The sequence below is a fragment of the Haemaphysalis longicornis genome, unplaced genomic scaffold (genome assembly GCF_048455015.1).
Source record: "Haemaphysalis longicornis isolate Haplotype H1 unplaced genomic scaffold, Haemaphysalis longicornis Haplotype H1 scaffold_9, whole genome shotgun sequence".
Lineage (NCBI taxonomy): Eukaryota > Metazoa > Arthropoda > Arachnida > Ixodida > Ixodidae > Haemaphysalis > Haemaphysalis longicornis.
Window position 1 is genome coordinate 100,935,272 of NW_027526460.1, and position 144,179 is coordinate 101,079,450.

The 144,179-nt window shown below is 46.3% G+C and overlaps 1 protein-coding gene across 1 annotated transcript; it reads right to left on the reverse strand.

Annotated features, from left to right (window-relative positions):
* Positions 1 to 47,559: 47,559 nt before the first annotated feature.
* LOC144153335 (uncharacterized) lies at positions 47,560 to 113,486 on the reverse strand. Its single transcript, XM_077684986.1, has 7 exons — positions 113,235 to 113,486; positions 96,035 to 96,191; positions 92,578 to 92,795; positions 89,985 to 90,140; positions 50,594 to 50,750; positions 48,592 to 48,809; positions 47,560 to 47,571 (listed from the first exon to the last, which is right to left on the reverse strand). Exons 1-7 carry the CDS (start codon positions 113,484 to 113,486, stop codon positions 47,560 to 47,562), a joined length of 1,170 nt encoding a protein of 389 aa, XP_077541112.1.
* Between the last annotated feature and the right edge of the window lie 30,693 nt (positions 113,487 to 144,179).

The window sequence follows — 144,179 nt, forward strand, 5'->3', positions numbered from 1 at the left end:
CAATTTTGCCCGCTCCAGTTCGAAATAGTTTTGCTTTCGAAGAAATTACAACGGAGGAAATTATACAAATAACAAAACAGATGCCAGGAAATAAAGCAGTCGGCCCTGATGAAATTACAGTGCATGTACTAAAAGAAAATATTGATATATTATGCCATCCTTTAAAAAGAATTTTTAACCAATCCTTTATAACAGGAACTTACCCGGAAGCACTTAAAACTGGGAGGGTAACACCAATATTTAAAGCAGATGACCCGAATAACGTCACAAATTACCGTCCCATAACAATATTGTCATGCATAAACATCCTGTTTGAAAAATTAATAGCTAAGAGAATGATAAGTTATATTCAAAAATATACTACTTTGAACCAAAATCAACACGGGTTTCGCAAAAAGTATTCTACAGCAACGGCCGTGCACTCAGTCACAGAAGTAATTTACAATGCCCTTAACAACAATAAATTCGCTTTAGGCATATTTTTAGATATAAAAAAAGCATTTGACTCTGTAAATCATGAAATTCTCCTCACTAAGTTAGAACGCTATGGGTTTCGAGGGCCAGCCATAAAATTTTTCAGAAGCTACTTAACTAATCGCCAACAATTTGTGCAGATAGCTCTAAACAAATCGTCAGTGAAATAAGTAACCAATGGAGTACCACAGGGCTCTGTTTTAGGACCAATACTCTTTTCCCTCTTCATTAATGATTACCCTAATTCCCTGTTTAAAGCGCAAGCCGTCTTATATGCAGACGACACCGCTCTCATAATTACACATCCGTCACTTACTGAAATTCAGTCACTCGGAAATAACGAACTACAGAATACACTTAATTGGTTCAATGCGAACAAGCTCTTGTTAAATATTACAAAAACGAAATTTATTTTGTTCTCCTCGAACCGTAAAAAAGGGCCGAAAGTGTGTTCCTTAAAAATTGGACGGATAAAAATCGATCAGGTTTACCAGTACAAATATTTGGGAATAACTCTAGACTCTTCACTTCATTGGGCACCACATATAGAGGAATTAAGTCGGAAATTAGCTTACGGATGTTACGCGCTAATTAATGGAAGAAAACATTTTAATAAAGAAAACTTACGTATAATCTATTTTAGTGTTTTTCATTGTCACTTAACCTATTGAATAGAGTCATGGGGATTCACCTATGCATCATATCTAGCACACATAAACATTCTTCAAAAAAGAGCCTTAAGAATCATGGCATCAGCTTCAAGGACTTCGCCCTCCGCACCAATTTTTGACGAACTTAGCATAATGCCTTTTAATCTAGTTCGTGACTATAAAACGGCCCTTCTTCTTAACAGAGTTCTGACTCTGAATACACCTTACCCGTCATCAGTTTTTTTATTGCCTCTGCGGGATACGCGACATGCGTGCCATAATAACCTCAATTTGTCAAAAGTGTATAATGTATATGGTCGTCGTCTAATATCTTTTATTGGGTCCAAAGTATGGAACCAGTTACCTTTGGATATTAAGTGTGTGCCAAATTTTGCACTATCATTAAAGAAATATCTTTTGTCCGAGTGTTATACTTCTGCTAACCCATAGAGTATTATTTGTCTGTAATTCTAAGCTATCCTGTCTTTATTATTGTTTGTTATCTGAGCTATCCTGAAGGGATTATGTACCAACACCATTTTGTAATGGGTCCGCACTAGCCTTGTCGGCTAAGGACCCAGATGCGTCATTCAAAGTTTTGTTATGTATCTTTTCTTGGAATAAAAAAAAGCATATTCTAACAATGATCTGCGTTTGATTTTATCATTGTGTAAATTTTTAATATTACGATAATAACGTAAAACATGCTCATTGAGTTGCTGTCTAAGTGACTCGACTTCCTTGGTGTGGTAGGCCATGTTGGCAGAAATGTGAATGATGTCCGATGAAAGACACGTGCGTGGTGGTGAGAGAAAAAAAATTGTAGCTACGTGCATCACCTGACGCACCACCTTATATAGACTTGGAAAACGGGGCGCCAGGCTTGCGCGAAGACCCCCGCAGTGAGCACGCGCATACAGATGGACTGAGAACCCGGTGCAAAGGACATCGTGACGGGGACTATTGAGACGTATGAAATCACACCACCACGGGGGGGGGTGATCAGATGCCCAGCGCAGTTGGCGTGATATGATCGGAAAGGGGGGGGGGGGGGGGGGAAGCACGGTGTCGACAGGGTGGATGTGGCTAGTAGCAGAGTAGGTACACCCGCCCAATTTTTTACCAAGGCTCTCGTTCCGACACCTTGTTTAGGTAAATGCGTAAATAAAGCGTCATTGTTTTATTTTCTTTTGTTGTCGGCGTCTTCTTTATTATGTATTTTAGAGTATGTATGTGCAATCTGGGTTCCCGGCCGTGTAGATGATAAAACACTAGAGCAGTTCCACTCAATGTGAAAGCGGTCGGAAGTGCAGAGCAGTGATTAATCCGCCAGAGGGGCCGTGGTAATTTTATGTGTTCATTGTGACCACCCCTTAAACTCTACCCGTACTTGTCTCGACTCCTCTCTTGATGAATTGAACATAGGCTTTGTCCAATGCAATTCGAATTTTCTGCTGATGATGACGATGCTGATGATGATGATTGGTAGTGGCATGTCCTTTGTAGGGGGGTGATGACGTGTGATGTTTACAAAAAACTAATATACCTATATTTCATTCTCTTCGTTAAACACTAGCGCCGCTCTTGGGGCAGGCGCAAAAGATTTATTAGGCAAAAATACTTACTTTTTTCTGTTACAGCTGATAGCTGTCCTAGGCAATATTCCCCTCTCGGATTTTCGTACACCAGGATTCTAATCTTCTTTTTGTTCCCTCGACAACCCTAAAGTGAACTCTTTCTGTTCTTCACCTAAATCCTAGGGCTTCTGGACGCAGCATATTTCCCTCATGTTGACTTGGATGGGTACACTCGCATTCTAACACTATGTGCCGCAGAATATCTGTTTCTTTTCCGCAGATTGCGCATATTCCACAGTTTGTGTACACTTTCCTACAAGGCTCGTCGTTCGCAAGCAACCTGCTCTAGCCTCAAAAAGCAAAGCTTGGAATTATCGTAGAAAGTTTCCTTTCCAATGCGTTATTTCTCAGACCTGTACATCTCTAACGACGTGTTAGCTGCAGTTTTTTTCTCTGAATTTATACATTTCTATCTGCTTTGCTCTATTTAGGTTACCTTCGCTGTCTTTGATTCTAAGCTATTCTCTCTGTATTGCATCTTTAGCCTTCTAGTCTTTTTTGGCCACTGCATGTCCACCAGTGTCATGTATAGTTACCTAAATACTTCAGCTGTCCGCCAACTTTGATCCATTGCTCTCAACCTCCCCTCAAAACATATTTTACTCTGAGCTTCTCGAGCTTCAAACGAGGCCCAGCCTATATCTCCCTGCCCTCCATTGTTAGTTGTTTTGCCATGCGCTCCTAAGGCCAAACGGCCTACTGTTCTCTGGGTCACTTTCAGGCTTGCTAGAGCGCCTGATTTTAGGTAGAGTACTGCATCCGCAAATGGGAGACCCGGAACCTTTACTCCTTCCCACATTCCTCTCACTACTTCATATTTGTTGTATCCCCACAGAGCTCTACGCTTAATTATAGCTGCGTGTCGCTTTCCTTTACTCTTACTGTGCTCCTCGTGAGTTCTTAAGTAGTTATCCTCTTCGTTTATCGACACACCGAAATATTTATATTCCTTGACTCTGGGTAATTCGCCATGGTGGATTGACACTGCGTCAGTGCTAGTGTCTTTGAAAACCAGTATTTTAATTTTTTTGTCCTAAACTTTAACCCAGGGTATGCGGCTTCCTGACCACTAAGGTTTATGATCCGTTGCAGATCGGTCTGGTTATCAGCTAAAAGAACAATGTCGTCTACGCGTAACATTCCTGGAATACGCTGTTGTACCACTTCACCTTTCAACATATGCGTTAGGTTAGGTTGCCTTGCAGCATAGGCGCTAGCTCGCCTTCGAAGTGATAGCACGCCCCCTGCCTAAGACAGCACGAGCAAGAGTTCTGTTCTCTTTCTCTTTGCTTCCATCTCTCACACGCCGTAGCCTTACTGCGCAGTTTTGAACGCGTAGTTTTTACTTCAAAGCAGTATACCTCTACCACCCAAGGACTTTTTCGCGTCCGCGTTAGCGGAAAACTCCCAGGGTAAATAAAAGAACTTGCTGGCACCGCCAAGAATCGAACCTGGACCGGAACAGACCGACGGAGTGAGAGGAGGAGAAATAAAGTTTTATTGAGGCCCAATCTGACTCCGTGTGTGGAGGCAGATCAGTGGGGAGACTCCTTAATCCAGGAGTCCCTGGCTCTGGCTGGCAGTCCGGGCCCGTCTCACCAGGTTAAGCTGGGAGCCGGGTTCAGAGCTAGACAGCTGCACCGCCCACTGTGAAGGGCAGGGGTGGGGATTGGGAGGGAAGTCGGGTGTGTGGGAGCATTCCCATACGATGAGATAAAGTGTACCCCTTTCGGGGCAAAACTTGCACTGTGGTGAGTGAGAGGTGGGGAAAATCAAATGCCAGAGTGTATTGTGAGGGAAGGTCCGGGTTTAAAGTTGACGGAGCGAGAGCCTTTCGTTTTATGGACTAAGCTACGCCCACTCTTTTTTCGTTATTGCCTGACTTTGACCATACGAACACTCACAACAAAACACTGCATTGATAAAACTGCGAGCCGAAACCTGGTTAGCCGAAAGCCGGCGAAAATTGTTTCATGCTTGTTAATGTTTCCTTCCATCGCAGCCAACCCTACTGAAGGCTCAGGCTGAGCCCTCCATACTGCAATAGTCAACCGAATGTAATCCGAAAAATACTCTTTAGGGCGTTTGGTATCAACATCACGATGGCGTATGGGCACACGCGACTTCCAAATGCCATCCAAGGCCAGAACCATGAGGAGTTCGTATGGTACACCATCATCACTTTCGATGGGTAAGAACCGGATTCCGTGTGCGTCTAGAGGCTAATCTTTCTTTAATGTGCGGTGAAGCACATCCCAGAAAAAGTACCCATCCCAACACTCTAAAAACACATGTTCGATCGACTTGGGTTTCTTGCAGGGGTAACACTGATCTCCCCAAGGAAGGCAGAAACCCTTCTCTTTCTGCCACGTCTTTACTGGGACTAAGCTATGCCCAGTGGAGGAGACGGGAAAACCGGCGCTGTGCTCAACGAGCACAGAAGCGGGTCTACCACCAGAGCCAATTCAAAGCCCTCGTGTGAATTGATTGCTTGCAGGGCTTAACACGCCGGCGCAGCACAGGCGATGAATCGCGCCGTAGTGGAGGGCTCCGGATTAATTGAGCCGCCTGGGGATCTTAACGTGCGCCGAAAGCTCGTACCCACGGGCGCTTTTGCTTTTCGCCTCCATCAGGAAAGCGGCCGCGGTGGCCGGGAATCGAGCCCGCGACATCGTGCTCAGCAGCGCAACGCCTTAGCCACTGAGCAACCACGGCGGGTCCCCCATGGGAAGTTCCAACCGCATAATGCGTGATAACGACGGCCACATGTTTAGGATTAATGGCGAACGGAACACCGTCTGGGGAGGGGGAGAACGGTGTGGGTGCGCTTTGGCAGCGACGCATGAAACAAAAGTGAGGGGGAGGTAGCGAGAGAGATGACGCCATAGCAGTGCGTGCCGCTCCCCTCCTCATCCTTCGCCAGATCCCCCTCTCTGTTTTCTTTCTGATGTCGCTGCTGTGTCCGGGACTGCCGCCCCCGTGAAAGCCAGGTAACGGGTGCCAGTCTGGTTTTCCTCTTTGTAGAAGCACGTGTGTGACTTCACATTACGTCGCATGGGTACTAGTTGTGGCTGTCATTTCATTATCATCATCATCACCAGCCTATCTACGCCCACTGCAGGGCAAATGCCTCTCCCATTATTCTCCAATTATCTCGGTCCTATGCCAACTGTGACCAATTTATCCCCGCAAACTTCCTCATCTCATCTGCCGACGTAACTTCCTTCTGCCCCCGTCTGCCACGCTTACCTTGTCTAGGAATCCCCTCAGTTACCCTTAATGACCAACGGTTACCTTTACTTCGCATTACATTCCCTGCCCGCACCCATTTCTTCTTCTTAATTTCTACTAATATGTCCTTAACACGCGTTTGTTCCCTGACCCACTCCACTCTCTTCGTGTCTATTAATGTTAGACCAATCATCTTCCGTTCCAGTGGTCTTTGCGTCGTCCTCAATTTAAATTGAACCCATTTTGTGAGCCTCCAAGTTTCTGGTCCGTAGGAAAGTACCGGTAAGATGCAGCTGTCAGGGACTTTCTTCTTCAGGGACAATGGTAGGCAGCCATTCATTATCTGAGAATGCCGGCCGAAGGCACTCCACCCCATTCTTATCCTTCTAATTACCCTTCCTCATGCTTGGGATCCGGGTGCCATTTTATACTTCGTAATCCAACCCCATTTGCAGCGTGTATTGGAGCCGCATTTTTGTCTTGCGGGGCCACATTTTTCGCTTATATTGTAAAACCAACCAAACGAGCATTCCGAAATAAATACGCGCGGGAGCTGCTGGTTAATTATTCAGATTTTGCCTCAATATACATTCAGTTTTCTTTGCGCTAAATAACGAGGAGATGTATGACAACTGCCGTCGGTGCAGGAGTTTCCAACGGTTATGACTATAAAAAGGGCTTGTTCAAGTATGCCGTTAACTCTTGGCGAGAAGGCTGAATCGACGAACAAGCGCGTATCTCTTCGAAGCCTCTCTTTCGGTACGTTACGACGCTACGCCGCCTGAGTTCGGTGACTAGATATGACAGTGAAAAAGCTTCGACGACAAGCCGGGACTCTAATGTGCTCTGTATTTAAAAATTGCGCCCACCTCCCCGCGAGGGGAACCCTGTGTAGATGCGACGCATCGTGGGGTTCACTTGGTGTTTCCGTTGGATTGATTCTGAAATCGCGTGAAACGTGTCGGGAACGCGTATGATTATTATGTTTTATGATTATTATTATGTTTTATTGGCCAATCTTGGTCAATCTCTCTAAGTGGTATGCTTGGGGCTTCGCTGTCGCAACTACCTTTACTCCATCATTGTTGCTGTAAGTGGGAGCTTCTTTTCTTTTATTGCAAGTGTCAATCATTGCCCCATCATGCGTTGTATCAGTAGCTTCTTGACGTAGTTTGAATGAGTCAAGGATATAAGGCGCGTTCGTAGCATTTGATTCTGTCTCGGTTTTGTGGCACAGCCCATCAGACGTGCGGAATTAAGGGTCGCAATATTTTTACAAATATCCATAAAGCAAGGTGTGTCCTCGAGTGCAGCGACGCCCTGCACACGGGAGTGGCAGTCCTGCAGATTGACTTGGAAAAAGCGTTTGATTGTGTGTCACACGAGATATTGTTTTGTATTTTGGACCATATGAACGTTGGGTTTGTAATTAAAGAGGGAGTCACCCTCGCGTACCGCAATTGCACTACGCGGCTGATCGTGAACAAAAAGTTGGGAGCCCCAATTGAAGTGCAGCGTTCGGTGCGCCACGGCTGCCCCCTAAGCGTTCTATTGTTTTGCATATACACCGAAGCCCTGTGTATGAGTATAATCAGAAATAGTGCCATCGAAGGTTTCCGACTGCATGAGTCAGAAGTTAAACTTTTGGCTTACGCAGACGAAATGGCCGTTTTTTGTATGAACGAAGAAAGCGTTCAGTTGGTAGTTGACACTGTCAAAAAGTTTGGCGTGGTGACGGGTAGTTTTGTGAACTGGGCAAAGTGCCTAGGATTTTGGCATGGGGAATGGTCATCAACACCGCCAACCTTCGCTAATATTAGTTGGATCACAACTCCAGTGAAGTACTTGGTCGTTGAACTGGAATATTACAGGGATAGTGAACCATACTGGCGTATCCAGACACAGCCGTCGAGGGAGAAGGCCGAGAAATGGAAGGGGGCAAGGTTGTCAATTTTTGCAAGGGCCACGGCATGTAACTTATTCTTTGTAACGAAGATTTGGTATATCATGCAGGTACTGCATTGTTCGCGAATCAACGTCCAAAGGCTTCACCGGGTATTTGCGGTGTTCGTTTGGGGCTCAACATGGGAGAGGTGCAGCAGAACAAACCTGTTTCGGAGAGTCCGAGATGGTGGCTTGGGGCTGGCGCGCCTGTATGTGCGACAGCTGGTAAACCGGTTTTTGTTTTGGCGAGATGTTCGTGACCCGTTCTTGCAGAGTGTCATGCAAGTACGGCTGGCGCGTGCTATGCCGGAATATGTAGTATCAACATGGTGCTTGCCAGGTGGCGTGTATCGGTATTTTAAGACAATATTAATGACGGCCCGTTTTCTATTCGAACGTTTTTCTGGCGAGTACCTGTCCTCTGTGACACGCAAAAAACTGTATAAGGACATTGCGATGTTGTTTTCCCTGTCCCAATGTATAGATCCAGGCCAAAATGTCTAAAGCGCGTCAAGAGAATGGAGGTTCACCCTGGTGTGAAAACCTTTTTCTTCAAATTACACACAGGCACCTTGTCTGTTCGAACCTGGATGCAAAATAGAAGCATATCTGTGCCATGGGGAACTCAGTGTTCAGTGTGTAAACAACCAGAAACGATAGAGCACGTTTTTTTTGCATTGTTGGGCTGCGGTATTTTTGCGGGATATCCTCCAGAGGACCCTTCATAAAGATTTCCCGCTGAGCCCCCATGGCATACGCTATCTAGCGGTGGAAAACGGGGAGGGGGCGCCCTTGGACCTCGTTATCTTGGTGGCCTTGCATAGCATATGGCGCTCGCGCATGGCCTGGCTCTACGGTGATGTGGACGCCCGCCCTACGCGGCAATGTTTTCGTGAGTCCATATCTCAGTACGTAGAAGGTCAGAAGCGCAAGGCATGCACTCCTGAGTGGCTGTCAAGGATAGAACCCTTGACTACGCTTAGGGAATTTTAGAGCGACATCAGCCTTCATAGGTCAACAGTGGCTTGTCGCTCGAGTTACTCATGTGAATAAGTTTGTTTTGTGTTTCTGTGTTGTCTCGAAAACCGGCATTAAAGAAAAAAAATCGGTTTTGTGACACAGTGGGAAGAGCACCACGTACCTTGCGTTCCGCCCACAGGGTCGTGGGATCGAAACCGGGCGCCGCTAACTATTATTTTTTTATTGTGTAGGGGGAGGGGTGTGGACGAGAGAGGGGCATCGGAGAGGAGAGGGGGTGAGTGGCGGAGAGCGCAGCTCGCGCGGCGAGGAGAATGGGGGAGGGGCGGACGACAACAACGGCGACGCTGCATGGACAAGGACAGTGAATGAGATGCAGTCGCATCTAAAAATTAAAGCTGTTCCACTCTGTGTGGAAGCTGTCCGAAGTGCAGAGCAGTGATTCGCCATAATGGGCTGTAGAGCCGTTATCTGCGCACTGCTACCACCCAATGTATTTCAAATTTCCCGCCTTCTAAGTGCTTGCACGCCCCCTGCCTGAAACTGCGCCAGCGGGAGTCCTGTTCTTTTTTTGCTTGCATTTCCTCCCGCGCGTGCCGGCGTTGCATTGCCACATATTTTAGCTTACTATCACAAAAACCTACCCAAAGAACATTCCTAACTAAATGAAGGCGGTCGCTGCAGGTTAATTGCGTATATTTTTCCTCAAATGTACCTACAGTGTACTTTGCGCTATACAACGGGGAGATGTATGGCAAGAGGAAGCGGTTCACGAGGTTCGAACGCTTATGACTGTATAAACCACTTGGCTTTCGAAGGCTCTGGGTTACGCTGCGACGACAGCCGCTACGGCGGAACGCCGTGTGGCTCTACTTGGGTCCAGCGAGCGAGCTACGGCGACAAGGCGAGCCCCTGAAGTGCTCTGCAGTTAAAAAATGAAAGCCGTTCCACTCAACGTGAAAGCTGTTGGAAGTGCAGTTCAGTGACTCGCCATAATGGGCTGTGGTGCCATTTTCCGCTCACTGCTACCAGCCGTCACGCTCCTTTCCTCCCTGTCTCACTCCTCTCTTATTTAATAGATTGGACATTTTTCCAAAGCAATTCCGATTTCCCGCCCTCGCAGTGCTCGAGCTCCCTTTGCCTGGAAAAGCGCGAGCGGGAATTCTGTTTTTTTCGTGCTTGCTTTTTGTATGTGCACAAACCCTATTGCGATCACCATGAACTGGCCCATGAATTGCAGGTTCCAAGAACTGGCCCAGTTATTGAGTCTACTGAGAACGACCAGCGTTAATTTGTTTATTTTCTCTTACCCTCCCTCCCCATTCCTTTCCCCCATCGTGAGCAGTGGTCATCCTTTTCTATTAAAGGTTATCTCTCTCTCTTTTTTATCCCGCACGTACTGGAGCCTTACTAAGCGGTTTGGGACGCGCAGTTTTTGGCGGCCGCTTTTTTTCGCTTAGTATCGTAAAAGCCGACCCAACGGGCGTCCCTAAATAAATGAACGCCAGGGCGGCCGGTAATTTACACAGATTTTGCCCCAAATTTACCTGCAGCTTTCTTTGTGCTAAACAACGGGAAGATGTATGACATGTGCCAGCGGTTCAGGAGTTTCGAGTAGTTATGACTATATAAACCGCTTGTTTTTCGAAGCCTCTGTTTGGGTCCGTTACGCCGCTACGCAGGTGGGTCTCTTCTTGGGTTCGTAACGTCACTACGGGGCTTGAATGCGGCGCTGGCTAGACTTGGTGGCAGCGAACGAGCTACGACGACAAGTTAGGACCCTAACGGGCTCTGCTTTTAAAAGAACAACTCGTATTGTAACGGGAGAGTTAGAAGCGAAGGTTATGTAAGAAAGCACCACATCCCCAACTTTGCTGTCAGACGTGACGTAGAGTGGCAATCCTTTGAGGAGTGTTTCTAAAGCGTTTTTTTAGACCATTTATCTGTGGGTTCTACGGCGTAGTCAGCTTTTACGCGTGGAGCATGAGCGAAGAACAGCATGTGCTTTGGATGTAAAAGACCTGTCATGGTCTTTTGGCATTGGCCGCGTAGCACCATTCTACAATCGGATGTTTTTGAAGAGAAAGTACGCAACACGAGTGGCACAGTTCGTTGGTAGTGCATGTGTGATAGCATAGCATTGTGGTCTGCATAGTCGGCATCAACAAAAGTCCCTTTGTTTCTGGGAGTCACTAAGGTAGAGGCGAACAATGGTTCTGAAGGGACATCCAAGGGCTGAAGGTCCCCTCTGGACAATGTTTTCATCTTTTTGCGCAGGTTGCAAAGGCTGACATACTAACTCAACAGTGTAGCTGCTATACGTCGAACCTGTCCCCCTGTCTGCTGTGGGTCGTGAGCCACGCAAAAATGGGAACAGGTTCGCAGACCCACCGGTGGCCTCTATTAGTGGGTCTGGGGACTAACTGCCTATCCGGTGGTTCTCAGATTCACCAACAGAAGGCGCAGTGTTCTCGCAGGTGCGGGGGGGGGGGGGAGGGGGGGGGTAGGTACGAGCTTCCAGGTTTTGCTGCTGATTTTTTTGCGCAAACCATTGAATTTGCGCAGATACGGCGCTGCCATGCTCGGGTTAGCCTCATATTTAAGTTTGAGCCAACCGAAGAGAACTACAGCTCCGCCGTTTCAGCCGATTTCACACTAGGTAGAGGTGGGTTTACATTTTTCTAACTTGCACATGTCGCGTCCTAATAAATAGTGCCGGGAGCGGCCATAAGCGTCGGAACAATCCTAACAGCCAGCAAAGAGAGTGCGATTATCTACCGGAAGGCGTGAAGACGCAAGTGCTGAGGCTGCGAAGAAAATTTTCTTTGGAGCTTAGGAACAACAAGGAGAACGTAAGACCACTAAGAGCGCAAGTTACGACGTTAAAGGACTCCTTTGGGCAGTTGGAAGGCTTCTAGCGATGGCCATAATGGTAACATTGAAGCGGTTGATGATTGTGCGGAATTAATACTCACAGCGTTGCTCCTCGCCTCTTCGCAGGAAATGTGAAATTGCGAAATGTTTGGCATCCTCGCTAGTGTCGGTTTTGTTACGGGTACCGACGGAAGAATGAGACAGCCAGTTTGTTTAAATTTCCCGACTGGCGGGGGCATATTTGTAAGCTTTCAACTACTGGCGTAGTCTTGCACTCGTAGGGGAAAAGCGACCAACCTATAAAGTGGGGTCGCTCAAAGACGGCAGCCAGTGCCTTATGGTGGTCGTCAATAAGGTTCACTGACAGCCGCATAAGTGCTTTCGAAATCTTTTTGCAGCCCCCACCGGCCTAAGCACTAGCGTTTCATAATGGGAAAACTACGTTTTTCGGGGACAAGTGTCAGTTAGCGTGCTCAATTACCCTCGAGGAAGAGGGAAATACACCAAAGACATTGATTAAAAGGGACCGCTTTTAATAAAAGCCCTTGATTGTTGTATTTCTTCCGGTTCAAGTTTAACCTAACCAGACAGTGTTCTGTCGAAGACAGACGCATTCAAGTCAATAACTCTCTCATGGCCATGCTGGTATAAGGCGAGTAGAGCGCCTTATCCTCTGCCACTGGCGTCGCTGAGGGTCCGCGTCGGAGCAGGGGAGTCGTAGTTTCCACGTATTGGGGAGCTGGTTTTCGCCATTCGCAATGCAAACGGAAGCTTCATATCAGGATAAAAATATTCGTACCTAGATGAGGTTCAACGCTGAAATTCCTCAAATTTTTGCTGTGACATAGTCATGGACATCCAATTAATAAAAGCACATAAAATAAGTAATATTGCGCATGATGTCTAAACGGACAATGCGTTCACTTGCTTTTCCCCCAGGCGCGGCAGGATACCGGTATTTTCAATGCGAAGAAGGACACGTGGTTGCTAATATTGAAGCAACCTTTTCTCAAGCGCTTCGTGTAGTTTTGATCCCTTTGGCACCCGGATTGCCTCGTTAAGGGCGGAGATCCGGCGCTGTTCATTACACCTTCACTCTGTCAAGCAATGTGCAGCTTTTCTTCAGTGGCTATGGCCTTTTTAAGAGATTCCTGTAAGGGTGAACACTTGCAGGAATTCCTTGAGAACACTGGCTCCACTGTCGCGCTGTAGAGGAACCACAAAGGTAAGAACACGCAACGGTGGTTGTAAGAATCTGCGCAAGTGGCACTTCAGCCTCTTCTTTTTATGCGACGGAACTGCACAGGCCTTGAGAGTGATGTTTACTTCCGTGTAAACAGTACTGTCAACATTCCATTTTTATGCAAGACCAAATATAGTACCAAGGACTGGGTATTGTCGTCCAGTAATAACCCGCAGGAAGTTTTTCCGGATTTTCGTCCTACTGGGACACCATCACTTACTTCAACATCGAAGGTAAGAAGGTAGCCGGCCATGTTAGTCTGCTGGGTTCGGTTCCTTCCTGCCATTATGGTGACAGGCATGAAAAAAAGGGGTGACGTAGGATACCCAGCATCGTCACGCTCTATGCTTCTTCCTATGGATGGCAGCGTCACGTCTGTTCGCTGAAACAGAAGAAACAAGTCGTCTTTTGTAGAGTTGTCAAGTTCTTATCAAATACAAGATAAAGTTTGAAAGTAACCAGGTTGTTGAAAGTAGTATACCTTTTTCAGCATATAACTCTCCAAAAACGCTGGCTATTGCTTGCAGTCTTTCATTACTATACATTTGGTCGTAACCTTAAGTCTCGTACAAAGGGTAATCCTAATAAATCAGGGGATGTGCTTACTTCGACAACATGTATGATTTTGGCATAAATACCCGGATACCTAAGGAGGGTTCCGAAGCACCTTCAGCATTCAATATACAGGGTGTCCGAGCTATCATGCACCAAGATTTTAAAAACGAGTAATGGTGGTACTCGAAAAAAATCTAGTGCGTATTTCTTGTAGGGTGGAGTAGGCCAGTAATTTTTTCGTTAATATTATTTATTCAATAATCGCAATTCATTATATAACTCGAGAAGTACTGTCCAATCATTAAGGTGTCAATGAGGTACTTGTATGCACTCACGAGAGGCGTCTATCTGCGGTATTTTCAGAGACGAACTAATTGCGTGCTCATTTATTCTGGCAAATAATGAAACCCCGCGAAATATGAAAAATACCACGTGACGAAGCTAACACCCGCGTCATAAACCAGTGCCTTCAAATAAGCTGATTGAAAGCAACTGCTTTGCCTGTCACACGACCGAAGAGACAGCGCATCACCTTAATAACGGATTGGAAGGAGCAGCAATACCTACTATCGCAGGGCGCATGTGGCAGATAAGGCACAAAATCGGTGACGATTTCTTCTTTCTTTCCTTTCTTTATATCATTCGTCGTAACTTAGATTCAGCCTGATCGGGGGCACTGCTTTATGACGCGGATGGGAGCGCGGTCATGTGGAATTTTTCATATTTCGCGGGGTTTCTTGAGCAGTCAGAATAAATGATTACGCAATTAGTACGTCGCTGAAGATACCGCACTTAGATGTCTCTTGTGGGTACCTAAAAGTGCCTCATTGACACCTTAATGATTGGGACAGTGCTTCTCGAGTTGGATAATTAGTTACAATTATATAGTTAATAATTATCATTACAAAAAATTACTGGCTGTTACTCTAGTGTACCGGAAACATTATGCATAACATTTTCTTCGAGCAACGCCATTCTTCTTTTTTTAAATTCTTGGTACATGATAGGTGGGACACACTGCAGATCACGTGTACACCGGCCATACTGAGTTCGAGTTATCGAATCACGCTACGTGTTTGCATATGCGATCAGTAATATAACAATTTCATCGCGTACTGAAAGGGCGCATGTTAGGCGCTCTTCCATTCACCTCTCCACAGTGGTTCCGCAACGTACCGATGGGTCTCGGATGTGATACCTCTCATCATGCATACGTCAGCGAAGAACTCTCTGTTAAAACTCTTGGCTGAACGGGGAGGGAAGCCTTAAAACTTTGGCCCCATGGTACTTGACTGTCTGAAGCCCCCCAAACTACGCCTTATTACTGACGGTATGACACCAACGTAGTTTGTGACAGCAAAAAAAAAAAAAAAACCTTCCAGAACTTACACGACGCCTTCTCGCAACTTAAGCTTTATTATCAAAATTGCATGGAAAAGTATTTGGTTACACGCCATTGGCGGTGAGCGCGACCACGGGCGGCGCTGCGAAGCACGCCTCCGTGACGTCGGCTAGGGATTCTCGCATTTGTCGTCACTTCATTCGGGCTCACTTTCTCTGCTGTTTCTTTGACGTTTGACGTTTGACGGTTGACGTTTGATGCTTCTCCGTGCGAGATATTGTGTGTGTAACTTTTTTATGATAATATTAGGCTTAAAATCGCATACACCAGCCCAAGGCGTGAGGTTTAGTTTACTTCAGGATACCGCTACGGAAGAAACATTGCCAGTGTCACCCCATTCCTAGTGAAGTCGGTCCTGTGTGGAGCGCGAACAGTCGGTGCTAGGCGTCAGCTTCTGTATTAAGCAATCCTTCGAACAAAGGGAACAGCCCGCTCCTAGTATCCGGCAACAGCAAAAATATCAGACCAGAACAAATTCCAGTGCTTCGGGGCTGTCGGCTTTGGCAGAAGGCATTACGACTCCCAGTAATCATTTGTACGGTAAAACAGTTTTTTCAACCTTGCCGAATGCTCGAAAGTATTGTATCACATCACTTTGCATTGTCACTGCATGAAAATATGCCGACATGAACTATGGGCTGCAAGAGCTGCAGGTTATGTTCCAAATGACCCACTTGTGTATAGGCGCGTGCTAGTTTTATATCAGGCTTCTAACCAGCTATGGAGGCTTACTGAGCAGAACGAGTCACGTGTTCGGTAACACTATGTTTGTCAAGACCTGGGGAAATATTTCAGTATATTGCCCACAGCCATATGTTTTTAATATTCAGATATACGTTATTGAAAACTGCACTCAAGAGGAAGAGGACAAGCAGGAGATAACTTTATTTATAGTAAGGTCGAGCTGATTAGTATACCCGGTCCTCATTCCAGGGCAAAAGAGTAAGAGCACTTTCTTCATTTCATAGAACGCCATCCCAAGTAGAGCAGAATTTGTTCTTTACGCCTGGAAGGGTTGGAAAACAATAAAGAGCTACTTGGAAATATTCATCGTTTTCGATTCTTGTATTATATGCACGTATACTATTTATTGCGTTCGTTAGCGAGTATATAAAGCTTTTAACACCGTAATTATGTTATAATTGTTCGGGTTGAGAGTCAGTTCATTACGATAACGATGGTTACGGTAGAAATTCGGAGGCCAAAAGCCGCCGTCGAGTACACTGAACAACGTTGTCAGGCGCGCGATCGCGGTGGCATAGCACAAACCTTCTCAATGTATTTGAATGGCTGCGGGTATGCACCTTCTTGCACGCAGCCATAGTGAAAGTCAGTTTGTGAAGAAGGGAATGTATGCCATACAGCCTGATGAAATTATCCACACGATCGCGGGCTTTGCGCGAAAAAGACACCACACACAGGACGGACGGGACGAGCGGGACGTCCCGTCCATCCTCTGTGTGGTGTCTCTTTCGCGCAAAGCCCGTGTTCATTCACCAAGATGCACCAACTCGCCAAACAACAACTTCTTTTATCCACACAATCTTTGTGAGCCTCCCAAACATCCCCGAACCTACTAATAAGATGTTTGTGGTGGTGCAGAAAAATAATGCGTTGGGCACAGAGAAAAAAAAACATTCATCTGATACAAGTCAACTACAACGAAAGAAATAGAAGACAGCCGCTTTATTTCCTGCTGCTCTGTGCGCGTGTAGGAGCCCGCTGCTTGGTACGTAGCATTATACTGTTGAGTCTTCCTAAGAGCATCTCAAAAATACTGGAGGGAAGCCTACACATTTAGAATACTTATCGAGGAGCTCTGAGCACTGAACCTCACCAATAAGCTAGAAAGGGCGAGTTACACACGATCTTCTGACCGATCCTCTGAAGAAAGGTGTTCTCTCCTCCTCTGTTGCAAACTTGTGGGGGATACAGCTTCAAAATATTCGGATGTGTCAGAAGCTGGCAAAAATAACTGAATTAATATAAAAACCCTTTTTTAATGCACCTACGCATCAAACAGGGTGATTTGTACCTCAGGCACTGCTGCTCGTCACAATCGGAGTGTACAGACGACAGCGCGTAGCGAGTCCCTAAGTCGACGTCAGTGCCAGGGGGCGCCACTCAAACATCTCGCCGCCAATACGGAATGTCTCACTACTGTATTTCTTCGGTAAGCTATAATGGCAAAGTGCTTAGAACGAACATACAGGCATTTCTACCTGTTAAAAGCATCGAGCTACATGGGCTGTTAGCGAAGCCCATGTAGCTCGATGCGAAGCCAATTTTTTCATCTACACATCGAATGGGAGACGCATAGGTCCGCAGCCGGAGTTCTCCGTCTACCAACATGCGCTAAGGAGACATAACGTAACGTAACGGAAGACATAACGGAACGTAAGAAGACATAAGAAGACATAACCTTACTGTGAACATCACCCTAGCGTGGCATGGTCGGTAAGGCGTCATCAGCCCAGTAGACCAGTAGACGAGGCTTGAGTTCTACGACGTCTCGGAAATCATGTTTAAGACGAAAATCATTTTTAAGCGTTGCGTAAAATGGAAAGAGCACTGTAAAAAGAGGATAGACGCTTGCCGCACGCACGGTACAACCTGACTTGAGAAGCAAAAATACCGACGCGGTTATGGCTCTGCTGATGGCGAGCGAGCGAACCTAGCTTTCAAGAGTTCTGTCCAAGCTGGCTGGTCACAGCCGCAAATTTGAACAGAATATTCAACAGCAAATAAACAGAAGGTCCAACTAAGCATTCGCCTTCATATTCTCAGAAACGTTTAGGCATACTCAGGAGTTTCTTTTTAATTTGTATTGGCAGTGAAGGGCCTTCGTACAAAGTTTGAAGCCGGGCTAGTAGGCTAGTAGTGCTTTTTCTTCAAAGGGGTCACAGAAAGGTCCACCCTAAAAATGGCCGCATATCTACTTGCTTCGCTGTATATTCGTCCTATGACGATCGTCCTGTGCGGTTATCAGTGGGACACTTTTTCCTCTCCCGCTTCTGACCACTCACTCTCCTCTCCTCCTTTTTCGGGCACCCCTGATGAATGAATGTTGGTTTGTTCTGTTGAGCAAAATTATAGCGTGCTCAGTATTATTCTGCCAATTTGCTGCCAACTTGTATTTGTGTTAATGCTAAAACAGCTGAAGTAAAGGCGGTTTTATTTATTCTTTGATGTTTCCGCCTATCGTTGCACCAATTTATAACCTTGTTTTTTTTTCTTTTTGTTACCTTAAAAACAAGTTAAACGAGTGTTTTTGAAATCACTGAAGGATTTTATCATAGATTATGTGCTCGTCTTTTTCTGCATTGAAGCAGTGGTCAAAAAAGAATATTTAAAAGCGTAGAAAACAGAATGATGCGATTTAAAGTGTCGTTCCTCACTTGTAAACACAAGTGAGAGAAGTAAACAATAAAAAATACAGTGGAACCCCGATAATGTGACTTTCAAGGGACGACGAGAAAGCGTCGTATGACCGGGGTGTCTTACAACCGGGTTGCGGCTAAATGCCGGCCGAGTAGACGGTCTCACGCGACAGGAAGGCTAACAACTTATGTAAACTACCTTGTTTAGCACGTTCTCGCGTTATTTGCGAACATTTAGCTGAAATCGCAAGTTTAAAAAGCAACGCCTATGTTATGCTTCCCTCCCCTTTATGGCGTCTACCTAGCCCGCCATCCAAGCGCCGCGCGCTACGCGATATAAGGCCGACGTGGTCGAGCAAATTGAGAGAGCAAAAGGCGAGTCTGAAATTTCAAGGCCAAGCGAAACGAACGACAGTACAAGGCGGAGATGAACAAAAAATAGCATTGCCGTACATGGCGGAGACATAGTTCGAACGGTCCTGTGCCATCGCTATTGTGGCATAGTGCTCAATGCATAGCTGTTTTCGTTTCCCGCAAGACCCAGCAAGCGTAATAGATAATTCAACCTTCGCGAGTAAACCATGTGGCGGCAAAAATTATAGCGCGGTCTTGCTACAGTGACTTGCTGCCACGGCGAGCGAGGGACCCTAAATGGCGGTGCCAACAGGTACGTGCCTCACCCCATCGCATCCTCTATTTTGCTCCGCCCTTGCGGAGGACGCGCGTGAATTGAGGCCCTCCAGCAAAGAAAAGAGCGGTGTGACAACGTGGCTTTTGATAAGCAGAGAGCAGACGTAACGGGAGAAAGAGCGTCGTGAGAGGAATTAACTTTGATCGAGCGGGGAGGAAAGCGGGTGTCCGGTCATCACCCTGGGGCTGCGTCTTACGTGTTTCCGCGTTCGTCGGCGGCTCTATGGAAGCTTCAAATTTACGCTTCACTTATCACCTGAACTTCGACTTCTCGCGTTTGGCGCGTTGGCTTACTGCTGCCAGGTGGGGCCGTCGCAAGTTAACTCCAGCTCACGAGTAGCTGCCTGCTTGCTTGCGTCTGTTCAGCTAGTGGTCTTGCATGCCTGCGGAATTTTTCACATCAAGCAGCGTCAAACAATAGTTCGAAATAAAAAGGTCGGGTCGAGGCGGCAAAGCAGTGTAAAATATGGGAAAAGCGCCGGTTTATCCACGCCAGGGTTCGTCGTATGAAGCGGAACGCGTGTACCGGAGCGTCATACAATCGTGGTTTTTAATGCATTCTTTTTATGGGGAGTTTGCCGGGACTCCGGTGATCCGTCGTAAGAAGCGGGTCGTCGTAAATCCGAGGACGTATCAGCGGGTTCCACTGTACATACACACAATATTTGTATGCTTTCAATCGTTAAGGTATAAATCACTTCGCTTGTTTGCCTAGCAGAAATAAAGCTTCCGTAAAGTATGTTGTAGATGTCTAATCCTAGTGGTCAACTACTTGGAACGTTGAAACCACTTCGAACGTTGGAACTTGGAACGTTAATACAAGTTCATAAATTAAAAAAAGATATATATAAATCTGCTTGCTTACGTTCTGGTACAGATCACCCAAGACTCCAGTGCTAAACGTTCCATTTGGGTTCCGAATTCCAGTTGTGACCGTCGATGGCAAGCGATAACTGTAGCTTTATAAGTAAAACACATAAGAGAACATGTTAGTCTCATATACGACGACACCATCATAAACCCAATAGGAATGCACGAGCCAAAATTATTTTACTAAAGCTCTCTAAATTTAAGATTTTACCGAAGAATACCTACAAGAAATTCAAACTAGGTCATAAACCGATGCTCATGCGGAACACGCCTCGTTTTACCACGAGCTGCTTCCACCGTAACTGATTGGTCAAAAAACACATTGGTAAAAAAAAAAGCATTGCACGCAGAACTGATAAGACTTGATGCCGAGGAATGATATCAGCGAGCAGGGCAATTATGACCGAAATATTAGTGCATACTTAAGTTACTCCCACTACAAACACCTATGTGGCCCTTAGATTTTATGCTTTCGTAAGAATACTGTGTTCAATTTCTTTACTCACGTGCAGTTGGTGACGTCTTTTACCATATTGAACATAATGTCGGTGAGTCCCGTGACTTGAAGGCTTTTATTTGAACTTTTCATGATGGAGTAGATTGGTATCTAGAAGTGCAACGAGAAAAACACACTACAAGCCCCCAGAACTCGGCTTGGAGGAGATTCCGTGAGAATATCGGCCGTTGCATTGAAAATGGAGGCTTTAAAATAGCTTATCTCGATTTGTACGAATTAACAAAGGAATTGGTATTTATATTCAAATCTTGAAAACTAGGATTCACCATCGCAAGAACAACATTCCCAAGCAGGGCTATTTCTTGTTTGTAGAACACTGCGTTATTCTGCGCCCTTGATTGACAGGTATCATGCGTTAAGGGAATTGCATAGGCTAGGTTGCAAAGTGAAGCACCTAGCGCTTACGCTGTGAAAGCAAGCACGTCACGATTGTGACATCGCGTTCATTGTTTGAAGTTCAGTGATCTGGGTATCTGCTAAGGTTTGCAATACATACTTGACCAAGGTAATACAGTACACAAGCTTTTTAGGGGCGAAGCTCCTTAAGGCGGGGGTCTGTCCATCCTCGACGTATGTATGTAGCCACCTCTAGTTTAGTTCTGGGATTGTTTACTAGATGGCGTGACTACCTCTAGTTTAGTTCTTGGATTGTTTACTAGATGGCGGGGAGCGTTGTAATAAAATCCGTTCGCCGTTGGCGCGCGCTCGGAGTCGCCCGATGGATAAGGCTGCAGATGTGCAAGCCCGCGAGGCAGAAGCGCTCCGTGAAGCTGCGCGACGCCGCCGCCAAGATCCTGCCGTACGAGGGCGGGAGGTCGAAGCGTGTCGTCTGGCTGCGCGACGACGCCGCCAAGATCCCAGCGTTCGAGAACGAGAGGCCCAAGCGTCACGGCAACGGCGCGAGGACCCTGCCGTACGCGAAGCGGCACGGCTGCGGCGCGAAGAGGATCTCCAAAACGTCAGAGAACGGGAAGCGGCGAGAAAGCGCGCGTATCGGCAGGCAGACCCCGATGCAGTGACAGCTCGTGAGGCGTCTGCAAAACGCATCAGCGAGCTCAGCCCCAAGGGGCCGACGCGCGGTTTAAGCGAGACTTTCTAGACGTTACGTTCGGACACCGATGTAGTGGGCGAACTTTCACTGAGGAGTCACGGTTTTACCGATGATTTCCCCTCAGGAGCTTCGCCCACTCATCATCATTCACCCCGTGGATATGCTGTGAATTTTTTACAGCTAAACCCAATCCATTATTCAAGGTATTTATCCAACAGCTTCGTGAATACTTGCCTGGTGAAGATTTTCTCTCTTTGAAATTGAAAACCCGAAATTTTGCTGAGGTCTGCTTCAAAGCACACACATACCACTGCGCTTTCACTTTTGACATCGGTGAGGAGTCCCATTTTCAGGGTAATAGTTTGGAACTTCCACAATATTCCCCAGTATAGATTCTTGTTATTTCTTTGAATATTTGGCATTTGGTATTTTCTTAGCAAACTGATGCTCGTAAACGAACGAATTCCGCATGCTTCTCTCCGTGTAAAGATCCTTGGCCCTTTCGAATTGTTCTTCCAAGAAATAAGCGGAAGAAAAATATGCCTGCTCTTTATATTCATCCGGACCTAGTATAAGCTTGTGTTGTAATAGAGTAACCCTAGTAAAAAACGCCGCGCTTCACAACGCTCGAGCTGAGGCATAGCTAACCCATGCTGTCATTAACACCGCAGTCTTACCCACCCCAAAAAAAACGGCCCGTTCATTATTGATACAATAATCACACCTCAGAAATATTTTTTTTCAGCCCAGACCGGTACTGGGCAGTTACAGTGCTATCGTCGTTTGTAAAGCAATGGAAACAGCAGAATGTCTGAATATGAGCAGTGCGGGTGGGAAGGCACCCGTGAGCAGTTGGCAAGCTCCGGATATTCTAGATAATTATTTACCGGGCTGGCAATCACAAGCTCCTCTTGCGCTATCTTGCGCGTAAGCAACTTTCTGTATCTTTGATTTTCTTCATTGATTTTGTGTCGAGATAAATCACCAAAATCCTTTAGGACGGTGTGCTTTCCCTGTGTGTCGCTTGCTTAACATTGGCGATAACGTTTTATCTGCTGTTTTACAGACGAGGGTATTTCTTGGGCTACCCAAACGTGTCTCTGTCGGCCTGTCTGCCTCTGAGTTACTCATGTCTGCTACGACTCGTCACCCGACCTCAGCTAAAGACAGTCGACTCAGCAAATTCAAGCAATATTTTCATTATTCGCAAACTTTTCCGCAAAGCTGCTTCAACAATTCCATGATACCGACCCCGATCAATTCCTTTCGACCACGTGGAGGCAGTCATCATTTTTACTGTGTTTTTTTTCTGAAACGTAAAGCTTAGAGAGAGAAAACTTTAATGACATTTGAAGAGTAAAAGAGAAAAAGTGAATTTCAGGGGTTTTATATCCACCCCTTATACGTGTTTTCAAAAAAATAGCAGTCGAACATTCACCGCAATGAAAGTCTTAACCCTACATTACCCTACTGATAAAATTGGCTTGTTAATATTAAAAGATCGGGGTCCGGAGCTACGTAAATTGGTAAAGTCCAGACGAGAGAACGCCCAGCATATGCGGTTCATGATTACGTACAAGGATGGTGTGCCTACATTCCCATATCAGCAGGTTCTGATGTTTATGTACAGATGAAGATGAAGTGTGGGAATGGTGCCCCGGACTTCTCCCACAGAGTGTTCTTTGCAACCACCATTGTCAGTGTGGTACAAAATGCTCACTATATATGAAGAAATTCTCCCTATATCAACACTTTGGCTCTTGTGACTCGACCACCCTGACATTTGGGCCAGTCCTCCGTGCTCTCAGCTGCCTAAACTTTTTACCAAAGTACTTCCTGAGAAAACAAGTACTCCTCATCATTCGCGCAACCACACGAAGTGGACGGCCCTAACCACGAAAGCAGGAACATGACGTTTTCCCAAAAAGCTCAATTTAAAGCCCCAGCAAAAGCACTTGGGTCGGGAAGAGTTAGTTGCTGCGCGAAACGACTATACCTCCAATGTATTTCTCATCGGGGGAGCGTCAGGGCATTCCTAAGTAAACGATTATCAGTGGAAAACTGCAGGGGAGTTCCGAGGTAGAGGCTGTGGAATGGCGTTTTCTTTTCCAAGTTATTTCCATTAATCAACCGGATACGCATCCAAGATTTAGGGCACCCATAGGCGCACCTGCTCAGTTGTACGTTCTTGTACTCCCTAGCACTCCAGGCCTGCAACGTCTGCCACTTCGTAACCGCATGAGGCCAGAGCCGGGAGACCTTACCAGAAGTACTGAAGAGAAGAAGAGTTTTGACAACGCGTATCCCACCCCCTGTCCTCAGAGAGATGCATACTTTTATTGAACAGATGTGTCAAACGCTTTCTCACCGCCTTAAAATAGTGATTGTACTCTCCCACTGCTGTGGAAGATCACGAGTGTTTCTCTTTTTGCAATATAGCCCGGCAACAAGTGGTTCAATAACTGAAAATTCTCCGCGGACAGGGGTGCCTGCATGCTCCGTCGTGTCTCGAGTTTATGGGTTTGCCAATCTTTGAAATACTCCTAATCGGCGAAAGAACAACCCTAGATTCGTTGCAATAAAAACCTCTCTATTTTTGTCACCATTTTTTTGCGTGTGATGATTGTGCCTGAAACACCAATACCCATAACGGGAGGCTTGACACGAAGCGCCGAGTTTGAGAGAGAAGTAGCAGTCAAGCGGAAAGTTTATGCAGAAACTGTGACCAGTGCGCCAATTTAACCGCTTGGTAATTATGTTTCACCATGCTAGCGGCCGTGATTCTGAATGGTTTCAATGGCCACAAACCAGCTCTAGAGCACCGCTTCTCGCACGAGAGAACACGGACAGACTACTCTCACTGGCGGAAGGCTTATTTTTCGCCAGCTCTCCGCGAACCAGTATTTCTGGTTATCCTCGCACCCAGTGTGAGCAACACAATTACCCGGCCTAACCGTATTGGTTTGGCTATGTTACAGTATAAACTGCGGTGTACATAAATAGTGGCAGACGATAAGGAATTGCGCATGCGGACATTTTCCTAAATGTGGAGTGGTGAGCGCAGGCACGGTTCAGTGCCAACCTCCAGGTTTTATTCTCTCAAGCCAAGCTTTGCTGCAAAACGGTCCCACTGCAAGTTAAGCCTAAATATGTTACGACCGAACCAGTAGCCCATTCGCGCAAATATTTTAAGACAAGCTCTTGCTAGTCGTGTGCGTTGCCGAAGTAAGTAATTAAGGTGGAATGAGGTTGAACGTAATCCGTCGGTTATGATTAAAAGTAATTTTATTACCATGCAATATTTTTATAGCGTCCATCATATCCCACATTTTCGTCAAGAACAAAGCAGGGAATCATACAACCTGACAGGTGTGCACTATTATTTAGGGGTTTCACGCAGATAGTATTCCCATTTGAATAAGGACGCATATATCGCAGGTTCCTTGAAAAAATGAATGAAGTCAGTTATGTGATTGCTGCCATGCACTTTATTCCAAAAAATCCAGACGACCGAATTGAGGCTGCTTTTTTCTTCACTGTGAGCACAACATTGTGGCCAATAGAACTGTAGTAGTTAAGGCTGACAGCATACAGCCATTGCAAAGCCCCTGGGCTGTCCACTTGTGCTCGCAAAGATGAACGCCGGCACTATAGGTTCTTCAGTTATAGGCACAGTGGAACAAAATTATGTAGCTATCCGCGAAACGAAGTCCCTTCAATCACTCGTCGATGCAGCCGACCATCGGTGGCAATGGAAGTAATTTCCTTTACTGAACCTCAAAACCAGGTATACTTGAGAAAAAGAAGCCATGAAACATTTTCTCTATAACATCGCACCCAGTGTTAGAGTCCAACGGGATGCTCTTGGAGCTCTGCGTGGGACAAGCATTGTTGATGAGCATCTGCGACTGTTCGAGCCGGCATAAATTCGCACACTCGCCTCGTCTACTTTGGCAATGTCGTGTTACCAGCCTGTCACTTCTGCGGGAACCTTGCAAGATTAGAGGTGGTACTCGGGACTATCCCAACATTGGCTCTAACACTTAAGACCAAAATATGCCACCCTGCACAAAAATAACTTATGTTTTTTAGGCAGCCTCATGAATGCCGAAGGTGTCTTTTCCTATACTTTATAAAGTGGGGGCAATATCAAGCTTTCCGATGGCAAAAAAAGAAGGGAAAATGAAAATTTCTTGAATTCTCTACATTCTACCGCCGCTCTCCTGAATACCTTGCACGTATTACACCACCACTCACGCGTTTCACGAGACAAAATTTGTTTTTGCTTCGAAGAAGCTTAACAGCAAGCATTTGCGAGGTCACTCAGGCCCTGAATTCCCGACTGTGCTCATTGAGTTGACCACGATGACAAAACAAAAATGCATACGCTCGTAAGGTGCACAGGTTTGGGAGTCTTGCTCTTGCAGAATGAAAACAACTGCAGAAAAGTTATCGCTTGTGCTTGCCGTGACCTCTCAAAGGTACACAACCTTATTCATCCGCCATAGAACAGTGCCACACATTTATCAGGCCCTATTTTCGAATTGTGCTCGTACGTATATGGTCTCCCACTAAATGTATCTGCAGACCATCAGCTACCCCATTTTTCAGACCGGCTGCTGACAAAGAAGCTTGTCCCTACACGAATATGTCATGAACATCATCTGTAGATGCGGTAGAAAGCATTTGAACGCCGACAGGCGATTGTGTTCACCCGTAGACCCACCGAGAAGGGACGGGTGACCCAAACTTGCGTGATATGTTTTATCACCTCAATTAACGCAATACCATCTCTGTAAGGGCTTTCAAGCGCAGCTTTGCTGCATTCTGCCTCAAAAACTCTGTTTGATGAAGAAGTTGGACCACACCATCAGACCAAAGTTCTTGTAATCTTCGCGAACCTTTGTGTCAAAATCTTTGAAGTGCCTCATCACCACTCATGTTAACCTACCTTATCACGGGGATAGTCTAAAAGATAAAAATAAAATACTAATGGCCTCAAAACTTTATTACGCTACGCGTAGTCCGGAGCTGCAGTGACTGCCAGATGCGGAAAACACCGCCGCCGAGAACAGCTGACTTCTGTGTCCATAGCTGCACCATTGTCATTCCGACACCCCGAAATCAGCGTCCTTGGCTATTTCTCTGCGTCAGTAACTTTCATTAAGGTGATAATTGCAGCCACAGATTCTCTGACGCAATACACAAAGACCTCCCCTCTTGTGTGTGGGAGTACAGGAGATACTACAAACGTATTCACCAACAAGTTATGCTACGAAATGACGCCCTTGAAGTCGTTAAACAGGGCCATAAAACATCTTTCCTGCAGAGGTCACTCATGCACCACGGAATGGTCACTGAAGTACCACGGCGTACAGAGAATAATTTAAATTTGGTACGGCTCATTAGATATATTGCGTCATTCATGGCCATGTGATAATCTGTGTCTACCAGTTGCATTTAGTTAGCTGACTGAGCACTGAAATTAACGTTGATGGGGCTAGGACGCGGGCATCACGACCTTTATCATAAAATACCTGTACAATAGTACGGCATCATTTCCCGTTAAAACCGCGGGATGCCTCTATCATATTCCTGCAGATGTGCAATCTAGGGACTGGCGAAGGAATGAGCGAAAGTTAAGAAGTTTCGAGACAAATATGTTGGTCTACCTTGCTTGACTTCAAAAGTGGTGTAGTCTGTTGAAGAAATGCGACGTTGCACCTAACCATCATAAATCACACCAGAACGCGTGAAATAAATCATTTATGAATTAAGAGGGCGCGGCCCGTTACTACACTCTAAAAGTTTTCGCGCTTAGCAAGCGTGACTCTCGGCGATTTTTCGCACGCTTGTTCCAAGCGTGATGTGCTTTCACGCTAAAATATCACGCTTGATAAGCGTTATTGGCTGGATCCGTAACGCTTGCTAAGCGTGAGTGAACGATATTTCTTGCAGGCTTGTTTTAGGCGTGGTGCACTTTCACGCTAAGCACTCACGCTCGCTATCCGTGACTGGAAAACTTCTTAACGCTTAGAAAAGATGAAAAAGAGTATTTTTACTTACTTCGTGCGACATTCTCCTCCTCTCCAAAATGCCCTTCTGGACATCAGATGTCACTTAAAAAGATCGCTGAAGGAGATTAACATTTTTTGTGCCGTATTTATGTGCTTGGCGGCAGTTTGGAGAATTTATGCTACCTGGCTTGCGTGGTTGCTTACTTATTTCTTGTCTAGTTTGCCGAACAAGATTGTACGAAAGTGGCCAAGTCCGCCTGGCGGGACAGATCAAAGGTTTTACTCAAACTCCGGGGCACACGCCAGTGCGCTGCTTCAAGAGAGAATAAATGCAGGGTTTGGGTGTGGCCGGAGCGGCAGTTTTTGTAATGCACGGGACACAAAAACGGTCAGTTTTACCATTATCGGCGCGTGTTCAATATAGTCAGGGAATTGAAATTGATCCACAGCCAACCCCTATGGCGCTCCTCAGGGCCAGGTGCAACTTCTGTGCATACATCTTTTCAAGTACAAGTAACTACTCGCCGCACAATGCTATGAATTTATAATTTGTTTGCATGCTTGTTGGCTTATTTATTTTCTATTCTGCTACTTTTTTACTGCAACGACTGATTTTCATACATTAGGCGTGAAACGGCTTTTCAGTCACAAGTGAGGTTCTTTATGCTGTACCACTTGATATTTTTAGCCGTGTTGATATTATTTAGAACGCAATGCCTGAATGCCATGTAACAGGGACACAGTCCTTGTCAAGTCTCAAGGGCTGTTCGTCTGTGTGCCCTTTTGATGCTTTTTCGATGCTGAAAACATAAATTATTTGATTTGATCTTAAAGAAAAGTCAACTTCCGCCTGGTTTCTCTGGGTCGCAAATACTGCTCGCTTCCAATTTAAGCATACCTAAATAGGTATGGCTGAAAAAAAAAAGACAAGGCAATTTACTACTCGTGTTCTGAAACTATCATTTCTGATGAAATTACTTCAAAACTGAAAAGAACAAGCTTTGGGCGCGTGTAGTATGACTTTGCTATCAACGAGGGAGATTTCTTAATACTCGTATGAATATTTACACTTCAAATATTCCTCATGCCCGTTTCACATGTTCAATTGGTGTTCTTTGTAACAGAGCTGTACGTTATAAAACTGCTTCGAGAAAAACCTGCGGTGCATTGCATTATAGCCCGGTAGAAACAATGAACGTTCTCCAGAACGAGTGCTTGCACTTCGGAAGCACACACGTTAAGGAAAAGTTACAAAGTAAGTCGTACACCCGCTTACTTACCGGAAGGACCCCGACGCGCAAGTGGCAGGCCATGTCCTTTGATTTCGTTGAACTTGCGAACGCTGAGCAGAGAACGGTAGTGAGCTGAACGGGACCCAGAGCTCTTATACAAGGCAGTTCGAATTTTCCTTTGCGCAACGCATGATATAATAGGTTCTGCCCAGTGAAGAATACGTAGGATTGAAAGCATTAATAATTGCCGAAATATCGCCCTTCATGCGATTTATGATCATGGAGATGCTTTTTGCTTGTTTTAGAAAAAGAAATAAAGATACGACTTATGTTTGCCATAAACACATCCAATGGAAATGTGTGCGTATGTTCTGCAAACCACCCATTTCTATACCGTGCGTGTTAGCCAAAAAAACAACCCTTTTTGAGCCGTTCATCCACTGAATGTCTTTGCTGGCTAATGCGCACTTGCTTTTTTCTGTAAGCGCACACATGTGACCTTGCGGAAGGGGCACCTTGACATTGTCACTCATTATTCAGAATGCCCGAAGGCCGACTCCAACCGAGGTAAATGTTGCTTCTCTGAAAGACATTATAGATTGCTAGAAAAAACAGCGGCAGGCACTGCATGTTTTTCTACTCAGCAATGCGAGATAACGTCTTGCAGCGGAAATGCGGGATCGTAAAAACTTCGTGATTAATATTCGCTCAGAAACAGTATGACAGAATTCACGGTTGCATAAAAGTAAGCTCTGAAAAATGCTCTTCGAGAGAAGTATACGGTAGTTTCAAGTTCAGCGGCTCGTGAAATGACGCGACTTTGTAGTAGAGCTCCAGTGGCGGAAGCCAAAAATTGACGGGAGGAAATGCTTCATAGACAGGAGATTGATAATGTACAAATCGCTGCACACATAGCAACACTACCGATACTTAGTTTTTCTGGTGTGGTAAAATTGTAAAAGTAAAATAAATATATAGAAAAATCGTTTCAACCTATACAGACAGAGGACTCTTTCACAACCTTCCTATAACGAAGAGGGGCCAATATTTAAATCAATCAGACGTATGTTTTGGGTTTTTTCATGGTTTCCCTTCCGGTAACACAGTCATGCTTGACAATAACTCCAACTTGTATAGTACTCTTAAAATGATAGTTGTTGAGAGTCACCGGGCCGCTGTTGAGTTTCATCTTCATTACGTTATTTTATGGTAGTGTCTGTTATCCCGGCAACCGGGAGAATTACTGTCAGACATTTTTCACGTCAGTCGCCCCTTCTTGGCTCAGCATGCTACGAGGAGATCCTATGGAACAAATATGAAAAACAGCCGCGTTTCAGCTGCTCCTGTAGCCTTGTGGTAGAGTACTTGGGTTTAAACGAGAAGGCTCAGGTTCGAGTCGAATATTGCGACGTTTCTTTTTTTTAGCGTTCAGAATTTTTCCGTCATCGTGATTTTGTTAACACTTTTTTACTCTGGTTTTTACTCCATTGCCGTGAACGATGCATTGGGTTTGTTTATCTATGTTTTGTTTTTCCGGACCGGCGTCGCCGGGCAGGGCTATGTTACCTGTGTTATTCGTCGGACAGAGTGAAACGCGTGTTTCATTCTTCATGCCACACGCGTTGTCTCCTTTGATAGTGAGAGTGTTTCGAACTAACGTCACCAGGCTAGAATAATCTTCTTTGGTCGACAGTGTTCTGGGTGCAATCCGATGGTTCGAGAACCACTGTGGTGCCTAGAGAGAAATGCCTGCAGAGCACAGGCTGCGGTATTCAATTCACCGACACTCGCGTGCACACTTCACTTTGTTGACTGCTGCTTCGCCGCCTTTGTATTTTTGAGTTATTTGGGGAGATCAAGTTCGCTGCAATAAATTTCTTTTTTCCTTCAAGGCAGCTTTGTCGTCCTTATGGCTACGTGACAATCTCAAGAGATCGACGCACAGGACTTCTAGAATGGGTTGAAATACGTTTAATATAGGTTGGGTTCTATGTCATTGGGATGGGTTAGATTAGGTTTGTGCAGTTGGGGTGGATTTGCGTAGGTTATGATGCGTTCGGGCAGGTTACGCTATGTTCCGTGAGGTTATGTTATGTTAGGTTACATTGAGACGTAATATTATTCAGCAAATTTTAGGCCAGCCAGCTTCTATTGAAACTGCCGGGAGTATTTCACGGAGTTGATTCTCCCGGCTGCCGTGATATTAGACGCTGCCTTATTTTATTCGTCCAGAGAGCAAGTAAAAAGCGAGAGCAGATAATTTACCTTATCTTCATTTGCGCTTTGTGGGCTTTCCTGAGCATCCAACTCAAAGACAAATTGTTTTGTTTCTCAGGATGGTGATGCCGTCAGAAGTTGTTTGCTTTGTTACATCCAGGAAATATTAGAGTTCTTCACACTCATTCACAAGTCAGCATCATTAATAGGATTTTTTGCAGCACATTTAAAAGTAGGAATGAGATACATGCATTGTGGAGCCGAATCTAAATGGGTCTGTGTGCTGTTCAACGGACCACGCATTTATCCGACGCTTGCTAGTTCGGATTTTCTGCGCATTCTAAAACGACTTAGTAACGGGCGACTCCCCTTTGCAGATACCCGTTACTGTGCCACGCCTCATGTGCAAAGCTTTCCATCGCACGACTGCAGCATACTCCATCAACACTCTGCTCTTCGCGCATGTCCAACTAGCTCGAATCCTTGTAGGGCGAAAGCCTTAGATCTTTGGGCTTCAAGAACGCGCGTTGTGATATAGAAAAAAATTGTCGCGGCTTGCACTAGTGGGTCAAGGCTGGAGAAACAGCAAAGCTGGTGGCCCCTCTCTCTCCGTGGGAGATCAGGCTGTTGAACGTAACATTTATTTCCGAATTTGCCGCTGAAAGTGCTTCATTACTGGCAAGCCAGGATCAGCAGGCTTTCACATCTCTCCAAAACTGGACCGCATTAGCACACGCTACAACAAGCGGCCAAATCCAAAGCTAACGCCCGTGCTACGAACACAAAAGAAATGCTGTGCGCTAGGAATGCGATGATATCTCAATCGAATAGACCCTGCTTTCATAGCGCGAGGGATTCACGTTCGATTACTACCACGGCAAGTGTTTCTTTTCTTTCCAATTGGCTGCACATGTTATTGTTCTCCGTCACTGCTAATCCAGTACCCCTTGGGCCTTTGGGGTTGTCCAGTGGTTATCTTTGCAGTTTCACGGTGTAAATAAAGGTTCCAGGTTCGGTTCCCGAGACCTTCACGCCATGAAATCCCTAATCGGATACTTTTTGTTGGCGCTTCGAGGTTTGTTGGTGCGACTGAAAGGAAATTGCTCGGCCTAAACCGCTCGGTTGTTTAACATCGGAAGGCGATAAAATGGCAGTGTGGGCCAGATATCAAGGGTCAGAAAAGAGAAATACCAGTGCCAGAGTAGGGCATACCGCTGCCGCATGTGGCATGCGAGCCGTGTAGAAGCTTCAGGACACCAACAAAGGAGCGCAGGAGGCTCCTGGCAATAGCGAGCGAAGGAAATCTACTTAAAAATATAAGCATCTTCAGAGTCAACAAGCAGACCCCATTAAAAGCACATATATGTAATATCCAGTCAACATATTTGTATTTAGTGAACGGTATTCCTAATTAGCAGCACTTTTACAAGTCACAGACAATCCTGTGCACAATATTTATATTTTAAGGAACCGACACGACCCAAAATAATATTTTGTGTTAACAAATCTCCTCCCTTTATAACTTTCGCGCATCGAGAAAACCGGTAGTATTTTTATAATTATAGAAAATTACAGGTTTTGGCTTCGGATATAGGGTATACGGTAGCTCGTAACAATGTCCAAAACTCCGTCTGGTTTATCACATCCAGCGTGTAATATTCATTAGGTTATTTCCACAAATCTGAAACTATACGAAACAGGTGCGAGTATAGGTAAACTGGCTCCTTTATTTAGGTGTGTTATTCTACCGGGGTCCTAGCACCCGGCCGCGGTTTCCAATAACGACACAGAGTCCCCGAAAGGCCACACGTTGAATGGTAGTCTCGCGATGTCCGAACCCAAACAGTTCCGCCGCCGTCCCATGCTCAATCCCGTGATGTCAAGCATGTCGTTGTTATTGGTGTTGCTATTTCACTGATGGCAATTACCCTCTTGGGGGATTGGCCAACAAACAGGGTAGCTTTTTGGGGCTCAGACGCCCACCTCATGGCACTATAAAGTCAGCCTGTACAATAAAAGCGGGGAAACGGCTACAGAATTATGTAATAGAATTGGAAATATAGATTGATGTAATCGCTGTGAGAATAGGGGATAGACCATGTTTTAAACGAGGACAAGCATCTAGTGTCTGAAGTGGACGTGTGAACGGTCGCAACCACCCATCTAAGACAGAACACCAGTGATATGGCCCTGAATGAAAGAAGACTGGCATCGACAAAGCAAGTTCAAGGTGTTTAATTGGTGCGGCTAGATAAAAGTGTTGACTGCCCGGAGTATTAGGAAACTGATTGGATTTTGTTTTTCTTTCGGGCAGCGCTGTTACCACTAGTCGTTGCGTGCTGATATGTGGTTTTATAATAAATTCTCTTCTCACACATCTCGTATAATAAATTCTCTTTACCCCCCCCATCTCGTATTGACAGAAAAACCGCGGCAATAAAAGAAAAAGTGATCGATTGTTTCACTTTGCCCACAAGCACCACAATGTCCGTAGAAGGTGCGACCAGTTCAATGCAAAAAATTGGGCCCATCTCCCCGCGAGGGGGACTCGAGTAAATGCGTCGCATAGGGGGTGGGTGTATTACGTTAACGTTTAGTGTTTGGGGTGTTGGTGGTAGTGAATGCGTTGTATCAGCAGCTTCTTGACGTAGTTTGAATGAGTCAAGGATATAAGGCGCGTTCGTAGCCTCCCATTCTGTGTCGGCTTTGTGGGGCAGTGGGTAGAGCACAATGTACATTGCGTTCCGCCCGCAGGGTCGAGGGATCGAAACCAGGCGCCGGATAGTATTTTTTTATATAGTGTAGGGGGGAGGGGTGCGGACTGCGACTACGGACGTCAACGCGGATGACATCGTGAGTTACTGAAATGCTCTGCATTTATTATAAGTTAAGCAGTGGTATTCTACATCTTAGCTGGTTAAGGTTACCTGCAGGCTGGCGCAACTCGCAAAATCACGCATCCAAAGTTTGAGCTAGTTGGGCCCAGTCGTCCAAGCATGTGATAGCAGCTTCTTAAGTTATCCCTAGCCGCCGTTGGTATCTGCGGAAGCTTGGTCGTGCCAGGAGAAATCGAGTAGGGCCGTCTAAAGATGACCCGGCCAAAGATTTAGCCGTTTCATTGAGGCATTGGCCCCTGTGACCTGGAACTGAAATGAGGCGGACATCGCGTAAGTGGGCAGGCACGAGAGCATCGAAAGTACGAATGAGTGAAGAATGTTTTCAGATGTTAGCGCGGTACAAACCGATACGGAGTCTGAAATAACAGGAATATTTGCATATTGTGAAAATAACGTATTTGAGTCCAAAACTAATGCGAAATACTCAGCTTCGAACATAGGAGTAGAGTAAGGTTGTGCGCTGAAAATTACCACCCCCGCCCTCTCTGTACGTTGCTATGCATTCGTTGCCACTACCACACGAAAGCGCAAGTTTCCCAGATCATTGCCTAGCAAACCGGATACTATACTTGTGGATAGCATTTCCGCCTTATTGGGACAACTATGTCGACCGACATAGGATCAGGTAGGACTTCGCAGAGTATCAGAAGGATTGCCGGAAGTCTGATGTGCTCTCATTGATAATACCCAAGTATTTCAAAGGTTTTAACTAAGTAACGATCTCCTCCCGATAACTCAAAGTAAGGTTAACGGGAGTGGAACCTCCAAACACCGGGACAGCGAATTTCACTACATTGATGGATAAATTCAAGTCTGCAATCCACCTCTCAGTGAAACCCAAATATAAATGTAATTCTTCATATTTTCACGGGCTCTTCTACCTTGACAAAGGAAACGACTTCAATGAAGGAGCGAAGATTATTCAGGTGTTCAGTTATGGCCACCTTCTCCTCCAGGGATACGCGCCACTGCACTGATCGGAAACCAAGCTGGTACATAGCCCTGGAAAAAGAAGACAACGACGTCGGGAGCCTTCCGGAGAATTATGCTGGGTGGACAGAACATCCCTTTGCGCCCAACAATAAGAATACTAGGCATGGTCATTCAGAAAGACAATATAAAGCAAGAAATACTCTCAGCAAGCTTGGAAAGACGGCTCAACAGCTGGCCAGAGTAGTAAGAAGAATTACAAGAGCCAGGAAGGGAATAAGAGAGGGGGACACGCTCCGGGTTGTTCAAGCCCTCATAATGAGCCACATTGCACATACCCTCCCCTTTCACCGGATGGATCAGAAACAAGAGGAAAGGGCCGACGCAATAATAAGAAGAGCTCACATGACCGCTCTAGACCTACCAATTTACACATCTAACAAAAACTTCCTGAAGCTCGGCGTACACAACACCTTCAGAGAAATCAAGAACACGCTATTAGATGCCCAGAAAGAACGCTTCCTGTAAACCAGAACGGGCAGAGAAATTCTCAGAAGATCTGGAGAGGAGGTTCATGCAGCCTTTATTAATAGGATGGTCGATTTAACACCCGCTCAAAGACGCTGTATCAAGACCTCTCCAATTCCCAAGAAAATGGACCCCACTCACAATAAGGGCAGAAGATTGGCAAAAACACACTACTTTCGAAAAACATCTCAGGAAAATCCAAACGCAATCTACACCGATGCAGCCGTAAAAAAGCAAGGCAATGCATCAGCCGTAGCTACCAACCAACATTAGAAGATTCTGGATTTCATCATTACCAAACAACTAAATATTCAAGAAGCAGAAACTGCTGTAGTCATACCAGCAATCAGACGGGCTGAATTCAACAATAAGGACTCAATATTTATCACTGAACTTCATCTGCGGCATCGTCCCATGCAATGCTGAAAGACGTCTTACAAAAATTTTAAAACAGAACCACACACTTGTCTCTAGCCCCATCAGGGTCTAGAGGGTAACGAAACGGCCGATTCTCTTGCGAGGAGTACCAAACACCACAGAGACAATCGTACGCCCTCCCTGCTTACTGTCAAGGCACAGACAAATTAACATCCTATAGGCTTTACCGGAGATCAAGGCCTACGCCACACCCCAGCCTAACTGCTGAAGAAGCGAGAAATCTCAGAAAAATACAGACGAACACGTGCTTACATAAGTCCAGACTATCACTTATGCTCCCTGCAAACTATAATGAGGACTGCAAGCAATGTCACCAGAAGGCCGATTTATTCCAAACAGCTTAGAATTGCCGAATTACTTGGGGCAACAATAGCCACCAAACCTCATTAGAGACCTGGGAGGAAGCCCTGTCCAGCTCAGCAGGTTGCGCTGCTTAGTAGGGCCAGGGATGACCAAATAGCTTCTGGGGTCCTGGAACGTGGATACCACCCTTGATCTCTCCCCCTTTTCCCTCCCCCTTTTCACAAAATAAAGTTTACTAGTACTACTACTACTACTACTACTAATAGTACTACTACTACTACTACTACTACTACTACTACTACTACTCCGGACGCGCGCGCCGTTCCTTGGATAATGGAGCTACCTTAGCTACCGGCTTGTATTTGCCTGTTAATACATTTTATTATGAACAGTGCCTCCACTGCCACGTCACTTCTTGTGGTGAAGGTACGGGGTACAGAACTTGCACCTATAACAAGATGTGACGTAGAAGTGAAGGTCCACAATATAGATGAGGAATATTCCGTGCAACAGAATTGAAGGATATATAATCAGCCCACACATATGAGCAGATTTCCTGATTGATTAGATTTGAAGTCAATATATTAAAAAAAGTGGGAGACGGAACAGATCCCCGGGGAACACTCCTTGTCTGCTTTGGAGTCGATGAATAAAAACCGTTTCGGATAAAAAAATGACGAGAGATCAAAAATTGCTTTATCCAGGATTGCCTTTGGCAATGAAAATGAGGTTGTCATATCCTTCACGTTCCAATATGCTTAGGCAATGTCCTGAGTGACCAGGGGACAAACCTGTTTATTTCTGCGAGAAAAGGGAATTCTACTCTCCACGTCAACATGAGCCGACCAAATAGAGCACCCAGGACGAAAGCCGATTTCATGTGGACCAAGAATGTTTTCTTTGGAGAGGAATCGGAATAAATGGCAATGTTGCTGCTGAGCATGAGGACGCTGCCTCAATTCCCGGCTGCGGAGGCCGCTTTTCTGGTGAAGGAGAAAAGCAAAAAATCTCCCACCTCCCCTCGCGGGAACCCCTGTCTAGATGCGACGCATAGGGGGTTCACGTCTCAGCGTTGGATAGCGGAGGAACGGCGCTGGAACGATGGAGCGGAGCGGCACAGGCACCGCGTTTTATAGCGCGCATAACGGTGAGGGGACGCACCGGCGCCAGTGCGTCTGCCGCGGCTATGACGCAACACAATCCAACACAATCCACTATAATCCAATCCAATCCAAATCCAATCCAATCCAATCCAAGCCAAGCCAAGCCAAGCCAAGCCAAGCCAAGCCAAGTCAAGCCAAGTCTAGCCAAGCCAAGCCAATCCAATACCCCTCGCGAGAGAGTGTTCGCTATCGGAGAGGAGAGGGGGTGAGCGGCGGAGAACGCAGCTCACGCGGCGAGGAGAATGGGGGAGGGGCGGACGCCGACAACAACGCCGACGCCGGATGCAGGGACAAGGCGAGTGAATGAGATGCAGTCGCATCTAAAAACGTCAGTGTGTACGAGATTTCGGCGCACGTTGAGGATCCCGAGGAAATGAAAATTAATCCGTAGCCGTTTACTACGGTGCTCATCATTGCCTTGCCTGTGTTGTGTCGGTGCGTTAAACCTTACAATCAATCAATCAGTATACGGCCATGTAAAATTCTTACACTAATTTGACAAAGTTGCTACTCAATGAAATTGCACGAAGCGTTTAGCAGAGTTCCAATTTTTTCACAATTTTGCAATCTGCCGAATCCCATGATTTCTCTAAGAAAGCATTCACGTTGTTTAACAGATGTTCGGGTGATTCCTGAAAATGAACATTTATGCAGGAGGTAGAGATACCATTGGACCCAGATGAGCTGCCGGGAGGTGCATAATCACGTAAACTATCTCCTCCTTCCAGATTGCGGAAAGGTGCGATCGGTTTAATTCATGGATCATGGTGAAAGAGTTGCAGCAAAATCTTTTTTTTTGTAATTCCAGAGAGACCTGTCAGAGGAAATCTAAAATTTCCTCCGACTTCCCTGCGACCGAAGCAACTGTACTTTGATCATTAGTACTTTTACCTTTGCGCAGTAATGAAAACAACGCACGTCGTTTTTTGTGTGTGTAAAAGCGCGGAAAAACAAATTTTACGGTACTTCTCCTTCACCACAAAAGGTGTGCGGCAGAAAATGGCCCAGTAATATTTTAAACTGACCCAGCCATCGGTGGTTTGATTGTGTATAATTTTCTTACATGCTGCCTTCCACCTACGATAATCTCTAGGGCAGTCCTTATTCCACCAACGGCTGATGCCATCTTCCTAGGTTCAATGAAACAATATATTGTGAAAATTTTAGTGACCTTCTTAGTGTTTTGCCCTCCAGAGTCCCAGGTTCTGCCCAATAATAGGGTAGAGAGGAGCGAAACGAAGGTGCTGCATAACCGGGTGGTTAGTTAAAGTGCGCAATATCCGATTTAGTCCGTTCGGGAAGACAGCTATATCGAAAACAATGGACACCTTTTCGCTCCTCGTGTGGCAGTCTAAATTGCTCCACGAAGATTGTAATCCACGCTTTGCAAAGGTTAGATGTAAAATTGAATGTGTTTGACCTTTAAAAAATCTCGCACTTACCTAGTTGAAGCTGACCCAGGGTTTTTCAGTTGTGTAATCCAATAAGCGGCAGCCTTTCATGTCTGTTTTGCAAGCCCAACAAACGTGATTAGATTTAACGTCTCCTGGAACCATGATGATTTGGTGACAGGACGAAATGGTGAGATTAAGAGAATGGGTGGTAAGCAGCCCGTCGAGAAATAGGCATTAACTAACAAGAAACGTAGACTTTTAGGAAGAAATATATGACCATGAGTGCTCTATCTGACAAGAGGTACTGGAAGGACAGTTTGGCTTTGTAGAAAAAGCTCGGGGATATAAGAATCAGTAATCCACCACCTGCTGTTGCCCTATCTAGAAAAAACAATAAAATTTTGGCAGAAAAAAGCGCTTACCATGAGAAAGCCAGGATTCTTCTAGACGAATAGCATCTGGGCAATGAGTGTTGGTGAGACATTTAGGATCCGTATGAGTCACAATTACTGAACGCCGATTCCACTGAAGAATACGTAAGGACATAACGTTAGTTGATGGCAGCCACAGATGCCTCCAAAATGCTCTCTTTAAGGTTAAATTCGGATTGGCCGTTTTTTGCTTTTTGGAACTCACGTCTGAAGGGGAAACGAGGTGATTGTGAACTGAAAGATGATCTCTATTTTTCAGGGTATATTGCCGTCATTGCGAGACCTTCGACGTTCATATCAAACTCATTATCTCGGTAAAAATTGTAGGAGGGCTTAGCTTGAGGAGCCACAGGGACAGGAGTCGAAACCTGAATGGTTCATGTCATAGCAGAGTTAAGCCTTCGGTCCTGTTTGGAAGCAGACTTCTGGAGTGCGGTCTCCGACTAATTACTGGATTCTGATACGATAGTTTGGGCCCTCGAAGCCTGGGGCACATGATCAGTGGAAGTTGTGGGTGTAGACTGCGAATACCGTGACCGCTCGAAGGCATACAATGGTAAAGACAGAGCCTGCGCCAGTTGATTTGGATGCGCCAACAACAGATTTCATACTTGCTCATCCCGACAACATCATTAGGCCGGAAAGCTTAACGAAGACGTCTTTCAAAGCAATAGCTATGGCTTTTGGTACAGAAGCTTCATTTGATTGCGTTTGACGGGCGGCAGCCCTTGCGTACCCATAAGTATCTCACAATCGCCATTGCTTACTTGCGAAAGCATCGACGCTTTTCAAGCACTTCCAGAACACTAATTTCAGATGCACTAGCCGGGCGATTTAAGTGGTCAGCTGGATACGCAGCTCCGCAAAGGCAGCAAGAGACTTCATCAGCAGTGCCCAGACAAACTTCTCGCCCCACAGTTGCCACAACGAGTAGAGCATTTGCACGACCCTGTAGTGTGCCCAAAACGACAGCCGTTGCGGCATTGGCGAGGACGGGGCGGGGGGATAAAGATTCGACCCTGTATATCAATGGACTCACCTTGATTTCTGACGGGCACGAAGTACCAGCAAATGCCGCTATTAAGTTGGTATAGTAGTGCTATCAACTGCACGGGAGGCGTGATACGCTCAGAGTATTCCAGAATCCAGCTAGGAATTGCTCTAGCAGTTCACTTCGAGATATGTCCATGTCAACATCGCGGAAAACTCCTGTGGTGCATCAAGGTGGGACGGCCCAAAGGGGCTCACCAGGAACGACCCGAAATTCCTGCATTCAAATATTCCTCGTGTCCCGCGCCACAACTTCGTCGTCACCCGTCACATGGTGGTGTGCATGGCAGCCACATGGGTTTGACCCCAGTCTATGAGACGCCTAGCGCTGAAAAACCAAGTTCGCGCTGGGGAGGCCGCCGAGCCCAGAGATAGTCTGTCGACAGGAAAAGCGAGTCGCTGCTGCTTAGTTAGAAGCGTTTGCGATACGGCTGCCCTGGATGACTTCGATAGTTACAGGACGGATGCCTAGTGCTGACTGCACCCTGCCTGCATACAGGCGAGTGGCGATCGCGATGAACTCGTTACGTATGTTAGACAGGACAGAAATTGTTTTACAGCCGCATGCCACTAGCTAAACTGCACAACAGATAATTTCTTGGTGCTTTTTGGGTAACTCGATTGTGTTCTTACCACATATAAACATGATGCAAACGGTGCATTGGTCCGTGGATATAACTAGTGCGGCCTTTCAGCTACCGGTAAGGCGCCCTTCATAGAGAATACCGCCCTCGTTGTCTCATAAAACTTTCCTTAAATAGTCATTCGGTTGGTTCCCAAATGCACAGTTCACATAGCGCCTGGCACTTAAAATATACAGTAGGGGTAACTAAGTTCTCAGAGTTTCAGTTGAGAAGTGTATTAATTGACATAGTCGGTGTACAGGTCCTCGGCCAATTGTCGGGACCCCATTTACAAAAAGCTTATGATAAGCGCAACAGCGCTGTGGCTCGCCCGTGGTCGTTACCATGTGGTTCAGCAAGGATATGGTCGAGTCCGAGACGGCTTTCTTCAACAGAGGTAAGTAGAATGATGTCGGATATGCCGCTGTTTTTGTTGCTGATCTGCTTTTTCCTTGCTCCGGGGCCATAAAGAGTACACCTCCAAAATGAGTGACTGCCAGTTTACTTATTCTGTCCGAGGTATTCTGACCACAAAGCTCCTGTAGCGATATCGGGCACAAGCATGTGAGCCCCAACGTCCGGATGATTTGTCATGCCACAGCAAAATAACAGCACAGTTCGGAAATGCGTCTCTAAGGATCAAAAAGAGCGTATTTTTTGCAAAAGCTCTGCTATGCTACATCTTTCAAGTTGAATCATGGCGTTGGAAGGGACCTTGACAGCCAGTGCAATAGCCGTTCCTTTTTTTCTTAAACCTTCACATCCTTGGGGCCTAGCTGCTTGGTACCACGCGAGTAGGCAATGGTGAAACCACTCCTTTACCGGCGCTTGATCGCTCCGCACCGGCTGGGTGGTTTCTGCATCCGCTTCAATGCAAGCAAACCACGTGGCTAGGAGACGGTTTAAGGGGTGTGTCGCCGGCTGTCGCTCCTCCAGAATAGCCATCGATGGTACGCCGCCTGGGCGGTCTGTGCTTATACTTCAACGCAAGCGACAGGATGAATTCATGAGTGAAACTTCAGCGTTAAGTAGTTCGGCTGGAGAACGCTGGGTTTCCCCTCTCCGTCCTCCAGGAAATCTGTCAGCGTCTTGTGAAACAGTTGAAAGGGTTCGCGCATCACATAACAGATACCGACCAGAGTAAAAAAGTGGCAGTCATTCCCTATGTACATGCGCTGTCGCATCGCCTCAAGAAGACAGCTGACAGATTCGGCGTCAAGGTGGTGTTCTCGACCAGGAACAAGCTAGGCAGACTATGCGGCATCGTGAGCAACAGGCTCGATTCCCGAGGCAATTCCCCCCCCACGAGGTTGTTTGATAAAACACAGGCTCCAATTTGTTCACTGCATGACTAATGTTGTGTACTGCATTCCCATGTCCTGTGGCCGGGTGTACGTCGGCCAGAACGGCCGCTGTCTTAATGTACGCCTGAGGGAGCATCATTCCTCTTTGAAAGGAAAGCCCTACACACACACCTGGCGCTACACTGTTCTAAGTGCGGTTGTCAGCCACGCTTCACAGACACGGAAGTTGTTTTTAAGCACAGCGACCGTGCCACCAGGGAAATTGCAGAAGCCTTCCATATCCGGATTAAGGGTTCCGATTGTATAAGTCACCCGTCGCTGAGTATTTTAGATAAAGAAGTGCAACTTCTCAAGGAGAGGGGGTAGAGGATGAGGGAAAGGAGAAGAGAAACGAGAAGGGAATGAGGCGGTTGTTCTCTTGTACAGCCGTACGCATGTGCGAATGGCACACGTGCTGGGTTGTTCGGTCTGGGGTGGTATAAATGTGTTTTCGTTTTCAATAAAACTTTCAGTTGATAGTAAGCGCCTGTGCCGTTCCCTTTCTCGTCCCTGTAAAATTTTTGCGCTGAAGTTTCACTCATGGAAATTGTTCACCAACTAGCTCGTCTCTCCATTTTGCTTCAGGATGAATTCAATCATTCAACAGACATAGCTAGGCGACAGGCTGCGAAACTTCTAGCGAAGAAAAACTTTCTAAAATTCTGTGTGCGTAGCCCTTGCCTTCGCTCGTGATAACTAGGTTTGCAGATTTTAAATGTGAGCCATTTTTGTCCTTATCATACAAGCCTCCCTTTGTTTGCGCAGTCATTGTCTCAGCTAAAACCGGCGCCCATCTTTTTTGCTCGCACGGCACCCCTTCGTTCAGCGTTACCTTGCAGCCGCAAAGTATTCCTGCTTCGAAACTCCATATTCGCCGCTCTTTTTTTTCGCTTACGTTGGCTGCATACACCCGACGTGTTTTATTGTTTATTGCGCATCTTATGCTCTCGCGCTGAAATAAAAACGCGCATTGTTATGCGATGAACATTTGTCGGAAGAGAATAGTCTGGAATAAACGCTCTTCAGCCTCTGTTGCCATTGCAGAGAAGACGGCCGATAAAATATAGTAGTAACACATTTATTAAACATAAATATACAGTTTGCTTATAACGTACTAAGGTGCGTAAAGTTGTGTCATTCTACTTACAAAGTTCTTCTTGAATTCAATACGTTTTCATACTTTAATTTCCGAGACTTGTACAATAATCATCCCGATGGGTTACAGAGTCCATCATGCTACGCACAATTTGTTTTATTACCTCCGAGCATATCCTCGGTGACCGAAAATCAAACATCGCACTGTTTTGGCACCGTTGCATCTAAGTTACCAAACAGCAAATATGATCTAATTCTTTTTGCACTGTGAACCCAGATATAACCATGTACAGCGTCCCAAATGTTTAATAATATAGCGGGAGCGACGACCTACCGGCATGTCAGCACCTTATCACGGTGTCCAGCAGCGAAATAGGCGAGAGTACGCGCACGCGCATAGGGCCATCTGCTGTACGAGTGTCGTCTGCTACGCTGTTTCCTTGAGAGTGGTACACCCCCTGCCACTGCATCTGGATGACTTTGTGCCCCACGCTGCTTAGCTACCTGTGGCGATAGCGAAACGGCCTTGCAAGATAAGAAAAACAGGGGGTGTCTTGCCCTGAGAAGAAAAGCGTAGCAGACGACGCTCCCACAACAGATAGTTCCATGCGCGTGCGCGTACCCTCGCCTATTTTGCCGGTGAACACCGTGATACGGCGCTGACATGCCGGTTGGCGGTCGCTCCCGCTATATTATTAAAAATTTGGGAGGCAGTACAACCAACTTGAAAAGACGTTTTCGGTTGTTCTATCACCTTCAACTGCTTCTAAACGGGGAAGTGAACCGATGAGTGAGCAGCTCTAAAACAAAGACCACAACACTGAATGCACAAAAAGCAGCGTAGAGGTAAAAGATAGAAGCCGTGTCTCTCAACTTGAGGTCTTGTTCCTCTTCAATGACGACGCAGCGGTCAAGCGAAGGTACGGTCGACACTTGCACATGCTCCGCAATGCCGTTCTCCCGCATTATTGTTGCACTGTCAACAGATACAGCGCATTTAACACCATTCAGGAATTACTCTCTTATAGTCGTAAAAGGTATCGTAGCTTTCGATCGCTACAAAAGTATCACGCGCAGTGAAACCAAGAAAATGAGATCAGAAAGCTAGACACTGTGACAGGATGACCATCACACTTATCACAGCGCATTTGTGCATTCCCCGCGATTTGTTCAACGGAGAGATCACCAAAAAGCCTTCCTTTCTAATGCAAGTGTTCTGCCGCTTTTTTACCATGTTTGCTCCTGCTATTAAAATTGTTTTTGCTTCGCTCGCAGGTGGGAATAGCAGCTAAAATAATCTAACCTCATTTATGAAGAGCCACATTTAAAGTAAGAAATTGCGAACAAGTAAGAAAATGCGGAAAGCCTTACAGTATGATGGTAAGTAAGAATGAATACTCACATTTTTTCTATGCCGTATCGAACATTCCGGTTCAAATACCGGTTCATGTATGACACAAACATCCAGTTGCTTAGGTCCTGCGTGCCGAAGTAATACTCCCCGACTTGTGTTCTCTTGCAGAATTTGGATCCCTGACACAAAAAGAAGAGAATTTAAGCTTAACTTGGCGATTTGCCCTTCGTCAGTTTGGACTTCGGAACCAAACCCTACACAAGAAAAAAAAATTTCAATCATAGACCCCCGTTGGAGGATCTCTTTGCGTTGCTCTCGGTAAAAACGCGCGCATGGCTCACTCCGTCGGAGTTTTACTGAGAGGTCCTGCGAACTCATCTTTGTGTGTACTACTCCAAAAATATTTTAGCCCTTACCTCTACTTACCAACTACGCATCAAGCGGAGACCGAAACACAAGTGTATTCTGAGTTTACCGTGTTCTGAGACAAAGGACACCTCCTCTCGTGGTAGGCAATTGTTTAGGTACTCCGGTTTAGCTACTTTTGTCGTATCCGTTCGCGAATTGAAAGCCTTGGCGCTCGTGTCCCGTAAAAGCAAATGCAGGCCTTGTTTTGTTGTTGAATCTGGGCCACATCCGTGCATACGGTATGGACCCCTCGGACAGTGTCAGCATTCCGACCGTTCAATGCCGTATTCATATGTGTTAGACTTTTTGTTGTCTACCTTTGAAATGGAATAATTTCCCTAAATCCTCCACCCCATTTTATTTTAGTATTTAGTGAACCTTCTGAGAAGCAGTGCGTTTGAATGATTACTATCAAATTTTACAACAGCTGAATCGACTATATGGGCAAATCCGCAAAATGTTTTGACAAATTTATATTCGCTGTGGTAGGCACGCCACCATGTAGACTGTCCGAGCTCAGGCTTCGGGTGGCAACATTTTATCAAATTTCGTCCCGTTGCAGTGCAGTGGCACCAGCAATGGTTGCTATGGAAGTGCAAGCGATGACGAATAGTATGGAAGCAGTGATATAACAAATATACTGATTCACGCGGAGCCCTTTTACTGTACATTTTCAAAAATTACAAAGAGCGCTTATTTGACCCGTTTCTTAAAAACTGAGTAACTCAATGTTCAAGTCTGGACACCTCTTAAACCCTATGTAACAGGTGAAAACATGCCTTACAAAGGTAGGAGATAATACGCTCGCCGACCATGTACCCCGGAAGTCGGCTAGTCGGATCATTGTGAATGTACCACAATGCCTACCTGTGCATGCTATGATAAAGAAGGTGAGACAGGTGAGATGATAGAGGCATTATAAAAACCTTTGGAAGAGTACCATGTATTCAGTTAGCGCAGACGGCAGCAGTTGGAAATCCAAGGCAGAATCCTTTGTTTGGTCTGAATATAAATGGCTAGTCATATCATCATTAACAATATAACCTATGGCACGATGCGCTATTGTCCAGTTAGGATCTATGGTGCCATGCAAAATTTGAATCTTTTTCCATACCAACACGAATTTATATTTACCATGGTGTCGGGTTAAGTTCACAAGGAGTATTGTTCCTGTGTGTATTCGCTGGAAGTGGGCGCGTACTGGAGGGCAATCCCTTTTCTACAACGCACCCGGAGTATTGTTCAGAGACAAAACGCCACGGAGGGCTTTTAATTGATACAGTGGCTGAATCGGCGATATTAAAAGTTCAAGTGCCAGTTTTATTTTGTTTGTAATAAGTAATGCAAAGTTAACGAGGTAATCGTTAATCAACGCATTCAGAAGCTGCACAGTTAGAAACCAACTTTTAAACCGTATATTAAACAAGATGTGGCAAGCTAAATCTAATGTTATCTTTTCACCCTACCGCCACGCTTCTCGTGATATTTAATTAGCCATCATAACAAGGAAATCGAACGTTTGGCTGACCGGCTTGCATTTTTGGGAAGTGCAGCGAAGAGCTTCAGAATTTTCATGAGCGATCCAAAAAGAATTTCAGTGAATTGATTCTTTAACATCCGATTTCAGAGCATGGAAAGTATTGGTTTCAAAAAGGCAATATTAAACTCCTCTAGAAAACCACCCACTAGGCTACAATTGTACCAGATCATATACCTCTTTAAGATTACATTTGACAACCCAAATTGTCGAGGTTTAAAGCGCCCAAGCTACACGTGTCTTGTGAGTTGCTTCGTAGTGTAGTGTTCCGGCATAATTTTGTCACCTGGGGACAATTTAACTTCCACCGAAATCTCAACACGCTGGAGTTCTCGCTTTCGGCCTCCATTTAAGGAACAGCTACCCGCAACTTGAATCAAACCGCGTCCTTTGGTATCAGCACCTCAAAGGCTTAGCCACTGACCCCTCACGGCGAGGGGCTGTAAAAAACTTCACTCTCGACATCTGTATACTCCGGGAATACACAAATGGTTCGCAATGAGAACTATTTCGCCGTATTCAGATTTACTGCGTAGTGGTAGGTCTCCTGAAGACGTTTTCGTTTCTCTCTACAGTTTGTCTTCTTTTATGGCGAACAAAATAAGCGATTTTATCGAATTAAACTACATCCTTACCTCATTTTGTGAAACCATCTTTGCATGTAACACGACCGCTCTTTCTTGGGCAATTTCAATGAGCATTTCATCCGAATAGCGGAACAGACCGTAGATATCAGTTTTGTCACGGCGAATCATTCTCCATACAGCGCTTTCGGCGGCACCCTTGCTGGCCTGCGCCAAATATAAAAGAGAAACAGAAAATATATAAGCTTTGAGAAGTACGGCACATCATGTAATGCAAATGCAATACAGCCAGTATGAGAATACCAAACCGGTGCAGTTGGGCGATCACGAAAATTTGGCGTAACAACCCTGTAGAAATTGAGTTATTTTACGCCTGTCTTGTTCAAATTTCCTATTAGGTAGATTAAGGATGTCTACTCGGCTTCGCCACTACTTTACAGGGTCAATGTCATGAACACGATGCTTCTTTGAGAAAAATGCGCCACTCTAAAGGACTGCTCATATTTTTCACTGGGAGCATCAACCCTGTCTCTAAAATAACATGCAAGACAAAACCATTCGGGCCAATGGGAACAAGAACCGCAGTGCTTCGGTGTTCCTTAATAAGTATGTGTGCATGTCCTTGTAGTCAATACTCAGAGCCACTCAGTCTCCCCGTAAACATTTTGGACATAGAGTGGCTAACCATCTGCATGCCGTCTCTTTTTTACTGGTGCTTAACGGTATATCAGTGCGCGGACTACGTCAGGTCACCGTGACTTGTTGGCGCGATCGTTACCTAAGCAGGGTCACTATAAAATAAATCTAACAAATGTCAGTGAGGCTTAGGGAATGCCGATAAATCAGGAAATTCAATATCTCAAGCTGACTGGAGAGCACAAATATGTCACTTGTGACTTTTTGAGACATCTGCGACAAAATGTACTTGACAGTTACATTGAATGATAGATATATTCAATGCCGGTGACCCCCATAAACTACCGATAAGGCAGACTATTAATACTTGGAGCTGGCAAGAGATCACAACTGTCACCCACAACATTGTAGGCAATAATAAAAACGCCAAGGATATGCAAATAAGGTAATTATAGGGTTGTCCCCAAATAAAACATGCCGTTTCCAACCGTCTTATTGCGAGTAAAGAGGTCGAAATTCCGCAATTCTGAGCTTGGTACTTAGTACTAAAGTTGGAAATATTTCACATCATTTCCTGGGTCATCCCTAACACGACTTCAAGCAAAAGCTTTAGTGATGATGCAATAAAGACAAACAGATTATTCGCTTCTTTTAATGTTGTTGTTGCCCTTTCTGCAATATTCGGTACCCTTGTACTTCCGTTGCAGCGCCATTTTCAGCTCCACCACCACCACCTCTTTCCTCATCTTCGGGAGTGACTAATTGGCTGGTGACGCATGCAAGTTACAAAATAGTTGTTTTCTAGCCTTGCACATATCGAGCGCACAAAGCAGTATAAACTATGTGCGCTGTTTTGAAGCTTCTCACCAAAGTAATCTGTCTAACAGTACACAGTAACATTGACTCTTCTATTACCTCCAGGTAGCGCGTGATTTCAGTTTCTTTGAGAAGGTAAACCTTCAGGTACGGTCTCGCAGCAACGTCAGACAGTGTGTTGATCTTCTCAAGCTCGGTCTTCACCATGAGACAGGCCCTCATCTGACCCGCAAAGGCGTTCATCAGCACAACAATGGCGATCCACCACGTGGAGCTCAGGATCCGAAGAACGGCTCCACGAGGCGGTCGGGTAGAAGCTGCAGCAGTGATCAAGTAAGACAGAAATTCATCTTAACTCTAGCACCCGGTATCTAGCAATAACGCAGGAGTGTCTAAGCAGCAACATGCATCCACGCGCGCATGCACAAATACAAATATATCTAGGGGAACCCTGTAGGGGAACCCTAAGTAGTATGCGAAGCAGCCATGGGGTCGACTCAAGTTCCCATTAGTTTTCAGTTCCATCGCGGCGTTGCGGGAGGAGAATGACGGGAGCGGAGCGCGCGCTCGCGTCATTTATACCGCGGAGCTACAGTAGCACCCCCAGCGCAGTATGTAGCGGCTATCGTCGCCTCTCCCGCAATAGTTCCCCGCAATAGACCCGGGAATTTTCATGCCCTGAACCCAGCAACCTAGCCACTATCACCCCCCCCCCTCCCCCAATGGCCCGGGAGGGTACAGGGTAAGAAGCGGCGGAGAACACTAACCATTGGTACTTATTAGGAAGAATGGCGTCTATCCAATTTCAAATTGAATCATCGCATTTTGTGCACACAGAACTTCTTTTGGGTTCGCAGCGCGGCCGTTGCCTTTGGACTTGGCCGTGGGTTCTAGCGCGTGCTAAGTGTCCTCTTTGGGAGAGATTTGAAAGACTGCGGGTGAAACGATCCGGGCCTGCCAGTCATGAAGAACAGTCTACCGCAAGTTCGAAAATAGAAGTGAGGTGCAACAGCCGGCTCTCCGACAAAGGTAGACAGGCCGCCAGCTCTGCTGCTTCTCAAGCCCTGCACTACTTGTGCAAGCTGCTGCAATTTTTTTTCTTTTAAATAAATGTGCGTTCAATCGCTTGATTTCCAGTATCCAGTCGCCGTCTTGGGTGACTCATTAGTTGCATATGCAAGCTCATGTGAGCAACCTAAATCCTCCAAGAAAAATCAAAATTTTAACTTAAATTATTTGATTTCTCAGTAAATAAAGCATCTTTTGCATTGGGACAAGCGCTGGGGGCACTACAAAACACGTGATCTTTCGAATAACACAAACTTGTGGTGTTTTTGGCTCCTATAAGCGTTTGTCCTAAATGTGAACTTTAGGTTCGTTAGTTACCGCAAAGTTTCTTGGTAACCTAGCAGGAAGAAAAGTAGGGTGAACTAGGACCAAAAAGCCGCAATAAAATGCCAAATCGTTAGAATCAGAATCAAAGAAAGATATGCCGCATATAAAAAACAACTACATATTATCATCAAAACATTATATCATGTAGATGTACCCAGATATTTCATGCATTCACACACCGAAGCATAGTCACCGAATCGACAGATTGGTTTGTGGTTGTCATTGCCTTTTTATATTCTATCCTATCATGTCACCGCAGTAACTGTTTTGATGTACAAACGTTCCAGTAAACAGTGCCCTCTAGGCTGTCTGTTGCAAACTTCGGGCAGTGCAATCAATATTTTCGAACATTTTTTATACCTTGCCGGCATTCAGCTGGAAAATGTTGTAGCCTGGGATGTATTACTCAACGTTTACATCTGCGCTTCCTTTTGATACTTCAGAGCTCCTCCGCTAATAGGTTTTTGACATAAACAGATCAGGCTTTCGTTATATATTTTATCACTAGTGAGTCCTTGCGACACTTCATTCGAATTACTCGGTGTCTACTACGTATTCAATAGGCACCGCGTAAAAAATCAAAATGTATCGAACGGGCAATCAAAGGCAAAAAAAAACAACCAAAAGTTACACGTATACTTTTTTTTATTTTTGCTATAAACATCAATCTCTTTGGGCCTCATAAAAAGCGGATTTGGTAACGTACCTTCACAAAGCATATTTTCGAACAGCATCCAGAAGTAGGCGCTCCAAGCTTTGGTTACTCTGGTAGGCGTTTCTCCTTGAATTTTGGCGCCAATAACGTCCACGCAGGCAAACACTACACTGAGCAAAGCCATTGACAGCAGCAGCAGTGCCCACACCTAGGAAGCAAAGAAATACGTCGTAAACAGAATTTGCTGCTATCAGATGTAAATGGCATGCCCTTTAACGCATTTGTTAGTGCGAAATGAATAATTAATATGTAAGCTTAAAAAACGGTCTTGCGCCGTTGCGCCGGTCTTGCGAGATTGCGCCGCACGTTAAAGATCCCCAGGTGGTAAAAATTAATCCAAAGCCCTCCACTACGGCGTGCCTCATCGCCTGCGCTGCATCGGTGCGTTGAATCCTACAATCAATCAATATGTAAGCTTACGTCAAACACTTACGATTCAACATTCAGCATGTCTGGCCAAACATAACTAAGGTGATAACTCAAAAATACCACCGCGATAAGTTTGTCTGCGATGTGAAGATACGCGACTCTCTGAGGAAGTGCGGCAGACCGAAACAATGTCCTTTTAATTTCAATATGAATCTGTTTACTTCATTTTGTGCTGGACAAAAAAATAAATTTAATGTATAATATAGCATGAAATGTAATGCGTTAGCAAAAATATGTCATGTGTGTAACAGCAAGAAATAAGGCCGAAAAAGTAGTTTTGAAAAGGAAGCGACGTCTCACATCAACATTTAGCTGCTCTTGAGCAGTCTTAGAACATTTACCTTCAAGCTTGAAACCTTCGGCATTTTCGAACACTTACCTTTAGGAAGAGACGTGTTCCTTCCGAACGTCGGATATTTTGGTTTTGCCTTGGTCAGTGAGTGAAATTTTAAACTTCAAAAAACGACCCCATACCGGACGAAGCTTCATTGAACACTTGACTACCTCACTCTACTGAGCATCGCCAGCTGAACGTTTAGAGCGCAGTCAAAAATGTAAAATACACGCAAAGTCCCCGACGGATGCACTTTAGAATAATCACGTTTCGTGCGGTCTTAAACTGAATTTTTGCAGTGTTTAATTGCGGCGCTTTATTGGTGCGTACTGCATTACTGGTAGAAATAATGCACTCTGCCTTTAAAAACCGCCGAAACGCCACGAGCGGTTTCAAGGACTATTGATCCTAAGGTATAATCCAGCATGACGTCCGACTGCGCCAACTGGACCTATTCACTGCAGCATTGTGTCGCATTGGTATCTGAAGTGAGTTTTATGGGCCTCATTTCCACTAATGCTCCAGACTTTTGCAGGTAACTGACAGTAATATCCCCAATGGTGACAACAATGATCAGCGTTTGATTTTATCATTGGGTAAATTTTTAATATTACGATAATAACGTAAAACATGCTCATTGAGTTGCTGTCTAAGTGACTCGACTTCCCTGGGCGTGGTAGGCCATGTTGGCAGAAATGTGAATGATGTCCGATGGAAGACACGTGCGTGGTGGCGAGAGAAAAAAGAAATTGTAGCTACGTCCATCACCTGACGCACCGCCTTATAGTCTTGGAAAACGGGGCACGAGCCTAGCCCGAAGAACCACGCAGCGACCACGCACCTACAGGTGGACTGAGAACCCGGTGCAAAGGACATCGTGACGGCGCCTTTCGTGACGTCTGAGAATCACACCGCCACGTGCGGGCGATCAGATGCCAGAGCAGTTCGCGTGACATGGTCGTGGGAGGGGGGGGGCACGGTGTCAACAGGGCGGCCGTGGCTAATAGCAGTGTATGTACGTGAACAAGGCTCCCGTTCGGACACCTTGTTCACGTACATACGTATATAAAACGTCATTGTTTTATTTTCTCTTGTTGTCGGCATCTTGTATTTCAGAGCATGTACGTGCAATCTTGGTTCCCGCCGTGTAGTTGATAAAACATAAGAGCAGTTCCGCTCAATGTGAAAGCGGTCGGAAGTGCAGAGTAGTGATTATTCCGCCAGAGGGGCAGTGGTAATTTCATGCATTCATTGCGACCACTGATGATGACGATGCTGATGATGATGATTGGTAGTGGTATCTCCTTGTGGGGGGCTGATGACGTGTGATATTTACAAAAAACTGATATATCTATGTTTTATGTTCTTCGTTTAGCACTAGCGCTGCTGTTGGGGCAGGCACAAAATACTTACTTTTTTCTGTTACAGGTAGTAGCTGTCCTAGGAAATATTCCCCTCTCGATTTTTCGTCCACCAGGATTATAATCTTCTTTTCGTCTGCTCGACAGTCCTAAAGTTTACACTTTCTTTTCTACACCTAAATCCTAGGGCTTCTGGACGCAGCAGATTTCCCTCATGAATACTTCGATGGGTACACTCGCATTCTAACATTATGTGCCGCAGAATTTCTGTTTCTTTTTCACAGACCACGCATATTCCACAATTTTGTGTACACTTCCCCACAAAGCTCGTAGTTCGCAAGCAACCTGCTCTAGTCTCTAAAAGCAAACCTTGGAATTATCGTAGAAATTTTCCTTTCTAAGGCGTTATTTCTCAGACCTGTACATCTCTAACGACGTGTTAGCTGCAGTTTTATTCTCTCAATTTATTCATTTCTATCTGCCTTGCCTCTATTTTTGTTACCTTCTCTGTCTTTGATTCTCCGCTATTCTCTCTGTATTGCGTCTTTACCCTTCTAGTCTGTTTTGGCCACTGCGTGTTAACGAGTTTCATGTATAGGTACATAAAAACTTTAGCTGTCCACAGACTTTGATCCATTGCTCTCAACCTCCCGTAAAAACATATTTTACTCTGAGCTTCTCGAGCTTCAAACGAGGCCCAGCCTATATCTCCCTGCCCCCCATTGTTAGTTGTTTTTCCATGCCCTCCTAAGGCCGAGCAGCCTACCGTTCTCTGGGTCACTTCCAGGCCTGCTAGAACGCCTGATTTTAAGCAGAGTACTGCATTCGCAAATGGGCGACCCGGAACCTTTACTCCTTTCCACATTCCCCTCACTACTTCATATTTGTTGTACCCCGACAGCGCTCTATGCTTCATTATAGCTGCGTGTCGCTTTCCTTTAATCTTATTTGCTCGTCGTGAGTTCTTCAGTAGTCATCCTCTTCGTTTATCCACACACCCATACATTTATATTCCTTGACTCTGGGTAATTCGCCATGGTAGATTGACAACTGCCTCAGTGCTAGTGTCTTTGAAAACCAGTATTCCAATTTTTTGTCCTAAACTTTAATCCGGTGTATGTGGCTTCCTGACCCCTAACGTTTATGATCCGTTTCAGATCGGTCTGGTTATCAGCTAAAAGAACAACGTCGTCTGCGCGTAACATTCCTGGAATACGCTGTTGTACTACTTCGCCTTTCAACATCTGCGTTAGGTTAGGTTGCCTTGCAACAAAAGCACCAGCACGCCTTCGAAGTGCTTGCACGCCCTCTGCCTAAAACAGCACGGGCGGAAGTTCTGCTATCTTTGTGTTTGCTTCCATCTCTCACACGCCTTAGCCCTACTGCGCAGTTTTGAACGCGTAGTGTTTACTTCAAAGCAGTATACCTCTGCCACCCAAGGAAATTTTCGCGTCTGCGTTAGCGGAAAACTACCAGACTAAATAAAAGAACTTGCTGGCACCACAAAGAATTGAACCTGAACCCGAATACACTGACCGAGCGAAAGCCTGTCGTTTTACTGACTAAGCTACGCCCACTCTTTTTTTTTTCTTTTTTGCCTGACTTTGACCTTACAAAAACTCACAACAAAACACTGCATTGATAAAGCTGCGACCCTAAACCTGGGTAGCAGAAAGCCGGCTTAAATTGTTTCATGCTTGTTAATGCTTCCTTCCATCGCAGGCAACCATTCTGAAGGCTCAGGCTGAGCACTCCATACTGCAATAGTCAACCGAATGGAACCAGAAAAATACTCTTTAGGGCGTTTGGTATCAACATCACTATGACGTATGGGCATACGCGACTTCCAAATGCCATTCAAGGCCGGAAGCACGACGAGGTGGTACAGTACACCATCATCCCTTTCGATGGGTAAGAACCGGATTCCGTGTGCATCTAGAGGGAAATCTTTCTTTAATGTGCGCTGAAGCACATCCCAGAAAAATGACCCATGCCAACACTCTAAAAACACATTTACGATCGACTTGGGTTTCTTGCACGGGTAACACTTATCGCCCCATGGAAGGCACAAACCCTTCTCTTTCTGCCACGTTTTTACTGAGACTAAGCTACGCCCACACGAGGAGACCGGGAAACCGCCGCTGTGTTCAACGAGCACAGCAGCGGGTATACCACCTGCGCGACTTCAAAGCCCTCGTGTGCATTGATTGATTGCAGGGTTCAACGCGCCGACGCAACGCAGGCGATGAGGCGCGCCGTAGTGGAAGGCACCAGAATAATTTGGGCCGCCTGGGGATATTTACGTGCGCCGAAATCTCGTAACCACGGGTGTTTTTACTTTTCGCCTCCATCAGAAAAGCGGCAGCCGTGGCCGGGAACCGAACCCGCGACCTCGTGCTCGGCAGCGACACGCCTTAGCCACGGAGCAACCACGGCGGGTCCCTCATATGAAGTTCAAACCGCATAATGTATGATAACGGCGGCGACATGGTCAGGATTAACGGCGAACGGAACACCGTCTAGGGAGGGGGAGAACGGTGTCGGCGCGCTTTGGCAGCGACGCATGGCACAAACGTGAGGGGGAGGTAGCGAGAGAGATGACGCCGTAGCAGTGCGTGCCGCTCCCCTCCTCACCCTTCGCCAGATGCCCCTCTCTGTTTTCTTTCTGCTGTCGCTGCTGGGTCCGGGACGCTGCCCCCGTGAAAGCCAGCTAATGGCTGCCAGAGTCTGGTTTTCCTCTTTGTAAACCACGAGGATGAATTCACATTACGTCGCATGGGTAATAGTAGTGGGTGTCATTTCATCATCATCATTATCATAACCAGCCTCTCTATGCCCACTGCAGGGCAAAGGCCTCCCCATTAATCTCCAGTTATCCCGGTCCTGTGCTAACTGCGACCAATTTATCCCCGCAAACTTCTTGATCTCACCTGCCCATCTAACTTTCTGCCGCCCTCTCCCACACTTGCCTTCTCTAGGGATCGACTCTGCTACGGTTGTCTTGCCTTCGCATTACATGCCCTGCCCACGTCCATTTCTTCTTAATTTCTACTACTTTGTCCTTAACACGCGTTTGTCCCCTGACCCAGTCCGCTCTCATCTTGTCCCTTAACGTTACACCTATCATCTTCCATTCCAATGCTCGCTGAGTCGTCTTCAATTTAAGTTGAACCCATTTTGTGAGCCCCCAAGTTTCTGCTCCGTAGGAAAGTACCGGTATGATGCAGCTGTCATGCACTTTCTTCTTCAGAGGCAATGGTAGGCTGCCATTCATTATCTGAGAATGCCGGTCGAATGCACTCCACCCATTCTTACCCTTCTAATTATCTCTGCCTTATGGTTGGGATCGGGGTGCCATTTACTACTTCGCAATCCAACCACATTCACAGCGTGCATTGGAGCCACATTTTTTGTTTTCCGGGGCCACATTTTTCGCTTATATTGTAAAAACAACCAACAGAACATTCCGAAATAAGTACGCGCGGGAGCTGCTGGTTGATTACTCAGATTTGGCCTCAAATATACCTTCAGTTTTTTTTTTGCGCTAAATAATGAGGAGATGTATGACAACTGCCATCGCTGCAGGAGTTTCCAACGGTTATGACTATAAAAAGGGCTTGTTCAAGTAGGCCGTTAACTCTTGTCCAGAAGGCTGAACCGAAGAACAAGCACGTATTTCTTTGAAGCCTCTCTTTGGGTCCGTTACGAAGCTACGCCGCCTGAGTTCAGTGACTAGATAGCGTGACAGTGAAAAAGCTTCGACTACAAGCCGGGCCTCTTATGTGCTCTGCACTTAAAAAATTAAAGCCGTTCCACTCAGTGTGGAAGCTGTCGGAAGTGCAGAGCAGTGATTCGTCATAACGGGATGTAGGGCCGTTATCCGCGCACTGCTACCATCCAATGTAATTCAAATTTCCCGCCTTCGATGTGCTCGCGCGCACGCTGCCTGAAACTGCGCCAGCGGGAGTTCTGTTCTTTTTGCGCTTTATTTTCTTTCCGCATGTGCCGGCGTTGGATTGCCACATATTTTATCTTACTATCACAAACACCAACCCAAAGAGAGTTCCTAACTAAATGAACGCAGGCGCTGCCTGTAAATTGCGTATATTTTGCCTCAAATGTACCTACAGTTTTCTTTGATCTATACAACGGGGAGATGTATGACAAGCGCCAGCACTTCACGAGTTTCTAACGCTTATGACTGTATAAACCGCTTGGCTTTCGAAGCCTCTGGGTTACGCCGCGACGACAGCCGCTACGGCAGAACGCCGTGTGGCTCTACTTGGGTCCAGCGAGAGAGCTACGGCGACAAAACGAGCCCCTAAAGTGCTCTACACTTAAAAAAAATTAAAGCCGTTCCACTCAACGTGAAAGCTGTCGTAAGTGCAGAGCAGTGATTCGCCATAAAGGGCTGTGGCGCCATTATCTGCTCACTGCTACCAGCCGTCACGCTGTTTGCCTCCCTGTTTCACTCCTCGCTTAATTAACTGATTAGAGATTTGTCCAAAGCAATTCCAATTTCCCGCCTTCGCAGTGCTCGAGCTCCCATTGCCTGGAAGAGCGCGAGCGGGAATTCTGTTCTTTTCGCGCTTGCTTTTATCTGGCACGTGCTGGATCCTTTCTGTGCAGTTTGGAACGCGCCGTTCTTGCGGCTGCTTTTTTTCGCTTACTATCGTAAAAGCCAACCCAACGGGCGTCCCCAAATAAAGAGACGCTGGGCAGGCCGGTAATTTACACAGAATTTGCTGCCAGCGCTTCAGAATTGCCAGCGCTTCAGGAGTTTTGAGTAGTTATGACAATATAAACCGCTTGTTTTTCGAAGCGTCTGTTAGGGTCCGTTGCGCCGCTACGCAGGTGGGGCTCTGCTTGGGTTCGTGACGTCACTACGGGGCTTGAATGCGACGCTGGCTAGACTTGGTGACAGCGAACGAGCTACGACGACATGGTAGGACCCTAAAGGGCTCTGCTTTTAAAAGAATAACTCGTAATGTAACGGTAGAGTTAGAAGCGAAGTTTACGTAAGAAAGCACCACAACCTCACCTTTGCGGTCAGAGGTGACGTAGAGTGGCAGTCCTTTGGGGAGTGTTTCTAAAGCGTTTTTTAGACCATTTACCAGTGGGTTCTACGGCGTAGTCAGCTTTTATGCGTGGAGCATGAGCGAAGAACAGCATGTGCTTTTAATGAAAAAGACCGGTCATAGTCATTTGGCATTAGCTGCGTAGCACCATTCTGCAAGCGGATATTTTTGAAGAGAAAGTACGCAACATGAGTGGCACAGTTCGTTGGTAGGAAATGTGTGATAGCATAGCATAGTGGTCCGCATAGTCGGTATGAACAAAATTCCATTTTTTTATGGGAGTCACTAAGGTAGAGGCGAACAATGGTTCTGAAGTGACATCCAATGGATGATGGGAGGAAGGACAATGCTTTCCCATTTCTGGCGCAGGTTGCAATGGCTAACATACTAATTCAACAGTGTAGCTGCTATACGTCGAACCTTTCCCCCTGTCTGCTGTAGGTCGTGAGCCACGCAGGAATGGGAGCAGGTTCACAGACCCACCTGCAGCCTCTAGTAGTGAGTCTGGTGGGAACTAACTACCCATCTGGTGGTCCTCAGACTCACCAACAGAAGGCGCAGTGGTCTCGCAGGGGGGGGGGGGGGGTGGAGGGGGGGGGGAGGAACGAGCTCCCAGGTTTAGCTGCTGATTTCTTTGCCCAACCACGCCACTGCCGTGCTCGGGTAAGCCCCGTTTAAGTTTGAGTCGACAGAAGAGAACTACAGCTCCGCCGTTGCTGCCGAATTCACACTAGGTGGAACTGGGTTTATTTACTCTTTTCTTACTTGTACATGCCGGGTCCTAATAAATAGTGCCTGGAGCCAACGTTTATAGATACTTTTAAAGACGATAGTCTTGCTTGGGCTCCTTAAACCCAGAAATTTTGGTCTGTCTGTATGTCTGTATGTCTGTCCGTCTGTCTGTCTGTGACTCGATTCAGCCACCCGGCCAAAGCAAAACAATGCCTGCCCATTAGTCTTATATAGTCACAGCTAAATCTACCCGTCTATGTCCGGTGTAAGGTTCATACTTGTCAACATTGTTGAAGAAGAACAAGACATTACGCAAATATGAGACAGCAAATCAATACAGAAGTGATATTTGCAGTGTTCCTTTATAAAAAAATCAAACATGCTTGCTTTTGCGAAAAGTAATACTTCATCAACTGCAGAAAAAGAATTCACTTCGCCGTCGCCTACTGTCGCCCGCGCCACTATAGCTTCTTGCGCCATTCTAAGAAATCAACCGGCAACAGTTACGCAAGGTTCCACTAGATAGGTTCCACGTTCTGCTTGCAACGCACGTGGAGTAGGGAAACGCGGTTCTATAAACGTTGAAGTAGGGCGCCTCGATTAACGCGCGTCTCAGCCGTACAGCAGCGTTCGCATCGAGACACCCGGTTTCGAGCAGTATAACGCGGGAAATTTAAAATGATTTTAACAAACCTTTGGCGTCTTTACCTTGGGAGGAGCGCGACGCAAGAGGAACAACATGAGAGGTGAGCGGCAAAGCGAAGGGAGGCATTTACTTCGCAATAACCGATAAAGACTATCGTCTTTTGACGACATTTGCAACGAAAGGAGCAGATACGCGGCCAATTTTTTCAGTTTCGGAACTGCGCCTTCCAAAGCGGGCGCGAGTTTACCCTAGGCGCTGAGAGGGCGCCCCGGTCGCGAGTTGCGCTGTGTCGGCGGCTGCGGCGGCTGGCGGCGGCGGCTCCGGAGGCAGCGTTGAAGGCGTGCGCGGCCGGTCCTCTGGGCTCAAAGTGGCGGTCGCAGTGTAGTTGCGTGTCTGCTGTACAAGTTTCTTCTTTTCGCTTGTGTTTGTATTCACGCTTGCGCGAGAACCTTGTCTTTTCAATGCATTGGGTTTGGAGTGCTATTGAACAGTGCGGCCACGGGCGAAAGCATTTCGTGACTGCGTCAGCGCGCTGTGCTTTCTTTCATGTGCTGGGCTTGGCGCAATGCCGACCTGCTTAATTCGCAGCCGGCTGTACGAGATTTTCTATTCCACTTAAGCAGTGATGCTTTGCGATGGCTGGGCACATGAATCCTGCATGGGGCACATGCTTATGCCCTTTACAAAATGTACAAGTGTATACAGTTGTACTTAAGTAAGTAGGAGGTGAATGGAATCTAGCTCCTCATGCTGGAAAAAACTATTATTAAAACAAAACATACTAATGAACAAAAACACCAAAATTCTCAATGCTAACATAATATAACCAGAAAACCTACAATTCGAATCTCAATACAAAACTTCGTAATTTATCCGGGATTTTGGGTTAGCTTTGATTTCTTTGAATATAAAGGATACGTGGATGTCTATCATAAAGAAAGTATGCAGTTGCTGCTTATGGCTCTGAGGAAATATCATTCGTGTTGCAATTATTTTGCGCGCCTGGCCAATGACAAGCGAATTCGCGTGCCCACTTGAGAGTCACTGCTACGCGAAAATTCATTTAAAACGCTGTCGTTATTGATATTTTAGCCCCACTAAAAATAACTGGGCGTACTTACATTACTCCTTGCATAATACAGCCCGTTTGAAATAAATTGCGAACTGGAATAGCGCGGCAACAATATGTTGAGCAACTTCCTAGAATAGTTATTTCTTTTGGAGTACGCAGGCAGAGTTGGTCACAGCCCGAGATGCCGGGGCGGAACGCTACGAGAGGTCACGCATTTGCACGATGGCGAAGGGATCCAAGAGCGAAAAATGTCACTTGACCACTAGCCCTACGTAACGTATTATATCACGTAGTTTTTTTTTTTTTTTTTACTGATGGCTGTGTTATATTCTGCCGTTTTTTTTTTTTTTTTCTCGCGCGCGCGCGCTGCGTTTGCACGGCGTTGCACGTGCGCTCCGGCAAATCGACGTTTTTATGAGGTGCCGATTATTATTCTTCCTGCCTGCTCTAGGTGCAAGCGCACCGAGCTTTTCTTGCGCGATGTCATCCCGGCGCTCACATGCGGTTTCGGTTATGCTTTCCTTCCGAGCGCAGCAGGATGGCAAAACACTTTCTTAATTAAGCGCTCCGCACGGTTGCTGTGCGTGTATGGGAGGGCGCGCTCATCTGGTAATTGTGTACATTCTTGGAAGAAAACAGCTACAGAAGGTAACGAAATTTGTTTGCCCCTTGTGTGGTGCTTCCGAGTCCACTCCTCCAGAAGAGCATATACGCGTGCTCCAGTCGGCTGAGCTCAAAGTTGCGAAGTAGCTGCGTGTCTGTACAAGTTTCTTCCTTTCGTCCGACCGGGCTTACTGGGCGCTGAAGGAAGGCGCAGTTCCCGTTAACTTTGCCAACCTTCCCAGCACCTTGTTGAGGAAGCAGACTCGGCGGCGATCTCCGGAAAAGAGAAAGGCAACGTCTACGCACGAGCTAGCGGATTACAAAAGGAGAGCACTTGCTCATCGAGCTACAAGAGGAGCTGTCCAACCATGAGGCGCCTGTTCCCCTGAAGTGCACCGATATTGCTCAGATAGGCGAGAACAGTGGGGCCATACGACTCCCAGACAACTGGAGAACGTCAGCACTAGAAAAAGAACCGGGTCAGCGTCGGCGAATTGTTTTTTACGTGGCCGGAATGAAAGCGGGGCCTACACAATCCTGAAGAGCGTTGCTGTGCGGGACGGTATCACCTATGTTTTGTCCACCGAAACGGGAAGCTGCTCCAACAGTCGTGTGAGGAAATATTATTCGTAATGCAATGAATTTGCGCAATTCGCATGACAAGTGAATTTTTGTGCACGCTCGACAGCCACTGCTACGCGAACGTTCATTTAAAACGCTGTCGTTCTTGATATTTCAGCCACCGCTTCAAATCCGTGGGCATACTACGGTACTCCTTGCATAATACCGTCCGTTTCAAATAAATCGCGAACTGCAATGGACGCAACAAACTGATGAGCAACTTCCGAGAACAGTTATTTCTTCTGCAGTACGCAGCAAGGAGCGGTGAGAACCGGAGATGCCGTGAGGAACGCTCCCCGCTAGCAGACGACGCTCGCTCCCCTAGCGCAACTCGCAACCGCAGCGCCGCGGTGGCGAGAGTCGCGGCAAGCCGCCTTCTCTCCATGGCCGGGGCGAGGAGATACGGAACAGAAAAAGTATCTATAAACGATGCCTGGAGCGGCCATAAGCGTGGGAACAACCCTGATAGCCAGCCAAGATAGTGCCATTATCTGCCGGAAGGCGCATAGACGCAAGTGCTGAGGTTGCGAAGAAAATGTTTTTGGAGCTCAGGAACAACAAGGAGAACGTAAGACCTGCAAGAGCGCAAGTTGCGACGTTAAAGGACTCCTTTGGGCAGAGGGAAGGCTTCTAGCGATGGTCATACTGGTAACATTGAAGCGGTTGATGATTGTGCGGAATTAATGCTCACAGCGTTGCTCTTCGCCTATTCACAGGAAATGAGAAATTGCGAAATGTTTGGCATCCTCGCTAGTGTCGGTTTTTTTTAACGGCTACTGACGGAACAATGACACAACCAGTTTCTTTAAATTTCCGGCCTTTCGGGGGGCATATTTGTATGCTTTCAAGTACTGGCGTAGTCTTGCACTTGTACTCGTAGGGCAAAAGCGACCAACCAATAAAGTGGGGTCGTTAAAAGACGGCAGCCAGTGGCGTATGGTGGTCCTCAATAAGGTGAATTGAGAGCCGCAAAAGCGCGCTCGGAATCTTTTCGCAGCCCCCACCGGCAAAGCACTAGCTTTTCGTAATGGGAAAACTACGTTTTTGGGGGACAAGAGTCAGTTAGCGTGCTCAATTACCCCCGAGGAAGAGGGAAATACACCAAAGACTTTGATTAGAAGGGACCGCTTTTAATAAAAGCCCTTGGTTGGTGTATTTGCTTCTGATTCAAGTTTAACCCACCCAGACAGTGTTCTGTCGAAGACAGACACATTCAAGTCAATAACTCTCTCATGGCCACGCAGGTATAAGGAGAGTAGAGCACCTTATCCTCTGCCACTGGCGTCGCTGAGGGCCCGCGTTGGAGCAGGGGAATCAAAGTTTACAATTATTGGGGAGCTGGTTCTCGCCGTTTGAAACGCAAACGGGAGATTCATATCAGGATAAAAATATTCGTGCCTAGACTGAGGTTCAATGCTGAAATTCCTGAAATTCTTGCTGTGGCATATTCATAGATATCCAATTAATAAAATCACATAAAATATGTGATATTGTGAATGCTTTCTAAACGGGCAATGCGTTGACTTGCTTTTCCCTCAGGCGCGGCAGGTTACCTGTATTTTCAATGCGAAGAAGGACTCGTGGTTGCTAATATTTAAGCAACCTTTTCTCAAGCGCTGCGTGTAGTTTTGATCCCTTTGGCACCCGGATTGCCTCGTTAAGGGCGGAGATCCGGCGCTGTTCAATACACCTTCAGTCTGTCAAGTAATGTGCAGCTTTTTATTTTCAACGGCTATGGCCTTTATAAGAGATTCTAGTAAGGGTAAAAACTTGCGGGAATTTTTAGAGAACACTGGCTCCACTGGCGCGCTGTAGAGGAACCACAAAGTTAAGAACACGCAACGGTGGTCGTAAGAAGCTGCGCAAGGGGCCCTTCAGCCTCTTCTCTGTATGCGACAGAACAGCACAGGCCTTCAGAGTGATATTTACTTCCGTGTAAACAGTAGTGTCAAAATTACGTTTTTATGCAAGACCAAATATAGTACCAAGGACTGGGTTTTCAGCAATAACCCGAAGCTTTTCCGGATTTTCGTCCTACTGGGACACCATCACTTACTTCAACATCGAAGGTAAGAAGATAGCCGGCCATGTTTGTCTCCTGGGTTCGGTTCCTCCCTGCCATCATGGTGACAGACATGAAAAAAAGGGGTGACGTAGGATACCCAGCATCGTCCCGCTCTATGCTCCTTCCTATGCATGGCAGCGTCACGTCTGTTTGCTGAAACAGAAGAAACAAGTCGTCTTTGTTTGTAGAGTTGTCAAGTTATTTTCAAATACAAGATTAATTTTGAAACTAACGTTGTTGTGGAAAGTAGTGTAACTTTTTCAGCTTTTAATTTACCTCTCCAAAAACGCTGGTGATTGCTCGCAGTCTTTCATTACTATGAATTTGGTCGCAACCAATTAAGTCTCGTACAAAGGGTAATCCTAATAAATCAGTGGGATGTGCTTACTTCGACAACATGTATGTTTTTAGCATAAATACCCGGATACCTAAGGAGGGTTCGGAAGCACCTTCAGCACGCAAAAAAACGGTGTCCGAGCTAACGTGCACCAAGATTTTAAAAACGAGTAATGAAGATACTCGAAGAAAACCTAGTGCATCATGTATCTTGTAGGGTGGAGTAGTGGCCAGTAATTTTTTCGTTAGTATTATTTATTCAGTAATCGCAATTTATTATATAACTCGAGAAGTACTGTCCAATCATTAAAGTTTCAATGAGGTACTTGTATGCACTCACGCGAGGCGTCTATTTGCGGTATTTTCCTGCTCCCGCTCCCACTCACGAGTACCTGCCTGCTTGCTTGCGTCGGTTGAGCTAGTGGTCTTGCATGCCTGCGGACGTTTTCACATCAAGCAGCGTCAAGCAATAGTTGGGAATAAAGAAGGCAGGGTCGAGGCGGTGAAGCGGTGTAAAATATGAGAAAATCGCTGGTTTATTCACGCCAGGGTTTCTCGTATCAAGCGGAACGTGTGTACCGGAGCGTCATATCATGGCGGTTTTTAATGCATGGTTTCTACAAGGAGTTTGCCGTGACCGCGGTGATTCGTCGTAGGAAGCGGGTCGTCGTAAGTCCGAAGGACGTATAAGCGGGGTTCTAATGTACATACACGCAATATTTGTATGCTTTCAATTGTTAATGTCTAAATCACTTCGCTTGTTTGCTTAGCAGAAATCAAGGTTCTGTAAAGCATGTTGTAGATGTCTAATCCCAGTGGTCAACAACTTAGAACGCAGAAACTGTAATACCAGTTCAGAATTAAAAACAGAGATATATAAACCTGCTTGCTTACGTTCTGGTACAGATCACCCAAGACTCCAGTGCTAAACGTCCCATCTGGGTTCCGATTTCCAGTTGTTACCGTCGATGGCAAGCGATAACTGTAACTTTATAGGTAAAACACGTAAGAGAACATGTTAGTCTCATGTACGACGACACCATCGTAAACCCAATAAGAATGCACGAGACAAAATTATTTTATTAAAGCTCTCTAAATTTCAGATTTTATCGGAGAATAACTTCATGGAATTCCAACTAGGTCATAAACCGATGATCACGTGGAACACGCATCGTTTTAAACGAGCTACCTCCTCTGATAACTAAATGGTCAAAAAACACCCGACAAATAAAACTTAACGGGAAACTAACATTTATCCATTTCAACAAGTGGCCAGGGTAATACTGGTGAACAATGAAAATTTAGTTCTAATGACTACTGCTCAACTTGCTAAGAGAAAAAATGATATATCTTGTCAGTCAACACCTAGGACTAAAACACTGGAGAACGGCACACGGCCCTTATAGACACTTCATATTTTCTTACGTAATTTAAAGCAACCTCGAGGAAGGGCTTCGAATGACCAAAACACAACATAAAACTTTTGCAAAATAAAAAAAAACCTAATGTAGGGCTTTTACAGTCCCTGCCCCAGCCAGTCGCGTACACCCCGACTAAACAAAGGCCATGACGGCAAACATTGTCAGCTTTGTAAATTAAAGCACGCTTACGTACGTAAAGATTTTCTAACTTACGTGCAGTTAAGAACTTGATGAAGTGCCGAGAACATGATGTCAGTTAGTCCTTTCACTTTAACTGTGTTGCCTTTTCTCGTAATTTCTGCATTGTGTGGCATCTGAAAGAAAATTAGAAAACGTACCAACGTACACGTCTCGCAGAGGGTACTTATCTTGACGAAAAACCCCTATTGAAGTGTTTGAACAATTTTTATAGAACGCCCGTAGACATATAATCCATATTTTACAATCTCTTGGGGCATGCTATGTCACCTTTATTGAATATCTTTCGGAATTGATCTTTGGCATTATTATTTAAGTATCTCGTTGTTGTATTTTTGTTCTATCTATTTTCTAGGGTGTACAAGGCCTTTGCAAACGATTGTGCAACAAATAGCGCTACGCAAAGCGAAACGGCTTGTCAGAGCAACATCTTCTCGGTATACTGGTTTTATGATCGGAAACACGGGCCAAAATGATATGTAAATAATATGTAACTCTCACCGAATAGATTAAATTTTGGAAAACCTGGCTTCCACCAGAAGTACCCCATTTCACTCTTCAGAATCATTTTAAAAATTTAAATAGGTAAATATTTTTCTACGAGCGAGGCCTTTCGTCCCTTTCAAAAGATCTACTTAAAATTTAAAAAAACATTGTAGAAGTGCTCCAGTCATATAACAATTTATTCAAAGGCAGCAAAGTAGTGGCGGAAGCCTGTGAAAAGTAAAAGGAAACCTCAGCCCCCCGGCGAGCCACGTCAATACGCACAGACCGCGCACGAGTAGGCATCTCGGGAAACATTGATGATACACACCAAATAAAACATCGAAGCAGTCCCACTGGATACGATTGCCGTGTGGGCACTGTTTTAACCGGTATCGCCACCCATACAGTATTCGTAAATGAGAAAATTACCGCCTTGATATTGCTATCGGGCAAGGAGCGTTGCACCATCATCTGCGAGCGAACACATCAACGATGCCGGATTCGAGATAGTCAGGAATGTTTCCTGGTTATTAAATGAGGATAAAGTTGTGATTTGGCTTATTAAGAGCTTGTATGAAAATGGGTTTTTGCAAGCACTAAAAGGCGCTGCAATCGTATCCCGAAGCGTGGTTGAGGAAAAATTCCTGAGTGGCAGCATCATCACTTCTGTTGCGAACAATGATATCTGCTTTAATTTACAACCTCTCAATCTGCGCTGTTTACCCTAGCATGTGTCAACTTCCTGTTGCCTTTTCCCCGCAATGTTCATAACTTCAGTAGGAGCTATTCGTAACCCGTCGATCATCTGCAAAACGTAAACCATCCACGACGACTAAATGAATTGACCTCTATACTTCAGGTTTCTCATCATGTATGTCTGCTTACAAGGGAAGAGCATTCTCGGTGCATCTACACCAGGATGCCCGTAAGCGCCCGAACCGTGATTGCAAACACGATAGCGACCATGAACATGCTTCTCCTGATCCGCACTAAACAAATAAATCATCAGTAGGTAACTGAAACTGCTTCTCGGTGCCATGTGATTGGCATAAACAATTCAACCGGTTCTACGTTGTCACTGAACTTACGGATTGTATTATAAAAAAGTTGTGAGTGAAGTACACTTTGCTGAGCTTGTTGATCTGTCAGAAGTAGCGTGTTTAAAAAGAAACATGTTAATAATTATGATAGCAGCCCATGTCAATTCAGCTGTATTTGTGGTGAAATTGCAGCGATGAATTCGGATATGATACTTAGGTGTAGGGTAGGTGACGACTCACCTCGGCATCCCATGAAAAATGGCACCGACGTTCAGGAGATTGCATATGCCATTGAGTGTTAAGTGCCGTAGCGGCTGGTTATGCTCCTTCATAAGATAACATTTTATCACTTAAATGTATTCCGTTAAATGGCGAGTGCATTATTCTGCCTGAGCCGTTTGATGTGAAATGAAAGTGGTACTACATAGCAGCTTGATATGGTAGAAATAATTCAATGTTAATTACAATTGCGTAGATCAGCTTTGAAATTTTCCTTATTTATTTTTGTTAGGTTCGAAGTTAGGAACGTTTTTCTTTTTCATAGCCTCGTTTTTGGTTATTGAAGCAGACATCGTGTGTCATCGGAGTCTAATATCCTCGGTCACTGTGAACGATGGTTTCGTAATAAAATATTGTTATACTGATATGCTGTATATGCATTCTCAGCTCGAATGAATCTGCTACATACTTAACCTGTCGACATGTAAAAAAGATTTGAAATACCACTGTACCCAAGCGGTATTTGTGACCAGTTGCCGTTTACTCGGTAAACAAATTTGTATCTGAAACATTCAGAAATGCACCATCCTTGCTGTCCCATTTCGAGGTCACAGCCAAGTGCCTTTTTCAGTTACGTTACCTTCGATAGGCGATGTCATTAGATAAGCACCTAGTAATTTTCTGAACACCATGGAGTGTGTATTACCGGCTATACAAGAAAATACACACCGGTGATTAGCTTTAAAGTTTAAAGTCGTAAAAGGATTGTACCTACACAACTAAACGTAATATTTTATATAAGCAAAACATCCCAACCGTTTGCCGACTTACCGGGAAAATGCCCACTCGCAAATGGCAAGACATTCTGGGCGACCTCTGGACCACTTGAAGTTTATCGCCGGTATTCGTTGGTGAATTTTAACAGTGGGTATATATGTCATTCGCAACTTCCGACGTTTTTCCTGCGACCTCCAGGAACGTACTGTCGCTCCCGAAGAAGGATCTGTCTTTAGTAACTGAAACGTATTCCCCGCGTCTCTGTGCACATTATAAACGGGGGTGCACCCTTTCTTCCCCCTTATATTCCCCGTCAGCAAGCGACAGACACCCTAATGGGAATGGAAAACAGGTTTATAGATTGTAGAACAAAATCGAGCCATGCTTGTGTTGGTGCCACTACCATTCATTTAGGTTAGGCATGTTTTCGAATTTAAACTTTTATAGTCGCTTATAAACTTGATATTCAGAAGTTCATTGTCCTATAACACTCCTCATTGTTTATTCAAGTTGTGTTCTATTATTTTATTATGTTCACCTCTAATGCTTGTTTAATGTTCAGGTCTATGACTTCACCTGTTCCTTCAAACGACCAAAACATGAATCACAGCCAGGGACGCAGGATTCGGCTACAGCGATGCAATCGGACCTAATGAAGCCTCCAATTCTTCTCTAGCGATCGTGAGATCGGATAAGCACCTTCGCGACTGCAACGTCATTATTTGACCCAAGAGCGTTTTGTTATCAGGAGAATAAGCGGGCGTCCACAGCGCGACGTCTAGAGCTGGTTTTGCACGCATGAAAAAATATTAGTAAATATTCGATCGAGGTGGCATTGACCAAATCGTAACCATTGAGAACGCACCTGGGGCGGTATTCTCGTAACTGTCCCTTTTGAAAACGTCCCTTTTGCGTCCCTTTCATCGTGACGTACTTCCGGTTAAGCAGTGGGCCTTTGATTCAAATACCGTAACTGTTCTTGCAAACGCATTTTAAAGAACTGAAACCGTATCAGAGTATCTTTTATGTGTTTATTGTTCCGCGAGCGAACCAACAATAAGGCGACGAAAAATCGTCTGCTCCAAATCGTCTGCTCCGAGTAGCCACGGCTCATAGCTCCGCCGTGCTTGCATGGCGTCACATCCGGGTGTTCGCTTTTAGCAAATCAGGGCTCGCTCAAAAGGGACACTTTTGAAAGGGACACAAAAGGGACAAAACACGGGAATACCGCCCCTGGTCAACGCAGCGCTTTTCCAGAGATTGGCAATTGACTAGGTTTTGTTTTCCTGTGGCCAAATGGGCACGCATGAAAACTTTAGTATGTAGATTTTACTCTTGCTCAGCTATGTGGTTCAATTGGAGGTGACGCCAAAGCGAAGCGAAGAAAGAAACAAAGGCACACAGAAGTTCCAAGCGCTTAATTCAAAAGAGCAGTTGGACCATTGGCATTAGGTTTAGATCAGTGTGGTTTCTTGTTAAAATGGTTTTATCAACTACGCACGAGGTGAAGGGCTCGATGATGAAGCACTTCGATTCATGTTTTTCCCGATGAAAGCGATACGCTCAAATTGTCCATCCGCAGCAGCTCTCGGTGGCCTTTATAGATCCGTGGTTGCGATAAATGGAGTCGCTGCAAGCACCCCACAATTGCGTACTTCACTGTCATTTGTGCGTCGGTGCCGAAAAACCATGAACACACGCAATATATATTGAACTTTGCTAGCGATACGCTCTGCGCGGGCGTACAACTACACCTTACGCCAATAGGACTGGACGATCCCAGTGATTGCCAGGACAAATCACTTTGCCAATCCCAGAAAACTGCGGGTGAATTGGCAATGTGTCAGGCTATGAAATTGTGACTTGAAATAGGCGCATTTCGTGAGTGTCCTCCGTCCTCCTCATTATTTCGTGCTGTTTGAAAGTTATAAACTATCTGCCATGGCCAACTTATGAACACCTCATTCGGTGCATTGGAAATTTCGCAAATATATTAGCAAAGTTTAATAAATCAACAAGAGCTCACTGTTCGTTTATTTAGACTACAAGTTGGATTCCTTTATCCCAACAAATAAAAAACAACTTGTTTGAAAATGTGTGGATTAGAGGCGACTTTAAGAGCGAACCCTAGCACTAATAATGTTGGCTCGTGGTGATCAAAGCTCAACAGAAACAAAAGATTCAAACATTATATTCAAGCGGTCTCAGCGCGAAAGAATAAGTACCAGGGTTTCGTTCCAGTTTCTCTTTCGTCCTTACAAAAGTTCCGTCCTGGTTCATGTACGGAACGAAGAACATAATGATTCGTAATCGTTTATAACGGTCCGTGTTTGCGCGCATGGAAACTGAAGATTGATGAAATCATGTAAAAAATTTAGAATTATAAAATTATGGTAAAAGCAGCAGGTGATGTTCATTGCTTTTGTAAAATAGTGCATTAAATAGCTAAACTGCACGGAAAATATCTAAGGACACCTAACCACTCCTTGTCGTAGAACTCTTGATCGCACAGGAGCAAATGACGCTCCAAGTTTCCACCCTGGTAACCAGGAACGACATACTGCAGTCCTTTACCTGGTACTAAAACTTGATTGAGACACTGTCAAGGAAGGAAAATGTTTGCGAAGTATTTGTTTTGGAACGACCCGTTGTAGCGAAGTATACAATTCCTTCGTGCGCATGCTCCGGGAATCCAAAACACCAGCGTCAAAAAAAAAAACAAGATGTATTAAGGACACATTGAGGCTATTCCAAATTGTGTTGTGTGCTTTGTTAGTAACTAGCATACTTGCATACTTGTGACATTATCGTTACAAGTTTAAAACTCTGTCTCGTACGACACGCTAAAACTCCGGAACACTTTTTCTGTTTGTTTAATCATAAAACAGATTATGTCAGAAAGGGTATTAACAGATCAACATCAGTAACTTCAGCTTCCCACGTATGCATCCAGAGGAAGAGATATCAGCAAAAAAAAATTGGAAAATATTCGTGGCGCGCACCCGAATTGCAAGCGCCTTTTTCTAAAATCTATTAAAGATAGCAATGCCCTGACCGACACTGTTCTCTATGCCCCTTATGAAATGTATTCCGCCGCGCTGTGGCAGCAAGTGCGTACACGCGCAACTTCACTTGCAGCTCTTTTCATTGTGTGTGCCGCTGTAATCTGCTGATTTTTATGCTATTCGGTGCACTGCTGTAATCATGCTAAGTAGTGTAGTTTTTCGTCTTTCTTAGTCTAGCGTTATTAAGAATATTCCTGTTTACTCATGTTTACCACACTCCTAAAACATTGCCGTAGTAGGAACGCAGCTGTGTTGATAAATAAATAAATAAATAAATAAATAAATAAATAAATAAATAAATAAATAAATAAATAAATAAATAAATAAATAAATAAATAAATAAATAAATAAATAAATAAATAAATAAATAAATAAATAAATAAATAAATAAATAAATAAATAAATAAATAAATAAATAAATAAATCCGCAGCCCACGGCTGGTCTCCGTTGCCCATAAATCTATGTCCGATAAAAGAGTCTTAAACAGCTGGAAATGTAAAACCATGACACATCTGTATATTTATTGCGTTATGGTATCAAGTGGTTTATTCCACATTCAGTCGTTTGGAAAACAGAGAGCGCTTTGGGCACACTTTTAGCACCTTGTATATGAAACAATTGACTCCTGAAAACACAGCTGCCGGTTTACATTTTAAGCGCACCCAGACATGCTTCTTGTATACGGAATTCCTTCACTTTTAAACTGCTACAACTTACAGAACTGCTTCTCGAAATTGTTGCACAGCTTTTCATTGCAGCCCGACGAAAATAAGGCATTGCTTCGGAGGAGATGCATATATTTCAAGCCCACACAAGCTGCAGTGTGTTTCCAAACCAGTGGTGTGTCGTGCTTACTTACGCGAAAGGCACCCACACGCAAGTGGCACGTCATTTCGCCTTGATATCATTCACCTTGAAAACTCCAGGCACCGACCCATAGCGCATGAACGGAACCCAGAGCTGTTGTATACCGCTAGTTGGAATCTTCCTCCGCGTAACATATCTTGCTTACATGGAAAAATGGTTTGAGTTAGAAGCAATCATTATTTTTGAAGATTTTGCAATAAAGCGGTTGATGGTAATGGATAAGGTTTGATGCAGTTCAAATTCAAAATAGAGTGAAGCTTCATTTGCTTGGCTAAAAGGCGCCCTTTGAAGATAAATGACTAGTGCGTATAATGTAACGCATTACCGATTAAACTGACTAAACATACTACCATATATAGAGTGGAACTTCCGACTAATGCGCTTCCCCCTCTAATGCGCCCTTGTTCACAGAAAGCGAACGGACACATAAACTGTCGGAAGACGGCAGGAATTGCACTTTGACATCGCGACTCCCTACAGTGCATTCTACGACTGCGACGCAGATGGTTGATAAATTACTGCTTCTCTTCTCCACCATATTGATCGCTACACAAAAAGACTAGTGCGCATTGCCAAACGGGGTGGTCAGAAACGCCGGCTGATATTTTCACTAGAGAATTTCATACTTAAAACACATCTTGTAAAATATTGTATCCCACATGGAAAACCGCACAACAAATGTGGCGTTCTCTTCGCAAGTACGCCTCGAAGTACGTTTTCACGCTTTATATTAGGTACTTTTTTCTTGTTTATATTGAGTACGTTTATTTTGAGTTGTCGTTGGCTTTAAATTGAAAGCTTTCGAAATATTTCTACCGTGTAGTTAGCTTGTGCAGTGGAAGGTGATAGCAGACAGAAGCGGGAGTTTTAAACACAGCGGCTGTTCGTGGCAGCGTCATTCGGTGGCTTTCAAGGTTGCGTAAATATGTGTTTGACTCGTGACACCACACTCAAAAAATACAATGAAAATCTGACCAAACACCATTTGAAACCATTGTTATCATGCCGTCTGTTAACCCGTTAAAACCAAAAGAAGCCGCCGTTAAAATCTAACACAGAAATGATGGTTTATGTTTTTGGTGATTATTCTTTGAAATGAAACGTAGAGCTCGTCATTGATTCGCACCTGTATTGTGTTATGTCCCGTAAAGTTGTTATTAATAATCCGAGGACTGTCGGGGTAGGAGGAATAGTAGGAATACTCGTAATAAATTACCACTCAAACTGGTTTCTTTTACTTCCGGTACTTATGAAATTTTGTTTTATCTTCCTCATTATTACAATAATAATACTATTACTGTAATATTTTTGGAATGACTAGTGAACTGAAACTGAAACTTGAAATTAATCAATGGAATTATTAATTTTGCTGTCTAGTTTTAGGATTTCTTTTTTATTTTATTAGCTCTACTGTGGTTGGAAAAAGCTCTCCAAACGCCTTTATTTCCTGCAGACACTTTCTCGTAATAAAATAATACCAAATAACATTCTACAAAACTTATGATTGGCTGATCTTCTGTTTTCATGTGTTTTCCTAAAGCCATCTGGATACAGAGATGTCCTCCCTAGCTAAGGCAGCCACATACTTTTGCTGTTTGGGTGGCGCGCTAGATAAGGCTTCGCTGGTCCTCTATGTCCAAGTTGGTCAGCCGCATTACCACTGCTCGGGAAGAGCTGAGGGGGATGGGTTGGCAGATGAATGCGAGATGCTCGGCTGTGGCTGTTAAGTTCGGGCTCCTCATTTAATTAATGAAAGCTGCCGGTGGCTCATGTATCGGCGTCGCCTCCGCTAGTAGATGCCATGCTGGGCTTCTTTCATGCAGCCGTAGGGGCGCGAAGTTGGAGGCCGCCGAGTGCATGCTTTGTGTTCCTTACTTTGGTGTGGCAAATAACGGGGGTGCTTAGCCCGAGTACCTTTGTTGCGTTGGTATGCGGTCAGCTTGACCGGGCGGTTGGAGTGAACGGCGGATGGGTGCACAGCAGTGAAAACAGCTCCGGCCCGGGATTCCCTCTCGGGCAGCGTGCATGCCCCTATTATGGCTTGCCGACATTGGGAAGTGGCTCAGTCTTTCGTCAAGGTGCACGAGCTGACGGGAAGCAAAAGGATGCAGTCTCTTAGTGTCGAAAAGGCCCGCGGCGTAGTCTTTGAGGATTTGCGAAGCCGGCGTAGGTGCTGTTCGTTTATGGATTATTTGCCTCGAGATTGCTCGCCTACGTTTGGAGGAGCCCTTCCCGCCAGTCACGCAGCGGGCAGCGGCGTCCCTTATAATCTGGGGAAGGGATTAGCCTCGACTCCCTCATTGTGCCGGCGCGCGCGCGCGGACAAGTGCGAGACGGCAAGGCGAGAACACTGAAAGATGTTAGCCACGCGAAGACCGCTCTAAGCGTTCGGCTTTGGGTTTGAGCGGGTGCCGCCCGCTTAAAGGAGCCATGAAGAGAAAACAAAAGTTTGTTTTATTCGAAAGATTAGGTGTTTCATAGTACCCCAAGCGCTTTCCCGGAAGCAAATGATGCTTTATTCACTGAGAAATAAGGCAATTTAAGCCAAAATTTTAAATCTCCCGCTAAATTGCACATTTTGTGACGTGAACAATGGCGTCATACGCGCCGGTCCATGAAACAGATGCTTAGTATGTCGACTCTACATACCACCCACTCGCGGGAGTCAGACCGGAACCGGAACTCGTACCAAAACCGAGACGGCAGCCATTTTCAAAATACTAGTAAAACCTAGTGCACCCGCAGCCCTAGTCATGGATTCACCTACTCCGGACAACAAAACTCTCGCCGAGGAGCTCGGGCTTGCATTTAACAACCTCACACCACTTGAACACTCAACGCTTCCAAGTGCACGAGCGGCAGGAGTTGTGGGATGCACGGATGGACCGGAAAGCGACCATTCCGTGATACTCACCACAGACGAACGCCAAGCCGTCGGCACCGCTGCCTCGTCAGCCCCGTCGCGACGGCCGAATACAGACTGGTACGTATGTGCCGTATTTTTATTACGGTTAATAACAGTTGAATTTCAGTAGCAGTATCGCTTATGCCAGTTGGCCGGTGTCGTGTATGGAAAAGCCGTTCGCGCGAGCTCTCTGCTCCGACCAGAAAGATACGAGCGTCAATGCGCGGTGTCTACGGTATTTTTTCCAAGCTCAGAGCGCTTTGACGAAGTCGGCAACTAGCGGCGGCATGTCCTAGGAGTGAGCTAACGTAAGGGTCACTGGCGTAATCACTTCGTCGGAAATAAAACGAGCACACTCGTACTTCCTTTAGCTCTCTTTCTCTTCCATTTGCAAAGTTCATAAAACGTAGTGACTTGCTTCGCCGATATGCGTCGTTGGGCATCACATGAAAGATCTCTTCACCGGCGGGGATGTCGCATTCCCTCGACGATTTGCCCGTACTACATGGGCATTTCTGGACGCAGCAATGAAATTTCGTTGTAAAGTACTCGAACAAACTGAAGTTTTCAGTGCTTGTAAACAGGAAACGAGGTCGTAACGACAGCAGCAAGCCAACACCATTTCGTAACTTCTGCGACGACTGGCACTATTTCGTCGCTGCTTGCTGCTTGCTGTTTCTTACTCCCCTCGTTTCTATTTTTACCTTTGCTGGTTGGCGATATGACGGCCAATCTCCTGTCAAGGGACTAAAATACCAAGCAAGGTCGCGGCTGTGCGTTCTGGAACGGTTGTTTGGCCCCGAAGAGCCTCGAACCCGAAAATTCGTCTGCGCGACGGCGAGATGTCGAGCTCAGCCGGTGGTAGTTTCGTACGCATTGGCGTACATATTTGCGCGTTTGTTCGGAACTTCAACCGTTTACTCCACCGTTCTTATTGTCGTAAAAGGAATGTGCAGGATGTTCAATGGGCATATAGCTCGCTATGCAAACCGGTAAGCCCTGCCTAACTTGCGTTTGCTTTTGCCGACCTCCGCCAATCGCAGAGCATTTTAGTGGGACTCCATAGGTTCTGTTGCGGGAAATGAGCTGGTGGGTCGCATGGTCATTCCCTTTATTCCTAATTATGTAGCTTATTTGAGCGAAGTTTGCGTTAAAAGTGGTGTCAGTGTGGTTCTAAGGAGGCAATCTTTCGAATGAACCAAACTTGTGTTTTTTCTTCATGGCTCCTTTAACGTAATGTTTCGACCACTCCGCACGGTCAGTTACTTTGAATGCAAGAGGTCTTGTATTTGCTTGTCGGTCGCAATAACGTGCGCGGGAAACACACTATGACTGCATGAGAGAGAGTGTTGGGTCATGTGACCGTAGGTGGGGACATGTCTAGGATTGGTTGGTTCTTGTGGCCAATCGGTGGTCCATATGAATCATGCTGAAAAGGGTTTTCGCTCTTTCTTGAACGCCCCTTTTTGGAGGCGTGGTTTTTGGAATCAAAACCGGAGTGTCGGGTTTTGTCCGGAGGTTGGTTGGTCGGTCGATGGGATCTAGTTCAGTATAGATCATGGCCGAAAAGGATCCTGCGGGCAGAGGGACAATGTAACCGTCATTCTGTCCTGATGTAAATACTTGGAGTAATGTGAATAGTGTGAATAAACCTAATATCCAGCAAAAAAGGCCGTCTTCATCCATCACCTGCTTGAAGCACCTGAAGTCGACCATCGTAGCTAATGGAGATCGTCCTCTCGGCTCGAGCATCAAAAGAACCTCATCATTTCTTCTTTACCATTCACCAAGAAGATGGAGAGGCGAAATCTAACTGTGGTTCTAATGCTGCAATCACAACAGTCGTATGTAAAACTGAAGGTGGATTAGTATGACAGGTCGGTACATTTTAAGCATGCCGCCTCGCCAAGATGGCAGTCTAAGCAGTGGAAAAAATAGGTAAGAATCGGAGGACCTGCGCAAGCCTCAAGTGATATTGTAACTGAAAAACGCTTATCACTAGAAACCAGAACTTTAGGCAAATGTCTATTTTTCCCTTGAGTCTATTTCAAGCTTACTTAACATATAAAAGCATGAACTAAGGAAGGGGAGCCTTTTAAGCAATAGTTCATTGTTCCTATAGTGCCTATTTTGACTGCATGGACTTTTTAGCGCCTATTCTGATTATATGGGCATATATGGGCTTTTTAGAGTCTAAATGCCTTTTTTGTGGTATGTATGGCTGTTCTTGGTTTTTCGAGTCTATGTTCTCCAAGGGCTGCTCTCGCTTTCACAGGCCGCAACTGGGCATTTGTCTCACGCCGTTCGCGAAAAAAATCCTCGAACCCTGCCAAACACTGCGAGAAATGCAAACCGCGCTCGAGTCTCCGCCACGTCGACCTCGCCACATCAGCCAAGCCGCCAGAGGCCCACGCGCAGTGACACCACAGCCACCCTCACCAACGTCCCCTCTGTCCGCACAAACTGTTTCGTTCTATGTCCTTCCGACATGCTTTGTCTGCTGACCAATGACAAAACCTTCTGCCGATGAGCCCTATCCATTGCTAACGCAGTAAAAAAACGGGCAAAAAAAATTGAACGGGACACAGCCGCGCACATGCCACTCATGGTCAAAGACGCCTCCTAGGGAAACTACGTGCACTTATAACACATCAATGTTTTAAGGTGGCACCACAAACCCGTGCACAGTCATCCTGAGATGACGGATACAACTCCAAGCTGCAACATGCAGCACGTGTGGAACAAAGAAGGAACGCGAAATGGCGCGTATAGGAATGAGAATCTCTCGACACGCTATACCACTCTTTGTGCGAGTGCCCCGCGGACCCTTACCCCCCCTTCCCCACCCCCACCCACTGGGAGCAGGCCTTGGGTAGCTCTTGCCTCGTGGATCAACGGACCCTGACGCAACGGGCGCTGCAGGTCGCTTCGGTCATCTGGGCTGAGGCCACCGCCCCAACCTGAACCCGGTGTCTCACCAATAAAGTGTTTTTCTCTCTCTCTCTCGGGAATAAGTACTCTGGTAGTGAGCGCCGCCATTTGCCGTGCCGGGCAGCGCTCAAGGGCATTTGGAAACCTAGAAATGAGGAAATTAGTTGCATAGAGTCTTGAGTGCTGTCTAATAATAATAATAACCGGTATTTAGTGCACAGTTACGGAATGGTGTTATTCTCGCAGCGTTGCTAGTCTGCTGTTTCTGCAGAACAGAATAGGTCAGTAATTTGTACTGAATTATGGCACTTCTCTGTATTATCCATGGATTCAACGGTGTTGTGAAGAGCTAAGGAAGTCCTTCTGCTCCATCAACTAATCAATACCGGCAGTTAGGATCTTTTTTCGGGGCGTAGTTGTGTCTTCCAGCAGCAGTTACCGATTGTGCCTATTCCACCAGAGTCCATTGTTACCCCTTAAAAAACTCGGCTAAGGGCGGATAACTACTGCAACAACACTCGACAGTGATATTCACCGCTTTGAAGTCGGCAAAAGCGTTCCGGCTCACATTATTTACACCCCGCTTCGCTTGAACCTGATTTGCCGCATTCGTGTGCTTATTTCCCACTCTTAGCAGAAAGCAGTTCCTCAGATGAAAGTTTGGGCGCCTTTCTGAGACAGAATGCTGATCTCATTTCGAAGGTAGAGGACAAATCCGACAGCATCAACGAAGGCCAATCTTGTCTGACATTCTGACAAAATTTCTGGATTTCCTGTTCCAATGAACTGGCGGGGCTTTCTGGAGCAAACATTCTCATATTCCAAATAAAATCAGGCCGTGGAGTATCCTGAAGTACAAGCACGCTCCACCAACTTAAGTAAACGTTGAGTATTTTTCTGCACAGAATTATCGACTGAAAGAAAACAACTTTAAGAAGCAAATCAATAAAATGGGCCTTGTTTGTCACGGCTTTTACGACTTTTTTTGTTGTAGAATCACCATGCATTTTACGGATATCTGTTAAAATAACAACTCCTGTGTGGCTTGTTTCCATGATGAAAATAAAAAGACTTTCCGAAAGCACAATACTTGTCCGCTGTTTCCACTGGAAATCAAAATTTTGTCGTAAAATACGCTGCTGAAGTAAATGGGAATTGAGCTTATAAGGGCATAAACGACTGTATTTCGTGCCTATATATGCCTAATGGCACTTCTCAGTGTCTGTTACTGGTGCCTGAACCTTGATTTTTCTTGCCTGAAGTACCGGCCTCTACTTATCATCACGCCTCTGTTAATCGAAAGCAGCTGATCTGTGCATTTAGGGGGCTCTGATGAAATTGATTAGATATAAAATAGAGTGAAGATACAAGAACAGCTTAGGGCTTCTGGGTGCTCTGCAGGAGGAATATTATATGCTTCTGAGGCCATGAACGAAGGAAAGATCTTATAGTAGGATTCAATGTCACAAAGAGATGGTCGGGAATTTTTCATAATTGTACGGCATCAACGATAGCGTTGTGGCCTTTGCGATGAAAGTATATACGACCTACAAGTTAAAATTAGTGCATATCAATGAGCTAGCGTGCAGCAACAGAAGCCAGTAGTTGACAGTTTCTACGAGGAGGCGGATTCAGAAATTAGCATTTTGAAATAACCACTTAGCGCATGACATTGACTGGAGATTCTATTAACGCAAAAAATCTGACGGGAGCACGTAGGTGATATGCAGTGACAAGCACAAAAAACACTACAGTGAAAAGACGAGGTGATACACTGGTTGTATTATAAGAGAGGAATAACGTTGTGTGATACACTGGCGTTATTAGCAGAGAAGAATGACCTGGTGTAGTACAAACTTCTTCGGCAAGTGAAGCAGCACGAAGTGGACAAATCTGCAAACGAAAATCTGCCTCTGTGAGGCCGTGGTACAACAAAATCCAAGGGTCTTTCATCGCAAGGATGCTACAACGCATTGCTACGTCCTATCACCACAACCTATAGTGACTTCGGAAGCTGATAAACTGTTCTGTTCAAACGGGTATCCAAAAAGACAGCGGTAAAAGCGACTTATACTGCTAAACGGAGTTCATGTTCGGACAGACAACAGACATCAGTGATCTGCAAAAGCTTATCGAGAAATCAGTCTTGTGCTACGTGTGAAATAATATTTGAGCACCGGCCCCAGTTGGCCGTGAAAGAAGAGAACAAACTTTGTCTGAAAACGAAGCCGCACCTGGACTCCCGCGTCTTTTGGGGGGTTGTTTATTTAGGGTAATACTGAGCAAACTAGCAAAACCAACTCCGCGGTGGGAACACCGATAGCTAATGCCCCTTTCTCCGCGTGAAAAATCCGTACATGGCGGGCGCACTATTGTTGCGCAACATCAGAGTGCCATTTTTTAGTACTTAAGGTGTCTATAACAAAGGCTTTATATTTAAAGTACCGACCCGTGTCGTTACCACAAAAACTCAGCCCGCAATACTTTCAGTGGATGAGGGCACCTGTCCGCAAAACGGCCCAGTTCGTCTCATAAGCACACCGTAGAAATGTTTTTTGCTTGTTTTATGTTGGGCTGCTATACCCAACAAATACTGACGCTTGTTCTTAAAACAATCGCGCGCTTAATTTTTTTATGTGCGTAGAGGTGCACAGCATAAGTTCACCGGGCCATGTGTAGTCACCAAGTTACAGAGAGATCCCTCCAAATAACGCCTAAATATGGCAAATTGTTTTGAGGTGATATTTAATGCATGAAATCGCTCCGAATACGCAATTTCCTTCCTGGCAAATTGTGAGCTATTTTTTGAGAAAAAAAGGTAAATAGTCAAGAAAAAAGGGCAGCATCTCCACTCTGCGGATGATGGTGAGGGTGCGGTGTACGGGGAATAGACATGACATCCAAGTGGCGCCCGAGTGAAATCTGATTTGCGCCCTGACCGTCATTAACGATTTGAGCCATGGGATGCACCTTGATTGTTCCCTAAATGAAACTGCAACGCACGGCTCAAATCGAATCGCTTGATTTTCTCTTGATGGTGGTGCGCGCACGGATGGACGCGGACGGGCATTGCGACATCCTAAGGTATACTCCGCACCATTTCAGGCGAGGGAGTAAGCCGTTTGACTCTCGGGTACTGACTCATGGTCGTAGCCTAAAGGGTACCACGACTGACACTAACTCTGCCTGGTCTACCATACACAGGCTCGAATCCTGCCGGTGGCTGTGTGTTTTTTCGTGATTGCACATGCTATGCGCACGGACGCGGACGGACATTGTGCGGTCCTAAGGTACTCCGCACCTAGAAAGAAGCATCCTAACTATTGCTTATCCGTGCTGTAAAATCCATTCCAGTCCAATAGAATTCCATTTGTTCAAATATCACAGTCATCCCCAAGCATATGGTGCGTTCTAGTAACCGCGGCGTCCTCAACGACATTTAACGTGCAGACTTTACCAAGCAACGAAGGTGCATGTAGCAGCACAAAACCATTTTATGTTGTTTGGATGCAAACGGTGCCCCCATGTATCAGCGTAGCCTGCGCAGACAGTGGAGTGTGTCAAGGAATCTTCAGTACCCTCAGCAAGGTTTAGCCTGCTAAAAACCCCACCATGTCTTTCTTGTACTGCGAAGGACGTGTTTCTTATCGCGAAGCTATAGTATCTTCACTGATGCCGTCGCACGCCAATACGCACTGCAGGAAAGCAAATTTTTCTGAAGAAAATGATGAATGATTGATTAATTGTAGGTGCTTAACGCGCCGACGCAACGCAGGCGATGAGGCGCGCCGTAGTGGAGGGCTCCAGATTAATTTTGACCACCTGGGGACTTTAACGTGCGCCGAAATCTCGTACACACGGGCGTTTTTGCTTTTCGCCTCCATCAGAAAGCGGCCGCCGGGGCCGGGAATCGAATCCGCGTCCTCGAGCTCAGCAGCGAAACGCCTTATCCACTGAGCCACCACGGCGGGTGAAAATGATGAATGATCGTGAGTGAAGGGAAAGAAGAAAACGCTTCTCGTGGCCGGAACCAGAACTGGGTCGCTCGATTTATGAAGCTGGCGTGCATCCGATCGCTCCATTTCGACAAAGTCGATACGAATGCCAAGCAGCAGGTACCGCTTTCCGCCGTACACCCCAAAACCAAGCGTTAGGCCTACTGAGTGCACTCCCGAGAGTTCTTGAGTATTCTAGAAAAGTCGTGCGTACCTCCAGAGTAGCACATACTCGTAGTGCGGGATTGGCCAACCGGAGAATTCATCCCGAGAAGGCTTCGCGTTCAACCATCGTCATTCTTAGGCGGATGTGTGCATGTTTTTTTTTTTAAGTTCACAAGGTTTGTAGTTCAAAACCACCCAAGCCAATCAAATTTTCTTTTTCGGCTTTCGAGATTGTAGGTGAAGTTAATACGATATCAAAGCAAGATCAGCATCGCTGTGTAGTAGTCACGAGGAGGCAGTGGCTAAGCCGTCGCGTTTTTGTGCACAAGGATGGGAGCTGAATCCAGTTCAGGGAGGCTAATTTATGGAAGGCGGAAAACAAGAAAAACTTTCTTGTCGAGATTTTGCTGCAACTCAAAGATGTCCAGGGGGATCAAGGTAATCTGTAGGCCCCATCCAAACACCCTCACAGACAAAGTGCAGCGGCAGCGTCTCCCTTCCTACAGAAAATGCACCGTTGTGTATCCAGGAAAGACCTATTAACAGACCACTGGTGGCATGCGTATTTTCGTTGTGGTAACATCGAGACATTTTGCTTCGCAATTTGAAAAAGTGTACTGCTTGCCCCTCGACGGGCTCACTCGGAACCGCCAGAGTAAAAATATCAAAATTATTTTCGTGATATGACCTTCTAGAGCTCGACGAATTTACGCACGTGGGATTTTCTCTGAGCCTTGCTTCTATGCGAAATTTTCCAACACACAAAAGAACCTTGTCGTGGGCGAGATGACTGCTTGCACTGACCCAAGATATTGGGTTGAATTTGGCTGGCTGGAAGAAACAGCTGAGCAGTATCACATTATAGTAAGCTAATGGTTTGCGTATTTTCGTTTACCTCATTGACAACCTATAAAGCGAAGCCATCTTTGGCGTAATATATGGGCTTCATCCCCGCACACCAACAACGGTAGTTCATTGGCGCGGCCGGGCATACATTTTTTTTACTTTGGCGGGAAACGACACTCCCACGTACAGAGAATGCGACGCACGTTCAATGTGTCAAGGTTGTCTACAATTATCCGTATCGCTCCACCATAGTGAGCCCCATAACCCAGTTGTACATTCTGCGCGTGAAGACCTGAAGTTCGATCCTTTTTTTTTATGAAAAACCGAACTAGTATGGCTGGTAATATCTGCATTCCTTCTCTGGCGTCCAATTCCCGCAATAAATATCAATCACCATCAGTACTATAGAACATAGCTATAGCTATGTTCTACTACACATCAGTCCCACATCAATCCGACTACACATGGGACTAATACACATCAGTCCTATAGAACATAGAACATAGCTAGTCCCATAGAACATAAAATACTAAAGTATTTTATTGCTGGCTGAGGGTCACGTATTACTCCAACAGCAACACCGATGCAAAGAAGCCCAATGAAATTAATACGTTAGGGGTGTAAAAGTAGTATATAACTTTACCTTGTCGATAGATCTCGTTTTCATCAACGTGCTTCCCAAAAGAGACCTTCTACGGGAGTGCTTTCCTTGGCGAAGAGTAACGTTCAGAGGAAACCTCAAACACATTTTATGGGGTACAGGAAGATCTGACCGAGAGTACAAGTGTTTCTCATACCAACACCAAATATACTGTGGAAGCGTTATCTCTCTTTTTGGCTCGCAAACTACGTCATAAACACGGGGCCCTTGGGCCAACTACGTCACAAACATGTTTCCATTGTGCGTATTGCCGTGGGACTCCACATTTTCTTTCCATTTGTGGCTTGGCGCCTGGCGACCTTAGTTTCTATAACGCATTTGCACTTCAAGCTCCTAAGATTTTTCTTCTCTCTTTCACGCAGACGGCTTACCCTAACGATAGAAAGCTTCGGTGTAAAAACAATGCGTGTATAACGATACCAACAATGGGATATAGAAGTATACACTAAAACAGAGCAACTGTTGCACTGTTCCAAATACACAAAAAAACTAGTCGTAAGCGATTGAGCAAAATCAGAACAACTGCCGGAAAATGTAATTTATTTGAGAAAAGCTCAATTATATTCTTCCTGAGACGCGCGAAAGGGCAGAACACTATCGTGAAAGGGAAAGTACTTGCAGTTAAACGGCAGGGAAGGCAGTCTTTTACCGACAGGACATTTCCACCAGAAATATAGTATACACGGGCCCCGTTTTTACCATGCCCATTCCATGCAGGCAGGGGTAGGGGGCAGTAAAACGTATTTTGCCTCTCTACCTGAATGGTTTAAGGCGTTTAATGAACGTGAAACATACATTCTACTTACAGCCTAATGATGTGGCTAGTTTATTTGCTTGTTATGCCAAGCCGATGTCCTCTTACATTTCATTCTCATTTCCTATTTTCCCCAGTGCGAGCAGGCTTGCCAACATTTCTCTGTTACGCCCAATCCACTGTTTAGTACGTTTTATTATGTAATAGAACTCTACCCGGTGACCGAAATATTCGCCACTCCCTACACGTAATCCTGAATAGATAAATGTGCAATAAAATGCCTGCCCACTCTGTCATCAGATGGAAACATTCTAAACGTGATTAAGAAGCACTTGTCTTGGTTTCTCCATGTTGTTGCGTACTTCTACGTAAGGCAATGAACCGGTGAGTCAGCAGCTCTATAACGAAGACAAATCCACTCAATGCGCAGAAAGCGCCGTACAGGTAGAGAATGGAGGCTATGTCTCTCAGTTTGAGGTCTTGCTGTTCTTCGATGACCACGCACCGGTCCAGGGAAGGCATGGTAGTCACTTGCACATGCTCCGCAATGCCACTTTCCCGCAGAACCTCCACCCTGTCAATAGATGCAATGTCCAAAAGCACTCCTAAATACCTATGTGAGTCACCCGTGCAATACTCTACTGTTACATTCGAAAACCGTAGGCAGTGCCATGCTACACTCCATGCACAAAACGCAGCGTCAGACGATATCAGGGCATGGTGACATCTCAAATGGAAAAAAAACTTCTCAGATGAAATCCAAGAACGGTAAATCCCAAAGGAGGACTAATGAATTCCAAAACTCCTACATAGCACTATTGTGCACACCACGGCCAGCATGCTCCTACGGCGCATAAAACTACTATTGCTAGTTTGAGCCTAGTATAAGGAATTCCACGCGGGACGCCTTATAACACCTTCTGTTTCATGTATGCTGAATATGCCCTGTTAAAATTGATGTACTACTCCAGGTAACGTAAACCAACCACTGGATGAATTTTCGTCAAATTGAAGTCTGAGGGAAACATTTCGATGCCCATTGATACAAATGATGGGCGGGAGGTTGACTACACCAGCGTGAAAGACGGATAGTGCGGAAATTGTTCATAGCACAGGGAGACCGATGTGGGACTGAAAATAAACATTGGGAATGTGTGAGGATAGTAGCTGTAGCTAACGCAGGGGAAATTGACCTTAATCGAAGAAAAGCCAATGCTCTAAGCGAAGCTTTGCTAATCAAATTGTTACTGCCTTCAGAGATCTTCTTGTTGTACAGCAGTGAAATTCCACGGCATGAGAACATTGAAATATGACAACAAACGCCATAAATTAAGTCTGTTGCTTTTGGGGGTAGAGACCAGGATAACACGGCAAAGCCGGAAGAGTTTTTATTGCGTATTCGTAAGCACAGGGCGGCACTTCGGCCTCTTTAAAGCGCCCATGCAGAGAAAATGCAAGATTCTTTGTCGCGAAGGATTGCCTCATTAGAATAAAACTGTCACCCCTTTTAACGCGAACTTTAATCAAATACGCTACATAATTAGGGTATAAGAGAATGTCCATGCGACCCGCTAGCTCATTTCCCGCGCTAGAACGTATTGTATTTGTCTTGTGAAGAAATCATGGGCGGAACAGATGATGCCCTAATCACGACATACCTGGCGTTAAGCAAGAAGGATCGCATCGTTTGAAATGAAAGGTTATTCGTTCGCACGGCACCACGACAGCAGTCGTAAATGTGTATCTGAATTGTAGCTTCACTAATCGATAGCAATGACCACTAAATCCATATTGTCATATTTGTAAACAGACAACTCGGAAAGCCAAATTTGTCCAGGAAGGACAGTACAGTGTGGCAGTGAGCAAAACAAATACTAACGTTTTTTCAATGCCGTGCCGAAGATTCGGGTCCATATTTCGGTTCATGTATGAGACAAACATCCAGTTGTTTATGTACTGCGTTCCGAAGTAGTACTCTCCGACAGGAGTTCTCCTGCAGAAGTTGGATGCCTGTCCCACAAAAAGACAAAAATACGTTTCATTCTGCCATTCACCTCTCTTCAGTTCGCCACTTTCGATTAACACCAGGGTTTAAAGTATAACTTGAGGTATAATATGCCACAAATGTAATGAACATTCTGAATCTATAAAATGTAGTGCCGCGTGACTTCCTGTCCTCTTCGGTGAACTACGCAAATGACTTTTCCCTTGCTGTAGACTTTGCCGTTCTTCGTGAGCACTCATAACAGTGAACCCTGGCGACGAAGTAATCGCGTCAACAAATTCGCCTTTTATTTACAGTTTTTTCTATTTCTCCTGCGGTGCTTAGTAAGGACATTATATCAATTTTGAATTAAGTAACACTTACAACGAAGTCACTTTTTTGTCCTGAGGAATCATTAACAAACACGGTGCATCTTGTTACTTTAACTGTGCAGACGTGAGACCTGACCTCTGCCTTTCTTTGTACAATCAAACATTTCAATTTAGCTATATTTACACTCGTAACGGAAGATGATAGGTGTAACATTAAGGGACAAGAAGAGAGCGGAGTGGGTCAGTGACAAAACGCCTGTTAAGGACATATTGGTAAAAATTAAGAAGAAATGGACGTGTGCAGGGCATGTAATGCGAAGGCAAGATAACCGTTCGTCATCAAGGGTAACAGAGTGGATCACTAGATAAGGCAAGCGTGACGGGGGCGGCTGAAAGTTAGGTTGGCAGATGAGATAAAGAAGTTTGCCCGAATAAATTGGTCGCTGTTACCATAAGACCGGGATAATTGGAGATCAATGGGAGAGGCCTTTACCCTGCAGTGGGCGTAGATAGGCTGCTGCTGCTGCTGCTGCTGAGGATGATATTTCCACTACAAGGCAATCTCATCTGTCAGTGGGCATGAAAAGATGCATAAAGGCGCGGCTACCTACGACAGCTCTATCAGCCCATGGCAATCCCTGGAGCCTAGTACTTGGATGGCCGATATGCAGCGTTAGGTTCCTTCTTGAATCTTGCAGACGACTTTATCCCCACGACCAATGGCAGCATTGCGGCACCACAAATGGTACACTTTCCGAGTGCATATTTCTCTGTTTATTTTTGATAACGGTATTTTAATTACAGCGCCAATGTTACAGACAAGCTTATGAAAGAGTTGATTGACGTGGTAGCGAAAATACGAAAACTGCACTGCGGAAGCACACCCTCGCTCGTAGGCATGCCCGTATGACAATTATCTGTACCAAGCCTCACTGTAGTTATCACTTCATGAAACTCGGCTCTGCAAAAGGGGAGCCACTCATTTTGAAGTAGCTGCTAAATCGACCGACGTTACCAGTCTTTGTTCCTACTAGCTTGTACAAAGCCGCGAAAAACGTTATTTTCACTGTCAACGTAACAGAAAACGGCCGACCGCAAATTAACAAACTGGGCAGCTTATTTTTCTTGTAAACGTTATTCTCTCTTGCTGTTAATTTGCAGTGTCGGACGTGAAGATGAAAGGCACATTGTCAATCAGGTTTGTTCACATTCTGCATACAGGTTGAAAGCAAACCGTAAGTACTCCTACGAATGATACACCACAGCGGAACTATTGTTTTTTTACTTATTGTGACGTTATGCGTCACTCATCGTGTATGCGCAGTTTGCAGTAACAGTAGACACTCTATGACTCAGTTCTACTCGCTCCGTTTTGACACAGATTCCAAAAGGTGAGCAAGGATTATTTGATTTACGCAGACTACCCTTGAAGTAGCCGATAATTTATTTCGTTTACTTTTAAATCCAATTGTAACAATGTTTCGCCTTGTTAACGGCATTCCACAGCTCCTCCGTAAAATAAACGGATTGGCAGTGACCTATACCAGTGGTCTACTATCTTCACCCGCTACCTTCATGAAGCCTCAATCTCAATTTCTTCAGCTCCTCTAGTGCTGAACTAGTATAAACAACAACTCCTCTTATCGAGACCTGCCGGTGAGCCATGCAAGCTCTTGAAATATTTTTTTAAACATGACAGTCGCTCTTGAGATAGTCAAACGCAAACATTTTTGGATTTCCATTTACGCGTGTCTGTCCCTCCGTTTCGCGTTCAGGCCAAACGTTTAAAGAATTCGTCGAAAAGAAGTTTATAGAGGTAGAACCACACACAAAACCCCTGAAAATACTGGCATTGGTCAATACCTATCCTCCTTATTTAGGGCAAAGGAAACTTCAGGCATATTTTAGGCAAACATTACAAGTTTACCGGTAGTGTCCGCGTTCTTTTCGTTAAGACTTTAAGAATACAGGTTGGGTTCTTAAGGTTTAACCTTTGTAAAAATATTTATCACCAGCGAAGCACAGCCTAGGCCACGGTGTTTTATACAAGTTTGCTTTTGCGTGAGATTTTGCAGCCTGCCGTCAAACTATGCCTACTGGGTGACTGAAATCATCCTTTCGCTTGCGCTGAAGGGAACACACGGACGTCTCAGCCGGCGGTGCCATCAAATGCGATACTTACGAACCAAGCGCTCACAAAGCAGCACTTTGGTGGGCGTGCATCGTGTGTACTGTAGTCGTCGTTCCTGTAAACTTAGTCACCCGAGTGTTTTTATATCATCAGCAGCAGCATCCTATCTAGGCCCACTGCAAGGCAAAGGCCTCTTCCATGGACCTCCATTTATCCCGCTCCTGTGTTAACTGCGACCATTTTATTCCCGCAAACGTCTTGATTTCCTCCGCCTATCTAACTTTCTTCCGCCCCATGCCACGCTTGCTTCTCTAGGGATCCACTCTGTTATCCTTAATGACTAACGGTTATATTGCCTTCGGATTATATTGCCTGCCCACGCACATTTCTTCTTCTTAGTCTCTATTAATATGTCCTTAACACGCGTTTGTCCACTGACCCACTCCGCTGTCTTCTTGACCCTTAATGTTACACCTATCGTCTTCCGTTCCATTGCTCGCTAAGTCGTCCTCAATTTAGGTTGAACCCTCATAGTGAGACTCCAAGTTCCTGCCCCGTAGGTGAGTAGCGGTAAGATGCAGTTGTCTTGCAGCTGTGTTTCATATTTCAGTCGTTAAACACTCGCATCGTGACGTCATTTGCTTCCACTCAACCGCACCATAAGAAAGTCCAGTCGCTGCTAGATGATGTTACGTGAACAGCAGTTTCATCTTCGCCCTAGTGGCGAAGCTCCGAGCAAGCGAAGCGGTAAGAAAGGCGCAGCTGGCGCCGAATGGAAAACACAGCGTGCGCGCCGGAGGCTTGATGTCAACGCGACGAGATGACTGACCTTGAAAGATGTAGCGTAGTTCTGATTTCGCTCTAACAATTGCCCGGAAAAAAACTCCGCGTTCAGATGGCGCAGAAAAGCTCGTAGAAAGCAAGCCCATCCTTTTTTTTCTCGTGCGAGAACAAAGCAGGCACAAAAAGAACAGAACTCCCGGTCTCGCTGTTGAGGCAAGAACAAGAAACCGAAGACAAAGTGCGTGCTGTCCCAACTTATGGCACGTTACCAGGGTGAAGGCAGGAAAATTTAACTGCATTAGAAGAACAGCCATTCAATTTATGATGAGAGGAGAGAGAAGGCAGGTTATAACAGCGCGAAAGGTGGTTGAGCAAATCAGAAAAGGAGTTTCGTAGCAGGGGCACCCGACGACTATCGTCGTTTGATGACATTGTCAGTAAAAAAAAGCAGATCCGCTGCCAATTTTTGTTGTTCTTGTAAGTGCGCCTCACTTCGTTAGAAATATAAAAGGCGCTAACTTTTTTGCGGAAAAAACACGCTCACCTCATATTGTGAAAGCAACATCCCATGCAACATGACAGCTTTTTCTTCTGCAATCTCGATGAGCATTTCTTCCGAGTAGCGAAACAGCCCGTAGATGTCACTTCTGTCACGCCGAATCATTCTCCATATAGTGCGTTCGGCGACACCTTTGCTGGACTATGGAAGGTTTGAAAAACACATAATTAGAAACGTATGTTGTCAATGCCAGAAGTACCGCATATCAAATGCTATAACTGGAGGGAGATGTGCATATGGAGACAGGTATCTTGCTAGGTAGATACAGATATCTATAGAATATATGAATATATAGATAGATATAGATATAAATAGACAGATATATATATCTATAGAATACAACCAGTGGAGGCGCAGAATGATAAAACAGTTATCTATCTATATATGGACGACGGGTGCCGGACAATCAGAAAGACAGACAGACGGATGGGCGATGGTACCACCGTACGTATGGATGGATGGAGGTGGTTAAGTTGGCAGGTAGGTAGGTATGATGGTAGGTATGTCTGTAAATGCGGGGGGGGGGGTTAGTTGGAAAACTGGTGGTTGGGTAGGTACAGTAGAATCTCGATAAACGGAAATCGCTTAAACGGAATTGCCGCTTAAACAGAACAGTTGCCTGGAATTCGGTTGGTTTTGTATTCAGCTCACGTAAAAAAACTCTCGGTAATCGGACCTAAAATTTCCACATCACCGTGTCAACGGAACCAGAAATGCTTGTGAAATCCACTGGCATGAGAATTAGATTTTTACGGTTCCCGCTGTTTCGTTCTTGTTTTTTTTTTCTTCCTCCATGCTTTTTTAGCCTTGTTGGCCTCGTAAGCCTCGTCTCGTAAGTGGTTAGCCGTGTTAGCGCAACGAATGCAACATCGTAGGTCTTGTTCCAGTCGTTCGGTCTCGATTCTAGATGCCGAGGCTACAGGGCTCATCTCCTGTCGCCTCGTTCGTGCCATCGTTGTGCTATTCGTCCTTCATTACCACGTTGCCGTCTTCTAAATTAGGTGTCTCGTAAGCACTCGCGAAGTTGAGGCCTCTAGCCTCCGTGAAGATGCAGTTGCAAGGACTCAAACAAAAATACTTGACGCATTTTGTAGTGCACAGCGACTCATTGTTGCCAAACCAACTTTGTGAATGCTGTGCCTACGCTTCTTGCAGTTTTCTTGCTTTCTTTCTGAAAACTACCAGCTACAGTCACTTTCTAGTGGTTAGAGTTCCATGAAATTCCCTTAGAAGTGTGTACGCACAAACATTCGCACCTTAGAACATCCCTCAGTAAACGGAACTCCTGTTAAACGGAACTAATTTTTCCGGTCCCTCGAAGTTACGTTTATCGAAAGTCTGCTGTACATGGGCAGGAGCGTGAGATAGTGTGTGGTTAGTTTTGCGGGCAGGTGGGTAGAACTGAACAGCTCCTCGACTCCCCGAAATGGTGTCACTCTAAGCATGCCAAGTTTTATGTGCCGCAAAATAAAACTTCATCCGTATTTATAGAGGTGCATGGTAGGGTTAGGTCAATCAAGCCCACACTGTACGCACACAGCCGAACGGCCAGGTCTGAAGCAGCATATTTCCTTCTTTCTCCAGGACAAATGCGTCCTTGTACCCACTCTTTTAATGACCAGCTGGGGCCGCTAATTACCTCAGCTTTGAGTTATTGCATCGATCACACAAACAACAATAAATATGTGGCATATCATGCACCATAACGCTCCAGCTTGTGTTCAGGGCGCATGACTGTAACAGACACCTGTTGTTAACATGCTATACATGCATTCTTTAAAGCATGCAATTTATCAGCAGCATTGTCCCCAAACATACCTAGGCTAGAAGGCCCTCATCTGTAAGCTAGGAAGACGAAGATGTGACGTATATATTGTAGTATGTCCGGCGGAAAATAGCCATATTTTAGTAGATGCGGTGGAAGGCAGGTCTGGTGCACCTACAGACGAAGACTTATGCATAACCGCGCCGTATTAACAAAACGCAAAAGGCTTGAAAACTCTTCGGCAACGTCAGGATGACAAAACACGTGTTTTATGTCCCACGCGCTTGATGAGTGTGGGCTCAAAAGACTGCGACGACAGCGACAAAGCAACCATATCACCAGCCACAAGCAACACGAAGGCGTACGCCGACGAAACGCCCTCTCAGAAAGTCTTTCTTTAGTGATGAGTTCCTCTTTGTCAACCAGAGCACAAGAGCGCGACGCTCTACGTAGCGTTGGCTGTGTGCGCTGAAAAATCACTCTAAAAGTCAATCAAAAACACCTTTACAGTCTTCACATGTAGGAACTGCGTCTTTCTTGATATCCTGAGCGCACTAAAGTAGCTATACAAAACAGCGATCCTGTACGATAAAAGGGTCTATCTCCTGCTGCCATTACATCACTTTCAGGTGAGAAAATGAGGAGGAATATTTTATTTATGGAGTTTAATATCATATCAAATAGCCCCACATCCGCCAAAGTTGCGCATCTGGGCGGCGAAAATATTTGTGTAAAAATTAGGCAACGGTTAAAACATCTTTATCAGGCAAATCATTCGCACAGCACTTTTTTTAGAAATAACATATTCATTACCTCCAGGTAGCGTGTGATCTCGGTGTCTTTGAGGAGGTACACTTTTAGGTGGGGCCTCGCAGCAACGTCCGACAGTGTGTTAATTTTTTCCAGCTCGGTCTTCACCATGAGGCAGGCCCTCATTTGGCCCGCAAACGCGTTCATGAGCACTACAATGGCAAGCCACCACGTGCCACTGAGGATCCTAAGAACGGTTCCTTGCGGCGAACGGGCTGAAGCTGCACGGTAAAAGTAATTAGAAGTTCAGCGTGTCTCACGGCCAGCTAATTTTCAAGCCACAAGAAGGTACGCACAATTTTGTAAGCACTCTCAGATGCGGGCGCTCATTTAAAACCACTTAGAAAAGGGACGGATATCGGGCAGGGTGGTTTATTACCATACTACACAGAGCAGAGCTGTCCAGGCGAAACTTGACCATGCGACAACTGTGCGAGGCAAAGTGCTTCACATGCAAGTGGATTCCTCCTTCAAGCCATTATTGCCATACTATTTCCAACCGAGTGAAAAATCAGCTCGTCCTTTCGTTCAGCGTGTATCTCGCCGTCATCAAGACCGGCCTCTATCAGCCGCTGAATCACCGCAACGTTACTGTCTTTCTCAGCGTCTCGTTTGGTACGAGCACCGCATCTTCTGCTGTTAGAGCATTAATTTCAACACTGAAGCTACTCTGTTTCTTCATGATCATGTGTGGGCGCAGCAAACTGATCGGTTCCTTCATTTATTTATGGGCAACTGATTTGTACTGAACAGAAAATTCTCTTACTACATGTTTTTTACATTTATTATGAGGTTTAACACGCCGGCGCTGCACAGACGATGAGGTGCGCCGTAGTAGAGAGCTCCGGATTAATTTTGACCGCCTGGGGGTCTCTAACGTGCGCCGAAATGTCAAGCACACGGGTGTCTTCGCTTTGCACGTTGTTTACAATCCACCCTCCCATGCAAAGCAACCAATAAATGAGAATGGGCGGTAGAGTAAGTATTCTTCAGAACAAAAATAGCCAAAGTAACAAAAAGTATGCGCTGTTGTGACGCAGGAATACAACCATCAGCCGTGAAGTTAGGATTCACTACACTTCGGACACTGATCATTTCTTGTCGTTTTTAGCTGCCTCCAACCTCCCCTTCACTATTCTTATACTATACTACATACGAATGCTACTGCGATATAATATTTCGGTAACTGTTCTGATGTTCTAATAGACAGTTAGAACACTCACCCAACAGAGGGGCGGTGCTCTTATTCACTTAAAGTTTATTAATCACACGCTAAACGCCCGCCGATATTCCTAATGTATTTCTGTGGGTATAAATAAACCGCCGTTACAAAAAGGCGTCATGTGGTTGCAAAACGAAACAAAAATTTGCAATTTCATTCAATTGTGCGATATTTTTAGCTTTGTAACTTTTGTACATGAGTAGCCGAGTGATGCCTTTCGTTGTTATGGTTTACAGTGGATTGAACGTATCCCAACCTTAGCCGTGCATTCAAATTCATACCATTCATACCAAAACCTTTGGCAGATTTTTCTCTATGCATTCCTATTACTTGGTTTCCATCATACTTGTCTGCCATAAATTGTGTATTTATTTTTGTGAGAATTTTAGACACCACTGAGCACACTTGTTTCGTACGCAATGTGGAGTAGCGGGAAGGCTAAAATCACAAGAGGAATACCGCAAGAACCTAAAAAGAATTCCTGTCAGAGGACAAAAAAAATTGCTGTGACAACAGAAGTCCTGTTGTTACGACAAAGCCACCTCTCGTTACGACGCACATTTCTGTCATAACGACAAAGTCAATTTTCTCAACGACGAACATTGCTGTAGTCACAACAGAACTGGCATTTACTCTTCACAATGGGCAATAGCATTCAAACCATGTGCGACTACTGATGGAACATCACGATCACGACAAGACAGGAATACTGTAGGACGGAACATCAAAATCAGGACAGGAATACCACACACGAGAGAGCATCATAATCACGACATGACAAGAATGCAACAAGACAGCAGTACGACACGCGAAAATACGACAAACTACAGAATTTCTTCTTGTCGTTTTTTTCGACTGAGTACGTTCACAAAAATATTTATCGGCGAAAAGGGAATGTCGTATGCGCTTGCCTTCAATATTTCTAAGCGGCGTTTGATGGTCTTATACTTAAACCAGACTCTGTTATTGTAACTCGGGAGAACTAGCATTCCATGCGGACGAAATGGCAATACATGAACCTACGCTTGTAACATCACCAATTTACACTGTAAGATCAAGTGCTTTACACTTACTTCTTGTTGTGCGTAGCTAAAAAGCGTCAGCCTCAGTGTTCACGACAAGAATGCTGCAGGATGAACCCATGGGAGCGCGATCAGAAAAAAGTGTTTCGCTTCATCTCGAAGTGTTGGGGCTAACTGCAAATATTTCACTTGCGGTTCTCCTGCCCCGACATTCTTTAGTAATTTCCTAGCAAAAAGTATTGTGAATGCAGATCCCTATGCCGTAATTTTGAAACAAAATCCTATCAACCACGGGTACACGGTTTTTGTGAATAGAAACGCTTTGAACATTCATAATAACACGACAATATAATAGCAACTACGTACGCTTAAAATCCCTCGCAACCGCTTCCACTCAACAAAGGAAGCTTGTCATCTGATTAACCAATTCGTTTGTTAAATAAAAACTTGCCATTTTAATGTTCCATGCAATGTTCTCGCCACAAAACTTTGGTAGGTTTTAGCACGGAGCCTACAGTTGTGCGGAAAGGCCAGCCGTGAAGGTGTTGAAGATTATTGTACACCGCCTGCAGTTGTCGCTTGTTTTTACACTCCCCCCTGCTCCTTCATCACAGCCAAATATTTCTATGAGTGAATCTTTCAGCAAACGCTTGCACCTTCATGCACGTTTACTGGGATCTCTTCAGAAGAGCACTTTTCGGTGCTTTTACAACTGCCCGCCTTTAAGTTAAGTTATAGAAGATTGGAGCACTTCACATTTTTCAACTTGTGATTGTTGGAAGTATTTTATATTTTGTAATTCCTGCGTTTTGCAGCAGGCAGACTGATTCGCTACACGCACTGAAGCTTATTAGTAATGAGTCCTTTCCGCGTGTCACCAGATTTGGCTGGATCTGCCCTTGTGGCTCTGCGGTTTAAGTGTCGGGCTGACGAGCTGCAGGTTTGTGGTACGGTTAGCGCCCCAGTGGCCGTTTTTATAATGGCGAAAAACGAACACGCCCATGTATCGATATTTAGGCACACGTGAAAGATCGACAGGTGCTCTGCATTATTCCGTAGCCTTGAACTACTGTTTGCCTGATCGCCCCGATGTAGCTTCAGCGTGTGGAACTCCCAAATTTGGAACTTTTTATATTTACTTGGTATTCTATTGGAAAAGGTCGCTTTCTACGTTGCGCATCCAAATTGACAAAGAAAACGTTTTTCTATAGCGCACCTTCACAAAACATGTTCTCGAACAGCATCCAAAAGTGGGTACTCCAGGTATTGGCAAACCTGATAGGTGTCCCGCCTTGAAATTTGTTGCCTATAATGTCCACACAAACACACAAGACGCTGAGCAACACCAGAGACAGCAGAAGAAGAGCCCACACCTACGCAGAAAAAAGAAAGTGAGCAAAAAGAATTAGCACACATCGGGAGTAAATTACTCCAGTAAAGCGTTGGATCAAACACGTCGCAACACAGGAAAACAAATAAAGGTACGTATAGCTGTAAGCAATGGCGCCGAAAAAGCTGTGGTTAGGATATGATAGCATAGGATCTGTCACGTCGAAGGGTTAAATACGTAGGTCTCAAGGAGTCTTAGTACAGCAGTCTCTCAAGACCCACCCCTCATTCGTGTTATTCGCAGCTTCAATTTCATGGGGTAGTAAGAAATAAATGCGCAAAAAAGCGAAGATTTGCTATATTGTGGGGTAACGTTGTTGCTTGCAATGTCAGGTTGTTTTAACGCAGCATCCAATCGTTGCTTTTCATTCAGCATCACTGCGTTATTTCTAGCAATTATGCACTCTGCCTCAAAGGAACCATAGCTTCAAGAACCCATCGAACGATGGGGCCGAAATCATCGTTTTGTGATTCTGTACGCACCGGCTGCTCTAAGGTCACAAGATCATTTACTAACGATTGAATCCCGTTCCTGTTTTATTTTAATCAAACGGAGACACGTTGAACATATGCTGAGGTTGTGGAAGAGTATCACATGCCGAAGAGTGCTGTTGAGAGGGGCGAATGCCTGTTTGCAGCGCGAGCGCTTGCAGCGTTAGCTAAGTTTATTTTTCTGTTTTTATTTATTTATTTATTTATTTATTTATTTATTTATTTATTTATTTATTTGTTTGTTTATTAATTTATTGTTTGTTTGTTTGTTTGTTTGTTTGTTTGTTTGTTTGTTTGTTTGTTTGTTTGTTTGTTTGTTTCAAACATTGTAAGGTGAAAAAACAAGGCGGAGAGGCACAAAGATTTTCAGCGGTGAACCCACTTGAGCGGGGCAAAGTGGAATGCAAACGCAACTGCACAAAATACGGCTGTTGTAGCGAACTCTGAAATACATCTTTAATCAGTAAGACCAGATGCGATCCCGCCGCGATAGCTCAGTGCGAAGGTGTCGTGCTGCTGAGCACAAGGACGCGGGTACGATTCGCGGCCGAGGCGGCCGCTTTTCTGATTGAGGCATGAAGCAAAAACACCCGTGGGTTTGAGTTTTCGGTCAACGTTACGAATACTCGAGTGTTCAAAGTTAATATGGAGCCCTCCACTACGGTACGCCTGATAACCTGTGCAGTTTCGGCGCATCAACTCCAAGATCAATCAATCAATCAATCAATCAATCAATCAATAAATCAATCAATCAATCAATCAATCAATCAATCAATCAATCAATCAATCAATCGATCTATTAATCAATCAATCAAGCGCGGAAACGATATCAACAGGGAACTTGTTGAGGCTGCAGTAAATACTGGGGATGACTGTGTCAGCGTGCCTTCAAATACGATCGCACAGGGGGAAGTCGCATTCTTAGACATCAGAAAACAGCCAACTAGGCGATAATTTTAGCAACGTCATAATGGTTGGGCAGGTTAGGCAATCTTCGCCTCAATCTTTTTTATGGGTTCGTTGTGTCTCTCTATCCAAGTTTGCTGCGTATTTCCGCAACTTGCAAAAAAACAATCAATCGACACTCAGCCCGTCTGGTGTGTCATTCTGTCCGTGCCTTGCCAAATTGTGCTCTGTTCCTACCTTTGTAGCACAGTAGCAGTTGTGCCATCAGTGAGAAAGGAAAGCAACAAAAGCTTCAGCCTGGGGGGCTTTATTGACAATACGAGCGCGGCTGCCGAAAGGGGAAAAGCATGTGGTTAATCCCATTTAAGTGGAATCGGTAAAACACGGAAGTGAAATGTGCCTTCACAGCATGCTTACTGTACATGCACATATGAACATGCACATCCCGATTTATATTTTGTCCATATGGCACCGTTAGACGCATAAACATTACAGACAGCATTATACGCGCAGGAGAATTGCGTAAATTTGATTGAAAGCCCAGGCGCTCGCAAACATGCGAACGAAACAGAACGGGTTGCCAGCGAATCGTTTGGTCAAGTCACGGTCCGCACAGCAAAAGGAGCGTAATTTGCGGATCGGCAGCAGTCTTGTGCATGTGTTTGGAGAGCAACGTCCTGCTGGCGGGTCGCTCCGGCAAAAGTGCGACCACTTCGGTCTTGCTCCGTGGCATGTACGGCAGTCGCCCTCGTCACGGCGAGCTCAGTTTGTGGAACGCGAGAGGCAGACTTTGTAGCTTGGACCGTGAGTTCGTGAACGCGTTCCACTTCCCGCTGGCGTCTGTCCTCGCACCAAAGCAGTCAGGAGAGCCACATTCGCCAGCCGGCTTCGCTGCCTTTCTGCATAATGCAACACTTTTCTTACACGGGGCACGGTGGAGGAATTATTCCTCCACCGTGGACCGCACCATCACACCCCCAAAATAAAAAAAGGCTGCTACACGATGCTCTATCAAGGCACCAACTATAGGCGCTCATTAGCGCCATGGCGCACTACCTCGCTTCACCTCTCCTAGTCGGCAGCACCACCTGAATAGAGAGAGAAGGATATAAGTTGCGTGCGTAGAGCTATGCGGGCTAGAGTTCATTGCCCAGGGGCAAAGCGTTTCACACCTCCCGTTGCGGCCGGAGTAATAGTGGGATCGAAACCGAGCGCAGCTGCGTCAATGCAGCTTTTTCTGGAGAGGCCATTTTCATGGCGGATATGACGTCGTTGATACCTTGGTGTACCCCGGCATAAAACACTTCTGTGTTAAAATTACATGCTTGCGAATAGGCGCATGCGCCCTGCGCCAGCCTTGACACTTGACAGTAGGCACCGGGCCTAGAGAGAGATCTGGTGTTTTTCCAGTCCAATTTTCCAATTTTCCAGTCCACGCGAGGCTCGCGTGGACTGGAAACGTGTGTCCCTGTATGCACGTTTTAAAGGGACTGGTCGGCGACAGGCCGTCTGGACAAAGACGCACTGGATGGTGTATCATTCGGGGAGCTGTACCTGCGAATATATAACGGAGTCCGTAAAACCCCCAATCCCACCATCTCGATCACTGCCATGCCCGCATTGAGCTACGGCAGTGGGTACTCAGTTTGAATTGGTATGCTGTCGTTGTTTAGTAGCGGCTGCATTCTGTGAAGTCTTAATGCGAGCTTTCCATCCGTAAGTGTCTATTTTTATGTGTGCCGTAGTGAGATGTGAGGATACCGCAAATTACACAATTTGAACTACCATCATTCCGCGTTCTTTCACTACCCTGCAGTTTTCTAAAAACGCAACATTTCCTAACCCTACTTAAGACATACCCGGTGGCGGTTAGTAACAAATATGCAGCTTTATATTTTTTTTGTTAGCTGGTTAGACAAAAAAATAAAAAGGAAATTTTAAGTCACCCCGGATCGGAAAATAAAAACGCAACATTTCCTATGCTTACTTGAAATACAGCCGGTGGAGTTAAGTAGCAAGAAACTTTATTATTTGCTAGCTGCTTTGACGAAAAGCCAGAAAAAAAGTTTTTGTCACTCCGGATCAAAAAAGATTAGCTTTTCACTGTGTTCTCCTTTTGTACAGGAACGTCTACTTCCAGTTAGTCAAAGTCAGAGTGAGTTTTATTTACATCGCCAAAAGGAACGATGCGGGAAGGCCCGGGAAAAAAGTGAAAAAAAAATCACTTGAGGGACGCCCGGACCCCCCTGTTAGCACTTTACTGTCCCGGCGCAATAACTATCGAGCAAGCTAGAAAAAAAACATGTACACGCTGAGGAGGTGTGGTCGTTGTAAGTCTCGGTGATAAATAAGACTCGGTGATAAAAGCAAAAATGGTCCAAGGAGGTAGTTCCGCTGTTATGAGAGTAGTTGCAAAGTGGGGTAGTGAAGTGTGTTAAGAATAGCAGGACTTTGGGCAGAAGTCTGCAGGCGTTTGAGTTGGGTCTTGCGATGGCACGCGATGCGTTCTTCAGGAGTATTGTATACCGCGGTAGGAGGGTGACACTGGGGTGACCGAGAGTGCTCCCGCAACTTTGCGGTAAAATGTACAGAGGGAGGCCTCGAGGTACGAGAGGTGTCGGGAGAAATTCTCGGTGCATTTATAAGATGAATGTGCTTTTTTATACAATTTCTTCAAAGGAATTACAAGTTTCACCAACAACGAAAATAAACGAGGCACAAAGCATCGATATAGGAAAAATTTTACCTCCTGCTGCGTTTAAACTAGGTTGGATTTTTGATAACGTAGTAAATTTTTCAAGCTACAAGGTGCTACCAGGTGGCACTTGCCTTGAAAAACCAGGAAGTATGACGCAAAATTCAATTTTGCAGCCAACTACCCAAGATGACCCAAACATCGGTAAAGTATGCTTTGGATGCTTTAAAATACAGTCGCGCCTTTGTTAGTCACTTGTATTGAAAAAGAATTAGGTCACAGTGTTGCCTTGTCCGCTCTCACCATCCTTCATTGGAGTCATTTGTTGAGTACCTTAGTCACCAATGTTCATTTTGTAAGAAACAGCTTTATTGAAGCCTTATTATAAGCATTACCTGCTTTAGATATTTAAACAACCTGTGCGTTTACCGAGTTTAAATATAGGAACTCTTCCGCCACCTTTTTACCATGATGTTCAGACATTTTGCAACCCTCCAAATCCAGAAGAAGCAGTTCTAAGGTTTAAGGGTGGCAAGCTTTTTTGGAGGCGATATCTTTATTTGCTTCTCTGTTGCCCCAGGCTGTGTTAAAAGCTTTTTTAAGTACTACTGCTGGAAAGTATTGGTTAATTTTGAGCGCATTTTTTTCTTTCACGATAATGGGTGTGTAGTTTCTGGACTTTCGGCGTCACGATTTCCAAGTTAAAATCTAAAATTACACTCGATTCAGTACATGTTTGCTTTGTCGATTTATTTGCAATTTTTGTTGAAGGCTTTAGGCCTCCTAACGATTGGAGCACCAGCCTTGCAAAATCCCAGTGAGCCTTCTGGGTCACCATGCGCGCCGAGAGGATCCCTAAGCGGGGTTTAGAAGGAGTGGGAGGGGTATTACGAAGTGTAGGTGGACCAACAGCCTGGGTATCTTTGCGGTGGGGGGCGAACACCTACAGAGTAAAGTTCCCCATCAGCTAAAGACACTAGTGGTGGAATAGGCAGTGCGTGCATGCGTTGATAACATGTCTTCAACGCGTGGGTGCTTGGTGCCCCGCAACTCGTATATACGTACTGCGGCATGTGCCGCTAGTATGATGTCTTAAAGAGGGGGTTGGTCGCAGAAGTTTTTATGGCTATACAAATCTTCACCAAACCACAATAGCTTACTTCAACGTCGAAGGTAAGAAGGTAGCCGGCCATATTGGTTTCCTGCGTTCGGTTCCTTCCTGCCATGATGGTAACAGGCATAAAGAAGACAGGTGAAGTGGGGTATCCAACGTCATCCCGCTCGTAGCTTCTCCCTATGCACGGCATTGTCACGTCCGTGCGCTGAAACAAAACCAAGCAATTCGTTATTTTTGTTCCTCCTCCAAGCTTTTGTGAACCCGAAGAGGCATATAAAAACGAGATCCTGTAAGATCATTGAAGGTCCACGTCTAAATTGAAAGCTGGCTTAAAACTTTTGTCTCTTCTTGCCGCCCTCTACGAGAGTCCTTGGGCTTCTCCCCTTGAGTTTATTCCTAACGCGGAGCTAAAAACTTAGTTTTTCAATTGTTTCCACAACACTGTTATGTTGCCAAGAAATGAGCGAATCACCCAATACACTCATCATGAATTGTTTGAGTAATCAAATATAGAAAGTTTAAAGTGCAGAGCACTTTGCGGGCTGGCCTTGTCGTCGTAGATCGCTGTAACGGTCGATGTCAAGCGACTGCCGGAATCAGGCGCCGCAGCGAGATAACGGACCCAAGTATAGCCCGGAGTACGGTCGTCAGGGCGTTTCGCACAGGTTTCGAAAAATGAGCGGTTTAAATAGTCATAAGCGTTCGAAACTCTTGAACCGCTGACACTGGTCATGCATCTCCCTGTTGTTTAGCGCAAAAAAAAAACTGCAGGTACATTTGAGGCAAAATGTATGTAATTAACCCGCAGTCCCCGCGCTAACTTAGTTAGGAACACTCGTCGGGTTGGTTTTTACGGTAGTAAGTGAAAAAAAGTGGCAAAGCAACGCCGGAACGTGCGGGAGGAAAAGCAAGCACGAAAAGAACAGCCCGCTTGCGCAGTTTCAGGCAGGGGGCGCGCGAGAAATGCGAAGGCCGAACATTTGAAGCGCAGTGAACAAACCTCCGTTCCATCCATCAAGAGGGTAGTGAGACAGGGCGGCGAAGATAATAATAGGTGGTAGCACTGAGCGGATAACGGCGCTATAGCCCATTATGGCGAATCACTGCTCTGCCCTTCCGACAGGTTTAACATCGACTGGAACGGCTTTCAGTTTTTCCGAACAAGTTACCTATCAAAGATATTCCTTTCGGCACAAAAAAGCGAGCTTTTATGCGCTATTGTGTGCTTTTAGGTGGCTGCGCAGTGACGTGTTTTGCCTGCGTACAGTAAAAGCACAGTGATAAAGCAGGAAAGTAAAGTTAATTAAAAACAGCGACGCTTAATACTATCAGGTACGGTTTCAAGCTTGCCATGTAGGCATCCGCGAGGGCAGCCCAGAAAAGAGGCCTACCAAAAAACACCCTACTCACAAGGCAGCGAGTGTATTTTGCCAAGCTTCACCCCGTCTTGCTTATTCATTGCGGGGTTAACACCCTGAAGCTACACATGGGCTATGAGGTGAGCCGTAGTAGAGGGCTCCGGATTAAGGTTCCCTTCCTGGTGATCTTCAACTTACGCCGAACTATCCACACATGTGCGTTCACGCTTTTCCCCTTTCAAGCTGCCACCGCGACCGGAATCTAACCCGCATCCTTGGACTCAACAGCACACCGCCTTAGCTCGCCATATCTTGCAACGAGGAGCGTTACAAGGCAGTTTGAGATTACTCAAGGTCCCTACTCTGCTTGTGAGGGAATGGAAGAATAGAAACAATCACTCAAAGACATTAGCCCCAATGATCGTTACATTCAAAACCGAATATGACGAACTCTGATAGAGCGACGTATGCTCTATAGCGAAAACTCTGTTCTTGTGCAATTATGCATGTAAAATTATTTTTTATAACGAACTAAACAATGCACATGTTGAACTCTGAGCGTGCGTGATCAGTCACGAAACTCACGCCAACGCGCTTCTGCGCCGGCTGCGGCTCTTAACCTTATACGCCGGCGGCTCTTAAAGGAGTACTTTACGAAATTTTTATGTTACGTTTTTTTCGCTGCTATGCGTGCCAACCAGCCCACTAATCATAGAATGACAGATTAGACGGTCGAGCGCAGCGTAAACATTCATTTACGGCGTCGTTTATTCGTGCCAGTTTCGGTTTCGACAAAAAAACGCATAGCGGCCGCCATGACAGCATGTATCACATGGCGTCACCATTCTTGCCGTATCGCTGCCTCTCTGGAAGCGCGCGCGAGCGAGCGCACGCGCGCGCCCAGACCGGCAAAGGTCTTCGCCGTCCCCACAGGCCCGGGCAGCATGACGTCAGTCCCAAAAGCATGACGTGTACACACGCCCGAGCAGCGCGCGCCAACCACAGCCAGTGCGTCGGCTTCGTCACGGGAGCCCCGACGTCGGCAGTTTGGGGCATGTAGCAGATGATGTCACGTCGACCCGATCTGGGCTTTCTCGTGCGGGCGAAGATTAAAATGGATTTTAAATATGTTTCGCTGAACGGTTGCTGTTGAAACTTGCTGGGAGATATCTCCTGATAAAAAGGAAGCGTTTTACATAGTTATCTCAGCTTTGAAATTTCGTGTCAGTACTCCTTTAACCTTATATGCGCGCCGCACTGAACCCCCGCGCTTCCGTTAACCGCAGCGGCGGGGGCGCTACGCTGGTCAATGACGAATTGAAGAATAATTTGTTCGCTGGCATGACGTGACTCGAGACGCAATTCGCAACTTCTTCCACCATGCTGGAATGTGTCGAGAGGGCGCGGAAGGGGCGAGGGCAGTGTAACGAGGCAGCGACATGACAATGCTTTGGGAAGAACTCGCCGATACTCCGAACATTCGACCAGAAAAGTTGCCTTGGAGGAATTTTGACGGTCGGCGGTGATGTTGCTGTGATAGTGAGACCACTGGAATCTAAAATGTTTGCTGACGTCATGGCGTTTGGTGCCGGAGCCATCGACGAGTCGACGCCGGATGGTGATCGCTCTTGACCGATGTTCCAAGAAGCCCTTTCTGCTGGCACTGTGCTGCGGGATTTTTCCGCCAAAATACAAGAACGCGGACTGAAGTTCATTAAAATGATGTCGTATTCCGAGAATGCGATTCTCATTGATGGTGCCTTAATGTAATGTTCAGGCTAAAATTACCGCTTACTGCAAATGGACATCAATTTCTCTGTAAGCTATTTATTTTGGGGTTTATTACTATTCGTGGTGACTGGAATGGTCTTTCTTTTGCCATCACGTTTTCAGTAAACTGTTCACATTGTTTATAAAAAATTTAATGCTGAAGTTTGTTATAGGCGGGTTAGAGTATATCGAACTACTTTGTATAGCGAATAAATTGCGTTGAGTTCCGCTGCTCGCTACAACCGGATTTTTCTGTACTTCGGTTCGACTAGATCTGTGTATGTGACTTGACTTGTACAACTTCGTTGCCACGACCTCCATCCTCAGTTCATGTACTTTTAGACCAGCAGAATGGGACGAATAGCGTGTAGAAATGAGTAAAATGAACAACGAATGTTGGCAGCTGAGCCAACGAACAGTGTGCTGCAGCCATTATGAACAGCAGGATGCCACGTACACTCAAGGAAAATCCCACCGTTCAGCTTCAAAAGATTGCGCTAGAGTGTCTGGTTTATACATCGAACCATAAAATTTCGCGAAATGAAAATATTGAGAATGCGCTTCTATCCAAGAGATCGGCATGCAATGTGGCATGACCAAGTAATGCGGCACGCAAAATTGCCATTAGTAGTGCCACAATCCAGATCACACTTTTGAGTTTAAACACGACTGCTTGCTGCCATTCATCAAATTTGCTTTATTAACAGCATGGACTCAGCACACCTAACGATCCACAGAATTGCTTTAGAGGTGGGCTTGCGCTACTTCACAAGCGCCGCTAAAGCGGATGGGAATATCTCGTATTTTCTCTTTTTGTTTAGGCTAACTAAAATAGCGACCGGGAAGAGCGGGCCCTATTTGTAGATGAGAAATATTCTTAGGGAAAAATATAAACTGCATCTTATTCTTATTCTAAATTATATAAGTAAAAAAGTATCACAGAGACGTATCAAACGGTAGCAGCCACTAGACAAAACGCAAACTACGTTCTCGCTGAAGGTCGTCCCTGCTTGGAGATGACAACGCTGGTGTGTCCACAGCAGTTTTAAGCGATAGAACAACAAAAGAATACAAGGGAAAATGGCAATGGCGAACCTAGTGGTTGTGTTGTGGCCTTCGGTTCAAAAATGTATGTTTTAAGCTTGCGCTAAGGCCTACATTGAGCATTCTAATTACAAAATGTCCGCCACACGAGTAGCAAAGTAAGTCCCCGCAAAATGCGCTCTCCTCTTAGAGTTGATTCATACAAATCTAACGAAGAATAAACATCTGAAAGGTAGAGCATAGTGATGATAATAGAAAAGTAAGTGCAGGTTCGGAAATAAGGAACTCATGCTTTCGGAATCGTTACATCAGAAGAGGGCTTAGGTGTCGCAGCACTTTTACGTTTCGCGTAGACATTCAATCCGCGTGGGCAACAACTGTAGTTTTTCGAACTTTTTCTATATATTTAAAATGAAATAGGGTATCGCACTTTTACTCACGTTGTGATGCAGGTCGCCTAAGATTCCAGTGCTAAATGTTCCATTCGGGCTACGATTTCCAAATGTCATCGTCGACGGCAGTCGGTATCTGTAGCTTCATGGATGAAACATGCGCACGAGGTTGTTATTTTCAGATCAGGCGACAATTGATCTAGTCATACAATAATATATCTGCCCAATTTTCTTTAATACCGCACAATAAAATTTATAATTTACGGGAGAACAACGATGACGAGTCCTAGCATAATTCAAAATTGATGTTTACACCTTACCGTGATTGTTCCCCAATTGTTTTATGATTGTTCCAAACGTTCCAATCGTGATTGTTCCAATTTATCTGCCTATACCCAATAAGGGCAACAAAATGCGACGCAAAATATACTTCTACCATTTCAAAATATCCGCGCAAATTTGGGTTCTATTTAAAGAAGCAGCGTGTTTAGTAAAGGGCGCTAGTAGGAGAATTAAGATATCGTTGCTATGCTATTTATACAAATTCTTAGATAGCACCGAAGTTGTATAAGTGGTGTAAAACCTGCTTGTATGGTTTCAAACATTTCTTTTAAGTTTAAAGTTTCTTTTCTCACTAACTCACCCATGGAAATATTTCTGCACGTTTGCAAATACCATTACGGCTACAGGGATGCAAGAAGAACGCATAACCATTCCATAGATTGCTGCTATGAAAAGAAAATATTGTTTATTCGATTGGTACAGTACTTATAACTAACCAGCTCTCCAAGCATCTATTCCTGTAGAAGCGTTTTTTTTTGTTCGTAAGATGATGGCCTAAGCTCGAATAGTTGTAACAGGCTGGACGGCTACCTGCGCTCTTTGATGGGCAAACTGCAATCACTTTCTTAGAGTGTGTCTTCAAGAGGTAACTTCGCATAAAAAACACCATGCGGTGAAATCATCCGCTGCATCCTTAAATCTTTGGGCCGTCATTACATCAATCGCGACAATAACCCGTCTAGACAAGGAAATCAGCGCAAGGTGCAGTTTGGTTGTTCTGTTCTACCCTCCTAGGAGGATATTCGGTACTCTAAATACGCAAGCGAAGTTACGTCTTCCCAATAGTTGGTGAAAAACGTTTTTATTATGTTCTGTTTGTTAATAGGGGCAATGATAGGTCGTTACATGTATCCTAACGAAAGTGATACCGCAACACAAGTATTGGAAGCAATCTGCGAAATCTCCGACGATAGTATTCCAGCTCAACACAGGGGCCCAGTACGTAGATTAAGTGAGGCACGTTGTCACGCAATAAAGAAAAAAGCAAGTTCTCGTCCTCTCCTGACACAACTTTTATCAACATCGACCCAACTGGCGAGTCGAACTGTCCACAAGGGAAGCTATCCCTAACGACACTGCGAGGAACAGCAACGACGTCGGCTCGCTCCGCAGCTGTGTGCGGCTGCCGGCAGCATTCCACAGTTCGTGCCGTCAGCCTTGACTCCGCTGCGCGAGGGCGCTGGCAGGGCGGCGGATCAACGTATTTGCAACACCATGATGGAAGTTACCGTCAAAAGAGAGGACATCATCCCAGAGGACCTCGCCCACTCCTCGTGGGTGATTATACGTCGCCGCCAACAAGCTCGTGGACAATCGCTCGAGGCAAATTTCTCTATCCCATATCCTCATAATCTCTCTTGCACCCGACACCGCTGCCGGGTGGCACGCACGATTCTCCCGGTTCTCCTTTTACCGGAGGGCGACATCAAGGTGACTCATCGAGCGAGTGGACGTCTAGCGCTCACACAAGTTTCCCTGACCACCCTGGCTGACACAGTGTAAAAGCAAGCGGGACTATGTCCCCATGAAGGTGATCAAATTCGTATTCATGCGAGGGCAACCCCGACGAAAGGCGAGCACAAAATTATACTAAGCTTGACGAACTCACCTTGCATGGAAAGCATTACCTGTCACTTACGCACTTACCCGCGTCATCTAATGCAGCGACCGGCGCCTTTTTAACACCCCAGACGACGAAACCGCAGAACAAATCCTTCACATCACATCCCACTTCTACCCTGTACTCGGGGTGCTCAATCCCAAGCGGCAAAACGACTTTGACATGGTACAAATTCTGCTCAATAGAACCATCATCACTTGCTGGGTAAGCAATCGTGGTCCAACATACCGCCGCAAGCCTTTCGCAAAAAAATGAGACGCTTACACTTCAGACTGGCCGCCAGAGCATTGACGCAGTGTCTGCCCAACCGGACAAGCTCCCTCTCAGTGCCCAACCTACGGACTTATTAATGGCAGCGAGCATCGTCAATATACGCCGAAATGCATCGTTTGTAAACGCCCTCATGCTACAAGGCCAGCAGCGTGTCCCAAGCGCAACCAACCGCGCCGACCTTCCGCGTTGTAAGCTGAGGCTGCAGCTTCTATGTGATGCCGCAACACAAGTATTGGAAGGAATCTGCAAAATCTGCGACGATAGTATTGCAGTTAAACGCATGGGCCCAGTACGTAAATTAAGTGAGGCACATTGTCACGCAATAAATAACGAAGCAAGTTCTCGTCCTCCCCCGACACCACTTTCATCAAGATCGATTTCTACAGACTTCTTCCGCTGAAAGCTGCTGAGGCCTCGGAAATTGTTCTCAATGGGCGACCACATTCGCTGTGTCACTCCGATGCCTCACAGCTCCCTCCATCGGGCACCGACAAAACAAAGGTGAGCTGCCAGTGCTCGCCTCCCAGTTCTCCATCAACATCATTATTACCCTGACATGTCTCACCCTCCTGTGATACGCAAACTGAAATTCTTGAAGAATTACGAGCTATCAGTGCATAAATAATCCCCTTGAAGCTAGAAAATGCAGCCTGGAAGCACGAAAATAAGCTCTTAAGAAAGCACCTCCTCACTATTCCTGCTATTCCCCGCATTCAATTGGAGCAGCTAACTCCTGCTCTTCCAGGATATTTCCAGGCCTCACCCCGTAATGCTCTAGGCCACGACCAACCACTTTTCCTCTGACAAATCCAACACATCAGACGATCGCCTCGCTGGGATGAAGACTTCATGCAAGATAGCTCTTGAGGAGCACAGAGAAGAATATTTACAACACGTGCAAATTCTCTTGGCTAAGCAGGCTGCCATGAAGGCAACCATTGAATCACTCCGTTCGGGTATACGCTGATGCATGTAGGCAATCGTCTCCACTACTTGCGACCCCAATTTGCCGCAAAATAGCCCATTCCCCCTAGGGAATAGAAAGATGAATAAGCAAGATGCCACGTTCTTTTGGCAGTGGAATTGCAGAGGATTTACCCGCAAACACTCTAACCTGCAGTTACTTCTTTCCACAGAACGACAAGCTCCTCTTGCGGCAGAACTACAAGAACCTGGACTTCATGTCAAGTTGACGAGCTACCATGTCTTACAACCTCACGATAACTAATACGCTGAGTTATTCGTTCAACGTAACATTCCCGGGGGAACCTTACGATTCCACAGTGTTGATATTCCACGTGATTTAGTTGTTTTTTATCCCCCAATCGAAAAGCCTACTTATTACATATACTCAATGTATACAGTAACCCGTGGACACTCACACACATTCAAACAACTGTTCTACATCTCTATTAGGCTTCACAACTTCATCCTCTACTCATGTCAGGCGATTTCAAATCCCCACACACGGACTGGGTTTCCACAAACACCAGAGGCAAAGCCCGTCTCATATGGGAGCTCACCCACGCTCAGCGCTTTAGATTCGAGTCTGATCTCTCCAAACCCACAGTAATAGGCAATAGCGGGCAAAAAGATACCTCCCAGGATCTTTCCTCCGCCCGCGTTCGGAATACTGTACGTTAAAAGACTCTGCACGCGACATACGCTAAGAAGTGACAATTTTATTATACACCTCGGTCTACGACTCCAATCTTAAATTGCCCGCCGTCCCCGCCATTATACAGGGTTGCCAGGTTTGGCGCTTTGTCGACAAACTAGCGACTTTTAGAGGATTGTGGCAACGGAACTTTTAGTGTGACGAGTTGGGTACTTTCTGGCTCCTTTGAGGGCTCATGATTATTTATATATTTCCAGCCTCCTCGACCCCTTACGGCAAAGATATAGCGAACTGGAGAATAGGGCCCAAGGAGTGAGTGTCACGTACACTGCTACTTACCAAAACAATGCGAAAAAAGTGTTTTCGCTTATTTTAAATATCCATCACCTGCCTTAAAATCGCATCGAAGACATAAAGCAACGCCCTCAGTTTGAAGTGCGGTGTTTAGGTAGTTCACGGGCGCTTGAAATTACACGTGGTGAAGGAGCGTATTGGACGATTTATAATAGGCACGGGAATATAATGAGGCAGTGAAAGGGGTGAAAAACAGTGTGCAGGAAACGCAAACTCTAAGACGTTACGTAAAGTAACATATTTATGTTTCTTCGAGAAAACGAAGCACAACTGTTACGATTCCTATCCGCAGCAATAGAATAGTATTTTTAATCCAGTTTCGCTAATCCTCTGACTTCCTGCTATTTTTTCTACGCAGGCCATGGAAATAGGGTTGTCACCTTTCCCCGAAAAAAATACCAGCCCAACAGCGGGGGAAGCGGGTGGGGGGCGTGCTATATAGAGGATTGAATTTGTGTTAAAGGAACTCTAAGTGTTATTAACAATGAATTCACTTTATTGTAGCGCTCTTCTAGAGAGAAATAAACATAGCGTTTGTACGGAAAGTGACTGAGGTTTGGTTTTTGCTCTGAATGCGCTGCACTGAAAAGTAACTGCACATACTTTGTCCAGTAAAGGTCTTATTTGCATCTTAATCTACCAAAAGAACATTAAAAAAGTGTTCAGTTCATATGACACAATGTATTTGATATTCATATGTACGTAGACGCGTAATACTGTGCAATAATCGCAATACTATACCACCTGGCTGCGGTGGCGGCACTTTGTTGTGTTGTTCCTACCCGTGGTCCCCCTACATTTCAAGGAGCTCGTCCGCCCGCGTATTGTCTCTGCTCTCGTGTTTTTCCGCAGCTTGACGACACATATTTATCGTCGCATCGCAGTTTCTGAATTGGCGCTTATAAAAAGAAAAAAAAATATTCGTGGCAGGATGGCCAAAAAACCCGCCAATGATGGCCGGTTTTAAGTACGAACCAGCAACCGGCCTGCTGCCGAAAAAACCCGTCGGGCAAAGTGAAAACCCGGAAGGGGGCAAGTTTACGTCGAAAATAAATTGCTAGCATCGGTTTTTCCCAGAAATGGCGATTTTCCTGGCTACTTTTAAAACGTTAAGATAAAGGTGGTGACTTTGCTGTCTACTTTTGGCGATTGTCCTGGCTACTTTTTGTTCTGAGGACCTGGAAACCCTGCCCGCCAACAACACGTTAGAGACAGGAATGCCTTTTTTTTGCACAATCCAGAAGGCCCTTCAGGGAGACAAAGACGTCGTTGTCACAGAAGCGACACTCACCGGCCGTGAGACACCCCCGCCCCCCCCTTGTAAGTCGGAACTCATGACCCTCCCTTCAAGTACCCGGTCCTGGTTTACTCCGGACACAGGGATAAAAATTCACAATAGTCTCGTGCCAAGGGTCTCTATGCGTAATATATTAGTCTTGGCAATACAACGCAACTTAGCCAACACCCGATACATTTCGCCACACACCTCTCATGCCAACCAAACTATGGGCCTCAATCGTCGCATAACAGCCCGCAACAAGGGAAGGACAGAATGCCAGCGTCTCCGACTAATACATGCCTTCGTGCTGAGTCGCAACACATTCTCCCTACCATACCTTAGCTACACTAATACAGAACTATCTAAGCCCAATAGCATCATTCAAATAATCTGAAATGCGACGCTTCTAATCTTTCAAAGCACTTCCATTGCCAAACTCGAACGCGTAGGCATGTATAGATCACATCTGCAGAGCTCATGGAAGCACCCTCTATGACTCAACTTCCCCACCTTTCTACATCCCGTCAGTGCGATTCATCTAATATTCGCTCGGGCTTCATGTACCGGCCTTTACTGACGAAGATTATGCATTCCTGCGGACTTACACAACCTCTTATTCGTTCGGCCAGTTCCCCGTAACCTGCCATCGGAGCACAATGTTAAACGCCGGGAACATCATGCAGGCGTCCTATGCCGTAAAACCCGGTGAGCCAGACCACCGCATATTTGGACGCCGCTAGATATCGGCAACACGACGCTTATGCACTCACCGCTATCTTCGATCCTAAAGCACCCCCTCAGCAACATTTAACTATCCGGATGTACATCCCTGTCAGTGCGGAAGACATGGCCATTACACTTTGGTTTACGCATCAGTTTACCCCAACAATTGTAATCTATGATTCGAAAACGGCCATTCAAAATTTTGCCCGGGGTAACGTTTCCCCGCAGGCTCCCGAGCGAGCGAGCGAAACAACTTTATTAAAAATGCCTGAAGAACGATTAGTCGCCCCATGTAAGGAAGGCGTCACCGTGACGCGGCCATGACGTCTTCCCGGCTGTTTGCGCCTCTACTCCGGCCGCGGCCTCACTACAGCCTTTGGTCGACTGCGCCTGCCCCGGTTTTGGGGTGGCAGCCTCCCTCCGGTTTCGCTCGGTCGTTGCCTTTCGAGAGCCGCCGAGATCTGCTGGACGGCCTGGGCTTGGACTTCTTGATCGTAGCAACGCATTGCGGCCTCGAGCCGCGGCGGGATCGTTGTTATCGTTGTAGCTTGGTGCGGGTTCTTGGCACAGTCCCAAAGGATGTGAGCCGCAGTGGCTCTCTCCTTTCGGCACACACAACAAAGGTCACTTACGTAAACACTCGGACATATGTGCTTCATCAGCACCGGGGTGAGTAACGACCCTGTCTGTAGTTGTCGATATTTACTGCTTCCTCACGGGTCAAGCCCGGATGTATCTAGTCTGTACCACTTCACGATTTCATTGTAAGAGGTCATCCTGTCCTTGGTTTCCCACCACCACGTCGGGTCGACCGCAGTAGCAGCGGCACGGTTGGTTAGTCCTCGCGCCGCCGCGTTCGCCGTCTCGTTGTGGTTTGCGTTGCCGCCATCCGAGACATCACTGCCCATGTGCGCCGGAAACCACTTAATCACAACACACCTACTTTCACTCGCGAGATTGACCGCACGCAACACACGTGCGGCTTAACCACAGACTCTTCCTCTGGCGTAGTGTTTCACTGCCGTCCTAGAATCACAGAGCACAGTCGTGCACTCGGGGTCGGCGATGGCTAGGGCAATGGCCACTTCCTCTGCTCGATGCGCCGCTCGAGTCCGCAAACTCGCCGCCGTCCGTGTTGCACCGGTCGCTGCCCCTACAACTGCCGCGGCGAATGCTCTTCTGCCATCTGGATACTCTGCTGCATCCACAAACACAGCACCCCTGTCTTTGGCATGGAGATCGATGAGCGCCTTGGCCCTCGCCACCCGCCGCTCCTTGTTGAACTCGGAGTCCATATTTCTTGGCACAGGACATACCCGCAACCGTCTGCTAAGTGCTTCAGGTACACGCACGTCTGTATTCTCGGGTCCCCCTTCCTTTGCCTCCAGGCCTAGGTCACGCAGCACTTGTCTGCCCGTTCTTGTTTCCGATAGCCGCACGAGCTGGGCGGTCCTCGGCGCCTCGGCGAGTTCTTCCAAGGTATTATGCACTCCCAGGGCCAGGAACGTTTCCGTGCTTGTGCAGTCGAGAAGTCCGAGTGCTGCCTTGTACGCTTTGCGTATGAGCGCGTTGATCTTACTACGCTCGCATTGCCTCAAGTTGTGGAAAGCAGCAACGTACGTAATGTGGCTCATAGCGAAGGACTGCACTAGCCGGGTGAGGCTTTGTTCCTTCATGCCTGCTTTTCTGTTTGACACCCTCTTTATGAGGCGAATTGCCGTGGTGACTTTGGCCTCGAGACGGTTCACCGTCTCGCCGTTCACTCGTTTGCGCTCAATCAGCATACCCAGCACTCGGATCTTCTCTACCTCCGGGATCGTGTGACCGCCCCTCGTCCTGATCTTCATTTTCTCTTGCTCTCTCGCAGGATCGTGGCATTTCGCCTTCCTAGCTGCCCCTTTCGGTGGAATCACCAACAGCTCGGACTTGCTTGTAGAGCAGACGAGCCCGGATCCGTCCAGCTGCTCCTCGGTAGCATCAACCGCCTCTTGCAATGCACCCTCGATCTGCCCGTCGCTTCCACCTGGGACCCATAGCGTTATGTCATTGGCGTAAGTAGATGGTGTGTCGGACCCCCGCGACTCGCGAGATCCGCTCGGCCACCCCAATCATTACAAGGTTGAAAAGTAATGGCGAGATGAACGAGCCCTCGGGGGTCCCAACACTGCCGAGCTTCTCTTTGAGCCGCAGGTCCCCGGCGTTGATCTCGGTGGTCCCCCCGTCAAGAAATCCTTGATGTACGCATAGATTGTTGACCATGTTTAGCCGCGACACCTGGGCCAGGATTGCAGAGTGCCTCACTTTGTCGAAAGCACTCTGCAGGTCTAAACCCAAGATGGCTCTGTTGTCTTGCAGGCTCCCAAAATTCTCCTTCGGAATCCTCCCACATCTCACGCTGAGCTGATTTGGACTCTTCCTCATACGGGGATGGAAGAAAATGAATCGGCGAACCATACAGCTCGAAAGCTTTCCGTCCGAGCTGGGTCAAGACGAACCCCTCCCCATTGACCCTAATCAGCCCGCGACCGCCTTTTGACTTTCGAGGGAATTAGTTGCCAGTACGGCCTCTCTTGCCGGCACTACCCTTCATTCCACTGATCACTGCCTATCCCAGAGGAACGATACTGGCGCCTTCTCCAAAACAATACCATCCGTAGTCGCGGAAGAGTACACACAATTCATCCATATATATTTCTTTCTCGCCAATTCCACGACTGTGGATACCCCGAAACAGTCTCTCACAGTCTCTCACATCACATCTGTCCTGAGGAGGACAAAAATGCGGCGTTGGGCAGCTCCGACCCCGAAGTCAAGCGAGGAGTTGCTGAACGAGCAGCTCAAGTCACCGGCACCCTCCAAGCACCAGTCCCCACTCGCCGTTAATCCAACTGATAATTTAATGGGGTTTACTATATATATATATCTCTCTTACTTAATCTCGCTTGTTAGAGGGGGGAGAGAGGATTTTCGCTCCGCAATAATGAACAAAGTACAAGCGCAGAAGAAGTATTCAACAAAGACGTGCACGACACAGCGTCGGTCAATGAAATCATGTAGCGTTTGCTTGTACAAGCTTTTATCTGTGAGCATTCTTTTTTATTCAGGCACGAATGGATTGGATGGAGTACATTGTCATCCAAAACACAGTCTAGGCTTTTGTGCGCTGGGAGAACCCCTTTCCTTTCACTTCAGGTTGCCCTGGGCAGCGAACAAGAAGGAGAGCGAATTCGCAGTAAACTCGATAGCCAAGCTGGGTAAGGCGCTCGTAAAAAACATAAAGCAGGCATCTCCGAGGCAACTTCAACACGGAGTTAGACGATTCTTCCCGTGCGTGTGGTCATAGTGACTCCTACCACCTGTGGTAACGTAGTTACCCTGACTACTCCCGCCATGCTGCTGCCCGGAACCTTCAGTGCCGAACTTCCAGTGCTCTTGCGGCACACGAAGCGGCTCGTTTAGCCGCAGTGCGGGCTGCGAGGAGCCTTCGACCAACGCGCAGCGGCAAAGCGTGGATGATGGGACGGAACCCCGCTTTCGCGCGCCTACTACTTTGTGCGTTGCAGGTGTTCCCATTGACCTGTATGCCACCGCTCGAGATTCTCTGGGGCCCGGCTGGCAATTGGTTGTATACACTGCATTGGGCCGATGTATTTCTCCTCGCCGCGCGTGTTAGCCATACGATGTGCCTATACAAGTACAGTGTTTGTGAAAATTCTCTGGGCCACAGCGGCCGGTTCCGGGGAAAGCTCTCGGCCCAGCAGGGGCGCTGCGGTTTCCGCTGTCGGCTGGTTGCGCGCCTAAAGAGAGGGAGGGAAACTTTCGCTCTTGCTTTCGTCCTATGGTTGGCGCGATAAGGGCAGATCGTTGGAGGTTCCCCAGAGCACTCAGTTCAGTTAAATGCAGCCACTTCGCGCCGCATTTGTCGCGCCAGGCCCGGTACGAAAGCAACGGCTACAGCTGCTTTTGCTCTCTTTAGCCGCCGAAACCGGAGCGCTACTGCTGGGCCGCGCCCTTGCTCCTGCCGCAGAAGTCATCGACTACGAAATTTTCACGAAGACTATGCACTATGCCAACTACAAGTGACAAAGAATGCCCAAGGGAGCACACCTCGCTTAGACTACTGCTCGAAATCCACGAGACGAGATGTGATGGACTTGAAGCAAGCAGATAATCCTTTGGGTAAAAGAACCAAAAAGTTGGATGATTCTAGCCCGATGTGACAACTGACCGTGCGAGCTATCGTTGTACGCCTCTTGCGCAATTATCCAGTACACGGGACTTCACCTCTTAGTGCCTCAGGTTTCATCAAAAATATTACACCATCTTCCCATGGGGAAACCTGATGAGGATGCGAAGCATTATGGGGGTTCCGTGTGGTTCCATTGTGTTGCCGTTATTTAGAGTGATCTGGTGTTTAGTATCGCCAGAGGGAATTCCGCGTCCGGGTCCACAACGGTGGCAAAGGCACGCAAGTACTGTTGTGAGACAGTGAGTAGGCGGTGGTTATTGAGGCGTTGAAACTTGTCAATCATGTTCTTGTCGATGTTGTCATCTCTGTGGTAAAATCGGTAGTCTCCGTCAGCGTTGGGGAGGTAAAGGTTGTTGACGTTGGTGCACCGGCTGAGAGCAACGTACACGACCCTCCTCTTCGCAGCTTTGTCTTTTTCTCCTTCTTTTTCTTCAGCGGTTCCCCTACGGGAAGATGACGGTGGTTGAACGCGAAGCTATCTCGTGATGGATTCTTTGGTTGGCCAATCCCTAGGGGCATCCTGACACAATCATCATCATAGGCCCTGCGGACGGGGCACGGACAAGTGACATGCCCCCGAGCAAGAGATGCTTCGCATCTAAAATGGTTGGTCATGGGATACAGTATTTTTAGTCATGAAATGTCTTTTTTCGTATGACGGCGCTGCCAGATATGGTCTAAGACCATGACCCAAGTCAACTATAATCATCTATCATGCGATTAGCGCGGTTATGTGGTATGCTAGCGGGAACGGAGCTTTCTGTACCCCAGGTTGTTGGAGGGGTTAGGCATTAAACTAAAATATTGTAACGCGGGCATGTACATCTTGTTGGCTACTTTTATTTGGTTCAGCCGAATGTTGTATACCTCCTGTTACCTTTTCTTCTCATGCTTTCGCATTCTTTTCTTTTGGCCAACGCACTTGTTGGGTAGGAAAATTAAGCCTGTCTGCATTGTTACTGGCTTTGTAATGATAGATTTTCTCGCTTCTTTAGTCGCCGGAATTTCAGAATTTTTGAGAGGGCTGTGCAATCCGAGCGCAGCCTCCTAAGCAAAATGGCCGGATTTGTAAAGCTTTCAATGCAAAGTGTTTAATACTAAAGGAGAAACAGACTGAATAAGTTTACTCTGTGAGGAAGACCAAAAGGCCTTGGCGTAGGAATGGGGCAACATAACGGAAAGATCGCTCATGTAATATTTTGTCTCTACACTTAGCAGTGCTCACTTGAGCACACCTGGGCGGTATACACCACTAGGTGTACTGCAGACACATGCTTGATGCACTTGGCGAGGTCTAAGATGACGAGTCATCCGGGAGCCACAAAGGGCCGTCTCTGGCGATCATTGAGAGAGGGGCGACGATCCGCTATCATACTACTCGGTAGATAGCTGTTTTGAGCCCGCATTCTGTGATTTTTTCTGACAGTTGCAGATTGTCCCTGACACGATAGGCGCATTCTGCATAAGTCGTTGGGGCTGTTGGGAGAAGATTATCGCGGCCAGTTGAGCAGTCTGCACATTCCCAGATCAGATGAAATGGGTTGGGAGTGGAAAGTTGAAGGATGTTGCGATGGCATGGTGGAGTGGGCCATTTCTATGTGACTGCTCCCGTGAATGATTACCCAAGAAAAATTAAACCACATTCCACTTTTCAACTACTGCTGAAGACAGTAAAAATGAAGCGGGAAACTGAAAACGTAACGTGAGAAATCGTAGTTTTTTCATTTTCCTCCGTGCACTCTCGGTCGTGTGGGGCTATACCGACCTGTAAACCATGAAACACAGTATTTCGAGACCGGAATGCAGAGTAAAAGTTTTACCGTGCGCGGAAGAAAAATGTTGAATAAATCGAGAGCCAGCGGTCAGCTGATATTGCGTGGTAAAACGCGCTCAGGGACCACGAATCGTTTAAACGCAGACCCGACACTTCCCCACCACCCCATGTGGCGCTCCGTAATAGATGGGAATGGATGCCATCTCCCCATACTAAATTAAGCGTGTATCAAGTAAATGTGTTCTAGCTTACGTGCAGTTGAGAACTTTCTCGATGCTCGAGAACATAATGTCGGTTAATCCTCTCACTTTAATTCCGTTCTTCGTAACGGTGATTTCCGCATTGTGGGGCATCTGAAATGAAAAAAAGATCTTTCAAATACTAGTTTGAAAATACGTTTCTTATTTACAGACGGCAAAAATCGCAGCACTGTATATTTATACATTAATAATTATTTTCATAGTAGTACTCCAGCATGCACTTACGGCATACTCCACGGTTTAGCAAAGTTTCTCAGAACTTGCGGATTGGCATGAATGTCCTACTTTCCCTCATTACTACAGGCCGAGTAGTGACCCCAAAGATAGTTAGCACTGCTTGGAATTGGGTTAGTTGCCTAATATACTGCAAATTTCACTTTAAAACAGATCTGTCGTCGTGTTGTCTTTATCGTGTGCTTGGTTTTTCGTTCAAGCAGAAATTTGCAGTCAATAGTAAGCATATGCATGCGTAGCTTAACGTCTGCGCACCTGGGTGAGGCTGGGCATCTTGTTTTAGAGCAGGAATGTTTACATCCATCCCCTGAATGCAAAGCCTGTATATGTTCTCAGGCGATATTTCCCAGCGACATTTCCAGGCTCGGGCCGGAAAATGTCGCCGAACGGACTTCTGGGCAGAAAGATGGCGCAGTTTGCACTAGTGGTGCAACGCTGGAGAAGTAGCAGAGCTGGTGGCTCCCTTCTTTTTGTCAGAGACCCGGCTTTTGCATTTCACATGGATTTACGAACTTGCCACCGGAAGTTCTCTATGAGCGGGAGGCCCGGATGGTTTCATTCCCGGGCTTTCACATCTTTCCCAAAGAGTACAGCATTAGTACGCGCTAGAAGCAGCGGCAACCCGCTTCGCGAACTCGGCGTCTGTAGCGCATAGAGTCCGGTTTTATAACGCCAGGGACCAAGATTGCATTCAGACCACGGGAAGCGATTTTAAAGCTTCGCTCTAGTAATCTCGTTCAGTGGTTTCGCTTTGGCGGAGGATTTGACCTTCATTTGACCGCAGCTGCGCCGCACGTGCCTTGCCGGGCCGAGGCCTGCCGTCAGCGGCGTTTGCTAGCCTCCCGGCACCGCTGCCTGTGCAGGCTTGGCGCATGCGCTTTCCAAAGCTGCTTCGCCGCCTGACCACGTGACTCACCACGTGCATAGAACTTGGCCATGGATGAGAGCGGACCGGGCCGTCTTCCCTTCTCTAAGAATTGCGCGGGAGCGGAAGCCTTTGAGGCTTCGGCGGAAAGCGGCGCCTGACCTCGACTGAGATACCGCCGGGCGAGCAGCTTCACTGGACGAATGCCAAGCCCGCGAAGATAGCGTCAGCAACTGAGGAAGAGCAAGCCGTTGGGCTCGGAAAACACTGGAAGCGTGGCTACAACCGTAGGCGAAGGCGTTCTTCGGAGGAATAGTACAACACTTACAGCAAAGTCAAACGTTAAACAAGTGAAACTAAGAGTTAACGATCCTAATCCAAGCTTTCGCTTTGCATATCCAGGATTAGATGAGCTAAGCCGCAGCCATTTTTTAGATGCAGAGCATCTCATTCACTCACCTTGTCCCTCCGGCGTCGTCGTCGTCGGCGGCGGCAGCGTTGCCCGCCCCTCCCCCATTCTCCTCGCCGCGCCAGCTGCACTCTCCGCCGCTCACCCCCTCTCTTCTCTGATAGCGAACACTCTCTCGCGAGGGGCATTGGATTGGATTCGATTGGATTGGTTTGGATTGCTTGGCTTGGCTTGGCTTGGATTGGATTGGATTGGATTTGGATTGGATTAAAGTGGATTCTGTTGGATTGTGTTGCGTCATAGCCGCGGCAGACGCGCTGGGGCCGGCGCGTGTGCAGAACTCTCTCTTCCGCGGCTTCCTCTTCTTCGGGCGCGCTGCGCATGTAACCGGTGTGCCGTTCTCCGGCGAAGCAACATCCACGCTTGGCTTAAACACCTAGAGTCCACGCCGATTTACAAGTACGCCAACGTCGTCATCGACTGGGACCGGCTTACGCAGTCCCCTCAACGTTATGCGCGCTATAAAACGCGGTCCCTTCGCCGCTCCGCCTATGCGTCGCATCTACACAGGGGTTCCCGCGAGGGGAGGTGGGAGTTTTTTCCCTGGTTCGTCTCTCTTTGTATCATGCCGCCGCGGTCTTTTAATTGTTTTCGGTTGCGCTTAATTAGGCGGTTAGGCTACCGCTTTGTCATTCACTTGTTTTTTTGTTTTTTTTTTCAACCTCCCAAACTCACGTGCGCATTTGCCTTCCAGACCCGCAATGAGGCGGCCTGGGAAGGCAAAGTGATTTTGCGCACTATGCGCGCCTGAATTCGCTCCTACGTTTATTTATTTTTTTCCGCTTCAGAATTAACCAATTTCGCTCTCGTACTTGTAAAAATTGTTATCTGGCCTCTTTTCCTTTGTGGTGTTGTGCACTACGTGCCAACGTATTTCTTTTTTCTTTCCGGTCGGATGCGCATGTTATTGTTCCCCGCCGCTGCTAACCTCGTACTCCTCGGGCAATGGGATGGCGCACTGGTTAAGTTGGCAGATTTACGGCGTAGAGGTCCCGTGCTCTATTCACGGGACCCCCCTAACCACATTTTCTTCTTGAGGGACGCCCTCCCAACCCCTGCTCGTGGGCTATTTGCCTGCTCGCCCCTTTCACCTCACACTTCGAGGTTTTTTGTTGCGACGGAAGGATAACGGTCGGCCTAAACAGCTCCAGTGTTAAAAGACGGTGCGGCACGCCAGTAGCCGAAGCGCGAAAGTTGGTGGAGAGAGTGTGGCGTCGGCGCTGTGCCCACGTAAGGGGGATCCAGAAAATAACAGAAGCGTTTGAAAATTTTCTTTAGTCTTCGAGAACAATTGACAGCGAAGGTATCTGTGAGTGCGACATTTTGTGTGAGCGTGAGGCACGCAGCAAGAGTGGCGACTACGACAACTGGTGCTACATGGAAAAAAACCAACGAAGTTGTCCCTGGTTATAAGATTGCCCTCGTACTGTGCTGTCCTAGACGTTTTTGCACAGAACAAGAGTAAATCATTGAACAATCGCCCACCGTCAATTTTGAGCGTTAAAGACATTATTGCGGGCTGTTAGCCCAAAGGGAGAGAAAGAATCGAAGCTGCCATAAAACTAAACGTGACGGTTGAGCACGGGTTGCTCAAATGCAATCAGTTCGCGATTTAGCTCACATGAAACGCAACTAGGGTAACCAAAATTGGAATTGATAGTGCTTTGTTCAAACGGAAAACATTCTGTGATTTGTGTCAAAAGTCTATTACTGCGACTTGTTTTTCAGTCGTTTTCCCGAACACAGCGCGGCTACAGGAACCGCTGTACAAAGCTCGGGGTGCCCTACAAGTGTGGTAGGGGCGTTCAGGGTTGCAATAAGTGACCGCTGAGTAGCGGTTATTTGGAAGTGCGAGACTGTGAAGTTCTATAGCAAGTGCGGTTGTTCTACCAAAGAAAATATATATTAAATGACCGGGGGTGCAGACATCATCCGCTTTGCTGTCTTGGCGATACGTCCAAGCTGCCCAACTACAATTATTTGTAGTATTGAGCTAACAGAATCTGAACTTTTATTGCCGTCATTTAACCATATTGAAAATATCGACAATATTTTTTTTCATTAGGAACAGTTGCCTGTCGTAGATAAAACGAAAATGCCTTGCCTTCGCAGTGTGGTATGTTGCACATTTAAGCCTGCAAATGGGCTAAATACCAAAAAGTATGGACTATTAGTAGTAGTCTCACTATTCCGATCTTCCCAAAGTATAAAATGAATGTAGCAACTTCTTCGTAATAAAGCAGCAGTGTTCTCGTAAAAAAAATGTTTCGTACATGACTGATTTCATCATATATCATGACGAGTTCACATGTGAGAGTTCATTTCAAAACACATTGTAATAAGGTAGCGAATCGGGCTCGTTGAAGTGCGTTCCTAATGGTCAGCGCAGAAGAAAACCGGGCAAGAATACTAAGGACGACGCAGGCGCTGTCTAGCAACTGAAATTTTACGAGAAAAAACTCGTGTTATATAAGCAAAAAAGTGGGATTAGAAAACCACAAACGGCTCAGAAACTTATGTCACGCAACAACGTAAACACCTGACTTTCATTCTGCACATTCCAAGATTGTCAAAACCGGGTTGGCCACTTCGTGTCTCGGCTCACCGCTAACGGAGTCCTGTACTAATGTTGTGCATGAAAGGTTATCGCGCCAAATTGCCAGATTGGAAGCGTCAGGTTTCCCGCGCTTGGCTCTTGCTTCGTGTCGCAACGATGGCTGAATCGACGGAAGCAAGAACAAATCTCTGGCCATGACACAGCGGCAACGCTCCCAGATAGGCGAAACAAAATCGCTGTTATTCTGTATCTGCATTCTGTCTCGCACCACATGAAAAAGATTGCCAGCCAATATGACGTCAATGTTGTCTTTCGTGCACGCAAGAAGTTGGCGAGCGTGTGTGCCGGTATTGATAGAAGGTTGCACGAACGAGTAGCAGCTAGTGGCGGTGAAACGTCCACCATTAAGAACGAAAAATGTTTCACCAACTGCGTTTCTGGAGCCGTGTACTCTATTCCGCTGTTTCCCTGCGGTGGCAAGTATATCGGCCAGACGGGACGATGCCTAAGCGTTCGCCTAAGAGAACATGCCGCTTCACTCAAGGGTGTGCCATTCTCGCACTTCCCCGCCACTGCAAAGAGTGCGGCTGGGCTCCGCAGTTTAACCGGACAGTCGTGATGATGAGAAGCAAATGCCAGCGCACGCGGCGCGGGGAATAGCCGAAGCTTATAAGATTATAAAGAGCGGAGACACGTGCGTGAGCCGTCTGTCAAGTTCGCTTACAGATGATGAGGTGGTCTCCCAAGACAAGTCAGGTGTTTAAGTGGTTTCGTGGCATAAGTTTCTTTAGCCGTTTCAGGTTTTCTAATCTCACTCTTTGCTTATATAAAACGTGCTTTTTCTAATAAAAGTTCAGTTGCTAGATAGCGCCTGTGTCGTTCTTACTCTTCTTGTCCGGTTTTCGTCTGCGCTGAACATTATGATCAAAACACATTGCTTTGCAGGCTGCCCCTTCCGTGGATTTGCATTATTTTCAAAGAGCATACGTAATAAGAGCGAGCCTATATTTCCAAATACATGAGTATTTATTTTTTTTACAGTACGGTTCATATTTTGCAGCGAGCTTGGGGGTGATAGTTTCTGTGATGTTTTGAATAGAATGCTCTAAATCTTTCTTGGTGATGTAGGGTGTAGAAGAACCAATATGGAAAGGGTTAGGAGGGGTTGAGTGAAAAGAAGGCGGGTTATCGCTGTCCATGACGGCTGAATTAACGGATTCAGTGGGTGGTGGGGGAGATGTTTTGAGCTGTTTGATCTTGGCTCTGAGTTTCTCATTTTCTTCGAGAACCTGATTAAGTAACTGCTTTAACTCAACTAATTCATTTGATGGAGAAGACGAGTTGGAGGCCGCCGCTGCTGCCCAGTTTACCAACTTGGAAGGTCGGGACGATGCCTTTTTCCCTCCTTTAAACTTGTGGCTCAAAACTTGGAGGCCACATGCGAGTCTATTGACGCCAATTTCAATTCGAAAAAAACTTGGAACATCCTCCGCCATCTAATTTATCCTAGTACCACTTAAACAGCTCAATCCCAATCCATCCATTATCTAATTCACAACTTTGAAGAATCAGAGCAAGACCTTCTGAACTACATCACTAAGAAATATGTCCAACAGAGTCCACCTATTCAACACCCCTCATACAGAGGCAACTCGAACTACGAATTGGATGCCCCATAACTGAGGCCGAGGTAAATGCGGCCATACAGTGGCTGAACACCAGATCAGTCCCCGGACCAGATCTAATAACAAATAAAATGTAACGTAAACCTGACGATTTGTCAGTGTAGGATGTCACAGGACTCTTCAACTAATGCTGGGAGTCTGGTTCCATCCCGGAACGGTGGCGTACTGGCAAAACGATCCTAATTCCTAAGCCCGGCAAACGACCACACGTAGATCACCTTCGCCCCATATCACTGACATCGTGTTTGAGCAAACTCCTCGAACATGTTATCCTTTCCAGATTAACTAGTTTTGCCGAACGGACACATCTCTTTCCGCCCTCGATGTTTGACTTTCGCCCTAACTTGTCCACCCAGGATGTTTTGCTCCAACTCCAGCACCATATTATTGACCCGGCTTTTGCTCCTGTGCGGCCAACCAAGGCTATCCTCGGCTTGGACCTTACACGAGCATTCGACACCATCTCCCATTCGGCAATTCTCGCTAGTATAATGAACTCACATTTGGGAGAGTGGACTTACAATTATATTCGTTTTTTTCTATCGGACAGAACGCTCACTCTGCCCCTGGGTCCCATTAAAACGTCCTCAATCTGTTTGGGAAGCACAGGTACTCCCCAGTGCTCGGTGCTATCACACTTTCTTTTCAATACCTCTATGAAAGACCTTCCTCCTATACTGTCGACCCTACCGGACCTCCACCATTCCCTTTACGAAGATGACATCACTCTTTGGATCTCCAAGGGTTCGGACGGACACATTCAAGACACCCTTCAAACAGCTACCCAAATGATCGAAACATACACATCTAGCCGCGGCCTCTCCTGCTCACCACAAAAGTTTGAGTTTTTCCTCTTTCGTCCCAACGCACATGACCCTCCCCCTCGCCACCCCCACCAACATCTCGATTACCACCCAATCAGGCAACATCATACGTACCGTCGACACAATCAGGGTCCTTGGTTTGCGTCTCCATAGTAAGGGACACAACCTGGACGTTATCCGAGAACTTGAACGTGGAGTATACCAAACTACTAGACTATAATGTCTCGAATAGCTTCGAAGCATAAGGGTGTCAAGGAGGGCAACCTCATTCGACTCATTCAAGCCTTTGTCCTGTCCCGAATAGCATACTCGACCCCATCCCTAGCCATGAAGCTAAGTGACCGAATCCAAATTGACGGTTTGATACGTAAATGTTTCAGGGTAGCCCTCGAACTCCCTCCGAAAACCTTTAACGACCGCCTCCTTGCACTGGGTGTCCACAACTCCCTTGACGAGATAGTTGAGGCGCAACGCACTGCCCAATCAGAACGCAGCGATGGCTCAGAGGTACAGCACTCGCCTCGTATGCGGGAGGTACTGGGTTAGAATCCTGGTACCGCCGGGCACCCCCCGGTTTCTTTAATGGGTACAGGCGTCCCTGGTCGAGTGCGGACCCTTGAAAGGGGATTTCACGTCTGGAAAGCTGCCTTTACCCTGACCCTTGGGGCCCCTGACCCTTGTCCATCTGGCGGGGCCCACGGCTATCATGCCGCGTTGCGCCATTGCCGGGGGTGAAAGAGTCTGGCGGCATGTCCTGCCACAGGCGGTTGCGCGTTGAGTGTCCATCGTTGCTGTGGAAGGCACCATGTGAATTCGTGTTCCTTGGTGGCGCTGGGCACCTACCGGTAAAATAGGTACAAGCGACTCCCCGGCCTGGCGCTCGGCCATTGTGTGGGACTACAACGCTTGGGAAGTTCACCCTACTTGTACGGGAAATCGCCCCTATGGAAAGGGGCGGCTGCAAAAACGCAGGAACTTTTTTTAAGAGTCACACCGGTCGGCACTTGCTTGCTTCCTTAGGCTTTTCACCACCCACTTCCACCTATCAGCAATTGGTAGACATCCCCCCTTCCATCCGCCAGACGCTCCGAATCAAACCTCTTCCGCGTAATATGCATCCCGTACACAATGAGGATCGCAGACTGGCTTGCGCGAAAGCCCTTTAAAAGGCCTACCCTCCAGGCTCCCCCACGCTATGCACAGATGCAGCAACCTATCCTACCAGAGCGGCCGCTGTAGCCACGGTGGTTGACTCGAAACAAGTCCAGCTCGCTTCCACCTCCTTACCTACGACATCCCCCACGGCGGGAGAAGAGATCGCCATCGCGTTGGCTATGACCCACAGTCCCCACCTTCAACCAACTGTTATCAGTGACTATAATTCAGCCATCCTAATTTTCCTTCACGCAAGAGTTTCCCCAGCAAATTTATCAGTCCTTTTGAAGGCACAGAACATTAGATCCCGCTCTTTCACTCTCGCCTGGGCTCCCGCTCATACCACGCTACCTAACCTAACTACCTAACTAACCTAACTAACTTAACTACCTAACTACCTAACCTAACCATACCGCGCTAACTAAAGTGCTTCTGCAGGGGAATAGCGTTGCAACACTAAAATAAACAAATCTGTGTGCGCCGCGTAACTTAGTAAATGCTGTCAGCAAAATTACATTACCCTATCAAAACTTACCCGAACGATGCCCACACGCAAATGGCAAGGCCTTCCTGGCAGCTTCTGCGACATGTGAAGTTCTGTGCCCGAACTGTTAATTTGCCGTTCCAAGACGGGGGAGCTTTGCGTTGATCAATATTGCAATAGATTTTACTGCTGCTGAAACGCGCAGCGTTCTCGCAAACTGATCTGCTACTGGGAGACAGAGACGTGCTGCAAGCGTCTCTGCGAGAAATCCCAAGTCGAATAAAAACCACAATGCAGCTTTAATTTGTCCTCTGTAAGCTAGAAAGAGCAAACACTGTCCCATCGCTTGCTCTCTAGAAAATTTAGTTGAACTTGCGGTTAGGCTGTTACTAATTACTGATTTGGGTGAAGATATTCTCTTACATTTGTTTTCTACATTTCATGGTAAATAAAGGATCTCAATTCATTTCACGTTGTTCCCTTCTTATCCATGCTTTCTATCTCCTATTTCGTTTGGTGGTCGTCCTGAACCCTTGTCTGTTTTTATATCAATACAACTTTATCTGCTGTGAAAATCCTCGAATAAATAAATCCTAACCCGTGCCCCGTAGTGATGCCAGCATGCGCTATGGCTACGGGAGTCCGAAAACTCGAGCTTCGAGATTCTCAGATCGGCCAGAGGCCTCCTCAATTGTAACATCATCAATCCCTGTAAGTGATTCTTGTATGCCCCCGAGAAGCCTTCGTGGGCAACGCTGCTGGTTGCTGCTGTGTTTTCACTAGTGGAGATGTTGGCGTTAAATATTTGTTCGAGTTTGTAGCGATATACAAATAGCTGGGGGCACTGCACGTGGACAGCTCAGTACTCGGCTACACTAGTGACTCGGCGGTGCTTGCACTGCACGGAGAGATTTATATACTGTTAACTAAGCTTCATTATTCAGTTGCGCATACTCCTGCTTCAAGTAAGGACAAAGACAAAGTCAAGTAATGCAACATGTATTACTTTTGCCATCAGGTCTTTCTTTCCACTGCCCACCACGCCACGGGGTTCATGCCAGGTTACATCGTCTTTCCGTTTTATGTGAATAGATAAGAAACATGCCCGTGCGTACCAGACTTCACCGCGCGTTAACGAGTCATGGTTGCCATAAATGAATTCATAGCTCCCATTAGCCTTTGCACAACCAAACGCACAGCTGTACAAGCAACACAAAAGGAATATTTTGTAGGCAACACCACCTACACAGAGCCTATATTCGATCCAGCAGAACTAATGTGCAGGATACTACACTGGCGCACTTAGTGAGGTCCCTAAGGGTACTGTTGATCCAGGTTGGTGGATTTTACGAACCTTGCGTTGAATAAAGCACGAGATCGCGTTGCACCCTTTAAGTGGGGACCGCGGTGGAGTGGAGACTACTGTGTACAGGGGCCTAAATTTCTACCTCTTCTTACTTTTGTAGAGGTAATGTTTTTTTATAACAAATGAAGGAAACTTACTGTAAGCGTACGACGAAGGTAGCGAAACCGTAGGCAATTTTCACGGCCATCACAATGGTTTAAGTCGACGATTGCCGCCGATTTCGCTTCTTCATCGCTGCCGCAACGACTTTTAGTCCATCACTATTCCTATAAGTGTGAGCTTGCTTCATTTTTTTTTTGGAAGTGATAATCATTGGCCGTCACCTTGGAGGGGCATACGCTATGACGTGTCTTTCTCGTTCCGAGCAAGTGTTGCCGCGATTACGGCCAACGCTGCAGTCTTCCTTGTTGTAAGTTAGTGGTGCCATGATTACAGCCAACGCTGGAGTTTTTTTTTTTTTTCGCCGATCTTGGCCAATCTCTTGAATGGGCTATCAATGGCTTGGCAAACGACCGCCGGGGACGCTGAGCGGTCACTGCAAGACACGCATAGACGAGTGCTCGGCATTTCAATGGTTTTTTTAACTCACGGAAGGTCGCAGCGAGCCACGCGCTCACGTGCGCTCGGCATTTGCTTCGTATTTTTAACTGCAAAGAGGAAACGCTTAACTACTTCGTAAACAGCTTCGCAGTTAAAATCAAAGTCCGATTCTTAAGAGAAAGAGGGTCAAAACACGGAGGTTTCTCCCATTCAAAATGAGTCAAAGTCAAAGTCCAACACCCAAACTGCTTCGACCATGTTGGAATGGCACAGATATATAAACGTCAAAGGAATCAATATTCTAGAGGATGATATTTCGCGTCAAAAGCAAGTTCTAACACAAAAAGAAGCGCAATTAGAATGGCGAAATCTATGTCGGGAACAAAGCAACTCAATCGAGAGAGTCAGCCATGTACACGCCACTAATTTCCTTCAGGACCCCGACTTGAGCCATCACCATTGCAATCACTTTCCCTATTTGAACGTACCTCAAGTGTATGCTGTTGCAGAGAGTAGACTCCAGAATAGGAGGCGACCCTTCTGTGAGGACATTGTGTGGACCACGTGAGAGGACAGCGGTCGGTCTTTACGACAAATTTCGAGCCAGTGAGTTACGTAACATGTAAGTTTTTGCACCTCCCAAGCGAGAAACACACACTCTTTTTCGGGGGCGCTGTATTCCTCTTCCCGTATCGTCAGCTACAGCTTGCGTACAACACTGGGCGTTCCTCATCACCGTCAGCATGTATTCACAAAACTACTCCATTGCCTCGGTCACTAGCATCGCAGTGGACTGCGGACAGCGTTTAGTAGTCTGGCTAGCTGAGAACCTTGTAGCTACTTTGTGCATGTTTCACGGCACCGAAAGCCTGCTCCTTTTTCTTGTCCCCCTCGACCGTTAATGGCTTGTTCTTTCGACGTCCATCGGCCGAAGGACTAGCCAGCTCAGAGTACCTTGCAGTGTATCTCTGATAGTAACCTGCAAGAACGACTTGATGTCCGTTTGTGTTCGGGACTACGGAAAGTCTCGAATCACCGCTACTTTAACCTGGGATAATCGACGATTACCCTTTCCAATAACGTATCCCAGAACGTTACTTCCACACGTGCCACTTGAAATTTAGACACCTTTTTTTTTACCATAGAGCGCAAGTGTTCCACATGCTCTGGCCAGGAGCTGGAATGAATAGCAACGTCGTCTAAGTATTGCATCCTAAAGGAGTCAAAACACTTTAAGGTTTCGTCCATAAGGCTGGAACAACAGTACGCTGCGTTTTTCAGCCCAAAATTCAAAACCTTTAGGTGGTATGTTCCCATACGGAAAATAAAGGTGGCGTAATGGCTAGCTTCCCTTGTCAGTGTAACTTATCCATATAGCCTCGCGCCAAATCAAAAGTGAAAAAGAAAGGACTGTGGCTTACTTTTTCGATACATTACTCTATGTTTTGTATCGGATAGGTTTGGTTCCTGGTGTTCCGGTTTAGCTTCCCATAGTCTATACAGAGTCGCGGATCCTTGCCAGAAGCTTCAACTAGGATCAGAAGCGAAGTATACTCACATTTGCAAGCCTCTATCCCATCCAGACCCAACTTTTTCTGGATTTCAGACTCCGAAATCTTGCGCTACCGCGGCGACGCTCGATACCCCTTTCAATGTACTGGCTCCTATATCATTATTATGAGCGAATTCCTGCCACATTATACGAAAACCGGTCTACGAACTCTTCTAACACACCCTACAACTCGAATTTTTGGTCGAGTTCCAGCTCCGCCTTCGTCACTATGTTGCTAACGACTCTATGGTGCTGTCGTAGGTAACGGACCCCAGTTCCGCAATATCGTACGTAATCTGATATCGTATAATAACCAGCGTTTGCACTACTACCTTTCACGGCCTGTAAGGCTTTAGTAGGTTCATGTGCTACACCTGCAGCAGCCTACGCTTTCCAAGAACACCCGCGATGTAGTTGCTATCGGATAACTTCTGAAAACTTTTTACTGTGCCTTCCCACTGAACGTGACGTGGAGGTGGCCGCAAAACCATCTCCACATCGCAAATCTCAAACCGTCCTGGACCCTCTGTCGCAGCCGATCGTCGACCTTTTTTAGGCTGTGCTGGCCGCGATACCTGCTAGCTAGTGGGCCCTGTGCAAGTGGTGCATCAGCGACACTACATATTCTACAGCGATTGGGTATTCGCCCTTACCTTCCCACGATTCGCAGAGAATGCAGAGGGATAACGGACCGAACGTCCGCAAAGACGTTTCGCTGGTGCGAGCCCGGTGGTCTCGTGAGTATCCGTTAATAAAGCAAACATAGGGGCGGGCAGACATAGTTTTTTTTTATTATTGTGGACGTTTGCCATTCAGCATGAGGAAAAATTAAATGTACAGATACACTCCGGATACCCGAATGAATGACCAGTCAGCCCTTTCGCTCGTAGCACCTGCCTCTTTAAACGCGCTTCACCAAGCTCGATTTCTCGACCAACTGCGGCCGTGGGTGGTACCCAGAACTGAACTACCGATGAGCTTTATCCCGCACTTCTCGAGAAACGTCGTAGTTAATCGGCTTGTAAAAACCGTACCCTGATCCCGCAGTATTTCTGCCTTGGTGGAATGGAAAGCGTTTATACTTTGAATAGTGGCAGCAAGGACTAGAAAGTCAATAACACCTGACGAAGCGCAACAACTGAATTAATAACACACATGGAACACATATACATACGTGCGTTTTTGAAAAAAGAAGTACATAAAAGAAGCCATGTTCAGACTTCCGACGCAGAGGCCATATCCTGACCTATGAACGCAAAGAAACGGTGTGTCAGTTCGGTTCTTAAAGCGGGCGATGGCTATCACTGTACTAACTTTAAAAAAAAAGCCCGTATTTATATGTGTGTTCAGTGTGTGTTAATAAAACAGTTAAACAGTTGTTGGTAGCGCTTCGTCCGATATTGTTGTCTTCCTAATCCTTGTTGCTACTCTCCAAAGTATAAGCGTTTCCCACTCCAGCTTTGCAGGACGAACTAACCCCTACAGATTCCCTGTTAACGTATTTCTGCCGGGAAGCTAACACTCGCGAATACTGACAGTAGTATGTTCCCAATTTCCACGAAGATCAGCTTCCTCAAGGGCACGGCGTAAGGAAGCCTACTCGCCGGTCAAAGCACTGTCAAGGTATGCACGTAGCCAAAGGTACTCGTAGACAGTGGACCAACCATGCCGATCACGAGGCAGCGAAAGGGCTCCGTGATCATCGGAACAAGTTTCATTGGTACTTCCCCTTCGCCTCCAGGTTTTCCCGCTCTTTGAAAGACGTCAAAAATGCGAGTGAAGTTTTCGACATCACCAAAACACCCCAGCTCAAAATACTGTTGTGAGAATCGGTCTATTTGTTTTTCGTACGCCTCGTGCCCTGACCACGAGTTGCCATGTGCGAGACACAACAATTCCTGACGATAGGCTTGTGCCACAACGAACTGTTCATACCCCACCGCATCTGCGGTATAGTATCTCGTGCCTCGTCTGCAACGTTACGTCGTTTTAGTGAGAAGCAGTTTGATGGCGAGTACTGCGGTTTGGCGGCGGCGATGGCAGCGGCGACGGCGTTTGTAACCGAGTTAGCGAAAAGAGAAAAAAAACTAAGGAGGGGGTGGTGATTTATTAAGAAAGCATAGAAGAGCAAAAAACTGGGGATATCATACAACGCAGTTCATGGAAGGGAAAGGGGGGGGGGGCGGTTCAAAGGATAGGAAGACAGAAAGAGAGGAAAGAAGGAGGTGAGTGGGAGACAGTCTATGTCGCGTTCGTCTTGTTCAAGGCTCGACGGCTACAAACGATGCAGTAGTCCTGCCACAACCAGGGAGTTGAGGAGGTGCTGGAAGACCTCCCTTCGGAAGGCTTCCGGACCCGTTGGGGACAGGAAGTCTTCCAGCTTGTGGCTTGGTGCACCGAGTCGCTGGAGGGTGGCCCGGAGTTCCTACGTCGTGATGGATGACAAGGCGCCTGTGAACCATGGAACCACCCTTCTCCATGTGTTCTTGGTGAAGATAATGTTTGCAGATTATATTTAACGGCTAGGCGGGGCTAGTGCTACTAAATTGGCTAGTGCTACTACGCAGCACTAGTGCTACTAATGCTGCGGTAGCTAGTGCTACCGCAGTTGTGTTCCTTTACATTTCATGTTTTTTCTGTACCCCACTCCCCTCTACAATGCGTAAGCGCTTGAGGGTATGTGAAATAAATAAATAAATAAATAAATAGAGCAGTTCTTGCCCAGGACACCACGCACCTTCGTCAGGCTAGGCCGGACCCAGCATTTACTGCCAAATACGCCGAGCCTAGATAAGGTATTAGAATAACGCCACTGAGGCACGCAAGTCAGCAACGGCGGATATTTCGGCGTTTATCAATGTTGCTAGATTGCTGCATCCACAGCCGCACCGTGGACTTTTTGGCTTGTTCGGCAGTAAAGTCTGGGTACTGGCTATCCTGACGCATGCGCTCGGTGTCCTGGGCAAGAACTGATCTTTTTAGTGGTACTAGTCTCGCCTAGCCTTTAAATATAATCTGCAAACATAACCTTCACCAGGGACGCATGAAAGTATGACGGAAGTGTGAGGGGGAGGTCAGTATGCTGACTCCGCACGAGACGCTCGTTGGAAGGCTGGCGTAAGTGTGAGGAGAGGGCGACACTTGCTGCAATGGCGCCGTCTCTCTCTGCCTCGCCTCACACTTTCACCATGCAGCGCCACTGAGAAGCGCCCTGCCCCTCACACTTTTGACAAACGTTGCTCCTCCGTCCGCGGCTCATGCGAAAGACGAGACATTTGCGCGGGATCTTTAAACTCGATCTTCAACAACATGCTCGGCGGCGGCGGCGACGCGCTGCGTGATAACGCAAGAGTAGGCCGAGCCACCATGCGTTCGCTGCAGGCGATCATTTTCTGAGACACAGCAGATATGCGCCGTGACCGAAAAGACTGCAGTTCCCGCTGCGCACAAACTTCCCGTTAGGCAGTATAGTAATCGTCAGCGCTTTTTTCACGGCACCTTCAGTTGCATTGTCGAGTAACTTCTCCAGCGTGTTGTCTTTTCTTTACCGAGCGCTAAGGGCGGTACTATTGACTTCTAGTAACCGCTCCGAACTCTCCCATGTCGGCACCACATTAAAGCTCGGCCACAAAGTACCCCGTTTCAGCGGACTGCTGTTGCCCCGCGCTTGTCACCGAGCACTCGGGAAGGCAGACTCACCGCATTTGGAATCATGGTCGCCGCTAGTATCAATAAGTCGCAGTACCTCCTCTCTTTACGGATTTGCCCTGCTTTCGCCACTGAATGCGCGCTGCTGCGACTTTGAAACCGACTGTACGCCAATACCAGTTCTAGCTTCTTCTTAAAAAAATTACGAGTTTTACTCTCTCGAGCGCAAGCTCGCTGTCTCGCTTTTCTCTCTCGAACTCCTGATCTGGCTTTCTTTCCTTCCATTGAAGTTTCTCTTTCTCGAGCTCACCCTCTCTTTTCACTTTTTAAGTGCGAATGCACTTCTTAAGCGACCCTGAATCACGCGTCCACCGCCGTCCGTCCGTCCGCGCCACATACCCACTTAGGGCGATTGGCCAAGAAGAGTTCCTAATTTCTTCGCCACATACCCACTTAGGGCGATTGGCCGAGTAATCTGAATCACGCGTCCACCGCCGTCCGTCCGTCCGCACCACATACCCACTTAGGGCGATTGGCCAAGAAGAGTTCCTAATTTCTTCAGCACATACCCACTTAGGGCGATTGGCCAAGTAATCTGAATCACGCGTCCACCGCCGTCCGTCCGTCCGCACCACATACCCACTTAGGGCGATTGGCCAAGAAGAGTTCCTAATTTCTTTAGCACATACCCACTTAGAGCGATTGACCAAGAATCGGGCGTGAGAAGGGCTAATGCACCCGCTTAAAGGAGTACTGACACGACATTTCAAAGCTGAGATCCGCTCTAGCAATCAAGTACAACGACAACACAAATAGGTGTCTGTGAATAAATGCATCTTTCTTTCTTTGTATTTGTGTGTGTGTGTGATCTCTCTTTCGCGAACATTACCGAACCGCGCAAATTCAACTCCTGCATTCGCACTTTCACATTCTTCCCCTCGGGGAAATGCGGGGAAATGTTTTCGAGTTACGCTCCTGTTTTTCTCGTTCGAGCTCTGTCTCTGCAGCCTGATATTTACCCCTCTCCCGTTCATCGATGAACTCAAACCACTCCGACAACTGGTCATCGTCAGCACAAACAGAGAGTATAGCTTCTATGGGCTCTGGCTTTCTCAGCGTGTCTGAAATGTCGCAGCGAAACTATTTTGCAAGCTCCAACAACTGTGGCTTTCTCGGCGCTTTCAAATTCATGGCTGTATGAAGTGTTGTTTTTTTATTGAAACGAAATGGTCTAGTGCAAATAACCCATGCAAAAAAAAATACACACGCCTTAGCAGCTATCCTGTGAAGCCCCGTAAAAGTCAGTGAAATTAGGTCCCGCATTCACCATTCGCCACTGTAAGTACTGCAAAGTCCGAAGCCGCCTTGCCATCCATGGAGTGTGATCTGCACTGCAGGCACAACTTGTTACATTGCCTAAGGCGTCCAAGAAACGAGCTTCATACCCTCCGTCATGTATTGGTATTGTTGTAAACGAGCGGCGAGTAGGAGAACTCGCCCTGTTCCGGACGACGAAGAGCTTATAATACAGCAAAACTTAAAACTGTTTAAACCCCTAAATCCCAAAGATATTTCTAGGAAAATAAAAATTCCGGACACGTGTGTTATTTTGTTTAGGGCTGATATGACTTCATTCATACAAAAAGAAAAAGAAAATTTCAGATCAGTAAATATTAAATGAATCCATCATAATGATACAGGTGGCTTTTCTGCTGCAACCCTGCCACCTACAGTGTTATGGCTAGTTGTATTCGAATAAGCAGATGCATTAACTTTTTAGGCAGAGAGGTACATTGTATTTCGCGAGCACAACTGTGCTAAACGTGCTAGCGCTTGGTACTCTCCTGTGTTGAAGTCGCTTGCTGGTCACAAGTGGAAGATGCCCAGCCATGTGTCTTGGAACGTCATCTTGGGGCTCATTCGGCGCGACCTTCGTCCTACTGGCCGAAGGCGAAGAGAACCTGGTCGGAAATCCTCTTGGCGTTTTTCCCGTGTTGATCGGGCTTTCTGATAGGTCGGCAATGTCATCAGCTTGAGTGGCCGCTCCTTCGACGGATGGCTGTGGAGCCTGTGGGCATTGCACGCATTCATGACGATGAACATAATATAGTATATGAGATACATGAGCCAGCGCCTAGAGCACCTGGTGCAGTTGAGAACTGTTTAGAAAGCGTATTAAAAGTCATTCTGATATTGTACCATCAATGAAGGCCCACCGTATGAACTATGATACACGAAAATTTGAAGGAACTCCAAAAGGTAGGTTGGCTTCAAAAACGAGAACAAAAGAGATCATTTTAATCGTGCAATATTTTATGAAGAAAAAATGGCCAAATGTGGGCCGAAAGACGGAAATACTCGATGCTTATCGATTAACATGATGCCGCTTGTATGCGATGCCGCAGCGTGAGCTCCCGCGTGCGGCCGTATTTCTCGACCTTCAGGCAGACCTCTGGCAGCGCCATTCTGAACTGCTCGAATGAGAATACTCCGTAAGAACACCACACTTTCGTGCTACAAGATACGGCAGGAGTGTTGCAAGCTGGGCTAGTTGGCAGAGAGTTTCGTACTATTATATACTAATATATATACTAATATATGCAGTCGCGGGCTGCCGCCGTGGGCGGCGCCATTGCCGCTAGCGACGTTCCTCGCCTACTTGGATTAGCTAGCCATACGGCTTCTTTTTTGTCTCGAAGCCAAAATCAGCAAAAAAGGGTAACATTTTTTCTTGTTCATCGTAGATGAAGCTTCTAAAGCTTCTGACAAAAATATTCTTTTTGGAGGTTCAATTTTATAATAACAAAACAAATTTCATGAACCATCGACGATAATGTTGTTGCGTTTCACAGCCAGAGCCAACTTTTCAGCCTGTTGATGAGTCATGCCAAGTACAAGTGGAGCGTGCCTGCCGGGTACATGACGGAACGCGTGCTGAAGCGCGGCTCCCCTAAATAGTGGCGCTAGATTTCCTTCTAGTAGCGAAGTGCAACCTTTTTTAGACCGTGAGTGCAGCCATGCATGTAGGGCAATACAGCAATTTTTTTGCGTTCTTTTTCAGCGGATGTGAGCTCGGTTCTACCATTTTTCCTAATGTTCTGAACAAGCTTTTGGCATGCGAAAAGAGAGAATGTCCTCTGGACATGCTCTCTTTGGCATGCCAAAATTTGTACATGCTTCCTTGCCCTCCTTCGCAACTGTGCTTCCTGCGACACCGCGAGGTTTGCTTATCACCTTGCACGGGAATACCCAAGCCAACCACACCCTGCACCTAGCCCTTCCCCAGAGCTGAGGGAGAACGGGCTGACCAGCTCACGGACCAGGAATATATGGTCAATCGTTCCCCAGCATCTGAGTTAGCCGGCGGCCTCCTGTAATAAGATTATTCCACGCTCCTCCACTTTTCTTTTATTTTTTTATAATCGGCTCCAAGAAACTTTTTTCTTTTGGTCCTGCGGCTGTTTTGTTTATCGTCTCCGTGAAGTACGAGGGGCAAGAGATAGAACCGTAAAAAGCGTTTCTTTAACGACACTGCCTGTACACCGAAGACGTCAGGTCAGGTGTTTTATTTAGAAACACCAGCTGAAATAGTTGATCAGCTGTACAAGCGTGAGGCAGAGAAACTCCTGCTCATTCATTGCTTCTTCTTTTGTCGCATGGGTAAAGAATTTTTTGGATTTAGTTGTATTCCGCCTTCTGTGCCAATCTCCCACCCTTTAAAGCACCATGTATCTGCCTAATAACCCATCTACACCACGCACGCATAGCGCCATCGGCCATGCGCGGCTTCTGCCTAGAGGAGGAAACAATTCACCACTTCCTCCTGTCTTGCCGGCGGATCTCCTCCCCCCGAAATCGTTACCTGGAGGTTCCCCTCCGGCGCCTGGGTATCGCCTTGTCGGTGCCTAATTTATTGTCATCAGGGGCAGTCGGGCTTGCTGGGTGCAACGGGGATGTTTGTCGCGCTGTTGACTCTTTTATTAAAATTGTTAGCATTACTGTACCCTGTTTCCGCTTAGTTTGAAACTAATTCATAACCTTCTTCAACAGTGGAACCAGAATCGGACTTGGCCAATCCCCCAGAGTGGGTACGGGCCATTCTTGTTATGGCTCTAACCAACCAACCAACATATAGGCGCCATAAATCGCTGAGCGGAAGAGGAAGAGAAAGAACAGCACTGGAGCTAGGAACCCGCCGTCACGCTCTGCTCCTGCTGCTGCGACCACGGTAACTCGCCCGAGATGAAGTCGCCGCCCGTTCCCGCCCATCGACACGAATTTCGACCCTCCCCTCCGGTGAGTGGGAAAGCCGGGCTAGCCGCTCAGCTCGGACGAGAACTATTTCTGAGATGGCTTAACCATCAGTAGTTATCGGTTACCCATCAGGGGTTAGCAATCACTGACCCACCCTGGGGTCACAGATACATCACGTGGCGTGAGCGAGCGGGACTCCCGCTCAAGTAAACCGCGACGGAGTAATGACTGGATGCCCACGAGTGACCCGTCAGTGTGCTATGCGTGGATGGCCGCTGGTTTGCGTGGCACGGGAGAGCTGTGCATTTGGATTATAAGATGACAGGGCGAGAGGGTAGCGAAGTAGAGAGGGAGGGACAGAAACAGCAGGAGATAAGGGAGTGGTAGGGAGGGGAGAAAAGAGGGAATCGTGGTCGGTAGTCGGGAGCAACAAGCGGAATGAGGAGCTTATAAGGGGAGGTACAACGAGGTGGGGTATATATGGCGGAGGGAAGCCAAAGGAAGAGTTCGTCCTTGGATTTAGAGAGGGGGTGGAGGGATGCGGCTATGCAGCAGACAAGCTGTGGACAAGCAGGGATAAATGTTTGGAGCCAAGATACTGAGATAGTGAGGCGGGAATGGGAGGTTAGAGAACAAGAGGAGTACAACGTGCGGAACGGCTTTGTAGCGGAGGCTCCAACGGCTTTGGAGGCTTCTCGAACCCCTGCCTTTATGTGGCAGGGGTTGGAGAAATGATATTGAATATTGATGTATTTCGGAGAAAAGAAATCAGGTACGCGGGATTTTCTTATCCTTCATTCGTCCTCCGCCAGCGCTTGTTTGTATTCTTGAATTCCTTCTCCGTTCCCCCGTATTTTGGCTGTGTGATCACCATGGCAATTTGCTTTCCCCCCCTTTTTTTTCCCCTTCGATTGTGTGCGTGTTTGGTGTATGGTACAGCGGACGGAGATGGAACCTTTGGGCCAGGCAGCCAGTGTGTGTAGGTGCCATATTTGCAGCCACGTTTTGAATTAAACCGGGTTTTTTAAAAGATGATAGTCTTTCTTGGGCTACTTTAATAGGAAAATTTTGGTCTGTCTGTCAGTATGTTTGTTACTCAATTCAGCCAACCTGCCGAAGTGGAACAGATGCTGCGCAATAGTCTTGTATACTCACAGCAAAATATAGACGTCTAAGTCTGTTGTTAATCTTCATACTTGTCAACATTGTTGAACAAGAACAGGACATTACGCAAATATAAGGCTGAAAATCAATACATGACGATATTTGCAGTGTTCCTTTATTCATAATTTACGGATGCTTGCTTTTTGCGATAGCAAATAAAATGCTACATCAACTGCATAAAATCGTTGCCTGCTGTCGCCCACGCTACCTGGCGGAATTCTCAAAAATCAAACGGCAACAGCAACGAAAGGTTTCACTAGATAGGTTTCGCGTTCCGCTTGTAACGCTCGTACAGTAGGGAAACGTGCTTCTATAAATGTTGCAGTAGGGCGCCTCGATTCACGCGCGTCACCGCCGTACAGCAGCGCTGGCATCGACGTAACCTACTTGGAGCAGTGGAACGCGGTAAATTTAAATTGACTTGAGCAAACCTCTAGCGTGTTGTCTTGGAAAGAACGAGACAGGAGAGGAACAGCATGAGCGGTGAGGGGGAAAGAGAAGGGATGCATTGAGTAGCCAGGGGCACCAGTTGACTATCGTCTTTCGTCGACATTTGAACGAAAGGAGCACATACGTGGCCAATTTTTTTCCCGTGGTTTAAAATGAAATCAAGTAGTGGACGGAAGCCCGTCTGGTCGGGGAAACTCATCATACAAATTAAAAACTAACACCGGCCACGAGTGTTTACAAAACGATAGACACGTTTCGCCAGTGAAGGAACCTCCTTTATGTTCAAAGGGTTCGCGACCCTGACCCCGCCCGACGAAGTGACGCCGACACGAAAGAAACAGAAATCACCGGTTTATTCCCGGACAGCCAAACAAAAATGACATGAGTAGAAACAGCAGCTCGTAACCCATACGGTCATGTAAACAACACGACACTGAAAAAACTCACTGCACCGATTGTGCAGAAAAATAATACAGCGCTTTGCTCTACACTCACGACAAGAATCGAGTCCTTGTACCAAGCCACTCCGTTTGTGCCCTCACATGCGCTGGTTAGTGCGAGCTGGCCTCCAGTCGTCGGTCCGGTTGTCTGGCCCTTGCTGCTCTCATCCTGGTTCTGCTGCCGCCGGGGGCTGTTCCGTCCAACTCCCGACTCCCGTACGGGAGTTGGACGGAACAAGTCTCCCGTACGGGAGCCGAAACGTCTTTTTTCGTTTTATAAACACTCGTGGTCGGTGTCGGTTTTTCTGATAATTTGTATCTTTCTGTGGTTTAAAAAAATTCAAATGCCGTCCGAAAAAAATTCGACCTTTACATTTTCCACCCGCTTCGGTCATAATTGACGGGTAAAAAAGGCCCCTTCACACCGAATTATAATGCATTTACTGCCTTTTCTAAGCTACGATGCATGTTTTTTAATGCGTAGCATTCTTTGTTGAGTACACCCACAGGCAGGATCCTGTAATACCCTCCGTTTTCACAAAAATGTGGATTTGGCAAAACTAACCCTTTTAATCGTTTCAATACAATAAATACGATTATTTCTCAGTAAGAATTTTGGAAAAAGAAAGAAATGAGAAAAACAGAAAAATAAAATTTTCAAGAAATCGATGTGACAGAATCAAAAATATGCATCTTATACGTCTCCCCCAGTGACCGAAGAGTAAACAAAACAAGTCCGCAAAAGAACTACGAAAATATCTACAAAAATAGCGTGAACGGACCAACTTCGCAATTCGGCTTGTATTTTCAGAAAAACGAACATAATTAGTGAAGTAAAGTCACGTCATCGCTATAATGATATGAATGTACGTCATTGTCAAACAAAAACAAATGAGAACTTCAAAATAAAAAGATATTCTGAAGTCTTGCGCTGGTCATAGCCATAATTGGCTGTAAATATCTCGCACTCTAGACAAGCGGCCTTTTACTGCGTAACACTGCTTGCTACAGAATTCTGTGAATTTCTGCAGTATTTTTTGTGTTTTCGCAATAAAAAGAGACCGCTACCGTTCAGCTCTATAAAAACATTTTGTCACTTCAGTATTCCTATTGCATCAGGCATGGACAACTTGCCTTGATGTATACGTTTACGGAAGCTGTCGCATATAATAAATTTGTATGTAAATGAATTCCCACCCAAATTTACTTTCAAACATACAGAGCTCCATGAAGTTCCGTGCAACCCAAGCATCGTTTCATTTTAGAATGAGTTCCGGGCGTTCGATTCGAGATGCCAAACTAAGAGAGGCCGTAACGCTGGTGGTTTTTTACTGTCTGCTTATGGTCCTTGTCTGTTGATAGAAAAGTGTAGAACTCTTTGTAATCGCGTCCTAACTTGAAAACTTAACCCTTAAATTTTCACTACATAGCAAGTGGTTGACTGTAGCAAAAGAGAGCACCTCGTGATCCCGAGCAAATCGCGTTGGTTGATCTGCGAAAAAAATCATTACTTACCCTTATTGATCAAACACTTGTACCCCAGCGAGTCCCTTGCGGCGTGGTTACCTTGTTTGCTTTGAATTGGCGTGGTCGCCCCTTTATTGGGTGACGAATTTGGTGCTTCCAAGTGGAATAGCCTGTATTTGCATCAACCACGCATTAAACCTCCTTCTGAACGCCTTCGTCTCCTCTTTGGGAAGCCAGAATCATCATTTTTGTTAATGCTGTGAACCTGGAGTTATGACGCCAGCCAGCCTGCCATCCCACCATGACCATTTCGTCGTGCACACGGGTAGAACCAAGAGGGGATGCATTAAGTGTTATAACAAAGCGCGAAGCTAAATTGTTCCCATAAATTCCGTTGACACACGGAGAAGTAAACGCGCCTAGAGCTGCTGCGCTTGTCGACCATGCCGAATGCCGAATTAGTGCTACATCCTAGGAAACTTGGCGCCCTCTGCTTACCTTGGTGGGGGCCTCTTTATTGCGTTCACCGTAGTTTCTGCACTGCAAGCATGACCAAGTGTAGTTGGCAAGGAACATTACAAGAAGCTATATTAAGGATTCATGTTTATATCTGCGATTTTTATCTACCTCCTCGCAGGGGTCTCGTCAGGGTTCCCGTGAGGAAGCGCCGGCCCCACGACGGTTCAGCTGCGCCGCCTGGGTCATCATTGCGGCAACCAGCGTCATTGTCCTCGCTGTAGTGCTCTTCGCGTTTTATATCATGGAAATATCAGGCGCCCACCGTCCCAACCAAATGACAGACACCTCGTGCAGCAATGACGATGACTGCGCTGAGTACGAACAACTACTACAGAAAACCCTGAACCTCAGCGTAAATCCATGCCACGACTTCAAGGCGTTCGTCACTTCGAGCTGGCTTCCTCCCGCAGGACAAACGGACAACCAAGCGTGGAAAGTGGACTGGGACCCCGCGTACCAGTTTATAAAGACTTTCTCGAAAGAAATCAGGGATTTCGGTTCGCCGACCCCCGCCTATCCTCTGATGCGCGTGGCCCAGTCCTATTTCACCAACTGCAAGGACGACACGACGCCGAACGGCCACGACACGCGCATGTTGTTCAAGCAGCTATTGCGCAACCTCAGCATTCCGTGGCCCGAACGGCCCCCGAGTGGAGTCGACCCTCTGGACGCCTTCTTGAACCTGTGCATTAAGTTTCAAGTTGCTCTCTGGTTCGACGTTAAGATGATCGCAGGCAACAGCGTCAGAGGTCGTAAGGCAGTTTCCATCAGACCCAGTGCACAAGCCAAATTTTTGACGAATAAATACAAGGATATGAGGAGTGACGCGAAGGTGCAACAACACCTTAACGGTTTATTGGCTTACTTTTCCTATAAAGGTGACGGCCATAAATCAGAAGAAAGAGTGGACACCTACAAAGTCTTCAACATCACCAAGTACTTCGCATCGAAGCTGGCCGCTGTCACCGAGGAGAAAGCCTCCGTAGTGGTGAGGTTGGAAGATTTCAGTCGGAAGATGGACGTCTCCCCAGGCCGCATAATAGGCCTCCTGAATAAGTACTTTCATCCAAAAGATCCCTTTGTTGGGGAAGACTTTGCAGTTATAAGAGGAAAAGGAATGGTTGTAGCTGTGGGGAACCTACTCCACGATCACGACCCGACCCTTGTCTTAAGCCATCTGGGCTGGTGGATGATAGAGGTGTACGCGCCGATACTAGACCGAGAGCTTTTTGTGCAGAAGTACGGCAACAGAAACCTAGGGAACAAGATAGCACCTTTATTCTGCACAACGCAAGTTGAAAGCGCATTTAAGATCATGCTACTGGCCAACCACGTACGTTTAAACTTTCCGCCGTCGATCCAGGCAGATGTCGACCAGCTCCTGAATAACGTTCGGAAAGCCGCAACCGCCCTATATTACGAGTCAGATCTGCCAATCAGTAAGAAATTACAGATTACAGAAAACATTCGTGGATTGAAAATAAACCTGTGGCCCGACCAAAGGTACCAGTCGGAAGAAGAGATCCGCCGCATTTATGCCCGCGTCAACGGTCATCAGGTCACAACTCTGGGCTTCTGGATCACCACACGCATCGCAACCGCCGAGCATATCGGCACCGACGCTTACTTCGAGGAGAAGAGGCTACCCCGCTCATTCGCTGACGCTCCCTTCTCCTACGACGACGTCCTCAACACCGTCACAATGTCCATGCTAGCCGCCCATGCTCCCTTCTATTACCGCGATCACAACCTCCCAGGGGCAAAGTACGGAGGTCTCGGAGTGGAGTTTGCGAAAGAACTGATCTTGGCTGTGTGCAGCGAGCCCGTGTTTATCGACTCTCAGGTCGACTTTCATCGTGTCTTTGGAACCACGGCGAATGAATCGAGTCCGGAGATTGTCAGCGATGCGCATGCCAGTATTTCGGCCTGGAAGGTGGCTTTTCGAGCTTTCAAAGGCCAAAAGGCCTCCTCGATGAAAGTGAGAGGCTTCACCAGCGACGCCTTGTTCTTCATTAGCGCCTGCCACACGCAG

What these genes read in the sequence shown, in the direction of transcription:
- LOC144153335 (XM_077684986.1), bottom strand. Translation starts at nt 113,486, where the DNA reads ATGGACTCCGAGTTCAACAAGGAGCGGCGGGTGGCGAGGGCCAAGGCG. An exon ending in CCGACCCCGAGTGCACGACT is followed by an intron (nt 96,192 to 113,234) that starts GTGCTCTGTGAT and finishes TTTTCTGCGTAG; the next exon opens with GTGTGGGCTCTTCTTCTGCT. An exon ending in CGAGAACATGTTTTGTGAAG is followed by an intron (nt 92,796 to 96,034) that starts GTGCGCTATAGA and finishes TTTACCGTGCAG; the next exon opens with CTTCAGCCCGTTCGCCGCAA.